Source organism: Macaca fascicularis, chromosome 13 (genome assembly GCF_037993035.2).
Source record: "Macaca fascicularis isolate 582-1 chromosome 13, T2T-MFA8v1.1".
Taxonomy (NCBI): domain Eukaryota; kingdom Metazoa; phylum Chordata; class Mammalia; order Primates; family Cercopithecidae; genus Macaca; species Macaca fascicularis.
The window spans coordinates 117096420-117240598 of record NC_088387.1 but is presented as its reverse complement, the minus strand read 5'-3'; the positions used below and the strand labels follow the sequence as shown (position 1 = coordinate 117240598).

The 144179-nt window shown below is 39.9% G+C and overlaps 3 long non-coding RNA genes and 1 other non-coding gene across 5 annotated transcripts; 1 reads left to right on the top strand and 3 right to left on the bottom strand.

The window, feature by feature from the left end:
• Window positions 1-60522: 60522 nt before the first annotated feature.
• LOC123568459 (U6 spliceosomal RNA) lies at window positions 60523-60629 on the top strand. The gene has a single exon (XR_006691837.1). It is a non-coding gene; the product is annotated as a U6 spliceosomal RNA (small nuclear RNA).
• Window positions 60630-71046: 10417 nt separating this feature from the next.
• LOC135966712 (uncharacterized) lies at window positions 71047-96071 on the bottom strand. Of its 2 annotated transcripts, none has more exons than XR_012421811.1 (2): window positions 95857-96071; window positions 71047-71508 (listed from the first exon to the last, which is right to left on the bottom strand). It is a non-coding gene; the product is annotated as an uncharacterized lncRNA (long non-coding RNA). The 2 variants fall into 2 exon arrangements; XR_010580257.2 differs by lacking the exon at window positions 71047-71508 and adding an exon at window positions 83676-84377.
• A 9711-nt stretch (window positions 96072-105782) lies between these two features.
• LOC102142873 (uncharacterized) lies at window positions 105783-115214 on the bottom strand. The gene is made up of 3 exons (XR_006691813.3): window positions 115113-115214; window positions 112348-112490; window positions 105783-107975 (listed from the first exon to the last, which is right to left on the bottom strand). It is a non-coding gene; the product is annotated as an uncharacterized lncRNA (long non-coding RNA).
• A 20922-nt stretch (window positions 115215-136136) lies between these two features.
• Window positions 136137-142735, bottom strand: LOC141408283 (uncharacterized). The gene is made up of 3 exons (XR_012421810.1): window positions 142206-142735; window positions 137732-137864; window positions 136137-136250 (listed from the first exon to the last, which is right to left on the bottom strand). It is a non-coding gene; the product is annotated as an uncharacterized lncRNA (long non-coding RNA).
• Window positions 142736-144179: the final 1444 nt, after the last annotated feature.

The following is a 144179-nucleotide window of genomic DNA, read 5'->3' as shown; positions in this document are numbered from 1 at the left end:
TTGTATTCTACGCCGTGGTCTGATGGAGTGGGACCACAGACCCGGGAGCCTTGTGCTGTCCTTCTCAGTGCTGAAAATGATGTTCACATGAGGTGGAAAAGGCATCTCCACTACATTAATGTTCACTATGAGGCAAAGTGTGGCACTCTTTAAAGCATGTGGCCTCAAAGAGCTAAAGCACACACACATGCCTATGCATGTGCAAATGGGCAAATATGTACATATATACTCATATAATCACACATGCATCTACACATTCACTCAGACACATGCATATATGTGCAGGCATATGTGTGTGTATATATATGCAAATACATATACGTGTGTATACGTGCAGGCATATGTATATACATATGCACGTATATACATATATGTACACACATGCACATATATGTATACACAGAGTCCAATAGTCCAATATATACACATACACAGATACGCACAGACATATACATATATGGCTTCAACCAAACTTCTCATATAAAACAAGACTGCATTTTTTCCTGGTAAATGAACAGAGTGAAATGATGTTTGACAACAGCAGGAGAGCACAGGCAGCCGGCACGCAACACGCCGTGCTGCTGATAGAAATGCGCGTGAGCAAACACCATCATGGAGGATCATCTGACATTATTTCTGTGCATGGTGAGGTTTTCTGTTATTGCGATTTTATACTAAAGATAAATAAAAATTTACATGAATACTTACCGACAAGCACATTTATTGTATCAGAAATAAAAAATAAAATACATATTTAATAGTACAGATTTGGTGAAGTAAATGGTGGTGCATACTTAAAATGAAAGAGCAAGCAGTCATTTAGGATGATGTTATATTAATAAATATAGTTATGTATGAAGATAGAGTGAAATAAAAGTAGCTTATAAAACAAGTTATACACTATGAGCCATTTATATAAGCAGTGTTTAAAAATCAGAGCAGTAAATATAATAGTTGCAGTTATTTTTGAAGTGGAGAGAGTAGAGGTGATTTTTGTTTACATTCCCTTTGCATGTGTTTTCAAAATATTTCTGACGTATGATTGTACAATAAATATATGTACATGTACTCTGTCCTTCATATTGAACACTGCTGTTTGTCTCTGGGAATTTCTTCTAACTTTTCTATTTTCATTATGCAATGTCCTTCAGACCTGGTCATGATTTTTTGATAGTTTTTAATGTTATTTTCGCTCAATATTTTGATGATATATTTTTAGCAACCAAATGTTATGAGACAAATTAGTAAAACAATAGGAAATCAAACTATGGTCTGTAACGATCTGTAAAGTCCAACAGTGAATTTATTAAGGTGTTTTACCAGAAGAAAAATTAGACTGCCAAGTGCTGTCATGAGAGAGGGAGGTATCATTGCCAGTCCTAGGTCACAAAGCTGTTTTGTTGCTAATGAGCTGAAATTCTCATTGAGCATGTTTGCAAGTATGTGCGTATATGTAAATATGTATTCTTCCTATTGTATATTTAATCATCTATTCGCTTTGCTCAGTAGCCCTCCACTTCTGTTAAGATAATGCTTGAGACAGAGAAATTTCCTGAGGTTTAGGCATTTTGTGTTTAGGAACCATGTGCTCAAACACTATTTCTTGATGAATTTCAAGTCTGAACTTCTAAGATTAAGGAAATGTGACACCTCATCTAAATAAAATGTAGGCAAGAGGGTGCCACATGGGGAAGAATCCAAGAAGACAGGATTTCAGTCCCAGTTCCATATTGGAAAATGGTTTCATTGTGTACCTGTTTCTTAATCTCTCTGAGTCTTAATTAACCGGCTACCAAATGAGCTTCAGAATGTTTTCTCTATTTCGGTCACATCCGTTGTCATAAGAACCAACTTATGCCAAGTTTCATGACAATTTCACCAGTGTAAGCTTTTGTTGAAATCATAAATATTGAATTAACAAATAAAAGTAAGAAATAATGAGTTAATAAAAATAATTTAAGTATAAATATAAGATGATCCTATTATTATTACCTCCATAATTCTCTGTTTCCTTATTCGGAAATGTTGGCTACTTCACAACACAACTCTGCCTCTCTCAGAACTAATCAAAGCCTTGATATAAAATAAGCAGGACTAAGAGGAGCTACTGACATCTACCCGCCCCCCATGAAAATGGAGTAAAGACCAGAGACAAAATTTTCAATCTGACACACAAAGCAAAATTAAAACAATAATAAACAAAAATAATGATTAAAAAATGCACAAAACAAATAGATCTTTATGCTGGTGTTAAGCAGTGTCATAAATATTTTCTGTAGATCAATTTATGGAATCCACACAGCAATCCTATTGTTGATACTATTAGTATATATATGAGGAAACTGAGACTGATTAACTTGGCCAAGATTACACAGGTAGGAACATATCCTGCGGATCTGTCCCCACCAGCAATGCACTTAGCCATTATCCTGTGCAACTTCTATCTTCAAATTATTCTGAAGAAAACCCAGGGGGAAATAGAGCTTTTCTTAATATGCTGCTCTCAATGGATCCTGTGTTCCTGCTATGACTTTTAGAGCACAGCAATGCCTTGATGAAAATGGGAAGGGTTTCTACAAATATCATTTCTCTCAGGAAGGGTCTGAAGTCAGGTGGACCTGAGTGTTTAAATACACATCCTGCCTCTCGTTAGCTTTGTTGCTGAGCTCTTGCCTTTTCCAAGTCCCATTTTCTTCAGATTAAATATAGAGAATAATGAGTATTTCATGGGGCTATTGTGAAGATTAAACAAAATATCTATAAGTAGTCCTACTACAATGCCTTTCAGAGAAGGAAATTCATATATGTGTTATTCATTCTCCTCCATATCAAACAGGATCCCCCAGTCTATTGCGGTGTAGACTTTGCTCAGTGGGCACTAATTGGAATGCCTAACTGGTCTCCACTTTCTGGTCATTCTTTCACTTAAGTCTCTTCAATTTTTCATCAAAACACTGACCACCATTTATCAAGTTCTGCCATGTTCCTTTTGTTTACAATTTGTACCAAAAAGCATAGAGACATGAAATTGAAGGTTTAAGTTAATGGTAGGGCTCAGAGTCAAAGTCAACAGACTCAGGGAGAGCTTCGTTTCTTTCCTTAGGTTTATCTTTTATTCCTTTTTCTACTTATAAAGAAATTGTTGTTCTTCTCATTAGCTTGTTTAAGGCTCGCCCTCGTTGCTTTCTGTTGCTTGCAAACCAAGAACTCCAAGAGGCTCTTCTGAGCCCCTGAAAACTGCCACTTCCACGTTTTTTTTTTTTATCAAAGGGGCAGTGTTACAGCAGTGTTACTGCTCTGTGACTGCTCCTGAAGAGCAGGGATACCCCATAAGCAGAGTAGCAGCTCAGGGCAGTTTTCAGTCATATTTATATCTACTTTTAATTGCATGCAGATTAAGGGACAGTTCATCCAGAAATTTCTAGGAAAGCAGTAGGAATCACTGGGCTATTGCCAAGGAAAGGGATGGTAATGCCCAAGTGTTGCCATGACAATGGTAAATTGACATGGCACACTGGTGGGCATGTTTGACTGAAAGATGCTTTTATCCTTGTCCTGTTTTAGCTAGTCCTCATTCTGGTCCACTGACTAAGTCCTGGCTCTGGATTCCTGGCCCTGGAGTCAAGTCATGTCTCCTACATTATAATTGGTAGGAAAAATTAAAAGGAAAATACTTTTGAATTGATAAAGTACTCAAGAAAATGTCAAGTATATTTAGAAAACCCAATTGTCTCAGCCCAAAATCTCCTTAAGCTAATAAGAAACTTCAGCAAAGTCTCAGGATACAAAATTAATGTGCAAAAATCACAAGCATTCTTTTTTTTTTAATTATTTATTATTATTATACTTTAAGTTGTAGGGTACATGTGCATAACGTGCAGGTTTGTTACATATGTATACTTGTGCCATGTTGGTGTGCTGCACCCATCAACTCGTCATTTACATCAGGTATAACTCCCAATGCAATCCCTCCCCCCTCCCCCCTCCCCACGATAGGCCCCGGTGTGTGATGTTCCCCTTCCTGAGTCCAAGTGATCTCATTGTTCAGTTCCCAACTATGAGTGAGAACATGCGGTGTTTGGTTTTCTGTTCTTGTGATAGTTTGCTAAGAATGATGGTTTCCAGCTGCATCCATGTCCCTACAAAGGACACAAACTCATCCTTTTGTATGGCTGCATAGTATTCCATGGTGTATATGTGCCACATTTTCTTAATCCAATCTGTCACTGATGGACATTTGGGTTGATTCCAAGTCTTTGCTATTGTGAATAGTGCTGCAATAAACATACGTGTGCATGTGTCTTTATAGCAGCATAATTTATAATCCTTTGGGTATATACCCAGTAATGGGATGGCTGGGTCATATGGTACATCTAGTTCTAGATCCTTGAGGAATCACCATACTGTTTTCCATAATGGTTGAACTAGTTTACAATCCCACCAACAGTGTAAAAGTGTTCCTATTTCTCCACATCCTCTCCAGCACCTGTTGTTTCCTGACTTTTTAATGATCGCCATTGTAACTGGTGTGAGATGGTATCTCATTGTGGTTTTGATTTGCATTTCTCTGATGGCCAGTGATGATAAGCATTTTTTCATGTGTCTGTTGGCTGTATGAATGTCTTCTTTTGAGAAATGTCTGTTCATATCCTTTGCCCACTTTTGGATGGGGTTGTTTGTTTTTTTCTTGTAAATTTGTTTGAGTTCTTTGTAGGTTCTGGATATTAGCCCTTTGTCAGATGAGTAGATTGCAAAAATTTTCTCCCATTCTGTAGGTTGCCTGTTCACTCTGATGGTAGTTTCTTTTGCTGTGCAGAAGCTCTTTAGTTTAATGAGATCCCATTTGTCAATTTTGGCTTTTGCTGCCGTTGCTTTTGGTGTTTTAGACATGAAGTCTTTGCCCATGCCTATGTCCTGAATGGTACTACCTAGGTTTTCCTCTAGGATTTTTATGGTATTAGGCCTAACATTTAAGTCTCTAATCCATCTTGAATTAATTTTCATATAAGGAGTAAGGAAAGGATCCAGTTTCAGCTTTCTACTTATGGCTAGCCAATTTTCCCAGCACCATTTATTAAATAGGGAATTCTTTCCCCATTTCTTGTTTCTCTCAGGTTTGTCAAAGATCAGATGGCTGTAGATGTGTGGTATTATTTCTGAGGACTCTGTTCTGTTCCATTGGTCTATATCTCTGTTTTGGTACCAGTACCATGCTGTTTTGGTTACTGTAGCCTTGTAGTATAGTTTGAAGTACAAGCATTCTTATACTAACAAACAGAGAGCCAAATCATGAATGAACTTCCATTCACAATTGCTTCAAAGAGAATAAAATACCTAGGAATCCAACTTACAAGGGATGTAAAGGACCTCTTCAAGGAGAACTACAAACCACTGCTCAGTGAAATCAAAGAGGACACAAACAAATGGAAGAACATACCATGCTCATGGATAGGAAGAATCAATATCATGAAAATGGCCATACTGCCCAAGGTTATTTATAGATTCAGTGCCATCCCCATCAAGCTACCAATGAGTTTCTTCACAGAATTGGAAAAAACTGCTTTAAAGTTCATATGGAACCAAAAAAGAGCCCGCATTGCCAAGACAATCCTAAGTCAAAAGAACAAAGCTGGAGGCATCATGCTACCTGACTTCAAACTATACTACAAGGCTACAGTAACCAAAACAGCATGGTACTGGTACCAAAACAGAGATATAGACCAATGGAACAGAACAGAGTCCTCAGAAATAATACCACACATCTACAGCCATCTGATTTTTGACAAACCTGGGAAAAACAAGAAATGGGGAAAGGATGATGAGATCACTTGGACTCGGGAAGGGGAACATCACACACTGGAGCCTATCATGGGGAGGGGGGAGGGATTGCACTGGGAGTTATACTTGATGTAAATGACGAGTTGATGGGTGCTGACGAGTTCATGGGTGCAGCACACCAACATGGCACAAGTATACATATGTAACAAACCTGCACGTTATGCACATGTACCCTAGAACTTAAAGTATAATAATAATTAAAAAAAAAAAAGAAAATATCAAGTACTCTGAGTATATTCACAGCACTCTAAAATTGACTTGTAATTGGGTACAGTTTATACCGCTCCAGTGATGGGTGCACCAAAATCTCAGAAATCACCACTAAAGAACTTATTCATGTAACCAAACACCACCAGTTCCCCAAAAACCTATGTAAATAAAACATAAAAAATAAAATAAAAGACTTGTAAGATGCAATACATACACATTCTTAGGTCAAAGAATATACATACACTTGTTTTATCTTTTTGATATGGAATTTTCTTAAGTGTTAACTTTTGATTTTTCTGTCAAAGTCATTTTGGATACCTGTCATAATGCAATAATGTCTTTAAAACACGTATTTAAACCGTAAACTTTAAAAAACATTTAAAAGATCTTAGATTTATCGTGCTGTAACTGTAAGGCCTTGAGGATTCCAACCATATACAGAAATTTTTATCTCTTCCAGACTGGATGTGAGTTCTAGGACCAGGGGCTGAGTGAAAGCCGTGGCTTCCAGCCAATGACAACAAAATGCAAGGTTCACTGGCATTGTGTTTCCAAACAGAGCCAAGTTAAACTGCATTATTATACTGGTAGCAACACTACAACTTCCCAGAAAATTGTGTGTTTTGTTAATACAGGAACACGCTTGCAATTAGCAGATGTGCTTGATTTAAAATGGGAATGTGCTTATTCATTGTAAATAATGTATGACATTATTCTGTATCATTTCGCTTGCAGTTTCCTTGCATTGGAACATCTACTGGCAGGACAAGTTAATGATTGACAATATTGACAATATACGCAATTAAACTGTGTAAATAGAAACAAAATTTGTTTCGTTTTGTTTGAATTAGAAGGCGCATCTCCCTAATAAAATATGCCTACTTATAACAGGAATAGCTTTGCCTCAAAAAGAAATTAGTAGACGGATAGGCTAGAAGTGAGCATTTCTCCAGGGAGAATAAAAGGTGCACAGCAGTGAAGAGGCTGGCGCAGAAAGGACCACACCCACGACCTGAAAGGAGTGGAGTTGTTTTTCTTTTCAAGTTGCCTTTTGGATGAATACACGCAGTTCTCTGGCAAATGCCACGTCAGTATGTGGAAGAATCAAGTACGCATGCTTGGGATCATCCAACTCTATTTGTACTAGCCCACAAATGCAAAGGAAAACTAAAAAGCTACCATAAAACTCCCAGCAAATCCCTTTTCCTCGTGGCTCTAATTCCTACAAGCAACATAGTAAAACCAGCACCTACCGAGGGAAGGAGCTGAGGTCGCCAAACTGGCACGTGTGTCCCGCCAGGGCTCAGGGTGTGTGCACTGCGGGTCCCAGGTTCTGCCAGCGATGGAGATGGACGGGGTCTTCTCCTGAGAACAAACGACGGCCCAGCAAGAGGCGGTCATCTCAGGACACCAACGGCGGGCCTGGGGGTTGCTCAGTGAGGCCTGTGGGCGCTGAGGCGGGCGCTGCCTGGGGCCTCCGGGCCAGGGCGGGTGAGGCCCCCGGAACCCCCGAGACTGCACAGCAGGGGGCCAGCCTGGCCGGGCTCCTCGCCGCCCACAGGGGTTGAAGGCAGCTGTCACACAGCCTGCCTAAAATAACAATCAGTCAAGCAGCGCCAGGGGAAGGCAGTTTCCCTGCAGATAGAAAAAACCTGAAGCTGGTGATGAGCAGCTTCCCCATCAGATGTGGGGAGTTGGGCGAATGGGTTCACGCAAGCGCAATAAGAGGCAAAATGGTGGAGTCCGAGATTTGACCTTCCAGGGCGCTCCAGGGAAAAGAGAGGAACGTGCCAGGTTAGCATGTGTACAACTCCAGTAATCACACTGGCCATGCTCCCCTCCCAAGCCCTAGCAGCTCACCACGCAGGTGGGCAGCCCACCCTAAGGGAAGGATCAGGGGAGAAGGGACGCAAGACCCTGGAAGCATGTCAACATGTAAAACCCAAGCCAGAGTCAAACCCTGCACTTGTCCTTCAAGTCTCCCGCTTGGGCCTCTTCCAAGTGTACCTTCCTTCCTTTCATTCCTGCTCTAAAGCTTTTCAGTAAACTTTCCCTCCTGTACTAAAAGTTGCCTCAGTTTCTCCTTCTGCCTTATGCCCCTCTCTTGAATTCTTTCCTCTGAGGAGGAATTGAGTTTGCTGCAGGTACAGCTTCACCGCCAAAAAGACAAGCAGTTGAATTTCAACTTCCAAAGTCCAGTGTGAGAGCTGGCTAACATAAGTCACTTCAAAGTGATATGGAGATATTTTTATTCATACTTATTTTATAGACAGAAATGTGAACATGTTGCATTTATAGACAGAAACGTGAATATGTTACTTTCTTCACAAATTTAAAATAATTAAAGAAAACATCATTTGGGGTTGTTGACCAGTTTTTACTTTTTATTCATCAAGTGAGTAAAAGTATCAGACAGCTCTAATTTAGACTGATATTTTCATAAAGTGAAAAATCTTTTTAAAAAGTTATATACTGCATCTTCTTAAGCAACCATGAAGAAAGAAATCTATTTTCTTTGGAAGACAATTTTTAAATTTTTTCTAATATTTTAGCTAATGGCAGTATATGATCATTTCTAAAAATTTAAAATGCAAATACCCCTTAAAATTACATTGATCATATCACACCCCAAAAAAATGGTGTTAATATTTGTGATATATGCTTTCAAATACTTTTGACCAGGTGTATGGGTAACAAAAAATGTCATACATATGACATAGTTTGATTTTTGTATAGCTATGTCTATCCATATACATACTAAGCATATAGATATTCCAAATGTTACATGCTTCTGGAGTGCATGTGTAGTGAAATATTCTATGTGTTTTTTAATGTTGTATGCTTTTTAATCTTTTGAATATATCCCAATGTTTTGAAGTGTTTTTCAAATGCATGAAAATGGCTGCACAGCATTCTGTCATTTGAGTGTGTAATATATAAAACACTTATTTAAAATGGTCGTGCTTATCTCGTAATGTTTTCACTTTTAAAATCTAGACATGAAATTCCAGGATAAACTGGTAGAGTCATGTTCAGGGTCGTGGGCTACTTTTCACAAGTAGCTCTCAGAAAGCTATGACCAACTTAGCTTCTCCCAAGCAGTGTATCAGTTCCTTTTTCACTGCACCCTTGACAAACCTGGAGGCTTAAAAAAACATGTCAGCGTGACATGTGAAAGATGTCTTTACTTGTTGGGATTTTTACTCATTTGTTTTTTTGGAAACTACATTGACTCTTCACACTATGATGTGAGCTGTTTATCTCCTTGCTGTGTTCTTTATTGTAAACACATTTTTCATAATCAATATTTTTATTCATGTATAACATGCCTCTTAATTCTATTTATGATGCTATTCAATGTAAAAATGTCATGAAATGTTTATGCTTGCAAGTTTTTAAATTCCACTGTTCAATTACTGACGCTTTCTCCTTATATTTACTTTTTTAACAAATAAATCTGATTAGTCTGAAATTTAAAATAATGAAAATTAGTATTATAATTGTCAAGTTGCTAGCAATTTCCCCTTTATCATTTAATATGTCCATCTTTGCCCCCCTGATTTGTACTGTACTAATTTCTTCAATGTGCTATTTTGTTTCTCTGAAATAATTCCATTCTTTGTCCATTGTTAGGTAAATACCACACTGCTTTACTTATTTCAGAGCTAAAATGTACTTTCATGTCTCCTAGCCCCATTATGTCTATTTTATTTTACCTATAGTTTCCTGTATTCCTCTTCAAATAAATAGGAATATTTCTATGATATTCCAAAAAATAGGGGATTTGGCTTCTAATTTCATTAACTCACTAATTCATTTTGAGAAGATTACACATTTTACAGGACTAGTCTTTGCCTCAAGGAAGTATATGTGTCCTTTTATGTGCTTCTATTTTTGCTTGCTTCATCAGTTATATTTTGTAAATTTCTCGCTATGCTTCTAACATATGTATCTTTAAATTTTATATTTATACAAAATATAAAGTATGTTTATATTAAAAAATGGCATTTAAACAGGTTTAAATACTTATATCTTGGTCTCCAAATCCCACTCTTCACTAGAATGAACCGAAGTTCCTGGAAGAAGCAGTTGGCCAGTTTGGAGACCAGGAAAGTACAAGCGAGTGCAGGACATCTCATGCTGGAGAACAAGAAAATATTCAAACATCAATGGGATGTGGGGTGTGGCTGAAGGGGAGGAGGAGAGGGCTTCTGCAGGGCCTGCGATTTTCTACCTCCTGACCTCAGTGCAGGGTACACAGGTGGGCTCACATTGTGAAAATTAATTGAGCCTGTAGAGAGTTTCAGTAAGTCCTGTGTGTGTATGCGTATGTGTGCATGTGTGTGTGTAGAAAGCTTCAACAGAAGGTTTGAAAACTATGAATAAGAATGTCAAAAAGATAATTCTAAGGGGCTCCTCCTGGTTAAGTTTGGAACAATTTCACCATGAAGTTACTAATGATACCAATGAATAATAATAGATTGAAAATAAAATGCATGTAAATCAAGATTTTTTAAAAAATGAATATATGGGGAATGGTTTAAACTCTATTTCACAGAAGAATGTCAGTTAGTAAATATTGAAATATAGAAAGAATAAAATAACTACAAAATAAATGCAATAATTGTTTCAGGGAAGAACAATCAATAAGTGAAAAAAATCATCAGATATTATTGTTACAGATTACTTATTAATTGCAAATGAACATGTATCTTTATAGTGAACAAATCTAGCAGACAATACCTTAAGTTGTTAAATTTAGCATCACCAATATTGGAGCAACCTGACATCAAATTTCCTCTGATGGAAGGTGATAGGAATTACAAAAAAAAAAAAAAAAAAAATTGACTGAGGAGTATGTTACCTAAACTAGTTAACATAAATAAAGGGGAAATAATCAGACTAATCTAGATTGTAGACATTCTCCAAAATGACAAGCACTTATCCTTTAAAGTTATCAATAACATGAAGCTTTAAAAATGCAAGTGAAATATTTGAAAAGAGATAAAGAGAAAAACTAAATTCAAAGGGTAATCCTTGGTTGAATCCTTGGTGGGGCATGTGTGAAAACACACTAAGTTCTATTTCCACAGGCCCTCCTGCTAAAACCTGAGGGCAGTGAGATGTTGCAGCCACATCCTTAGCTAGGAGCATTAAAATGTATTTATTTTCAAATGAAAATTCTGTTTTATTTTACTACAATACATAAATGTATCCTTAATTTAGTAAATATAAAAATACAAAAAATGAAGAAATGTAACCATATTCCTTCTTTGCAAAAGACAAAGCCTGCATTTTGGTCTATTTTTGCCCATACTGGTTTTATGCATAGAGATTACTTTTATTCCTGCTCTAATAATTATGGGTTTATTTTTATTTCTCAAATATTTATTAATCCCCTTCAGTAAACAGAATATAGAAGCAGGTTCTGCTAATGGGATAACACTTAAACTTTTAAGGCATAGGATGTACATGCTATGGTTCTAGTTGACATTTACATCCAAGCTGTTCAACCTCCCTACACCTAAATGTATACTTTAACTTCCTTCCAACTCTATCATCATTCACAGAAAAAACAATCTTTTTTCAAAACACTGGACAGAAATAATGGTGGTTTACACTAGGGTAGTAAAATATGAGAATAAAAAGCATATTATTTAATACAAATGTTGAATTAAAAATAAACCATAAAACATGGGATCAATTCAGAAAAAAATAGAGATAATTTTGAAGGTTGGCATGAATAGTTTATTTGGTTGCTAATGTGAATTCCACACATAGGAGAGCTAAAAGGTGGTCATTGGTTTTCATGATGATATTAGTGAGAACAGATTTGGTTTAACAGTAGAAGCTGAATTCAAATTGAGGGAGTATCTGAGTCTATTCTGACTGCCATAGCAAAATACCTTAGGCGGGGCACTTCATAAATCACAGAGATTTACTGCTCACAGTTCTGAAGGCTGGGAAGTTCAAGATCAAGGCAACAGCAGGTGTGATGTCTTACGAGGGCTCACCCTCTGCTTCAAAGATGGTACCTTCCTGCTGTCTTCTCACATGGCAGAAGAGGCAAACAAGGTCCTTGGGGCTTCTTTTATAAGGGCTCTGATCCCATTCATTAGCAAAGGCCCTCATGACCAAATCATCTCTAAGGGGTCCCACCTCTTAATGCTATTGTATTGGGGATTCGATTTTAACTTACGAATTTTGGAAGAACACAGACATTTAGACCATAGCAAGGGGGTTGAGGAATAAAAAAGATGTAAGAAAATGGAAGATTTTATTTAGAGAAAAACACTTTTGAAGACAATGACCATAAGAGAAAGAAGATCTGAGAGAAAAAAAATCAGAGGGTATTATGGAATCAAAGAAAGGCTTCTAAAATGAAAGACCTTTAATGACACTGGGAGAGAATAAGGAGTGATCCATCCTGGAGTTATTGGAAAGCAGACATGACTAACAGTCATTAACAGTATAAAGGCCCTGAAAATGAAGGCAATGGGATTTGGTGAACATAAAAAGAAGCTGGCTTTAGGAGAAAAAACAATTTGTTTTTTGTAATAGAGGTTAATGAAGGATTTTCAGGTATACAGTCATATTTACTACAAATATTGTTTCTGCCCATGTATTTATAAAATCAGTAAGTTCTCTTTGTCTTATTTAATTTCCTTAGCTAGCACTGCCAGAGCCATGTTAAATGTTCCCTTTATGGGAAACATGTAAGTTTAATCATGTTGGTAATGTGCAAATCTGTTTCTGTATTATTATTACCATTATTTATTCGGTAATTATGTAAAATAACATTTTTGTTGTCAATATATTTAAATAATTTGAATTATTATGTTTATTATATCAATAATTGATACCTGAAAGTGGCTTGCTTTCATATTAAGTAACCTCTCAGAGACATATTGTATGCTTAATACAATGGTATTAAGAGGTGGGACCTCTCAGAGACAATTTGGTCATGAGGGCCTTTCAACCTCTAAGTAAAAGCTATATAGATTTTCTTAACAATTAGAAAATGAGAAATGAGGAAACAAATAATACAGATACAGAACCTTTGTTATACCATGAAAATAAATTTACTTAAAACTGTAATCTGTAATAACCAGGGAGGTATTTCATGTTTCTGTAGTGAAAATAACTGCAGAAGAAGCAAAGGGGAGGACCTAAAATATTAGTATCTGTTATTTGTTCCTTTCTGATTTTGGCAAGTTTTTGCAAGAAAGAGATGAGCTTAAGAAAATAACGGTGATTTTGAAAACAAAGATGTATGGCAACAGAGTCGAGCTGGAATTAGACTCTCAGATTTGGAAAAGGCAGTTGCTTTTCTATCAGCAGGAAATATGAATATAGTTAATGCTTTTTGTCAAGTTCTTTCATTTAGGTTTTTCTTGTCAAATATGTGGTAATAGGTGTCTCAAAAACTTCTAAGTAGCTACTATTAAAATGAAGAAAAGAAGAATGAGCCCAGCATTGGAGTATATAAATAAGAAAATCATTTTTCAAAAGCAAATCCAGGTAAGAATGTGGAGGGTTGCTAACTGGCACAGAGTATAACCAAAATAAATAAAACAAAACCCAATCAATTTTTGCAATATTTAATGAATATTCACTTTAATCTTTGAAGCAACCTCTATACTCCCAGATTCACCATAGCAGGAAGTAATCTACAAAAGTAGCATGTCCTTCACAGAGGGAACACTGTATGAGATCCTTTTCAAATAGGGCCAGGTGGGGTAACAGACAATGACGAGCTCACAGATGACAAAGCCAGTGACCCACACCACCTGGGACAAGGAAGCCCTTCCCAGAGGGTAGAACTAGGGTCTCACCAAGGAATATACACTAATGCCTGGGCTTTGGGGTTTGGAGCTCCTCCCAAACAGGACTTACTGATTCTATGAATTGTGGTATTTTATATCTCACATTCTTTACTTTTTTCCATTGGAGATTTTTATTGTGATACTCTTGTTCCTGATCTGCCATATATCTTGGTTAGTAGTGAACAGATCATTTACGTCTTAATCTAAAGATCACAAGACAATGGGACTCTATGTTCACAGCTTGCAGAGAAAACTCTACATTCTTCAAAATCCTGGACTTTGATCTGGATGCAGTGTAATGAAAGTTCAGGTTTCTTGCCTCGGGGTAAGTGTATTAGGTACAGGAAGAAAAGTTTGCACAGCTATTTTATAGGTCATTAGTTGTTTCTTCCTTCCTGATTACACAGCCACCCAGCTAGAGATAACCTTTTCTAGCTTCCCTGCTAGGTAGGTGGAGCCGTGTGAGCAGGCTTTTGCCAATTGAATGTGACAAGAAACTAGGTATAAAGCAGCCACTGCTCTTGTGATGAAATGTTTCCCCTCTCCGCAGCCTGGAACCATATACCTGGTGGTGGCATCTTCAAGTCTATAAATGGAAGACAAAACCTGGGAGTGAAGCGGCTAGAAGAGGAAATAAATTTGGAGTTCTACGTGGCCTTAAGAGGAATTACTGCCCACCAAACCTGAATCAGTTGTAACATTGACTGAGAAACAAATTCCGTATTAAATGTCTTGCACTTGAGAGCTCTTCAAGCATCTTAACCTTTGCCCTAATTAATACACAGTCCTTTCATTAGTGAGACTCAAGACCACTTGGTTATGTTCTATGATCTTTTGACATGCCACTGGAATCATCATGCTGATATTTTGTTGTCATTGTGTAAATTCTATATTAGTTTTTTTTTTTTTAATCCCCTGGGGATTTGCTGCCTACAAATTGCCTATAGACAGGCAACACAAACAATCTGAAGCTACTGTATCTTCAATCGGCAATTCAGAGACACTGAAGTTTGCCTCTTCAAGTTGATCTTGGGTAATGACTTGAGGATAAGCATCAGCAGGGCATTTATTTTAAGTCTCAGGGACTGTCTAGTACAGAAAAGGTGGAGTTTTGCTAGTCTTCCTAGAAACTAAAACAATATTGCCGTAGTGGATGATTAAAACAAGAAGGAATTTAGATCAGCCTGGCCATCAAACTAAAACCCCATCTCTACCAAAAAATACAAAAATTAGACAGGCATAGTGGTGTGCACTTGCAGTCTCAGCTACTTGGGAGGCTGAGGCAGGAGGATTCCTGGAACCCAGGAGGCAGAAGTTGCAAAGAGCCAAGATTGCACCACTGGGTGACAGAGCAAGACCCTGTCTCAAAAAAGAAAAAAGAAAGTAAAGAAAAGAAAAAATTTAGGAAGTCTGAAAAGTGTAGAAAAATACATTAATATATTGAGCTTTTCAAGTCAGTCTTTATCACCACAGAAAACAAAAGTCAGCCGGGCATGGTGGCTCACACTTGTAATCCTAGCACTTTGGGAGGCCGAGGCGGGAGGATCACGAGGTCAAGAGATGGAGACCATCCTGGCCAACATGGTGAAACCCCATCTCTACTAAAAATACAAAAATTAGCTGGGCGTGGTAGTGTGTGCCTGTAGTCCCAGCTACTCAGGAGGCTGAGGCAGGAGAATCGCTTGAACCTGGGAGGCAGAGGTTGCAGTGAGCTGAGATCACGCCACTGCACTCCCGCCTGGCAACAGAGCAAGAGTTCGTCTGAAAAAAAAAAAAAAAATCAAAACAAAGGCATTTAATAAGCAAATGTCAACTGAATTAAAACATTCATAAAGGTAGACCTCTGAACTCAGGGAAGGAAGGGCACAGTGCGCAAAAGCAGGCAGCTTTAATCATTATGTACAAAAGGTGAGGTGCAGGGCTACGTACTACAAATGAAATGATAGATCTAATTTATAATAACTTTTGTGAAATAGTTATTTTATTTTCACTATGGAGAAATAGTTACTGACAACTATTAATACATAGTTCTTTTCAAGGAGCAGAACAAAGCACTAAAAAAGACATTGAACTAGAGTCTAGCAGTTCAACATTTTGTTCATCTGCCTCCACTGTCTTATCTAGAAAAAAGTGAGAATAAACCACTTGGCCCTCCTATTCAAAAAAATGTGCTGAGAATCACATGTTTTGATACCTACATAATACTCTGGAAAATCATAAAACTAGAATCAATTTCTCTCTTTTAAATTGTGTGAAAATATATATAACATAAAATTGTAGGGCTGGGCACAGTGGCTCATGCCACTAATCCCAGCACTTTGGGAGGCCGAGGCAGGTGGATCACCTGAGGTCAGGAGTTCAAGACTAGCCTGGACAACGTGGTGAAACCCAGTCTCTACAAAAATACAAAAATCAGTTGGGCATGATGGCAGGTGCCTGTAATCTCAGCTACTCGGGAGGCTGAAGCGGGAGAAGAGAATCACTTGAACCCGGGAGGTGGAGGTTGCAGTGAGCCTAGATGGCACCACTGCACTCCAGCATGGGTGACAGAGCGAGACTCTGGAAAAAAAAATAATAAAATTGCCATTCTAACGATTTTAAGTGTATAATTCAGTGACATTGTTTACCTTCACAATGCTCAATTTGCCTTCGTAATCTATGACATTGAAATATGAGGTACGATATATCTAGGAAATCAAAACGTCATGTTTATCTTATTTGAGGCTTAAGGGCAGGAAATAATCAACTACTTACAAGAACCATATAGTTCAACTGAGGTATAAACAGATAAAAAGCCATACAACGCCACGTTTTAGATGGCAGGAAATGTGCGATCAAATTTTGTGATATGAGTTATCTATAAATTAATCACAATTAAGTGGACTTCGTATCACTGTTTATTAACAGTCATATACATCTTGGGCTTGGGTAACCATCATGCATCAAGGGCAGGAGAAAGGAACACAGATCAATAGACTGTTCACACAAACCCGGGACACTTTTTAGAAAAGAGTATTTTAAAGTATGTCTACAGTAGTGAAATGTACAATAATTGGATGCCATTAGTAGAGTTTTTTGTTGTTGTTGTTGTTGTTGTGTTGTTTTTTTTTTTTTTTGAGATGGAGTTTTTCTTTTGTTGCCCAGACTGGAGTGCAATGGTGTGATCTTGGCTCACTGCAACCTCCACCTCTAGGATTCAAGCAATTCTCTTGTCTCAGCCTCCCGAGCAGATGGGATCACAGGCGCACACCACCACGTCGGGCTAATTTCCGTATTTTCAGTAGAGATAGGGTTTCATCATATTGGTCAGGCTGGTCTTGAACTCCTGACCTCGGGTTATCCATCTGCCTCTGCCTCCCAAAGTGTTGGGATTACAGGCGTGAGCTGCCGCACCAGGCCTCGTACAGCTTTTAAAAAATGGTTCTAGCTTCTCTGCAACTGATTTTTTAATCAAAGCTTCACAATTGTTTTACTGTTTTAACTTTATGGAAACATTTGCTAGCCTTGCTTCTCAACACCAGTTCTGGCCTTATGCAAGGACAAGCTGTGAAGTCGCACCAGGCTCCACACTCAGAAGGACCTCATGCTTGGTTTAATGCTCCTCTGTCTTGAAATTCTTAATAATTTTACCTTTGAATTTGTGTGAGTGATGTCCAATGAGACAGGGCAGCAGGCATATGAGCAGAGGCGATGCACACAACGCAGAAGCCAGCTCCGTGTCTTGCTGCCCTGCAAGCAAGCATCCATGATGCCATCATGAGCACAATATTCCACAGGACCCACATGTGATGCATGAGAGATGCCTTAGACCATTTGCACTGCTATAAGGAATACCTGAGGCTGGGTAATTTATAAAGAAAAAAGGTTTATTTTGCTCATGGTTTTGCAGGCTTTACAGGAAGCATGGCGTCAGCATCTGCTTCCAGTGAAGGCCTCAGGAAGCTATCGTTCATGGCAGAAGGGGAAAGGGGGCCTGTATGTCACATGGTGACAAAGGGAGCCATAGAGAGAGGAGAGGACGGTGCCAGGATTTTTTAAACAACCAGTTTTCGCTGTAAACTAACAGAGCAAGAACTCACTCAATAGCTCGGGGGAGGACAACCAGCTATTCATCAGGGATCCATCCAGGACACAAACACTTCCCACTAGGCCCCACCTCCAACACTGGGGATCACATTTGCACATGGGATTTGGAGGCGATGAATGTCCAAACTACATCAGGAGGCCAGTGAGACTCAAAGTAATGCAGCCTAACCATGGTGTGTCCTCTCCTGGGTAAACAGGGCCAACCGACAGCCCCAAGTGGTCACGCTTTATAATGAAACCAGAGCCTTCTTTTCTCAACACTTAGAAGGTAATAAAGTTCTAAGAAAAACAAATGACCGAAGAGCCCTATCATGTTCTTTCTTACTCATTCTATTTCTCTGTGTTACTAATGACTAACAACAGAAGAGCATAGAAGGAAAGGGAAAGGAAGGCAGCCCACAGATCCTTTTCCTCTTCAAGCCTGAGATAGAGATTGCTGGCAGAATACAAGGATACCAAGAAGTGAAATAAAAATACTTGAGGCAGTTTTGTGCTGAGTTTCCAATGATTTGGTAAGAACAACATACGTCTGCCTGTGTGAGCTACGGAATGTGAATCAGGCCATTTTGGTGATTCCATATGTAAGTTAAATGCTCCAGAATTTTTATTTGAAATTAGTTTTGCGAATGATAAAACACATAAAAATGATTAATTTTTTTTTTTTGCTGAGAAACACATTAAATAGCAAATTTTTTAACGTCACAAGTTAGAAAACAGACCAATGAAAATGAAAATGCTTTATATTTTAATTTCTTTAATGGCTTTTTTTTGCTTTTGAATACATTTTTATTTTGCACTAAGTTTTGCAAATTATGTACTGGCTCTGCTCAAAGCAACCTCAATGTTGATATTGTGAAGCATTAAATGTTTAATCAGATGAAAAATCTGATTCTAAGTTAAAGGTCCAAAATTGTATAAGATTCTAAACTATTTCTGCATTTGATTAGTGTTTGAGTGCAGATAAACAAAAAACATATGAATTAAACTTACTTTTAATACATCAAACAATAAGAATTGGGATACAATTTCAATTAGTTCTATTCTGATCTTGTTATTTATTTTCTTCTGCTATCTGTGGTTTGGGTATTTTTTCTTTTTTTGTAGTTCCTTGAGATGTGACATTAGGTTGTTATTTTGTGATCGTTCTATTTTTTTTGATGTAGGTATTTAACAGTATAAACTTCTGTCTTAGCTCTGCTTTTGTGGTATTGCAGAAATGTTGGCATGTTTTGCTTCCATTTTCATTTGTTGAATTTAAAATAATTCCTGTCTTAATTTTGTCATTTACCTAAATATCACTCAGGAGCAGAATGCAATGAAATGAAAAGTTAGTTCCTTGAAAAGATAAAATCTATAGACCACTAGCCGGACTAACCAAGGAAAGAAAAAAGAAGATTCAAATAAGCACAATCAGAAATGAAAGTGGAGACTTTACAGTTGAAACCACAGAAATCCAAAAGATCATCAGAGACTACTATGAACATCTCTGTGATCATAGACTACAAAATCTAACAGAAATTGAGATTGAATCAGTAATAAAAAAATTACCAACCACAAAATGTTCAGCTGCACAAAGAAGAACTGACACCAATCCTACTGAAAGTGTTCCAAAAAAACCAAGGAGAGGATCCTCCGTAATTCATTCTACTAAGCCAGTATCACACTAATACCAATGCCAGCCAAGGACACAACAGAAAAAGAAGACTGTAGACCAACATCCCTGATGAATATAGATGCCAAAGTCCTCAGTAAAATACTAGCAAATCAAATACAACAGCATATCAAAAAGATAATACACTACAATCAAGTGGGTTTTATTGCAGGGATGCAAGGATGGGTCGATACATACGAATCAATAAATGTGATTCATCATATAAACAGAAATAAGAATAAAAATCATATGAGCACCTCAATAGATGCAGAAAAATTATTTGATAAAATTCAACATCTCTTCCTGATAAAGACCTTCAATAAACTAGGGATAGAAGGACCACACTTCAAAATAATAAAAGCATATATGAAATACCCACAACTAACAGCATACTGAAAGGAGAAAAGTTCAAAATATTCTCCCTAAGAACTAGAACAAGACAGGGATGCCCACTCTCGCCACTCATATTTAACATAGTACTAGAAGTCCTAGTTGAAGTAACCAGGCAAGAGAAATAAATAAAAGTCATTTAACTTGGAAAAGAGGATGTCAAATTATTCCTGTTTGCTGATGATATAATCTTATACCTAGATAATCCTAAAGATTCTTTTCAAAGACTTCTACATTTGATAAATGAATTCAGTAAAACTTCAGAATACAAAATTAGCATTAAAAAATCAGTAGATTTCTACACACTAATAATGAGCAAGTTGAGAATAAAATTAAGAAATCAATCCCACTTTTAATAGCTATGAAAATAAAAATAATATACCTAGGAATATGTTTAACCAAGGAGGAGAAAGACCTCTACAAGGAAAATTGTAAAACACTGATGAAAGGTATTGTAGTTGACACAAACAAACGGAAAAACATTCCATGCTCATGGATTAGGAGAGTTAATATTATTACAGTAATCATGCTGCCCAAATCCATCTACAGATTCAATGTAATAATACCAAAATATGATTCAAATATATAAAATGTATCTGGAACCCAAAGAAGATACCATATAGCAAAAATAGGATGATTTTTCAAACAATTAAAAACAGAACTACCATTCAATAGAGAAATCTCACTACTAGGTATTTACCCAAAGGAACAAAAATTATTATATCAAAAACTACCTTCACGTGTGTGTTTACTGAAGCACTATTCACAACAAAGATATGGAATCAACCTATGTGTCCATCAAGGGATGACTGAATAAAGAAAATGTAGTGTGTATGTGTGTTTCTGTGTGTGTGTGTGTGTGTGTGTGTTTAATATACTCAGCCTTAAAACTAAAATCTAAGTAGGGTACTGCACACACACACACACACACACACACATATACATCGATGTGTGTGTGTCTGTGTGTAGTATCCTACTTAGCCATAAAAAAGAATGAAATCATGTCTCTTGCAGCAACATGGATGGAAGTAGTGGTCATTGTCTTAGGTGAAATAACTCAGAAATAGAAGATCAAATACTACATATTGTCATTTATAAGTGTGAGCTAAGTGCATACAAATGGACATAGAAATTGGAATAGTATATGTTGGAGACTAGGAATGGGAGTATGAGAAGGGATGAGGAATGAGAAATTACCCAATGGATACAACGTTTACTATTCAGCTGATGCTTACACTAAAAGCCCAGACTTCTATGCCATATATCCATATAACACAACTGCACCTGTACCCCCTAAATCTAAAAAAATGAACATTTTAAAAAATCATGAGAAAAGGACCATTCAAAATCTGTTTTTATTATAATAAAAACAGTTTGAAATTGCCATTCTCCCAAAATACCTAGGGTCATTAATCTTCCATATAAATGTAAAGCATGGTCCCATTTAGTTATGAAGGAGCCGTTCGTTTTCCAGTGTATATATTTTTGTAATACCGAGGTCACGTCCACTTCAGTCATCCATGCACCACTCCCTTGATTTTCACCTTCTCTTTGCATCACTTTGTCCACTTCGTGATAACTCAGTTCATACTCATTTTCAGGCATCACATTTCTACCTTCAGCCTCAATCTAAGCAAAAATATCTGTGGAAATAGTTTTGATGTAGTAACTAGGTTTTTGAAATGTGTTAACTACTTAGCTTTCAAAAAAAATTTAAAAGAAGGTGCATGGTGTGTGCAATTTAAGAAATCCCTTTTCCCACTTGATTCCTTGTGAATACTTACACAGGATGAGAGGTGATAACATTTAGTTTGGTGACTTTCTAATTGTGAGTTTTTTTAACTAAAAAAATTAATTAGAGTTGCCATTTAGAAACCCACCCCTCATTAGTTTAAACTCCAATGAATATTTCAATACAAAATATTTTATGTTGATAATTTGTTGAAACAAAACCTAAATGTGATTGACTCTGAAGAACAGCCCTGAGATATTATTCCCATCTTACATGACAGAAAGAGAGAAGTAGAGAGAATGGGTCACTTGCGCCCAAGGCCACACAGTGGAATTTTCTGAAGAGCCAGGACCTGAGAGCCTTGGCCCCCCAACTCCCAGCCAAATACAGCATGAGAGAATCTTTAATAAAAAGTGTCTTTTAAAGAAAGTGTTAAGAGTAGTACCCAGGGCACTGCCACCTTCCCGCCTCCCATGAACTGTTCCGCTTGGGCTCTCTCCTGAGTATCACTGAGTGACTCTGTGCCTTCCATCCTCTCTCTGTTCCATTCTCACCTCCTTTACCCTCAAAAGGCATTCTCTACCACGAAGTAGCCTACCGCGTGTTTCAAGGAAATCATCTCTACCTCTTCCTTGAACTAAGAGTTTCTCAAGCGGTTCAATTCATCCATGGGCAGCTCTTTGGAAGACTCAGTTTTGTCTTCAACTGAAATATTTTTCCTTCAAAATTTCCCCCTTGGTTCTTGCTTCAGTTTGGGATGAGAGGGAGGAGGCATAGGGAGTACATGGAATTGATGCCTTTCTTTTGAGCTATTTTCCTATTGAATACAATTATTCTGTGCCCCTGCATCTCCTCCAGGTGAAGTCTCTCCTTCAGGATTCTTCCAGAGGGCACAGTAATCAATGCTTCATCTACTTTCTGGTCTTATCTCTTCTGAGCACATCCTCATCTCATCAAGGGAACAACGCGTCCCTCATAGTTGTTAAAAAAAAATGCTCCACGCATTGTCAAACGGGTTTTAGAAATGGATCAGTCTGAACATGCATGAGGTATGTAGTTTGTAATTTGCTTACAACAGCCTGGCTGTGAGTGACATGGAATCTGAGAGGCAGCCCACCAGCTTCTGCTGCCCCTGCTTTGGGGAGATAGTCAGTCATCTAACGAATTTTGTGAGAATGGCATTAACTAATTTGTGGGGAACTGTGACCACACTGAAAAGCCAATGCAAATGCATTTATTTTTCCTGTAGCCCCAAACACGTACTTTGGTACTGCTAGATAAAGAAGCCTCGTTGGCTTGCCAGTGGGGTATTGGGGTGTGCACTCGCCCAGCACATACTTCATCATCTTTTACTACCTCAAAAAGGTAGGTGTACCTGCGTTTCTTCACCATACTTCACTCACACACCCCCAACACGTACGTTACCATCATCTTTTATCACCTCAGAGAGGTAGGTGGCTTCTTTCCTTTAATGTTACATGGTCTGACTCAAAGCTTTTCGAGCCTCCAGGATGGATAACTGGAAGATAACTCTCTCGCTATCCAATAATTGGCAATTCCACGTTTTGTGGGAATATTCAGTTTGACATGCAGACACTTTTATTTGCCATACAAATTCGCAGTTTTCATAAACTGGAAGCATTTCTGAGGCTGTGTTAATTCACAGAGGGAAGCACATTTTCGGAGCAACAGAGTTCAACCAGAGGCCAATCTTCGAATATATGTGAGCAAGAAAGGGAAACAGGAGAAGAAGAAACCGTGCTCTTCCACTGGAGAGAAATAAAAATAGCTGTGAATGTTATCATTTTCAAATTGGTACTAGGAAGAGGAGACGTGATTCAAATACCAAGTGGCATTGGTGGCTCTGGCAGGGCTCCAGGGGGGCCAGTGCCAGGCCTGTGCACAGGCAGGGGCAGCCACTGTCCCTCGTAGCAGCAGCCAGAGCTCATAGAGCCCCCTGTGTACCGAAGGCCCCACCAGGGCATCCCCACAGGTTTGCCTAGAAGGGACCAGGAACCCAAGCATGCCTGCCAAATTGCAGGGGCTGTGCAGGTGGGCGGGGAAGTGTGAGCCTTTCCCCAGACCCGGGCAAAGTTTGTCCTATCAAATACCGTTTTTCCTATCAAAGAAAAGGAACTGGGCTTGCTGCTTAAGAAGATAACAATGGAACATCTGCCTTTTTGTTTCATTTCAGTCATTTGAGAATCTCAGCACAGCCCCCTTCTTTAATCATGACAGCTGATATTTAGGGCTCACACAGCTTCTCTCGTATCCAACATTCTGAAAGAATGAAAGATCTAAAACTAAAAAAAAAAAAAAAAAAGGGAAAAGAAAAAAAAAAGAAAAGAAAAAGAAACAGAAAAAAAGGAAACTGCCCTCCGTTCTCTAAGGGACCCTGTCTTTGTTTAGCGTCCATTATTCTGAAAGAAACAATATGGCTCCCCTTATAACACGCTACTTGGGGTGAGGTGGTTAGGATGCATAAAATGTCGAGATTTAGAGTGAAAATTAAAATATTTGGAGTTAAGTTTTCTAAAATTATTGGTAGCTTAATAGTAAATAGGAAAAAATTCCTATGGCATGATAAGACAAAAGTGGAACAAAAGTATTTGAGGGCTGAGTCCCAATACAAACACTTGTCTCTTTCTCCTAGAGGCTTTTGTGGACACTCCCTCCATGCAGAAAAAGTGCCGTGGGTGCTGACCAAGTGACCAAGCACACTATCTCCTGCCACAGTCCAGCACTGTGGTAAACATAGCTGGCCTTACAGGACACCTCAGACCATATCATTAGCCTTCTGTGCTTGAAATCTTTGCACCAAATGAGATTTTAATAAAAGAAAAATTAGAAGGCACTATTTTATCAAACTGCATGATTTAAAATATGGATGCATGCGAATTAGAGTGTTTTAGAGGTAGAACAATTCTCTTTATTTTCTGTGTAACAAACCTGAGCCTCAAAGATGTCAGGAGACTCAATTAAGTTACAGAGTTAGTACGTGGCAGGGACTGCAACCAAAACGAATCAGTTCACCACCTTTTTTATTCTGTAGTTTTCATGCTCTCTCAAGGCTTCAGGAGTCCAGTGTTCAAAATCTCAAGTTGTATTTCCTTAGAAAACCCAGAGAAAGATAGCTGGTGTTAGGGGAGGATTGAAGAGCAATGCTTGTTAAAACAGCTCTCAAACGGAGAGGAAATCTACCTGCCAGCCCAGGTTTTCCAAATTCACCAGGACACCAGGTGTTTGCTAGAGAAGGGTGAAGAGCCCAGAAGTCATAGCCTGGATTGAATTTGCTAACCTTGTTCCCAATCCACGTAATATATAACAGATCTATTATCATTTAGTTTGAGGCCCCCAGGTCCCCAACGGGGATTTTCCCTTCATGGAAGGTAAAACGTGGGGGCACCTTGGGGCAATTGAGGACAGGCTACACATAACATCCATCACTCAGTCAGGAGCCCGAAGCATGGGCTCGGGAAGGTCTCCCAGCTTGGAGGTGCTCAGAATTTGCTTGGGACTTCTGGGAGCTGTGACATCTCGAGTCCAGGAGTCCATAATAATACAGGTGCTTGTAGAGAAACAGTGAAAACCACATATAATTGGCCAAAGGAATTGTTCATTTGAGTGGATGAAACCAAAAAATGGAAGTTAAAAAACAAGTTAAGGAGAAGCCATGGGAAAGAGGTCAGAAGTCGCAGGGAGAAATGCTGTTGCGGCTTCACACCAGATGGGAATTCTGCTGTTTTCTGTGCCACTGGTTTCCTCCCATTCAGGCAGGGAGGTAGCTACTGAGGAAATTGCCACCATATTCATTTGTCCATAATTGAACACCACAAACGAAGTTGTGTGCAATGGTGGATTCAACTGGGTTGCTTACTGAAGGCGTTTGCCAAGTTCATTTCTAAAAACTTCTCTTTTTTTATTATTTAACATGAAGTTTTGCATCACATATATTCACAAACTTGCTAAAAAATATGTTATAGAATACAAACATGTCTGAATAACACACACAAAATACAGTCTCTAAGTCTCTTCTGAAAAGAGACGTCTGTAATGTGTTACTGGCTTGGGTATAATATTGGAATTTATGTTTTCTTTTGTGTTAAATTCTAGTCTTCTAGCAACACAGGACATATCTCTGCAATATTCCATATTGACTTTAAAATGTTATATATTAAACTTGTGCTTTAATTACATTGGAAGTGTGAGATCCTATCAGAAGTTTAAATGTATGTGATCCAGCAACCCAAATTTCCATTTAGTTTTTATGATGGCTATAACCATCCGCTTTTTCATTCTCTTAATGTTCATGATTTTCCTCCTCTTTCTGGGGAGTTAACACAACTAATATCAAGTAACAGACCTCAGCTAATTCCTAAGTAATTATTTTCTCATTATGCCAAAAAAGGCAAATAATCTGCCAGAAAATATGATATCATCTACACAGGACAGGGAAATATGAAAAAAAAGAACCACTGGGGAGTGTAGCCCGGAGTCTGACTGTTCAGATGCTTGTGTTCACACTTGACATTGAGCCTGGCCATGATGTGGATCTATGCCCACTTCATCTTCAAGGGGAAATGCATTTGGAACACGCCTTCAGCAGCATTGTATGTATTGGTACATTCTGTTTCCAATTCACCACACTATGTTGGTGTACAAAGGGTCTCTTCGGTTAGATCATTGCTGCTGGGGCACTTATTATAATTATCTTTCTTAAGGTTTTTACACTAATGAGTTTTCAAGCACATTATGTCTAGTACCAAGACTGAGAAGTGGAGCTCCGCACAGGCGGCCGTGCAAGCCCGGCTGGCCAGGCTCCAGAACAGTAAGGCTGAACATAGTCAATGCTGTCTAACAATGGCATGTTGTTCCTGCCGTCTTGACAGCTGCTGAAAGATTTTCTATTCTTATCCTGCTTTTAAACACTCACAGCATAATGAATTACGAACTCTCAATGTGGCAGTGATGTGTGAACTACTGTGGAGGCAGCGATATGCTCAGCAACATCTGGATTACAGGTGTGAATGTGAACGGTCATATCCTTTCTTAATTAATGTCTAGAGAAACGCATTCTGAGTGAAGTGCTTGCCCCAAAAGCTTAAGTATGATAGAAACGGAATCACGTCTTGTGTTTAGAAACCAAAATCACTAACCATTCTGCTTGCGGAAGAAAAGAGAACAGAACACACATCTGAAAACTCAAGTAACATTTTTAAAAGACATTAAATGAAGGTATTTTTGTTGTTGATATCATATTCTCCCAGGTTGACATTACATCCATTGATGGAGGTTGTCAAGTTTTTGTTCAAATGGGCAAATACGATGGTGATGAAAGCTGAGAGCTAAGAATCTTCTCCCTGGAAAATACACAGCACACATGTACATTCTGTGTGGAATTTCAGGTTGTTCAGGAACTCTGATTTTCCTGTTATCCAAATCCTGCTTTTGTAGATATTAAAGAATCCATCAGACTTTAACTTAAAAAATGTTGAACTAAAAATCCTGGACCTATAAAGCAAAAACTACAACCCTGGCAACCTGGATCCCAGTCTGGAGCCATTGATTTCATTATTGTAAGAGTTATGTGGAAAGTGGGGTTTCAAGGAAGAGAGGAGGCACCCACAGGGGTCTACATGGGATGCACTTGCCTCAGAAAGGCTAAAGGACCATCTTGTCATCTCTTAATGGGCTCATTTCCAAGAGAAATGAGGACTCTGCTCTGAAAACACAACTGGGCAATTCTCCTCATGGCAGCCTCATAGGCAGTGATGATTCTTTCAGGGAAAATGATTCAGAAGAATTAGAAAATGTGCAGACAAATCTCAAGTGGTGAGAAAAGTTAGACCTCAGACATAGATGATTAAAATATTTCCTACAACTTAAAATTTACAGTCTGTATAGCCAGGGACATTACACCTCTGGTTGCGTGTTTTAATTTTTCTTCAGTTCAGAAATACTTTTGGAGATTTCTACAAGTACCTCTTCCTCATCTCTCATCCCTCCTTTAGGTTTAAATTCATTCAGCACTGTTTAAAAATATTTGTACTATCTTTCAGAGCAAATGGATATGTGTTGACTCAGAAAGAATCACACCTATCATCTCAGATACTCAGGAGGCTGAGGCAGGAGAATCGCTTGAGCCTGGGAGGCGGAGGTTGTTGTGAGCTGAGATCATGCCATTGCACTCCAGTCTAGGTGACAGTATGAGACCCTTTCTCCAAAAAAAAAAAAAAAATACCCTTTGTCCTTGGGAGACAAGATTAAAAGTTCCCTAGGAAATCCTGGGAAGTGTTCATCATGTAAACAAATTCTGCTGGCCTCCTTTCTGACATGGGTTGCCTTCTTCATTTCCTCTTTTAGCTGAATCCATTATTTGTGAATTTCATTCTTATTCTTCCTAAAGTCTAGTTCCAGTCATGGTGCCCACTACCTATACTCAAAGTCTCTAGTCATTTTAGAGTCTCCAGCCAGTAAAGCCCAGTGCTTCCGTTGATATTCAAGGTCCTTCACAGTATCATCCCACTTTATGCTAGTCACATGTCTCATCAGCACCATACGGATCAACATTTCAATCAAACTACACCATGCCTCCAAGAAACCAAGCCTTACAATACTTCCTCTTTTAGAATTAGTTTTCCTTCCTCCTCCCTCCTATTATTGACTTTCAAAATGCTATTTAGCTTTCATCTGTGTACATGTATGTATAGGTAGATGTCTTGCACCTCCCTGCTCTGGGCGGATAATTTTGTTTTTTTTTTTAGAGACAGAATCTTGCTCTGTGTCCAGGCTGCGTCCAGGCTGGCGCAATCTTGGCTCACTGCGATGTCTGCCTCCAAGGTTCAAGCGATCCTCCTGCCTCAGCCTCCAGAGTAGCTGGTATTATAAGTGTGCACCACCATGCCTGGATCATTTTTGTGTTTTTAGTAAAGGTGGGGTTTTGCTATGTTGGCCAGGCCAGTCTCGAACTCCTGATGTCAGGTGATCCACCCAGCTCAGCCTCCCAAAGTGCTGGGATTACAGGCGTGAGCCACTGCATCCAGCCTGATAATGTGTTTTAATGTGTTTATTTTACTTGCATGTGTATGTGCTATTGAACTTAACATAGAATCTTGAGCAGGTAGCTAGTGTTTATTCATGCATTATTAGACCATTTAATCCCCATTACTATCATTAAGGTTGGCACTGTTAGTAAAACTTCATAGGTGAAGAGGAGGATCCATGAGATTAAGTTATTTTATCAAAGTGTGGTTTTCTGCAAGGACAGTGTTGAAACCTGACCCTAGCCGTGCTCCAGGACCTAGGCGCACTCGCTCTACCTTGTCTTTGTGTTGAAGGGAAGTGGTTTTCAATGAATGTTTAACTGACGAGTACTATGAATAGCTACACCTTCACCAGACTAGATTGTCTCAATGTCCTTGGCTTGCAACTCCCTCCCACAGCCGAAGACTGTCATGTTAGGCCCATGCTGTATTACTGTGTAGTTTCACAACATAAACTTTTAAATATTGTATCACTAACTTCCTCATAAAGAAAAAATTATGGGCAAGTACAGAATCAAATCACAGCAACTTCACCACCAGAAGATCTCCTCCTCTGTGATTTGGTTTTCCAGCATCCTGTATGCAATTCCAGAAATGCCATTTTACCTCTACTTTTACTTGATAGTCCACCTTCATGAACACATATGAACAGTGGGAAATGAAGAACTCATTGAATTTAAGCATCCTTCAAGGAGACAGGAAAAGAATGGCATCCTTTGTTGTTTACAATCTATGACTTAGGCAATTGGAAATCGAGAGTTGGCCTTCTCCTCTTTTCTTTTATCTCACCTTTCTCCTTCCTTTAGTCCTCATTATTCTTCCTACTTCTTCCTTGTGTTTGTATGTTTACTAAATATTCAACAAAAATTCTTGTTTCTTTCTGCACTTTAGAGAACTCTTTCCCCTAAATAATGTAAGAATTACAATATATTGACTACTAACTGGTGCCAAAAAGTTTACATACATTATTTATGATAGTCACAGTGATTCTGACAAGATTTTATTATCCTAATTTTACTTATATAAGGAAACTGAAATATCTGCTTTTTTTTGTTACACTTATTAAATTGGCCAGTTTTCATTATCAATGTATTGTTTGAACTAGACCATGCAGTTGAGGTTAAAGAATCAAGTCTGTCTTATTATATAGTTACGGTTTTGCAAAAGTATGTTGCTGCATTCAAAATTAGTATAATCACTTTAGCAAAACATTAAAACTTCAAGTTGGAAATACCCAAACTTGGAACTATTAAAATGGAATCCTGATAACATAATGCTGTTCTCTTTGAAGATGTTCGTAGATTCAAAAGAAATCAATACAGAAGTTGTCTCCCCTGCCTCAGGTACATAAAAGTCGCCCAAATTAGCAGCATTGAGCTGTTCTCACTTATTTATTGACTGACACAGAGTCTCTCTCTGTCACTCAGGCTGGAGGGCAGTGGCATGATCTTGGCTCACAGCAACCTCCACTGCCCGGGTTCAAGTGATTCTTGTGCCTCAGCCTCCCAAGTAGCTGGAATCACAGACGTGTGCCACAACACTCAGTTAATTTTTTGTATTTTTAATAGAGATGCGTTTTCTATGTTGGACAGACTGGTCTCGAACTCCTGGACTCACGTGATCCACCTACCTCAGCCTTCTGAAGTGCTGCGATTACAGGTATGAGCTGTGTCCAGCCTAGTTGTTTTCAAATATCATGAGGATATGATAAAAAATGGCCAGAGCGTGGAGAAAAGAAATATGAAAGGAAGTACAAGAGTGTCTTTACTCCTTATTCTACAATTAAAATAAGAAAAATAAACATGTGATTACAATTAATCATAAAGCAAACACTGTTGATTTCCATCTCTTCTCACTGTCATTACCTTGTCAGGTGAGGAAACTGAAGTTCCAGGAAATTAAGAAACTAATAGGTAGAAAACACACACAAAGCTCCTTCTGTCATGTGTTTTATATATATACACACAGGTGCACACACACAACACACATGCACATACATACACACACATATGTACATGTATACACACACAGAGACACACACACCTGCACACACAGGGACACACACATACACATATAAACACACACAGACACACTGCACTGACTTTCAAGTTTCTCCTTTTCTAACTCATCCCACCTCTCTACCTCGGCTTCATTCTGCTGAGCTGAGACTAGTCAAGCCGCGTGTTTCCTTTGCCCATGGGATTCCCACAAGGCTTTTCTGGGTGGCTCCCTGGAGGAGGCTGGCAGGCTGGCCCGGGTGGGACTTGCTCCCCGCCATCTGCCCCTGCAGTCGGGTTACCCCACGGCATCCACAGTCAGCTGCCGTCAGCAGGTTTTGCAGGATGCCAGGTCTGTCCTCCTGAAGCCTCTCGGAGTCACCAGCCTCAGCCAGCTCGCTCTTTGAGGGTGTCAGCTGCTGGGCCCTCTTCTGAGATCTGTGGCACTCAGACTAGAAGGTTGCAAACTCTCCTGAGTCCCACCTGCAAGCTCTCAAGTGTGAATCATGCAATGCTTCCTTTTCTCTCCTCATCCCGGGCTAGCAACTTTTTCCTAAAGATAATCAGCCTGTCCCTTCTGCCTTCTTCTCCGTCCTGGTTATATGTTGCTTATATTAAATTCTCCAGATTCAAAACAAGAAAAAAAACAGTCTGTGTCCTAACCAGAAACCGACTAATATATATGGACAGAAAGCATCCTTTCACCTTTGTTCTGGGAGATGAAAGAAGCAAAGGGAAGAAAGAGGTCTGGAATATGTTCTCACATTTGAGTGCTGGGTCAGCTTTTTGCAGGATGTGCTAATTTCGGTAAGTCACATCAGTTGCCTGAGCCTCCGTTTCCTCACTGTGAAAAAAAGATATGGGATGCCCAGCTCAAGGAACCTTATGCATATTCAACTCAACTAAATAACAAAATGTAAGCATTGGACCCAGCGCACTGTTGGCACAAAGCAGGCCCTCAACAAATTAACTGACTCAGAAAAGCACTGCTTCTATATGAGTGAAAATCCCTACCTTTGCTTTGTCAGTGACGACCACTCTAGTTACTCCCACATGGAGATGGGTGGCCAGACACAGGACACTCAGGCTAGAGACTGCACTGGGATGATGTGGACCCCGGAGAAGAGAGAAAAAGCTTTCCAGTGATGACAAGCAAACCGCTTCTGAGTTTAACTGTTTAGAAAAGCAGGTTCCTAGCTCTGACATAATGGTGAAATATGATTCTCTGATGAAACACCTATAAAATCTCATTCCGACGGCCGGCTTTAGGATACATTTTATCATGTTTGCAGTTGGTGATTTACTAGCTATGAAAGTATCTTTGTGTAATGTAAAAATTATACTTGCACTATTACTCCACCCAAACGACAGAAAACAGTGTTCATGACACGATGGGAGCATGTGGACAGCAGCAGAATATGAGAGAGAGAGACGAGGCATCCGGTATACTGTGAAAAACAGTCCTTTTTCTAAGTGTTAACATTCAAGGAGGGTCACAGCTCAGATCATTCCAGGGGTATCTACTGCATGCCTGCCACGTGTCAGGACACGCAGGGGCCCATAGCAATGATGGTGGCCTTAGTCTCTTTGTCACCTGTGCCAGGCTCCCCATTCATCACGTCTAGGTCCTTCTAGAACAGAGTTTCAGACGCTTATGAAGTGTGAGATCTAGACTGGGGCTCTTCTTTGAGATGTCAGTTCGATCTACAGATTTTCACTCCACCAGCCTGTAGAAACATCCCCAATTTTTTCACATGCATTGAGTGCTGTTAACGATTGTAGAGGATCAGATTGTTAAATCAGGAGGTAGATGCGATGTGTAAATAGTTTAAAGACAGCCTGATTGCATAGGTAATTTAAAAATTAATAGGTTTTATTTAGTCCAAATAAATGAGTAAATTTATAAATAACTTTGAAATAAACCTTATTTGTAGAAAGTATCTATTGGTTTTATGTATTTCACCTCCTCCCAAGTTGATTTGGAGGTAGCCAATATAAAAATACCTCTCCACAAACGATCCACCAATATAAAAGTGAATCATTGAATTTTAGGGCAGGCATAGCATTTTATAAGTCACATGAACTCATTTTGCAAATGAAAAGAGGAAGGCCACAAACATCTGACCTTGGCTGGAGTATAACTGTTATGATTACTTGAAAACCACCACTGCCAGGGCTGAAACCTTTTAAATTACTCATCTTTACGTAGCAGGATAAGGTAATTTGTTATTTGATAGTATTCATAAAGAGGGTAATAAATATAATGAACCCAAAGGTTACTATTTCTTTTTGTTTCACGTTTGGTTTCGGTTTGGGTTTGCTTGTTTGTTGTAAATGTTCAGCCGATGCCTGGGACCCCCATCCTAGCAAGGGCTGCTCCTGGTGAGTTCTCCATGCGGGAAGTTGTTGCCTACAAAGGTGCTGCTGGATTTCTCAGCTGGAGGGAAGAAGTGGATCCAGGGTAGTTCTGAGTACAACCACACTCAACCGGAGTGGGCAAGCGAGAGATGCCAGGGACGCAGGTGGAGAGAAGGGCTATGAGGTGACAAAAATGAGAACAAGCACAGCCCTTGAACAGCTGAGCTTGCAGAACACTGCCCTGCTATGTGCTGTGGATCCCAATCCCAAGAACAGTCGGTGTCCAAGTTCATGTCTTCACATTTGCAGAGAGATTATGTGTTCATTACAGGACTCAGTCTGTCTGAGCTGCTATAACCAGCACACCATAGGCTGGGTGGTTTAGATAACAAACATCTATTTTCTCTCAGTTCTGGAGGCTGGAAGTCCAAAGTCAAGGTGCTGGCACATCCGGAGTCTATTGTCAGCCTGGCCCCCTTCTGATTCATAGATGGAGCCTTCTGGATGCAACCTCACATGGCCGAGAGGACAGAGAGGAGAAAAAGGAGCTCATAAGAGCTCTCATCCCATCCATCAGTTTTACCCTCATGACCAATGACCTCCCAAAGTCCCCTACCATCAAATCGGGGGTTAGGGTTTCAACGCACTGACATGGGGGAACATGAACACTCAGTCCCTAATATGACAGGTCACACAGTTGTATTTTCAGCCAAGTGACAATTTATACAATGGTTTCACCACCAAGGCCCAAACACAAACTCAGAATGCTGAAAGTACAAACACAGATGTAACTCTGTAACATTTTTTAGAGAAGAAAACCCAAGGATTGAATGGTTCATTGCCATATCTTCTCCGGAATTTTTTGCTTTCTATCAGAGAGCAATTCTCAATGGAGAAAGCAGCATTGCATTTGGGCCAATTCCCCATTCAAAGGTAAAATGGAATTCCACTAGTGTCAGCTACCAAAGGGAGAACCTATGGCTTGGGAATCATATGCCCTCCTTCCTTTACCCTCATACTTTTCCTAAATGCAGAATTGACTAAATAGATGGATCAAGGGGTTCTAGTAAAAAGGAGGATATCTGGTTAGCTTTTAGGAAATTCTAGTAACAATTGAAACCACAGGTCCTATACCTTCTGAGACTCAGAATCCTCCATGGCTTTTTCCACTTACACTATGGGTAACCCAGGAGGAAGAATAAAATAAAGGCTATAAAAGGAAACCTTTCCAGTGGGCTTCGTTCTTTGATACTTTATTTATTGATCTACACTATCAAGATTCTTCACATAGAGCTTTCTTTCTGAGCACCCCTAAACAAAGGCTGCTCATCCTAACTAAAATGTTTCTCATCTTTGCCTGACACTGCTTTCTTTCTTCTTTATTTCTGAAAATTCAAATGTGAGTGCCACTGAGCTTTTGCAGTTAATAATTAAATTATTTGAAATATGAATGAGAAACAATGCAGAGAAAACAACAAAAACACAATTTTTTTTTTTTTTTTTGAGACAGAATCTTGCTTTGTCACCCAGGCTGGAGTGCAGTGGCACGATCTTGCCTCACTGCAAGCTCTGCCTCCCGGGTTCATGCTATTCTCCTGCCTCAGCCTCCTGAGTAGCTGGGACTACAGGCACCTGCCACCATGCCTGGCTAATTTTTTTGTATTTTTAGTAGAGACGAGATTTCACTGTGTTAGCCAGGATGGTCTCGATCGCCTGACCTTGTAAGCTGCCTACCTTGGCCTCCCAAAGTGCTGGAATTACAGGCATGAGCCACTGCACCTGGCCAAAAACATAGATTTTATACACATCTTACTCTTATGAATTCATGGCTTTTTCCTTTGAAAAAAAAAATACAATAAATTAAGTGTAAGGATTTCTAGCTGGCTCACAGTGGCTGGCAGAACATTATCTGGTTACCATCCATAAATGAAGTCACCTTTCCTGCACAGGTAGGATTTCATAGCACCCCTTGTATGGTGGGGCTATAGGGCTCATCTTGAAATTCATGGCCCCAAGTCAGGCTGGCCTCTGCCTAACCAGGGCTGCCCTTGTACACATCATCTGTATTAGTCTGTTCTTACTCTTCTAATAACGACATACCTAAAACTGGGTAATTTATAAAGGAAAGAGGTTTAATTGACTCACAGTTCCACATGGCTGAGGAGGCCTCACAATCATGGTGGAAGGCGAATAAGGAGCAAAGTCACATCTTACATGGTGGCAGCAAAAGAGCTTGTGTAGGGAAATTCCCCTTTTAAAAACATCAGATCTCATGAGAATTATTCACTATCATGAGAAAAGCACTGGAAAGACCAGCCAGCATGATTTAATTACCTCCCACTGGGTCATTCCTACAACAGGTGGCAATTATGGGAGCTACAATTCAAAATGAGATTTGGGTGGGGACACAGCTATCTCCCAAAATTTGCCATCAAGATTCAGGTCTATGAAAAGTTACTGTCTTTGAAATATGGTTCTTCAAACCTATGCTCTGGAACTATATCTGCAAATTCTGGCAAGTTTTTCTCACCTTGAATTCACTATCTATATTTTGCATGAAAGAGGTCTGTCTTCTGTCCTACTATTTTCCAAATGAAAAGTGGTTGTAATCGCGTTTCCTAAGGCCCCTGGTTTAATGACTCACAGGATATGTCATTCAGGCAAGGGTGCAATCCCAGTAGTAGAACATTGAGTTCTAGTCTCCTGGGATTTGGGGACCAACGGATGATACCTATAACCTTTGTTTTTCCATTTGTATAATTTGTTTCAAAAAATAAGTAACGAGCGTGATCTCTTACAGGCATTGCTAAGTGTTAGTAATACAGAGGAAAAAAAGAGTTTATAGGTTAATTTAGAAACACAAGAAAGTTTTGCCTATCTTTAATGTAATTAATACTATGTGGGATGCTATTTTGCAGATGTTATCTTCATCCTTTTTCCAGCTTTGCAAACCAATTCATAGAGGTTAGGTAATCTATCCAAGGTCCTAAACTACCTATTAATAATTGATAGAGCCTGAGTCTGCACCCAGTTTTGCCTGGACACAAAAAATTGCCATTTCTATGAAGCCATGCTCTAAAATGAGATCTCTTCCAGTACACATATTAACAACCCTGGCTCTAAGCAAGACCTTTTCTATCTCTTCAGATACTAGCAAAGTTGGATGTTGGATATAAAATTTCCAATTTTGTCTAGTACCAGTATTGTACTTCTCAGGTTCGTGAAAAAACTAATAGCTACAGATATTAAATCATGATGTTTATGAAGATGCTTTGCAATCTATAATAGTTACTATAGATTGATCCTGTTAAAATCCCTGTTTATTTCTCTTGCACCAGGAAAGGATAAACAGAATTGCTTTCTGCTAGAGACAGAAGATTATATTCTCATCTAAGGGTGAATACAGTCGCAGCTGGGCCTTTATAATTGTGACTCATTTAAAATGCCTCGTTATTAAAACTGGATTGTTTTGGATTGCGACTTTATTCAATTGAGACAATTATGTGTTCTGTGTGATTCAAATCAATGATTTCAGGCAGCAGTTGATTATTTCAGCTTAATTTGTTGTGCCTTTTGCGTTTTTAGACAGCCATTGGATATCAAATTCTGAAATTAGATTTTAATTTCCTTTTGTGGGAATTTCGCATGTATATTGCATTAGCTTTCATAAATGTCATGATGTTTTTCTCCCTATGCAAGTTCATGCATAAGCTCAGAAAATATCGATCCACGGAGGCATAGATTCCCAGACTGTATGCAGGAGCACACGAGCCTCCCCTAAAGTGAAGCTGCCACTGTGACTTTGGGACAATTGAGTATACGCATTGTGTCTACTGGCCCAGCTCCAGGACACTTTGATGAAGAAATTTCATCCTTCTGTAGGTTTTCTCTTTTTTATGCTTTCTAGGAGGAATTATTTAGAAATCAGTGGAAGCTCCAGGAAATGCTACCGTAACGATGCAGCAACTGTATGACTCAGCAGGTGGAAATGTCCCAAGCCCTTCTCTCCAAGGGTTGACGGCAATCCATGGTGCACACTGATGATGAAACGTATTCCCGTAAACAAGTCTTTGCTCTAACTTATTAAGACGCCCGCAGCCTTAAGTGAGTCTTGCGGAGGCAGACAGGTCCCCACGGTATCGTTTGTTTTAGAGGCAGTTTTTACTCTCAGCTCACAATCTGTTCCCAGCGACGCCCTGGGGGTGGCAATGAAATTGTCATATTCTTGTGCAAAATTATGATTTTTAGTTTTGGAAAATTTGTAAAATTACAAGAATGTAAAACTCACCACTAGTGCTGGGGCTAGCTATACTTGATGAACTGTGGTGGTTTTATCTGATACTGACAGAAAATAGTGTGGTGGGAGGAAGAAGCATGGAGAAGGAGCATAGATCGGGTGTGGTGCATAGATTACTAAATATTCACAGGTAACAATTATCAGCTTTGTTTCAAGGGAATGCAGCTGAAGTCATGGAGGTATCCTACAGATAATAACCTAATTGGAAGTTGAATCAATATATGTGTGACTCCCAAATCCATACACAGGCTGACTCCTAAATTTCAAAAGAGTAAGTACCTATCTTACATGATATGCAAGAGATACCAAATTCTTAGGAGAATTTGGATATTGTGACCTCTAAATGCTCTTTTCAGCTTAAAGGATATGTGATCTCATGGTTCATTGAGCCTACCCTGGGAGATTAAAACTGATGTAAGAGTGATATTAAGAAAGTACTGAGACTTAAAACAAAACACACTATTCTGTTTTGTAAACTTTCATATTAAGACCAAGAAGGTCCCATAGAGATGACTCACTGCCCTAGGGAATCATGCAACCCAGATCAGAAATTAATATGACTGTGCCTTCCAGACTAGAAATCTGAGTTCTCTTTAATAGAGGAGAGGCTCATCCACCAAAAATAAATCATTATGTCAAAACAAGAAATGTTTTACTGTTTACATATGGTGAAAGAAGAATCACCTAATATATGCAGAAAATCATCTCAGTAATTCTCATGGGCATCCTACCAATTTCAATAATGTGAGCTTCATAGCCACATCGAGATCAGGAAATAGATGGTCTAAATAAATACACAACCTAAAAAACAGAAATCCTACCCTGTGTGGGTTTTCCATTACAGACCTCCATGAATTACAAAGGAATCTTCTTCATGGGAAGAGAATGATGACACTTTATCTTGGGGTGGGAGTGGCTTCAGTTTGGAATTATAGTTCAATTCTGTTTCAATTTTAAAACAATGGTGTTACAGCTTGAAATTTGAGATCTCCTGGGAATCTGTCAATGCTCTGTGAAAGATCAACTATTTTACAGCTCACAAAAATCTTTATTTGTTGATGACATTCTCAATCTAGAGAATCAATAAAATGCTGAATGAGGAGGGAGCCTGCCCACTTAATTCTCACTGGGGTTTAATTAATTTTATTTTGCCTGCTCTTGCCCAGAAAATTTTGCAGGAAAACTAATAACTTTTTGGATGATGTAACAGATCAGAGAACATCTCTTACAAACTCACAACCATCCTGCCTGTGTTCCGCCCCCTCTTCCACCATTTGTATTCAGTTCCGTATTCCCTCTTTAGACATTCATGGCTACCAGAGTTTTAGTTTCACAGTACTGTGCTTCATACCAATTTCCCGGAGCAGGGTAGGGAAAGACCACAGGACTTTCTTCAAAAATTATAGGATTATTTTAAACCTTATACACTGGTATTTAAAGCTCCACAAAAAATAATATCATGCTCGCCTCTCTAGGTTTCATTTCTCACGACCCCTTCATGTGTATCTTCTGCAGAACACAAACAGGGGCATCGTCTCCCCTTCCTCTGTGGTTTCAGATAACATCTATGTTATCGCAACTTGCAAGTCATGAATCTAGATTATTCTTTTGCTCTGTGTACATATATACCATTGTACAGACTGATTTAGACATTTGCAAAACAATATAGTTTAAAATTCTTATAATTTTGTACCCAAACATGCTCCTCTTCCTATGTTGTCCGTTTTCACTAAAAATGCAAACATCAATCAATTAGTCCAGGCCAAAAAATCAACTGTCGAAGTCCACTCCTTTCTTCCATTCGTGAGCGTACACTCCCTCTGTCCTGATGTTCCACAGATTTTCTCTATCTCCATTGTCTTTATTGGGCTGTGTCCCCACTATGCTATCTTTCTCCTGCCAACATTCCCATCCTGCAACCCCGGCACATAGAAGGCTTCTTAATTGGCCTTCCATCCCATCCACCATAGTTCCAGCTATTTCACCCTCCCTCAGAGCAAAGTTTTCCAAAATGCAAATCTGATCTTGGCATTAAAATATGGCCTACATATCTTAATGAGATTTGATCTGGAAGCTCAAAGTCATTTTTTCCTTACCACCTGTTACAAACTCCTAAGCTCCAGTTATTGTGAACTTCTTCAAATTCAGGAACATATCCTTAATTTTTTGAGACTAGGCCTTTATACAATTTTCCCCTTTGCCTGGAAAATCCTCACTCTCCAACCCCAGTAATTCCCACCTGCCCTCAAATCTTCTCTTTAGATATAATTTCTGCCAAGATTTATGGTGACACTATGGCTAGACCAAATTCCCCTCTTATGTTTCTTTTTTATTTTTTCAGAGCATCTGCTCCTATCATAACACTTATGCAATATTCAAATGCTTGTCGCTTTCCCCACTGGAAAATAAAATCCCCAGGGACAGAGATTTAAGGTTTGTTCACTCTTGTAGCCTTACCATACAGTGTAGTACCTGAAATACAGAAAAGACTCAATATATCATTTTTTTGAATTGAGTAAAATATTTATTTCTTCTGAAACCTCATACCCGAAAATCATTTTTTTCTATGTCTGCGTAATGTTATCTTCATTTAATGCTTTTACCCAATCCCAGATCCCAAGAAATATCAATAATGTAGGTTACTTTTGTCCTGCTCTCAGAAGTCCTTCCTGAAAATACTAGTTCACAGTAATCATTCTCTTCTTTAAAAATACTTATAACTTATTATTTTTTCAAAAACATTTTCACATCTCAATACATGACCTTTCTCCTTCTCCCTACCACAAAATGTTTATGATCTTCTATAAGGGAATGTTATGCTTTTCGTCCCACATGGAAAATACTATGGTTTGAATTTGTCTCCTAAATTTTATGTATTGGAAACTTAATCCCTAAATTCATGCTGATGACATTTGGAGGTGGGGCCTTTAGGAGGTGATTAGACCCTGGGGGCTCTTCCCCATGAATGGATCAAGGCCATTATCACTGAATTGAGTTAGTTATAAAAGGAGCCAGTTTGGCCCCCGTTTCCTCTCTGTCTCTTGTGCTCACATCCATCTTACCTCCTTCTGCCATAGGATGATGCTTACTGGATGGCAGCCCCATGCTCTTGGACTTCTTAGCCTCTGGAACTGTGCACCAAATAAAATTCTGTTCTCCCTAAGTTACCCAGCTGGTGATATTCTGTTATAGCAACAGAAAATGAACTCAGACAAAAATTAAAGAATATTTGCTCATTGATCAAATGGTTCTAAATGACATAGTGTTTTTTCAGAATTGGAAATACCAATATAATACCTTTTCTGTTTATTCAGAACATTGACATACCACAGCAACCAAAAGTCACTAGTATTTTATTCCTTTGTGTCCTTTGTTTCGGAACTTGAAATATATTGATAAATTGCTTATTTGCCTGTTGATTTCCCATTTGTAAGCAATTCAAAGTCTATTGCATGATGACAACTGTGTCCCAAAGCAAGTAGACCTATTTGATCAATTAATTAGAATATATTTTGAAAAATCAGCTTAACATTGATTCTTGAAGATGATTCCAAGCAGCAACTTGGACTAGGCAAACTGAATACAAAGCCCAGGAGCCCCCGTGGCAGCACAGATGCAAAGTTCGCAACTCAATTTTACTTTTCCTTGAACTACAATGCTATGTTATGTGGTGCCAAACAACTGGAATCCTTTAACAGTTTAGGAAATCTGAGCAAGCAATCTGATATCGGAAGACATCATGCACAGATTGCAATAAAAAGTTAGTTCTACTTCATTCTAAACAAGAGAATTCTTAATTTAATTCCTGATCCTACTTTCTATGTTAACATGTTTCATGAAAATCCAACTTTTTAATCATGGTATGAATGAGTTTAATTCAGTAAAGAAACATGCATTAAGTTGCTACTTAGGCTGAGTGAATGTAATACAGAGAAAGCAATTATATTTCTCATTGCCAACTCATTATCTCTACTCACATGTTTCTCAGGCACCTAAACTCAGTGTGTCTAAATCAGACCTTATCATCACCCTAGCATGTACCCTGCCCACACACAAAGTCAGCCTTCGTCTTCCTCTAATGATTGCCATTCCAATAGTCAGCACCCACGGATAATAATTAGGAGCTGGACTTAGGTTTGGATAACAAAGCTGATGGATTTTTGTTTAGAAATTATTTTTTCAAAGCCAGTTATATAGTCTATTAAATTATTTCATGCTTTACCTACAATGCACAATAAAAGCCTTCCTGAGTCTATTTTAATTTGCATTTTTTAGAACCACCTTTTCCAACAAAATAACATCATTCTGAGGACATCTTATCGTAAGATTCATTGTATGTATTTGTTTTATATTCATAATATGTATCAATAATAATTTCTGCCATTGCACATTTCATGACTTGAGTCATTATTTCTATTAAGTGTACTTCTGGGATTTTTTTCAGTCAAATTGTGCAGCTTCAGAATATCATCATAAGCAGTTTCAGCAGCTGCGAAGAATATTTTGTGTCAATTTTTTCAACTAATTAATATACATAATGACTGTTTTAAATGATTGTTTCCATCACTTTATTAATGAAACCATAAGAAAATTGATATCAAGACCCCTCAGTTAGCCCAAAAGTGTTTCATTGTCCTGGACTGGTTTACCCTATGCCAATCAGATTCTTTCATAATGCCCATGCATTTGGCATTGCAGTGGCACCCCCTGATGCCATTGATAGCACAAGGAATCAAGTCCTGAAGCAGAGAACACTTCGGGTGAAAATAAAGGCTAATCCACAGTATCTTGCTCTGTGTAGGAATACACAGAGGGGCATGTGAAAAAATTGCAAGGTCTGTATTCCACATCTACTGCAACCATTCAGGTCAAGAAACTGCAGAGCTTTACTCTGAAAATTTCTAAAATGTCACAGAGTCAAAAATATGTACTTACTAATTATTTATGCTAAACATTTCAAAGGCAAAGTTTCATTATTTAAAAATTGATTTAGCTGGGTTCAGTGGCTTGTGCCTGTAGTTCCAGCAACTTGAGGCTGAGATGAGAGGATAGCTTGAGGCCAGTAGTTCGAGGCTGCAAACAGCTGTGATGGCTTCACTGCACTTCAGCCTGGGTGGCAGAGTGAGGCGCTATCTCTAAATAAATAAATATTAATTTATAAATATTTAGGTGCAATATGAGCCTGGTATGTTGAAGAACGATTCATGAAATAAAATATCAACACTGCTTTGTCTCCTAATGTTCCTTTAAAATGCTTTATCTGCTACTAGTTGAAAATACTAAGAGATCCTATGCCATTTATCTTCATCTTTAATTAATAGATAGCGCTTTTAATACTATATTAAAAATATATTATCTCAGAACTAAGAAAGAGATAATCAGAAAATCATTATCCTTGTTATCTAAAAAAATATGTGCAAGACCTGTACATTTTAAGTTATAAAACAATGATAAAAGAAATAAAAAAAATCTAAAAAATAAAGCAGCTAAGTATTTTTATAGATTGAATGACTCAGTCCAGGTCAGATGTCAATTCTCCCAAAATTGAAGTACAAGCCCAATACGGTCCCAATAAAAATTCTAGAAGAATTTTCATCTGTAGAAACAGACAAGCCATTCATAAAATGTATTTGAAGAAGCAAAGGAACTCAAATACATGAGACAAGTTTGAACAGAAAAAAGAAAATAAAGATCAAAGTGCCAAAACTCATGCTTATTATAAATCCATAATGATCACAGCATCGTGGTGCTGGCTGAAGTGCAAACACATGGGTCAATGGAATAGGATAGAATTGAGAAATAGACCCAGACCTATATGGTTCGTTAAATTTTTACCAAGATGCAAATGAAATTCAATGGAGAAAAGAATATTTTCCACCAATGATGTTGAAACAATTGGACATTAATAAAACAACAACAAAAAACAAAAATCTGGGTATATATTTTTATAATCTAAATAAAAGTTTCAAACTAGTCCATAAAATTAAATTTGAACCCTAAAACTGGAAATTTTCAGAAGATAAAATAAAAGAAAATCTTCATAATATTGCATTAGAAAACTTTTTGGCTGTAACATGAAATACACAATCACTAAAAATAAAAATGACAAACGCAACATCCTCACAATTAAAAAACACTGCCCTTTGAAAGGTTCTGTTAAGAAAATAAAAAGACAAATGACAGACTTTGACACATTTGAAAGAAATATATGCTAAAGGACGTGTATCCAGAATATATAAAGAATTCTCGCATTTCAATAATAAGAAAACAAAAAATGCAATTAAATTTTGGCTAATAATTTAAACAGATGCTTTACAAATGAAAATATACAGATGGCGTATACGCATTTAAAAGGATACTCAAATTCATTATTCATCAGGAAATTAAAAACTGAAACCACAATGAGATATCACTATACACCTGTTCAAAAAGCTAAAATTAAAATAAATAAATAAAAAGAAAGAAATACACAGGATGATACTAACTCCTGACTGAAACTCTCATTTATTGCTGGTGGGAATAGGTAACGTTAAAGCCACTCTGGAAAGCATTTTGGCAGTTCCTCAGAAAATTAAACATACACTTACCATTTTGACCCAAGGAGACCACTTTCAAGTGGTATGCAAGAGAAATTGAATTACAACAAATTGTAATTTGTTATTTGTTACAATTTAATAAATTAAATTAAATTAATAAATTAAATTGTAACAAAAGCTACACATGAATGTTTCTGGCAACCTTATCCATAATTCAAAACTCCTGGAAACATCCAAAACGTTCTTTGGCTGGTGAATAGATAAACAAACAGTGGCGCATTTGTAGAATGTAACATCTCTTATTAATAAAAAGGAACAAACTACCTGATCCTCTTAACAAAATATATGAATATCTAATGCAGGATTCGAAGTGAAAAAGCTAGACTCAAAAAGGCTACAGATTGTATGATTCCATGTTTACAGCTTTGTGGAGAAAACAAAACTGCTGGGACTGGAAACATCAGAATTTGCCAGGGGCTGGAGGTGGGGATGATTTTCCTACAAAAGAGAGGGGGCAGTTTTGAAGGGTGTTGGAATTGCTCTATGTCTTCATCTAGGCAGTGGTTACACATCTTTCTGTATTTGTCAAAACTCATAGAACCGTACACTAAACATAGTGAATTTTATTATAAGGGAACTTTACCACAAGAAAACTGATACACACACACACACACACACACACACACATAGATGTAGTATTTTAATTATGTGAGGGAGGCTGTATTAGTCCATTTTCACACTGCTGATAAAGACATACCTGAGACAAGGTAATTTATAAAGAAAAAGACTTTTAATGGACTCCCAGTTCCACGTGGCTGGGGAGGCCTTACAATCATGGCAGAAAGTGAAAGGCATGTCTTACATGGCGGCAGGCAAGAATGAGTGAGAACCAAGTGAAAGGGGAAACCACCTATAAAACCATCAGATCTCTTGAGACTTATTCACTATCAGGAGAACAGTGTGGGGAAAACCAACCTCATGATTCAATTATCTCCGATTATGTTCCTCCCACAACACGTGTAAATTAGGGGACCTATAATTCAAGATGAGATTTGGGTGGGGACACAGCCAAACCATATTGGAAGCAATGCTCTGATATTGCAGAAAGATACAGCAGGGGTAATTGGCTCCATAAATGTGCACATATTTACATGTGCTAGGAAAAGAATCTTGAAGGAAAGAAAGTATTTCCACAAATCTCAGAGAAAATGTTTCTGTGAGCTCAGAGGATTTGGATAAAATCTTGAAAGAATATAGTTGTATTTTCCTATCTAATTTGCCAAGGCAAAAATAGAAAAGCTAATAGAAAAAAAAAAAAAGAATAGAAAAGGCAAATATAAAAGCAATTTAAAAAAGGAAAAAAATCCACATGTGGCCAGAAAGAAATCATTATTCTATAAAGAGCCTAATTCAATTGAATTCAGAGTATACAGTTGACTGTTGAACAATATGAGCTTGGATTGCATGGGTTCACTTACACATGGAATTTCTTCTGCCCCTGCCACCCCTGAGACAACAAGACCAATTTCTCCTTTCCTCTTTCTCCTCTGCCTACTCAACATGAAGTTTTGATGACCCACTTCTACCTAATAAACAGCAAATATATTTTCTCTTCCTTATGATTATCTTAATAACATTTATTTTTCTCTAGCTTACTTTATCATAAGAACACGGTATATGACACATGTAACATAAAAAGCATGTATTAATAGACTGTTTATGTTATTGCCAAATCGACCAGTCAACAGTAGGCTATTGGTAAGTTAATTTGGGGGAAGTAAAATATTACATTCAGATTTTTTTTTAAAATTATTATACTTTAAGTTCTAGGGTACATGTGCATAACGTGCAGGTTTGTTACATATGTATACTTGTGCCATGTTGGTGTGCTGCACCCATCAACTCGTCAGCACCCATCAACTCGTCATTTACATCAGGTATAACTCCCAATGCAATCCCTCCCCCTTCCCCCCACATGATAGGCCCCGGTGTGTGATGTTCCCCTTCCTGGGTCCAAGTGATCTCATTGTTCAGTTCCCACCTATGAGTGAGAACATGCGGTGTTTGGTTTTCTGTTCTTGCGATAGTTTGCTGAGAATGATGGTTTCCAGCTGCATCCATGTCCCTACAAAGGACACAAACTCATCCTTTTCTATGGCTGCATAGTATTCCATGGTATATATGTGTTAAGTATCCCGTATTTTAAAATAATAAAATTTTTATTTAAGAAAAACTTACAAGAATACATATAGCAGATGATTCCTGGTTAGTCCTTTAAAAAATCATTTGTGAAAATAAACATAGCAGATGAAACTAAGAGTATCCAAGGAAACCCCAGATCGGTGGCTAAAATTTTTGAAGTATAGACCCTTTCAATAATAATTGTTTACTGACATATGCTATTTAACCTCTAAAACTTGTCAATTAAATACAAAAATAAAGCAATATTTTAACAGAAAGAGCATTTTGAATGACATCTGTGCATTTAGAAATTCAAACAATAGGGCAAGCATGGTGGCTCAAGCCTGTAATCCCAGCACTTTGGGAAGCCGAGGCGGGCGGATCACCTGAGGTCAGGAGTTCAAGACCTCCCTGGCCAACATGGCGAAACCTTGTCTGCACTTTAAAAATACAAAAATTAGCTGGATGTGGTGGCAAGCACCTGTAGTCCCGGTTACTTGAGAGTCTAAGACAGGAAAATCTCTTGAATCCGGGTGGTGGAGGTTGTAGTGAGCTGAGATCATGCCACTGCCCTCCAGCCTAGGCAACAGAGTGAGACTCCACCTCAAAAAAAAAAAAAAGAAAAAGTTAAACAATAAAGCAGTAAGTAGTATGCCACTTTTCAACTTTTTTGATCAATGGCTACCAGATCCTAGAATTTTAAATTTGCTGCCTTCAAAATGAGGTACAATTGGCAAATAAACATCTTGATTTAGATTTGTAATATAAATCAATGACAGAAAAATTCAAGTTTTAGTCTCTAAGTACAATTAAACATCTATTGCCTAATTCCAGTGTAGTAAGCACAGACAGGCAAAATGAACTACAACTCCCCGGGTGAGGCGTGATCCCATCAGGCCTCGACAGAAGGAGCCATCTGGAGATGGGAGACCGGCAGGCAGTCTGCAAAGCATTACCCTGGCGTGCTAGACGTCACCTTTTCAGCTACAATGGCTATAATTTGAAGAGCTAGTTTCTCTAATCTTGAAGCTTTATACCTTTCAGATGACACTAAAGGAGCAATTTTCCTAGACAAACTGGGTATAATTTGGGTAATCTCCGCGTGGCAGGCACCTGTACCTTCATTTGCATTTACACAATTCCTTTTAAATCTGGTAATTATGTAAATAGCAGACAAGATTTTTGACATCTCACTTTCTTATTCTGCTTTGGAAACTGACTAGACATTACATTGCAGGCAATTTGCTATTTTAACACACACAAAAGATGGATTCATTTAAGCAAAAATAGAGTGAATAACTGCATTTCTGTTCTCCAAAATTCACCATGTATTTTTGTTCAATTGTATAAGTCCACAGGATTTATAGAACTGGAGAAGTCCATTCAAAACTCCGGCTCGAGTCCTGGACATGAGTCATTGGTGTCTTTTTCATACCTCTCCCCCAGCCCTGACTTGCTGGACTTGCCTCAAGGCTCTATATGAACAACTGAAAAAAACAGACACTGTCCTAGAAGCTAAGGCCACAATACAGGGGTTATGTAAAACATGCCCTAGTAACATCACTTTTATTATAATTATACAACCAGCAGTGCAACACTTACCACTAAAAAGGCAAAAGAAATAAAGCATATGAATGTGTATTTCTAAACAAATTCCTTACAAACTAAATTATTTCTGGCACTGTAGTTTAGTAACTGTAAATTTCTCTAAGTTAATTATTCACTCTGACTCTCTATTTGGAAAATAGAGATAACACCACTAAATTTAGGGGACAGTAGAGGTAAAATAGGATGACAGTGGTGAGATAACATACGAGGCACCTGTCATATATTAACACTAGCGTTTGATAAGTGCTAGCTGCCTCCTCACCCTGATTCTGATTGTGTTCTGGACTCTCAACCTTAAGCCTGCCCGACAGTAGCCAGTGGGCTGGTGTCTCCTGGGTGAGAGGCATGAAGTCCTACTACAGACCCAGTACCCTAGCCACGGGCAGTGTGTCCATACAGTACATGCCACACAGTGAGAGTCACTCTGACCAGACACCCCTGAGTTCTTTGACACTAGGAGATGTAGTGAATGTTGAATTACTGGTCATGCAGGATTTATATACAGTCGGCATCTCTTTATCCCCAAAGCCTGAATTTACAAACAGGCTAAAAATGAATGCCTTTCATCAGCTTTAATTTTCTAATGCAGTGACCCATCCTAGCACTGTGTAATAACAGGTCCCAGAGTGACAATTAAAATAAATCACCCTACAGAATATGCCATTAAAAGCATTCATGCCTCATCAGTAACCGAATTGTCTTATATAATATATCCTGACGAAATATTTATAACTTTAGCTTCAGTTCCTCAAAGCACACATTGATTAATATTCTGCCCTTGTTGTGGATTTCTCAGAAATTGAAACATGGTTCCAATATTATTTTCTGGGTGACAGTCTAATTTTGTTTTAATGGGGAACACCAGTGGCTAATCATGAACCAATAGTTATTGATCTATAATAGATTACCTCCCCACAGAGCCCATGGAAAACATAAGCCTCTGCACATTCCTTGCATTTTAAGAAAAACTCTTGAATGACAGATTATTTTTCCTCTCTAAATTAAGGGGATATTGATCCGTGGAAGGAACAACGTTGAAACATTAAATATATTCATCCGTTACTCTTCTAAAAAAGTATATTCTAAGTAATGAAGAAATTGTAAACCAAAAATAAAATTTTAAGCGTCCAAACCGACTGAATGGGGAATGCTCTGAGCCAAAGGGACCTGAGAGAAGCTTGAAAAACTGAATTCCTGGCAAGACAGGGAAGGGGGTCCAACACACTCTCTGGAGTTTCGATACAACTGACCAGCTTTAACATTGAAACAGAGATCACAAAACAGACTTTTTGTGGCAATAAAATATCACATTTCAAACTGACACTGGTCCAACATCATATGACAAATAGCAGACCCTGAGAGAAACTAAAATATTTTACCCTAAAATAAATATCTTGGGCATATTTTGAAATAGCCCTGCAAAGCCACCTGGTGTGATGTGACAGTGTCCCCACCCAAATCTCAACTTGAATTGTATCTCCCAGAATTCCCATGCGGGAGGGACCCATGGGGAACTCATTGAATCATGGGCGCCGGTCTTTTCCGTGCTATTCTCATAATAGTGAATAAGTCTCACGAGATCTGGTAGGTTTATTGGGGGTTTCCGCTTTTTTTTTTCCTTTTGTCAGAGTCTCGCTCTGTGGCCCAGGCTGGAGCCAGTGGCGCGATCTCTCACTGCAAGCTCCGCCCCCCGGGTTCCCGCCATTCTCCTGCCTCAGCCTCCGGAGCAGCTGGGACTCCAGGCGCCGCCACCACGCCCGGCTCATTTTTGGTATTTTTAGTAGAGATGGGGTTTCACGGTGTTAGCCAGGATGGTCTCGATCGCCTGACCTTGTGATCCGCCCGTCTCAGCCTCCCAAAATGCTGGGATTACAGGCGTGAGCCACCGCGCCCATCATCTCCCCCGGCTTTTGCTTCTTCCTCATTTTCTCTTGCTGCCGCCATGTAAGAAGCGTCTTTCGCCTCCTGCCATGATTCTGAGTGCTCGCCAGCCATCTGGAACCGTAAGTTCAATTAAACCGCTTTTTCTTCCCAGTGTTGGGTATGTCTTTATCAGCAGCATGAAAACAGACTAATACACCATCTTTTATGGAAGAAACTTGCATCTGTAGAGCATTCCATTAATACAGTCAGGCCTTTCCTCATCTAGGAGAGATTAACTATGAGTCTGATACCTTTAAGGTTCATCTGAAAGGAAAACAGGCATTTACCATCTACCCTCTCTGAAAGCTGCCACCACTGAGGCTTCATCTATATCACAAGAACCTTGGGGTCGACGACCTCCCTTTATCTTAACTCAAGCATTTCTTTCTACTGACTTCGAGTCTTTAGACAAAGCTTAACTCTTTCAACCAATTACAATTAGAAAATCTTTTAACCCACCTATGACCTATAATGTCACTCCCTTTTTAAGATATCCTGCCTCTTTAGGCTGAATTAATGTACACCTTTTATGTATTGATTTATGATTTCATCTACAATTCCTATTTCCCTAAAATGTAGAAAGCCCACCTGTAACCTGACTGCCTCAGGCACCCTTTCTCAAGATCTCTTGAGACTGTTCCCTGGGCCAGGGTCACTGACACTGGCTCAGAATAAACCTTTTTAAATATTTTCCAGAGGTTTTTTTCGTTTTTGTTTTTGTGTCCAAGGAATATATGGGGAGAACTCAAGTGTAGGTTAACAAAATCCACATCGTTCCTCCTATCAAAAACTTCCCACTCTTTAACATTCAAAGAAAACTGGAGGGTTCCATAGACATCCAGCTCATGGTGGACAATTGTATTCAATTTCCACCACCACAGGGTAAGACCAGGTCACATTACCATCTACTGGTGAGTTGCTCAGCTCCTACGGGTTAAGACAAACAAGAATAAGACCTAGAGAAAGAGAAACTCTATAGTAGCATATTTAGGTAAATTTTTCATTTTGGTAAACTCAAGTCCTCAGACACTTCCTTGGCATCTATTATTTGGAAAGAGTCCTCAAGTCCCCACACGCCCTCCTTGTCATCTGTTATTTAGAAAGATTCTAGTCTTTTGAAACTCATAGGCAGTACCTCTTCTTACTACTAAGGAAAGATATAAATATTCTGTGTTTGAAATCTCTACATTATTTACAATCCTGAGCTTTAATTTTCCGTCCTGCTATTTTATAGGTAAAATACCTGCTAACAACCTGAAACCGCAGTGGTAGGAATTGCTGGGATTGCATGTAGAGTAGAGCCAGCCATCAGGAAGAGGAGCATTAATATGGATAGATCCACTTCTTCTGAACAAGTGTTTAATGTTAACACTTTTCTAGCAAATCTCTTTCCTGACTTATCCCTGAAAGCCTTTGAATGCGAAATGCTTGACCTTTTGAAGAGCCCTTCATTTTCCTATTTGTTGTCTATAGATTTTTCCTCTCTCTCCTACCCCTACTCCCCACTCACTGCTGAATAATCACTTAGAGAAATTGTATTGTAAGAGAACGACATATTTGGAAAATTTTGGTTTTGAAAGAAAAAGGGAGAAGCAAGAGGAAGACATAGTTCCGTTACTCCAATATGGAAACCTAAAGACCTCTGATTGGATCTGTTAAATAAAATTTACCCTAAAGTTGTCTCATTACATATTTTAAGTTCAGCCTAAAGGTCTCTGCATACATGGTGAACTGTCACCTCGCTGGATGTGTAAACAGACTGTACTTACTCTTGTACCAATCATTGAGTTTTGTCCGTTTAAGGCAGCCAACTGTTCAAACCATGTATAAATAAGGCAAGTGCCGAGCTGTAACCAATCTGGCTGTTTCTGTACCTCACTTCTGTGTTCCGTACCTCACTTTTTGTTTTCTGTCCATAAATCTTCTTCTTTTACTACATGACTGGACCAGAGTCTCTCTGAACCTATTCTAGTTCAGGGGCTACCTGATATGCAAACCATTCTTTGCTCAATTAAACTCTGTTAAATTTAATTTGTCTAAAATATTTCTTTTATTAGATCATAGGTAAACTCCTGGGACCCTGAGGTCTGAGGCCACGCAAAAGACACCTTGGCAAATCATGGTCAACATCTGGATCTCTGTGTTCTCTGCAAAATGAAGAGGCTGATGAAATGCTGTTGAAGACCCCTTTGAGGCTCCAGCAGTTTATCATTGAGGGTATTTTGAGCAATGGACTAGATCCATGATGGGGCAGAAGGTGGAGGGTGGGAAAGAATTGTGAGAGTTGGCTTCAATGTTCTGTGAGGAAAAAGACCCCCAGCTGCTCTGCCCCCATGCTTGTAAGCTGCTGGACAAGGATCTTCGACAGCCCAGAGGGCCCACAACATCAGGGGCCCCCTGGTGGCTGTGGTCAACACTGTGAGCAGCTAACATTTATTGGGTAATTGCTATGTGACTGCCATGGGTTTTTCTGAAAATATTCTTACGAGGTCAGATATATTTCCTATTTAACAGATGAGGAAATTAAGGAAGAGAGGGTAATTAAATTTCTTGAATTTCTGCTGCTTTTAAGTGGCAAAGCCTGGAGCACAGCTTTCTCTGACTATACAATGGTGTCCAACAAAGACACTGATTACTGCTCCTCATGTTAACATCACGTCTCTCCATGAACTTCTCAGCACTTTTCCTGGGATCTCAGATCCCTTTTGGCGTGGACAGTCGGAAAGTGCGTTTAAGGTATTGTCAGAATGTTAAAATCTTCATTCAGTTCAAGTCCATATACTTCCCCATCTCTCATGCTCACTATTCTCTCTCATCCTGCAAGCAGCTCCTTCTTGACTGGGATGTTAGGAGGGAAAAAGATATATCCAAATAGAAATCTTACCTGGGGGGAGAGGGTAAAGCACAACCTCCCCTTCTAGAGGTTTTGCATTTCAAAGCATTCCATCTTTTTTGACTACTCAGGAAAGAGAGAAGGTTTTCACTACTTGGTAATGATTTGTCATTGACCTGAGGCAATTATTGGCAAAACAAGGCCTTGAGCTATTTCCAGGTCTCTCAAAGTGGGTGAAAAACAGCAAAGGAGCCCTGTGAGGATGTTAAGATGGTTTATTATGTGGTTTGCTTAAGGTCACAGAGTCACTAAACTGCACAGCTAGCTGTGGAATGCTGAGGCCCCAGGGGCTCCCTGTGCAACAGGCCTGGATCAAACTCCTAACTCTTTCCTGCCTAGGCATTCTCCTCTCCCTCATAGACACTGTCAAACAGCAGCAGCCCAAGGCCTGAGTTTCCTTTGCAAAATCCAGCTAACTCCAAACTCTCACTTGATGCTCTGCTCATGGGTGGAGAGAAAACAGGTGGAACCACTTCTCTATCAACTGAGTGAAAACCAAATGAGGAATAGCAGATAGATAATGGGGAAAACATCTAATTATTTCATTAAAATAGATCTTCCTCTCTTTATTGCACTGAGTTTATAAAATTTAGAAAACTCATACAGGCAAAAAGAAGTGCATTCAATGGACTCAATGGATTCATGGAATGCAAAGGAGCCTGAAGCTAGGTTTCACCCAGCCACTGCCACTTAACTCAGTCTCCTAATAATCCTCAGAAGGGAATTTTCAATCTGCCTGGAATTTTCACTCCAGGCTCCATGTTCTTGGAATCACATACAGCTCTATGGACCCAGAAACCACTCCTGCATCCATGAGCTTGATGAAGCTGTGCTATTGCTGAAGCTCAGGCGTTAACACTGTGGGTCTCTGTGTCCTCTGCCAATAAGGAAACTCTCTATCTGGAATTGTCAGCTGGTGCCTGGTTATCTTAGCTCCACGCACCTGCTGTGAGGACCTGGAGGCGGCCGTGGGGCAAGGGGGCGGGGCGGGGAGGTTCCTCTTGCTGTACAACCAGAGACTTCAGCTTTCGCCAAAGCTGCATGCCCCTCACCAGGGGGACTGCCCACTTGGCTCCCACTGGGCATGTGAGGCTTCTTGGAATTCAGCTTCAGTTCTTATCTACCTTTTAGGACATTTATATCTGCTATTGTAATTGTACCATTTTTTTGAAAAGTTAGTTGTTTTCATATGAAAGCTCAGTTGGAGCTTTGTAAAAGTTCAATGATTCCATTAAGGTGACTTTGGAAACAAAAGGGAGGAAAAAAGAGTAAAAGAAAGAAAATAAAAAGATGGAGGGAAGGACAATATAAAGAAGACCACTGTTGTTCAAAAATGCATAAGCAAGGTAACTGTAAAGACTAAAGAAAAATTCAAAGTGTAACATGAATCATCATTTGAGTTACTTTAAAATCATGGAGAGCTCCCTCTGCTTTAAAGGAACCAAAAAAATTAAAAAATAGAAAGTATTACGGACAAACTAATATGTTGTGACCTGTGCAATAATAATACAAGAAAGATGGAGTTCCACACTCATTCTCAAATGAAAGGCTTTGGAGATTTTATACCTTAAACATCCTTAATTCCTCATATTTCTACACATCCCCAGTGCTTTTTGTAGGATGCGTGTACATTTGAAATTGCTGGGTCAAAGGATACACAGGCTTTGAGACTTCATACTTCCGTGAGGCAGAGGGCACTCATCCCCACATCTCAGTTTGTAGGACAGATGGTATAGGAAAGGCTGAAATGTAACTGAAGCCACAGGAGGCCCTGAGGCACTGAAAGGACATGGCAGGAGTATCCATCCTTCTGCTTACAGACCCTGAGTTGCAATGAGAATAACGTCACGAGGAATGAACAGAAACTCTGGCTAATCAGCAATAGAAGTATTATGGAAAGCTTAAACACCAAGCACCACAGGTCACGACCTACCTTCACACACACACCAAAAGCAGGCACATTAACACGCACATGTACACACAGACCTGCACCAAGACATACGCCCTAAAACAATGATCCCTAAGCTTCTTGGCATCACAGACCAGTTTCATGGAAGACAACTCTTCCATGGACTGGGGATGGAAGGGTCAAGATGAAACTGTTCCACCTCGGACCATCAGGCATTAGATTCTCATAAGGAGCATGTAACCTAGACCCCTTGCATGGGCACTCACAGTAGGGTTTATGCTCCGCTGATTTGACAGGAGGTAGAGCTCAGGTGGTAATGCTTATTTACCCGTGGCTCACCTCCTGCTGTGCAGCCTGGTTCCTAACAGGCCACAAACAAATACCAGTTCGTGGCCCAGGGGTTGGAGACTCTTGCCCTAAAACACAACATTGTACTCAAGCTTCCACTTTAGCTGAATGGGATGGCTCTTTAAAGCATCACCTAACCTTCACGTTGTCAGAATTGATGGTGTTTTTTTCTGGAAAAACAGAATTGTTGCTGAATGCAATACATGCTTTTATTCCTAGATTAAACAGACCCCTGCATAAAAATATCATTTGGGAGGCATTTGTTTCCTGTGTTGAATAAGCCCAAGAGAAGTCTCAAGTAGAAAATCAAATGTAATAAGACTCTTCCAGAATATCAAGTTAAATGCTCTCAGTCATAAGACTGGTACATTTTGCCATGGGACAACAACAGAGCTCATTAAATAGCTTTTCTGATTCAGTATTACCAAAAATGCTACCAAAGAAAATACAGACTTAGAACATGTATCAAAGCAATGTGGCATTCCTGTGTGTTCTGCTCATACAGCAAAACTAGGATGAGTCTGCGGCATCCTCCACAAACATTGGCCCTTGACAGGAAATCACGACACAAGTACCTTCTCGTGACTTTGCCCCTGACTAGTGGTAACACTGTTCTCTATTTCTAACCACACCCGTCCTGCAAACCACTGGCAAGTCCTTGAAGTCCAATACCCCAAATCTGAAGTCAGGAAGAGGTTCCTTCCACAAACTCTCTGTGCAGCAGGGTGAAACATCTAAACATGGGTGAAACATGGGTGAAACATGGGTGAAACATGGGTAAAACATGGGTGAAACATGGGTGAAACATCTAAACATGGGTGAAACATGGGTGAAACATGGGTGAAACATCTAAACATGGGTGAAACATGGGTAAAACATGGGTAAAACATGGGTGAAACAGCTAAACATGGGTGAAACATGGGTAAAACATGGGTAAAACATGGGTGAAACATGGGTGAAACATCTAAACATGGGTGAAACATGGGTAAAACATGGGTGAAACATGGGTGAAACATGGGTGAAACATGGGTGACCAGGTGCTTGGGGTGAAGATACCTCATCACTGCTTGGAACCCTGTAATTCTCGTAGGAGTAGAGGTTGATGGGGAGAAGGGAGAGGAAGGCAGGATGAAGGTGAAAGAAACTAGAAGTTTCAGCAAATCTAAGGGGACAAAGCCTGGAGAGTGTCTCAGTAAAAACAGGTCACTCCTGACCTATCTCCACACGTCGTAATTTATTCAGAGTAAACTATGGTAACAGAACTCAGGAACATGCCAAGGGGGTGTGTCTGGGTACCTATTAGCACACAGAATCAGGTCTCAAACATTTCCCTAAGGAAAAACATCCTGTTTCATCAGTGCTGAACAAGTTGAGGGATGATTGGAATGAGAGAATTTACAAACAGCGAACCTAAACAGGGAACTAACATATTCAGAACACCCAAGCAGTAGAAGAGAAATAAACATCCACTTTAATCAGTTTTAATTGAAGAGCTAAAGCTTAGCTGCTGTGGGCACCTTCAGGTAACTGGTCTCAGCCAGCTGGGGTCAAGTGGTCATCCTTTGCCCAGTTTCAGTGAGTGACCACTTTTCCCTAAACACCTGAGGAACGGGAAACAGGAGGCGAGAGTAGGTTTTAGGACATAGGAACTTACTGTTGCAGAACTTTTTCTTGGTTCATCTAAAGACAGGGTTCTTGTCCCATGGCCACGAAAGTTTAGGCTCGCCAGATGGTTTGAAGGCAAGGCCAGAGTCCCTGCTAGAGTGCTTCCCACCTCGCAGCTTGAATCCCGAATTCCACACAGGAAGAGGAGGGACCAGTCTCCTCCCAGCTGCAAAAGGCGCAAACTTCTGTGGCTCCACCCCAGTCCACCTTCCCAGTGCGCAGCAGCCCGGTTGGAGGTTTTCCGGGGGCCCCCTCCCTCATGGCTGTCTCACTATGGCAGTAGCTCTTCCTTCTGATAGCTCTTAAAAGTCACTTGGGAATTTCTCCAGAACATCCTGCCTGACTTCCACACCCAGAGATCTCACGTGGACTTGGTCTGGGAGAGGGGCCCAGATATTAGCATTTATTTTTAAAGGTCCCGCAGTGATTCTAACGTGTGATTCTAAAAGGATGACTAAGGTTCTTAGTTTGAATCAGCTGGAAGGACCGTGGTGCCTGACTTTTGAATTGCCCTCCTAGCTTAAACACCGAAGCATGGGTTTATTCTGTTCTCTCAGCGAATACCTGGAGAAAATAATGCTGCAGATGCTATTCTCGATGTTTGGTGTATGTTACAAAGAAAGAAAGAAAGAAAACCCCTGCGTCACTAAGCTAACCTTATAGTAGGAGGATTCAGGCAACAAGCAGAAAGCATGGTGCACAGAAGTATCAAGCAACAAACCCTATTAAAAAGAAAAAGAACAGAGTGACAGGAGTTGAGATTGCGGGAAAAGTGAGAAGCAGAATTTGTTATTAAAATAAGGGGTCATATTAGCCCTCACTAAAAACACATATTTGAGAAAGATCTTGAGGGCAATAACGAGAAGAAAAGGGTGTTCCAAGGGAACAGCTAGTAGAAATGCCCCAAGACTGGATTTGACAGATGTGCTCACAAAATGAAGAGATGGCGAAGGCTGGGTGCGGTGGCTCACACCCATAATCCCAGCACTTTGGGAGGCTGAGGTGGGTGAATCACAAGAGGTCATGAATTTGAGACCAGCCTGGTCAACATGGCGAAACCTCATCTCTACTAAAAATACAAAAATTAGCCAGGCATGGTGACGCATGCCTGTAATCTCAGCTACTTGGGAGGCTGAGGCATGAGAATTGCTTTAACCTGGGAGACGGAGGTGCCAGAGAGCCGAGATTGCACTACTGCCCTCCAGCCTGGGTGACGGAGCAAGACTCAAAGAAAAAAAAAAAAAAAAAAAAAGGAACAAACCAGAAATGGCCACTGAGGCTTGTGCAGGATGAGTGAAGTAGAAGGCTGCAGGTCGAGGTTGCAAAGGTTAAGGAGGCAGCTTCCTTAAGTGCCCTGCCATTGTGAGGAGCTTGGCTTTCACTTTGAGTGAAACAGGGAGCCAAGAAAGGGTTTTGAGTCACGGAAAGGAAGCACAGACTACTTTATATCTTAAACAAACAAACAAACCAAAAACACTTTGACTATTATGTTGACTCAAGTAGAGAGGACAAATGTGGAAGCAGGAAGATCAGCTAATAGGTGATTGTTGTTCTCTGGGGGCAAAGCGGGATGGTGGCCTGAACGATTTTCTTAGTAGCACTTAAAAAGCAGAGACATCAATCTATGTTGAGAGATTAACATGGAAAGACAGGGAGGAGGTAAAAATGATCCTAACTCGTTTTTTGTTGTTGTTGTTTTGTTTTTAGTCTAACCCAACTAGAAGGATTTCATTACCTTCAACAGAGAGAGAAAGTTACAAGTGAAATGAGTTTGTTTTTTTGGGAAAGAGCATGAGTTCAGTTTATGTCATGTTGAGTTTAAGATGTTTATGAAACAAGTGAGATGCCAGGTACAGAGTTGTATAGATTGAGGCAAGTTCAGAGAAGAAGTCTGGCATGCAGATATAAGTGTTCAAGTTAGAAGCATAGAGATAGTATTTAAAGGTATATGAGAGTAGATAACATCAAACGTGTGTACACAGAGAAGAGGGCCAAGGGCCCCAAAGTACCCCAGCAATAAGAGAACAGGAAGAAGAGACAGAATCAGCAAAGGTTATGGAGAAAATGTGGTTCATAAGTGAGAAGAAAAATTATGTGTACTGCTTCTTCAGTAAGTCGAAGAAAGTGAAGATGATGATGAGGAGGAGGTTTGATTAAAGCTGTCAAATACAGCTAGCAGGTTCAGTAAAATGATAATGGATCATTGGATTTAGCTATGTGGCGATCTTTGGTTACTCAAAAGTTATTCTGTAATTATAGAAAACTGATCTAAAGATAGTTAAGGCAGAATAAGAGAAGGATTGGACATTACAACTACAGGTAATGCTGGTGATTGCTGCTGCTAATGAGAACAAATAGAATGCAGGGAAAGTGAGGTTAAGAAAAAAAAAGTTTTGACAGAAGGAAGTATTACATGATGTTTTTAAGCCATTGAGAATAACCCATTATTTAAAAAGAAACACTGATAATGCAGGAGAAGGCAGAAAAATTGTTACAGTGATGATTTTGAATAAGCAGGAGTGGATGGGATTTGGTGTACAATTGCAGAGTCTGGTTTTAGATAAGAGCGTAGACGTTCATCTGTGGCAGCACACAGGAAGCCGGAATATGTCGATAAGAGATGTTTGTAAGTTGATGTGATACGAGCTTGAAGAATTTCCCTTCTGACTGCTTCAGTTTTCTCAGTAAGGAAGACATCAGGCTGAGCATAAGAAGTGGAGAGGAAATGCTAAAGGTTTGTGGAGAAAGGAGACAATGAGAAATCATAGTCTAGGACAGTGGAAAATTAACTGACCCAGCAATGTGTAGTGGTGTGTGTATGCATCACTGCCCTGCAGCACGAAGGCCCATGGGCATGAACCTCACCTCAGAACAGGTCACTGCAGTTGCTTGTCTTTCCCCAACATATCAGCTACAAAAATATAGAAATCTGGTCAGCAAAAGTTTGGATTCAACTAGAGTTGTAGTTTTGCCATTAAAGTATGTTGAAGAGAGGAGCAAAGGAGTCAAGAGTGTTTGCAGGAGTTTCGTACAGATTAACCACAAAATGTAAGCAGGGTAGTGAGGAAAGTACAAATATCAAGAGGGTGAAGGGTAGTGACACATTGTAAGATCAACATACAGAAAATCCCAGTGAGGGTAAAGCTTTGTTAGGCTAGAGATATAAAATGGAGAGAGCTGAGAAAATAGGAGGCATTTATCGAATCTATGTACGTGAGAACAAATAACCAAGGTAGCGCCAAGAACAAGCTCTTTCAAAAAGAGGAGTTCTGGAAATCTGAAGGCCAAGATGTTAAAAGGATCATCTAAAAACATTTTAAAAATTGTGAGGGGGCCAGGCACAGTGGCTCACACCTATAAAATCCCAGCACTTTGGGAGGCTGAGGTGGGCAGAACATGAGATCAAGAGATCGAGACCATCCTGGCCAACATGGTGAAACCCCATCTCTACTAAAAATACAAAAATTAGTTGAGCATGGTGGTGCTTGCCTATAGTCCCAGCTACTCAGGAGTCTGAGGCAGGGGTATCGCTTGAACCTGGGAGGCAGCGGTTGTAATGAGCTGAGATCGCGTCACTGTACTCCAGCCTGGCGACAGAGCGAGACTCCATCTCAAAAAAAAAAGGAAAAATGAAAAAAGAAATTGTGAGGAATTAGGTCCGTGTAAAACTTGAGAGAATGGGCCATGAGCTAACATTGTCTTAAAATATAACTCAATCATTGGAAGAAAACAGCAACAGGAAAACATAAGATTATGAACTGGGGATTTTCAGGGAGGAGAAAGAAAGAATGGCCAGAAAATGAAATGAGGGAATAGTTAATAGGCGTTCTACCTCCCTCTAAGCTCAGTGGTAATGATAATTGTAGAGAGAACATGACCACCGCTTGAGACATCTGCAGGGGAGGCAGTTTGTTCAGGTGGGAGGAACAAGAGTGTGCATCACAGTCTAGATGGATGTTGGGACCTAGATTACTTTCCTGCAGCTGCCCACCCAGAGTCCGCAAACTGAGTTGCTTTAAACAATGCAAATGGTGCTCGTTTCCACAGCACGAATGCTAAAATTGGAATGACATAAAGAAGATTAGCACGGCCCCTCCACAAGGATGACATGCAAATCCATGAGGTATTCCAGAAGAATGCAAATGTATCCCCACAGTTCTGGAGGCAAGAAGTCTGAGATCAGGGTGTTGGTAGGGCCATGTGCTCTCTGAAGGCTGTAGAGGTAGATCATTGCTTTCTTCTCTCTTTGCTTCTGGTAGTTTCCAGCTTCTTGCTGCCCTTGGCTTGAAGATGCATCTCTCCAGTCTTTGCCTCTGTCATCACATGACATTCTTCCTGTGTCTCTTCTCCTTTTCTAATAAGGACACCAGTCACATTGAACTTATGGCCCACCTTACTTCATTACGAAGTCATCTTGATTATATCTGCAAAGATGCTATTTCAAAATAAGGTCAATTCACAGGTACTGGGGCTAGGACTTGAACGTATCTTCTTTTGAGGAGTACAGTTCACTCCACAACAGGATTAGGAGTGAATTGCAAGCCCAGTAGGAACAGTCTCACAGTGAACAGAGAAAATCTTCCCAACTCTTCGTTTCTTGTGTTACTGGTTCCAAGGTATCCGTTTCTCCTGGTACTCTCTCATTCAACATATGAGCATTTCAGTGCCAAGAGCTGAAAGTGGCTCAGAGAAAAGAAGCACATGGTGCTGCCCCCACAGACTCTGCCCAGGAGGTCTCATTCTTCTTCATGGACTCTGAGTGAGACCTGCTGCCTCTAGGACCCCCTGTCCCTGGAACCTCTCTTGTTCCTCCCTCATTGTGTATTTTCTACATTACCCACGTTGTGTAACTCAATATGTGTATTAGTCCATTTTCATACTGCTATAAGAAACTGCCCAAGACTGGGCAATTTATAAAGGAAAGAGGTTTAATTGACTCACAGTTGTGCATGGCTAAGGAGGCCTCAGGAAACTTACAATCATGGGGGAAGGCAAAGGGAAAGCGAGCACCTTCTTCACAAGGCAGCAGGAAGAGAAGTGCTGATTGAAGACGGAAGAGCCCTTTATAAAACCATCAGATCTTGTGAGAATTCACTCACTATCACAAGAATAGCACGGGGAAACCACCCTGATGGTTCAATTTCCTCCACCTGGTCTCCCTCTTGACACATGGGGATTATGGGTATTACAATTCAAGATGCGAATTGAGTGCGGGCATAAATCCTAACCATATTACCATGTAACTGACAAAATGACCTTGTAAATGGTATCTGCTTATTGGACACTTTTCTGCATACTAAGGATAAAAGACATTCAAAGCCCTGCCCTGGAGGAGCTTATGATCCAGTAGCACACACATGGCTTTTCTAACATTTTTCCTTCTCCTAATTAGATTCTCAGTTCTGGAGGGCAGACCCTTTTATTATACATGAATTCCACCCACCCACCCATGCAGTGCCATAGTGAATAAATATTCCGTGATTATTTTAGAGTTATGGGCTGTGATTTGAAATCCATGAGTGGTCTGCTATCTTGTCAATCACACTAGTCTCCACTTCAGCCCAAATACATGGGGACAGAAACTTTATTTCTATATTGAATACAGATTCCTGGTTGGCTGGCAAACAATAATTTTTAATCACAGCAGATAAGAAAGTGGAAGAAGTAGGTATTTTTTTTTTCTGAAAACTTGATAGATCTATACTTCAAAATCCTAAGGAAAAGATTATAGTTCCTGCATTGGTTTTCTGTGACTATTGTAAGAATTAATACAAACATGGTGGTTGAAAACAACAGAAATGTATTCTCTCACAATTCTCTAGAAAGCAGGTGACACATGGATAATGCAAAACATCATGCAGCCATTAAGCTTAGGTAGAAAATTAATCACATGGGATGCTGCACATGATACTTTTAAAAGGAAGGAGGTAGATTTATGTATATGTTATAATCACTTTGGAATGAAAATAGCATAAATTATATGAATAAAAGTAGGAAAAAAACATGGAAGGAGTATGCATTAGCAGTTAATAAAAATCATTGTGTTTAAAGATTATAAGATGTATTTTCAATGCTTAGTTTTATAATTATTTGAAAAATAATCTAAAGGCTTTAAAAAGAGCATTTGTTATTTGTATTTTTAGAAATAAAAACTTTAAATACCATTCTAAGAAAAAAATGATATAACCAGCAACATATAATGGAATAAGAAAAGCAATGAGGAAGATGATTTGTAATTGATCTACTTTGGATGAATTTTAGGATTTGACCACTAAATAAATTAGTTCACAAAATTTACTTGTGTGAACAAATTCAGAACAAAGAATGAGTGAACAGAATACCACAAATATGTGGTAATTTAAAAGTAAGAAACACTCATGTTCTAATTTTTAGTACTGAATACTTTGAAAGGAACAAAATAAAATGTGTTATGTAAATTAGTAGGAAAGTTGAAACATGCATATATTCAAATAGGCCCTGGATAACAGATATGTATCTTACACATTTGTTAAGTCTAGTTCAGATGTAGGTACTTTGCAAAAATGCAAAAAATATTAATTGAATAAATGAGTGAAAAGTATAGGGGTTTTAGTTGATGAAAATGCATTTTCAATAATTGTTCTTAGAAAGAGGAGTATCTCATATAACAACTAATCGATCTAGGAAAACTGTCAGCAAAATCCTGTCTGGGCCCTCACTTTTCAATAAAACACTATAAAAGTAACCATCATCTGGGTGCCCCCACACTTCTTATTCTCAGCTCAGTATGCTGTCTCCTCCTGGGCTCCTGGGGGATTTTTAGCCACACTAGGGAGTGATCTGGTTTTGAGAAAGTCTGGAATCTGACTTTCACTCCAATGTTACTAACAGTTGTTTCTGGATTGTAGTGGTAAGGAGGCTTTATAAAGCAGCTTATGTTCTTTATGCTAAGTCTCAGAGAAACACATATGCCATGGAGAGTTTTAATCACAGGAGAGATCCAATTACTCATGGAGTACAAAGGGGCAACCGCATTTGAATTCTCCCTTTGATCATCCAGAAATGTGATCGTGAAGAAAATAGAGTCAATACTCAATGAAATTTTGAATTAGTTGTATAGTCATTTTAAAATCAAAGCCGTTCTCTTCCCTTTTCTTAAAAGATTGAATTATTACTAGTACAGGTGTTTAAATCACAACATGTTCTTGGTGCTTGTGATGGTTAATACCAAGTGTCAACTTGATTGGATTGAAGGATCCAAAGTATTAATCCTGGGTGTGTCTTCGAGGGTGTTGCCACAGGAGATTAACATTTGAGTCAGTAGTCTGGGAAAGTCAGACCCACCCTTAACCTGGGTGGACACTGTCTAATCAGCTGCCAGCACAGATAGAATGTAAAGCAGGCAGAAAAATGTCAAAAGACCAGACTGGCTTAGCTTTACAGCATACATGTTTCCCCCCTGCTGGAATTTTCCTGCCCTCGAACACTGGACTCCAAGTTTGTCAGTTTTGGGACTCTGACTGGCTTTCCTTGCTCCTCAGTTTGCAGATGGACTATTTGGGGCCTTCTGATCATGTGAGTTAATACTTAACAAACTTATATATATATATATATACACACACACACATATATACACACACACACGCATATATATGTATATATATCTCCTATTAATTCTGTCCCTCTAGAGAACCCTGACTAATATAGTGCTCAAAATGCTAGCCATATACAAATCTACTTCAGTAACCTACCTCCGTCCATCACTTAAATCTTGGTGTGCCCTTACTTTGTAACCATAGCTTCTTTGTTCTCCAATCTTTAGGTAAAACTTAAGTGATCCTATCAACTCTTGGAACTTTAACTGCCAGCTTTTGTGCAAAATAACACACTCAATCTCTCCATTTCAAATTTCTCCTAACTTCCAGATTTGCTGTATCCCACATACACTGTGTCCAAAGTGAACTCATTTCCATTTCTCAATTCTTTTATTTCCCTTACTGAGTAAGATGAACACCCATCTTAGAGAATGACACTATTATCTACCCAATTCCCCGAAAAGAAACATGTAATCAGCCTAGACCTTTCTCCTTCATATTCCTCTCTTCCCATGTTTATATTAATGAGCATTCACAAATGTGAAATAAGAGCTCTCTTCAAACCTTTTCCTGCTTTATCTCCACTGCTACCTTATTTCAGGGTCCAACCATACATCAAGTTAGGGTACTGTTCTTGTCTCCGTTTCATTTCTTCTGGCCTCCCTGTGCATTCCAATGGAGTCCCGTAAATTATTATCATATCTCCATTCTTGAGTCAGTAAATGGGTTGCCCAGCCTATCTACCTACTTTCAAGTCTGGTTTCTTATCAAGATCTGAATTTCTTTGTGAGTCAGTGTCCTCCATTGTAAGAATGCATTTACGATATTAATTTCAAATTGTGATCTCATCTCTCTGTATGAAGGATACCTGTGACCTTTTATAGACATTGATTTAATTGGTCTTGGATGGACCACAGGTACTGTAGGTTTTTCAACTCACAAGATGATTTCAATACACAACCAGTGTTTTTAGCTCATGAAGTAAAATACAGCAGTTGCTATGGGTTGGGTCCCATGTTCGTCAGCGTTCTCTAGAGGGCCAGAACTAATAGGATAGTTCTATACATAAAGGGGAATTTATTAAGGCGTATTGACTCACACGAACCCAAGGTGAGGTCCCACAGTAGGCCATCTGCAAGCTGAGGAACAAGGGAGCCAGTCCAAGTCCCAAAACTGCAGAACTTGGAGTCTGATGTTCGAGCACAGAAAGCATCTATCATGGGAGAAAGATGTAGGCCGGAAGACGAAACCAGTCTAATCTTTCCATGTTCTGCCTGATTTTAGTTTGGCTGCACTGACAGCTGATTAGATGGTGCCCACTCAGATTGAAGGTGGGTCTGCCTTCCTGGCCCACTGACTCAAAGGTTATTCTCCTTTGGCAACACCTTCACAGACACACCCAGGAAAAATACTTTGCATCCTTCAATCCAATCAAGGTGACCCTCACTATTAACCGTCACAGGTCCTTAACTCAAATATCTATCCATATCCTTTCCTTAAACTATTTCATCTTTTTCACCCTCAGTATGTCTTCACTTTGGGGTGGGAGAAGTTTCATAAACTGAGCCTAGAATCCATCAGGATAAGCTGCCACCTTGTTTCGTTTCCTGAGAAGCCTCTAAGCACCTCTGTGTCTGCAATCAGTCAACCAATCAAGCTGGTAAGCAAGGAAGCCATTAGAATTGAGGTTCTGTGACCCTACACATGCCACAACAAACACATCTCTGGGAGATGAAGAGTTCTCTTCATTTGAAGGAGGACAAGGCTCTTTTGCTTTGATGCTTTCTCAGATGCCATTCTGAATAAATCTGAACAGATTTTTGATGACCTGTGAGAACAGCTGTCTAATGACTAAAAGGGACTCCAACCCCAAAAGCCAGAAATGAAGATGGGATCTGACAGCACTGAGTGGTATTTTCTACAAGAATGGCCAAGTTTCTTAACATATATTAAGAGATTTATAAAAACAATAATAATAACATAGAAAATGATAGTTTTCTGGCAGTCTAAGATCAAAACCTATTTATAGAGTTTAATAACAACTCCTTAAGGGACGCTTTGATGTCTTCAGAGTGCTCTCAACATCAAACTACTCAACAATATGGTCTAAAGTTATGTTTATTTTTCATGGCCCTTGTCATTATTTGCACTCATATGTTATTTATTTGATGTGTATTTGTATAATGTCTTTCTCATCTGGCAGATTTGCCTGCCTGGGGTCTGTTTTGTTCCTCCCTGTGTGCCCAATACTAGGAGGAGATTCTGGTTGAATCCAGGAGGAGGCCCTCTTGGTGTGTTTAAGAAGACAAGACAGCACCACAGAACCATATTTCCCTCCACTCTTAGACAAAAGCTAGCCTTTTATAGGAAAAAAGAGAAAAAGGAAACAAATAAAGCCTGTGTTAGGCCATTCTTGCATTGCCCTAAAGAAATCCTGAAACTGGGTAATTTTTAAAGAAAAGAGGTTTTATTGGCTCACAGTTCTGCAGGTTGTACAAGAAGCATAAAAGCATCTGCTTAGCTTCTGGGGAGCCTTCAAGAAACTGACAATCATGGCAAAAGGCAAAGCAGGAACAGGACAACACATGGCAAAAGCAGGAGCAAGAGAATCGGGGGAGGCACAACATAGATTTAAACATCCCAATCTGAAAAGAATTCACTCACTATGGTGAGGACAGTATCAAGGGGGATGTTACTAAACCATTCATGAGAAACTGCCCCCATGACCCAAATACCGCTCACCAGGCCTCACCTCCAACATTGGGGATTACATTTCAATATGAGATTTGAGTGGGGACACTCAAATTATGTCATTCTGCCCTAGGCCCCTTCCAAATCTCATGTTCTTCTCACATTTCAAACTACAACCATGCCTTTGCAATAATTCCCAAAGTCTTAACTCATTCTAGCATTAACTTAAAAGCCCAAAGTCCAGAGTCTCATATAAGACAAGGCTAGTCCCTTCTGCCTATGATCCCATGAGATAAAAAATATGTTAGTTACTTCCAAGATACAGTGGGAATATAGGCATTGGGTAAGTACTCCCATTTCAACCGCAAGAAAGCCAAAAACCAGGGGCTACAGGGTCCATGCAAGTTCAAAACCCAGCAGGGCAGACATTATATCCTGAAGCTCCAAAATAATCTCCTATGACTCTATGTCCCAAATCCAGGGTACACTGGAGCAAGGGGCAGGCTCCCAAGGGCTTGTGTAATTCCTCCCCTATGGTTTTGCAGGGTTCAGCCCACAAAGCTGCTCTCACAGGCTGACACTGAGTGCCTGTGACTTTTCTATGTGCAGGGTGCAAGCTGTTGGTGGATCTACCACTCTGGGGTCTGGTGGATAGTGGCCCTCTTCTGACAGTTTCACTAGGAAGTGCCACAGTGGAGACTCTCTGTGGGAGCCCCGATCCCACATTTTCCTTATGCACTGCTATAGTAAAGGTTCTCTATGAGGGCTTCACCTCTGCAGGGGGCTTTTGCCAGGACATCCAGGATTTCCCATAAATGCTCTGAAATCAAGACAGAGTCTCACAAGCCTTAACTCTTGCATTCTGTGCCCCTGCAGGTTTAACATTATGTGGAAGCCAAGGCTTAAGGCTTGTGCTCTCCAAAGTAGTAGTGATATGGTTTGACTGTGTTCACACCCAAATCTCATCTTGAATTTTAGCTGCCTTAATTCCCATGTGTTGTAGAAGGAAGTCAGTGGGAGATAAGTGAATCTTGGGGACCGTTTCCCTCATCTTGTTCTCGGGGTAGTGAATAAGTCTCATGAAATCTGATGATTACATAAGGGATTTCCCCTTTCACTTGGTTCTCATTCTCTCTCTTTCAGCCACCATGTAAGATGTGCCTTTCAATTTCTGTCATGATTGTGAGGCCTCCCCAGCCACATAAAACCGTGAGTCCATTAAACTTCTTTTTCTTTATAAATTACCCAGTCTCAGGTATGTCTTTATCAGCAGCATGAAAACTGATGAGGTCTGGATTATTCAGATTATTAATACAAGCAGCCTGTGCTGTACCTGGGCCCCTTTGAGTCACATCTGGAGCTGAAACAATTGGAATACAGGGAGAAGTGTTCTGAGACTGCACAGAGCACTGGGCCCTGGGCCTGACCCATGAAACTATTCGTCCTCATAAGCCTCAAGGCCTGTAATGGAAGAGGCTGACATAAAGGATTCTGAATACCTCCCAGGCCTTGTCTTCGTTACCGTGGCTATTAGCATTTGCCTCCTTTTTACTTATGCAAATTTCTGCAGCCTCTTGAATTCCTCCCCTTTAAATGGGCTTTCCAGGCTATAAAATTTTCATACTTGTACTCTCTGCTTCCCTTTTAAATATAAGTTCCAGCTTAAAGTCATTTCTTTGCTCTCATATCTGAATATAACTTCCTAAGAGCAGCCAGGTCACTTCTTGTACATTTTTCTGCTTTTAAATTTCTTCCACTAGATACCCTAAATCATCACTTTTGAGTTCAAGGTTTCACATATTCCTAGAGCAGCGGCACAATGTAGCCATGTTCTTTGCTAAGGCATAATAAAATGATCTTTGCTCCAGTTCCCAAGAAGTTTCTCATTTCCATCTGAGACCTCATCAGCTTAACCCTTACTGTCTATATCATTATCAGCATTTTGATCACAACCATTTAACCAATCTCTAGGAAGTTCCAAACTTTCCCTCAACTTCCTGTCTTCTTCTGAGACTCCCAGACTCTTCAACCTCTGCCTGTTACCAATTCCAATGCTGTTTTCACATTTTCAGGTATCTTTATAACAATGCTCCACTCCTTGGTGCCAATTTTCTGTATTAAGCAGTTCTTGCATTGCTATAAAGGAATACTTGAGACTGGGTAATTTATAAAGAAAAGAGGTTTCATAGGTTAATGGTTCTGCAGGCTGTATAGGAAACATAGCAACATCTACAACACCTTCTGGGGAGGCCTCAGAAAATTTACAATCATAACAGAAGACAAAGAGAAAGCAGACTCATCACATGGTGAAAGCAGGAGCAAGTAAGCAAGGGAGGAGATGCTACACACTTTCAAAGGACCAGATATTAACAAGAACTTGCTATTGCAAAGACAGTACAAAGATGACGGTGCTGAACCGTGTAGGACAAATTAGTCCTATAATCTAATCACCTCCCAGCAGACACTCCCCCTTCCACCAAAACTGGGGATTACAGTAGAACATGAGATTTGGGCAGGGGCACATATCCAAACTATATCAAAGTCCCTGGGTCTTCTGCCTCAAAGCATGGTGTTTAAATTTTACTTTCTGCATATTTCCATATAATAGAAGATAAATGTGCTCTTTTAGGAAACCATTCAGTTTGAATTCATGCTTTCAAAATTTATGTTTTGCTGACAAGAGCCACAACTTTAAAGGGAAGTATATTCCTAAAATCCATTCAAATGGGAGCATATTCCAAAAGTCCATTCTCTGGTTCTTCTGAATTGTGAGCTTTATCTATTATACAGTGGTTATTATCACTTGTAACAAAATTGATGGTGCCCCAGGCCACAAAATTGTATGTATATTTGCAAAGCCACACACTCCATCATCCCTGAGATTTACTCTGGAGAACGCAGCTGCTTGCATTGCTGACTTGCACTTATTCAATATTCAAGGACTGTTCCTTCCAAGAGAAAGTAATTCTTATCTAAAACTGAAAGAAGCAAATATTTATTTAAAAATTATTTATAGAACAAAATAATTCAGATCCTGATAAGTAGGTCCAGAATGAAATTGTACAGATGAAATCTTTTTACAACAAGTTCCCCATTTTATATCTTCAGGCTCCATCTCAAATTGACAGTAGCTTATCCTGAGTGAACTCATCTAAAACCCTGAATGATGGACTGGACAAGATGTGAACATTTGATTCTCTAATTTCATTTCATTGACTTATTCAGGAATTCCTACATGATGAACATTAGCACCTGAAAACTCTCAGATGAAGAGTGTAAAGTTGGTGTCACCTGTTGTCACCAACAGAACTAAACTCCCAAGTATTTCTATGTGATGACAATGGTTAAGACCAACTAGATTGTTAAAATAAAAATTATTCAGTGAAAACATAACATAAATGTTCCATCTTGGCCAGGCGTGGTGGCTCATGCCAGTAATTCCAGCACTTTGGGAGGCCGATATGGGCGGATCACAAGGTCAGGAGTTCGAGACCAGCCTGGCCAACATGGTAAAACCCCATCTCTACTAAAAATTCAAAAATTTGCCAGACGTGCTGATGGGCACCTGTAATCCCAGCTACTAGGGAGGCTGAGGCAGGAGAATTGCTTGAACCCAGGAGGTGGAGGTTGCAGTGAGCTTAGATCAAGCCACTGCACTCCAACCTAGATGACAGAACAAGACTCCATCTTGAAAAAAATAAATAAATTAATTCAAAACTAAAATTACAAAAATGATTATCTCAATATAAAAATGATGAGACTGAATATCAAATATTTTAAAACTTTGCATTTCAGTCAATGAACATTTTCACCTGCTATATATTAAGTTCTCAATTATGATGTCACATCTCAAAATATTAAACTGTGGCCTTTTGAAAGGCTTTTAATTTGCAAATGATTTTCACACATGTGGATCCTGGTTTAAACAAAGTCAAATTGCATGATAGAAATCTATTCAAGCACATTAAAGTTATCTTCAGAGAGATCCTTGTGCATACATTAAGAAATGGTTCTGCATTTATGAAATCTTTAAAATGAGCTTTAAAACTTCTTACTCAGAGAAAGATATTTACCTTTCTACATTTCTTCATGTAGAAACAAAAACTTGATAGATAAGTCAAATCTGGTTGCATCACATTTTGACAAGCGAAAGCCTCTCTTGTAAAGGAAAATCTATCCTCTGTTTCCACTACAGATTAGTGTCACAACATCAATTCTGCCCCTCAATGTGATAATTCAATCATAGACACCCTTTGGTCAGAATACAAGACAAAAATGTCAGGAAAGCTCTTTCAAAATAAAGTTTTGTTTATTTTAACATTTAACAAATATCATTAGTAGAAATGGAAAAAAAAACAGGAAAAATATCTTACAAAATCCTTACACCCTCTCTCCAAATAAAAAGCAATTATTAAGGCTTCAAAATACTATTTGAGGCATCACAAGAGCTGATAGTTATGTTGAAATTTGTCTTTTCAAACAATTTTTACAATCATTGTCCCATCACATCCAACCAAGAATAAAGGCTTTTCCTTCTGTCAGTTTCACTTCCTTGCTTTGGGAAATCGGGAACAGTGAGAACAGCCATGGAGATTGTGGTCAGAGCAACTGGAGTAACAGGGAGAACCTGTTTGTGCAGGAAGGACCCATGAATGGGCATTTACAATGCACACAGTCACCAAGTCCTTGGTCTCTGCAGGAGCAAGGGGTATTCTAATCCTGGAGAGAATGGCTCCAATCCCAGGGCTGTCTCTGAAAAGGAAATACAGAGATTAAAAATATGTGGCATATTCATATCATGGATATCAGCCTAAAAACAGACAGGAAGGCCGGGTGTGGTGGCTCAAGCCTGTAATCCCAGCACTTTGGGAGGCCAAGACGGGATGATCACGAGGTCAGGAGATCGAGACCATCCTGGCTAACACGGTGAAACCCCATCTCTACTAAAACATACAAAAAACTAGCCGGGAGAGGTGGCGGGCACCTGTAGTCCCAGCTACTCGCTACTCGGGAGGCTGAGGCAGGAGAATGGTGTTAACTTGGGAGGTGGAGCTTGCAGTGAGCTGAGATCCGGCCACTGCACTCCAGGCACTCCAGTCTGGGTGACAGGCGAGACTCCATCTCAAAAAAACAAACAAACAAAACAAAAAAGACAGGAAATTATATGCCACAACATGGATGAACCTTGAGGACACTGTCCTAAGTAAAATGAGTCTGTCACAAAAAGGAAAAGTCGTATAATATTCTACTTACATGAGGTATCTAGAGTCGTCAGGTGTACAGAAGCAGAAAGGAGAATGTTGGCTCTCAGGGCCCTGGGGGTGCTGAGGGGAATGGGGACGTGTGTTTAATGCACACAACGTTTCAGTCTGGGAAGATGAAAAATTTCTGGAGTGGGATGGTGAATGTACCTTATTTCACTAAACTCTTCACCTAAAAATACTTAAAATGGCAAATTTTATGTTAAGCATATTGTATGTGTCAGGGTTCTCTAGAGGGACAGAACTAGTAGGATATATGTATCTATGAAGGAGAATATAATAATGAGATTTGACTCTAGCACAAGGTAAAGTTGCAAGATAGGCTGTCTACAAGCTGAGGAGCAAGGAAGCCAGTAGTGGCTGAGTCTGAGTCCCAAAAGCTCAGAAGTTGGGAAGTCAACAGTGCAGCCTCCAGTCTGTGGCTGAGGGCAGGAGAGTCCCTGGCAAACCACTGGTGTTAAGTCCAATAGTCCAAAGGCCAAGAACTTGGTTCCTGATATTCCAGGGCAGGAAGCATCCAGCATGGGAGAAACATGAAAGCCAGAAGACCGAGCAAGTCAGCTTCTTCCCCCTTCTTCTGCCTGCTTTTTCTAGCTGCGCTGGCAGTCTATTGGATGGTGCCCACCTACATTGTGGGTGGGTCTCTCCCAGTCCACTGACTCAAATGTTACTCTCTTCAGGCAACACCCAGAAGCAGCCAGAAATGCTCAGAAACAATACTTTGCATCCTTCCAGCCAATCAAGTTGACACGTAATATTAATCATCACACATGTTTTACCAGAATAAAAATAAAAACACTACAGGGTAAAGCAGCGGTTCCTCATGGTATGCTGCTTCATGCCACAGTGGCATCACCTGGGAATTCCTGAAACAAATGCAATATTTTAAACCTCAAACCAGACCCACCTAGTCAGAAACTGTGGGGGAAACCCTGGCAACCTCCGACCAGCTCTCCAGGTGACTCAGGTGCACACTTCAATTTGAGAACTCTTGTGTAGGGTCCAAGAGCATGAAATCAGTTCTACCTTGCTTCTCACGCTAGCTGTGTACCGTGCCATTATGTGCCTTAGGGCAAGTGTTTAACTGCCCTGTAATTTAGTTTCCCCATCTGTAAAGTGGAGATACTGATATTGCTTTGAGATAATTAATTGAAAACTGTATCTATCATCATAGTAAGCTGTCACTAAACACTTGGTCTTATTAGCAGCTGAGAAAAATTTACCTCAATTATTTGGCATCTTCCCTTACCAGCCTCATACTACAAATTTTACCAGTAAAATGACTGTAGACTTCAGGAGCCTTGCACACCTATTTTCAAATGTCAGTAGAACTGGGAGCAGGTGTAATGAATTTAATTTAAAACTCATAATATGAAAGTTTAATTTATATGCAAGGCACTGAAATGTAGATTTATACAGGCTCAGAAGTCACTAATAATTTCTCTTATGGCCATAGAGGGCTCTGAACTCAGGGGTGGGATCTCAAAATTCTAATCGGTGACAAAAATTCTCTCAGGCAGTTCATAGCATTCTAAACAATTTGAAGGTGAAGGTAAGCCTTCATTTTTATGTGCACACAATTGCGTTAGCATCTTAGAACCTCAGGAACAGTAACAATAAAATATTTCGTGCAGATCTTATCATACTTAAAATGAAGGGAGAATGTGAACAGTACCCCTGGAGACAACGATAGTTCCCAGTTCAACTATCCCAGAACCAATCAAGGCTGGAAGCTAGCTGTATCACTCTCTTTATTTAAAATGCAAACAAACCTGATTTCTCCTCTGTGTCAATTTACACTAACATGTCGAGACTGCCCTTCCCACACCCAGGAAGATTAGGACAAGGGCACAAATGAAATTCATTCCTATCTTCTGGATTTATCAAGGATTTCTGATGTCACATGAGTATGTGTATTCTAAATGGATCTCAATTTCTTATGTAGGTGCATTTGGGTCTGTTTTTGCCTAATATATCTTAACTTTTAAGGAAGGAATATCAATATTTAAAACATGAAATTCCAGGAAACGTGGTAGAGGAAGTATCACAGATGGCTCCAGACTGAAGCCATGTGCAAGTGGAAAGGAGAGGCATCCTGTGGGTTCAGACATTGATCTCCTTACCAAAATAGTACACCTGTCAGGGCCCAGTGGGGTCCAAACTGTAAAACACTATGCATTCTCCCTTCCATACTGCCTGGGAGCTGGTACTATGATTGTTAACACTTTAGGTAAAAAGACACAGAGGTGCAGAAAGGCTAAGTAACTTGCTTAAGGTCAGAATTATTAAGTAATAGAATAACAATTTGAATTCAGAATCCCAACAATTATTTTACACCCTTTCTATTCCCAGCATCAGTATCTCCTGGGAACTTGCTAGAAATTGCAGAGTGCAGCCCATACCCTAGTGCTATGCAACTGAAACGGCATTTTAACAAGTTCTCGAAGCTTTTCTCCTCACGTTAACGTTTGGGGGGCATTGCTTTACCTTTAAGCTATTCAGCCACAGTACCATAGTGCCTAAAATTTCACATCATATCCTGTTTTGAATTATGGTAAATAATACCTGCTAAATAAAGGGAAACAGTGTATCTGATAAAAACCCAGTCCCAGCCTGATAGCTAGAGAGTGGAGAGGGTAACTTCCAGCATTTGGATCCTGCAGCTGATATTTTCCAGAAGTGATTCCAAACCTGCTTCCTTTACACACTGATGTAGGAATCAGGACACTTTCTCACTCCAAAACCCACATTTTACAGGAGAATAAACAGATGGGTAATGTTTTCCCAGGTTACACAGCCAAACACTGGACAAGCCAGCAGATAACTCAAGGCTGTGACCACCATTCCAGTCCTGTTTCCTTGGTCACTAGGATCCCTTCAATGCTTTGAGAATCAAGTAACATTCATTTCAAAAGAATAGGAGGCAAGAATCAGAATGACGAAAGTTCTCATCAAATTCTACTTTCTCTCTAGAAATCAAAATAAAGTTAAAAGTAGAATCTCAAGAGGGCCTTTCGCAATCACACAATTCCACTATCCCCAAAACAAATCATTTGAAACCAGCAAAAGGTGCTAGGATCCCATATAACAATATGAGTGTGCTATGCTACGATCAGGCAACTAAAAACCAGTGGAAAGAGACAAATAAACTTACTGGATTCTTCAGAGAGTAACATAATTTACGAATGGACTACAGAATATGCACTGTGTTAGCCAAAGACTCAGAATCATGTAAAAGTGGACAAATGACGGGAGTTTGGGAAATTTGCATGAGGGTATTTGAGAGGGACCAGGAGGATGCAGCAGAAAGGAAGTTGGGTGCAGAATCTGAGGACTGTGTATTAGTCTGTTCTCACACTGCTGTGAAGAAATACCCAAGACTGGGTAATTTATAAAGGAAAGAGGTTTAATTGGCTTACAGTTCTGCATGGCTTGGAAGGCCTCAGGAAGCTTACAGTCATGGCAGAAGGCAAACTGTAAGCAAGGACCTTCTTCACATGGGGGCAGGAAAGAGAGAGAAGAGATCAGGAGAAACCACCACTTATAAAACCATCGGACCTCGTGAGAACTCGCTCACTATTATGAGAACAGCATGGGGGACACCACCCCCCATGATACAATCATCTCCTACCAGGTCCCTCCCTTGACAGGTGGAGTTTGCAGTTAGAGATGAGATTTGGGTGGGGACACAGAGCCAAACCATATCAGACAGGTTCTGACAGTCAGTCCCCATGTGGCCTTATTACCTTATTCAAACACTTTATATCCTCTAGGCCATATTTCTCTCATCTTAAAACACAGAAACAACATATGCCCTAGTTCTGCACATAAATGTTATGAAAATTGAAATCAGATTACCAAAAATACCTTATAAGCTCTAATTTTTCTGTACTTTGATTCATTGTTTTTTGAATGAGGAAAAATGAATGGAATGAAGCAATACTAAGGTATCTTGATCCTTGTCATTCAGAGATGAAAGTGTTTAGAGAGAGAAGTTATTGCACGCTCAAGAAATTCTTATCATTTCCTTATTCTGCTTTTGTTCACTGCATATTAATCAGGTTTGCTTATTGACAGTTAAGATTAGAAACTGTTAGGGAAAGTTTCTTAGAGTGCCTTAGTCCTCATTGCCCAAAGAGTACCTTGGGATATGTTAATGGTCAGATGTTTTGGTAAAGAAGATAGAACCTGGACAGATCGTGCTATTTGAAAGACAGGAACTGAACAGTGGAGTCACTGACATTCTCCTCAATTATCATTCTCTGTCCCTTTAGCCAGAAGTCCATACGAAGAAAAACCCATTCAACTGGTTTCTCAGGAATGCCTATAGCACAGATATTAGGCGTGTGGCTCCTCCAAGCCTTTCCCAGTTACCCTCGGGAGGACAAGTTTTAGTTTTCGGAAGCTGTTGAGAAACCACAAAGCCCCCATGGGTGGCACGGCTGCTGTGGGGACCTGCTGCTTCTCTAGCACCACAATATCCAACATTTCCAAAAAGAAATTGCCAATAAGAAATGCCAAGAGAGAAGAGGATGAGAAAAGGAAGGGTCTTTGAGTAGAAGTCCATAATTGGACTTGGATCACTAAACACAAATAAGATCTGATCACGGAATTTGGGGGTCCCAGGAGCAACTGTGTGTTTCTGGCAGGGTTACCCACAGTTGTGCCTCTAATCCGCCTCTGCAGCCAGTGGGAGCCAGCAGGTGCGGCTGCTGCTCCCACAGCGAGATTCCTGTTGCCCAAAGGAGGGACCAGCGGCGAGCCTGAGCCATTCCCTATGTTGCAGGCTTGGAAGAGTCTCTTGCAAAACACTCTTCCCAAGTTTTGTTTTCCTACTTTTCAATGTCAGATATGTGAAGAAAGATTAAGTATAGAATGACTTCTAATGTTTCTAGGATCCTAAAGCAAATCTTTCTTTTAAGGTTTTCAGTGACTAAATTGAATTAACAACAAATACGTTACATCTTCCTTGGGTTTCAATAATGGTTAGAAAAATAAATTTGGCTTGGTGACCACTATAATTTGTTTTTTGAATTGCAAACAACTTAGGAATGTTTTAGATATTTTAAACTTACCAAACTAATTGAACTGGCTACTCATTTTATAGAATGAGTGTACTTCAGGAGGGTTTCTTAGAGGCTCATCTTTTTAAGTGCTGTGCACCTCACCTTCCTTAATTTGGTTCTTTATATACTTCTTCTCTGAGGAGTATGCAAAGCTTATAAAGGAGATTGTACTGGTAACAAACTCACAGGAAGAAATAGGGCCTTGAGGTAAAAAGCATTCCTATCAACCATGATCAGAGTGTCCTTTGCTTAAATGTTATTTGCAATTCAAAGTCATAACCCATCACTATCAAAACAAGTCTCTACTGTGTGACACACAATGATACTGATAGATTGATTTATTCTGATTGGGGGCTATCTAATAAGATCAAAGTCAGTCCTGATTTGACCAAAGGCATGTCGTATCTAACATATAATAAAACCAAACCAAAACAAAATGAAACAAAGCACTCAACTCCAAATCCTGGTTGTTTCCCCCACTAAAATTGCCTGCAGCCTCTCTGGCTGACTGGGCAAGTCACTGAATCCCTCTCAGACTTAATTCTCTCTTAACAAATGAAAAAACAACAATATACATTGCTATAATCCCTCATTTTAAAAAGAAAATAAACTGTTAGTTGTCTTTAAGTTTTTAAACTCTAAAATATTATAATTCTCTAAGTTCATTGAGGGAAGGCTAAAAGTTGCCAAATATTTTTTGTGTTTCAGCTAAGAGTGTATTTCCTTGGAAATGACCTTGAAATCTGATAAAACACCTAAAGCTCAGGTCCAAGTAAATAACTTTAACCTACTCTATGTTTTCATAGTTTCCTTGGTTGAGAAAACTAAAAACTGCCCCAAGTCTAGACATGTCTAACAGAAGAATGTTCAGAGTGTTCAGATAAGAGGTAAGATGAATTTGCGTGTTTGATGTGGGGAGATGATCACGTGTCAGAACATAAGCACCAATCCAGATGACAGTTTAATGAGGTTATGTGGATAATTATATTATAGATTGGTGCCCTGACATGAAATGACCTCTTATTGGCAAAATTCACGTTTGCCATAGGATTCAAGCAGCTATTTATATCAGAAGACCTTAGTAGAATGCTATCTCTTGTCTAAGTCTAAAAACTATGGAAAAAAATTACAAAGTCAAAATTGTTGAAAAAATTAATTTACACAAATGTGAAATTTATATAAAATTAACCAAGTTATTGAAATCACAGCAGATAAAGGTTAATGTACTTATTATATAAAGAGCTTGTGTAATTCTAATTGAAAACCACTAAAGCCTCAATAAATGAGCAAAGGCTATGAATAGATAATTTTAAGAAGCATGACTGGCTAAATCACATGTTCACACACTAGAAATCAGAGAACTGCACTTTTGATTACCAAATCAGAAAACACTGATCCACATAATTACACACACACACACACACACACATACACATGCACATACACACACACATACACATACACACACACACACACACATACAGACACATACAAACACACACACACATATACATGATGAAAGTTCAATCCAATAGATGAATCCACCCATTCACTGTGTCGGTAGAAGTGCAAAACTGGTTAGTGTTTTCATAGCAATGTGATGAAAAGTTTCAACTACACAATAAATATGATTATGAATTGAATTAATAACCTTCTCATGGAAAAAATCACACTATTAATAGTGGTATCTGCGTTTTGTAGCACTAATACATCATTCAAGAAAGTAATCTTTTTATATTTTTTAATTTTTCTAGACTTTAAATGATAAGAGAAATAATTATGTTTCAGAAAATGCTAACTTCTTCACACACAGCCTACGCATGATGCTTCTGTGTCAGTCCTATCCAGCTGATACCGTCGATGTAAAGTTCATTCCCAAAGTACATTTTTTTTAAGTAAAAGGGTGTCATAGAATTAAAAGGCTACTTTGATATTGAAATAGATTACTGCATTGGAAAGAGATTTCATATTAATACATAACAATGAGTCCTGGAGAAAGAAAAGAGTTTCCTCTAAAACATCTTCCAAACACCCTGTAAAATAATGCAGTAAGACTAAGGTTTGCATCACTGCAATGAAGCCTTACAATATCCACTCGAGGTTTGCCTGAATTTTAAATGATTTGCTCCGTCTCGCTGTTTGGAAGCAAGCAGGCATGTGCACTCTCAGATATCATGTAACAGAGACCTGGTTCAGAGGAAAAGCTTTACAAAGGCCTCACTGTGCTGGTCCTGTGCTCTCCAGCCTCTGAGCAGATGTGCCATCAAAGCTCCTCCACAAGTATGTGGCAAAAACAGTCAAAGAGTCTCTGAATTTTCCCATAGAAGTAAGCCTAGTGGGAACCACAACCCCGTTCCAGATTATCTGTGTATTAAAGAATTTCTTTCCATCTTAAATACATCCTCCGAATCTTTTCAAGCTCCGTTCTAATGATGAAGAGGCCTCAGCCCACACCGCATGCACGTTGGAAAACCGCATCCTTTGGTCTTCAGTGATTCGGGGCAACTTCCGGCTTCACAGATTTTTTTTTTTTTCCTCTGTTGTCTCGATTTTTTTATTTCTTATCCTTTGATTTTATTCTGAACTCAAAGCTTTTAAAATACATTTTAAAACACAAATAACTGTCTACTTTGGAGCAAATTAAAGACAAGCTACACCCAAGGTCCTCCAAGATGCAAGCATCACCGCTTCACAGAACTCCCGGTTTATGGTTGATTTCCTTTCTTCATTTGCCAAGGATTGACAGGCAATGGAATTTTAAATGCAGAGCCATATGACAGCTGCAGTACAATGCTCAGTGCGAAGATAAAAGCCAGTGTTTCGAAATCAGGAGGCCGATTCCCAGGCTGCACCCGGAGCTGGCTCGCCACGCCTGCACATTAATGGGAGGTCGCAGGAGCCTGCCTGGTGGGGCAGACTCACATTCTGCGGTGCTTTTCAACGTGGCAGCAGAACACCTGTGCAGGAGATGCACAAAGATAAACTCGTCCATCTTTTATGCCTCCATAAAAACATGACAGATTGTAGGCCACGGAGACACATGTCGTGGGGTCTTTTTAATTCAACACTAATCCTGTTCCTGTTATAATTTCACCCATTTAAAAAGAAGCTAGGCCACAGAAAACCTTGTCTTCTCAAACAGATTTTCCTTGGAAACATTCTACTTATGAGAAGCTGACATCTACTTATAACCAGCATGGTTTAATTGCTTTAAATAACCTTAGCCTCTCTTTCAAGATAAAAGAAAACAAAGTTGGCTAGACTTTACTACTTCCAATCAGAACCCATGTATACATGGGCCCTGAGGCATCCACTCCGCACCAAATGTGTAAGGTCTGGGTGAAAATAAGATGGATTCCAATATTTCCCTGTAGGTAATTATAGCTGACTTCATCACCATCTTTTCCCCCTCCTTTTGAGAATTAAGAAAGTATATGTGTTAATTTCATACATTCTGCATAAGTTGCTTTGATAGCAATTTTGTGGCCATGTGGATCTTTACAAATTAGTATTTGTTTCAAACAGTCCAAGCAGCCCATCCTTTCTTACTTAATTAAATCAGTTTTCCCAAGAAATGTCCTCCAAGTTTGAAAAACCAACAGTTGAATATGGGCAGTAATTCATTTATGAACATTCTGTCCAATTAGCAAAAACTGTATGAAACCAAGACTTTCTTTCCCTCAGATTTTCAGAGTAAGCCATCCATTAATTGTGTTGTGTTTGCAGCCTCTACAAACTGCAGTATGCAAATGTCACTCCTGCACATCCAGCTCTGTCTTTACTTGTGCTTCTGGGCTTCATTTTGTGAAGAAGAGAACAAAGCTGGCTTGTATCTTTAACCATGTCCAACAGAGAAAGAGAGAGACACAGAGAGAGAGAGACAGAGAAAGGAGTCTATATCTAAAGCCAGGAGGAAATCACCATTTCAGTCACAGGCATACAGTAGAAATGTAAATTTTCCTGGAATCATTATTATTGCAAATATTGTCCATTACGATTACGTTATTTGTTCTTATGTGGGAAAAATTGGTCATCTCCATAGCTATTCCTACTTAAAACAAAATAGTGACATCCAGTAGCAAGCAGGCTAGCAAGCACAGACTGGGAAGAAGGCATAGATGGCTCAGCTAGCGTGGACTGGCTTGGCTTCTCGTCCCAGTGATTATCCATTAGGTGGCCTACTAGATTATACCACCCAGCACTGCCTTTAAAGACAAAACCAAAAACAAACCAGCATGATTTGATTCTTTCTCATAAGAGCCCTCCTGCTGTTTCTTTTTCTATTTGACCAAAATTATTCACAGCTATGTGAACCTATACATATTTTAGTCATTTTGGCATTTGGTAAACATTCTGGAAACACACACATTTATAACTATGGCATCCACCACCTGTATTTGCTGAAGTGCCATGAATATATATATATATATATATATATATATTCATTTGCCTATATATGTATATATATTCATGTGCCTATATATATATATTCATGTGCCTATATATGTTCATGTGCCTATATATATTCATGTGCCTATGTGTATATATCCATGTGCCTATATATATATTCATGTGCCTATATATTCATGTGCCTATATATATATTCATGTGCCTATATATATATTCACATGCCTATGTATATATACCCATGTGCCTATATATATATTCATGTGCCTATGTGTATATATATTCATGTGCCTATATATATATTCATGTGCCTATATTCATGTACCTATATATATTCATGTGCCTATATACATTCATGTGCCTATATATATATTCATGTACCTATTTACATGTGCCTATGTGTATATATATTCATGTGCCTATTATATATATTCATGTGCCTATATATATTAACGTGTCTATATATATATATTCATGTGCCTATATATTACTGTGTCTATATATATATTCATGTACCTATATTCATGTGCCTATGTATATATATTCATGTGCCTATATATATATTCATGTGCCTATATTCATGTACCTATATATATTCATGTGCCTATATATATTCATGTGCCTATGTGTATATATCCATGTGCCTATATATATATTCATGTGCCTATATATTCATGTGCCTATATATATATTCATGTGCCTATATATATATTCACGTGCCTATGTATATATACCCATGTGCCTATATATATATATTCGTGTGCCTATGTATATATATTCATGTGCCTATATATATATTCATGTGCCTATATACATTCATGTGCCTATATATATATTCATGTACCTATATATATTCATGTGCCTATATATATATTCACGTGCCTATGTATACATACCCATGTGCCTATATATATATTCATGTGCCTATATATATATTCATGTGCCTATATTCATGTACCTATATATATTCATGTGCCTATATACATTCATGTGCCTATATATATATTCATGTACCTATTTACATGTGCCTATGTGTATATATATTCATGTGCCTATTATATATATTCATGTGCCTATATATATTGTGTCTATATATATATTCATGTGCCTATATATTACTGTGTCTATATATATATTCATGTACCTATATTCATGTGCCTATGTATATATATTCATGTGCCTATATATATATTCATGTGCCTATATTCATGTACCTATATATATTCATGTGCCTATATATATTCATGTGCCTATATATATATATATATATTCCTACTGAAGTCCCTATTATATTTAGAAGACTACTGGACTACCCTGGTATGCTCTAATGGCAATACAGTAAAAAGATCATTCTACATGGGAAAATCATAGGTCTATGTATGCATTTATAAACTCCTGATGCCAGCAAAAAATAAATTACTAGCTATACATTATTAGTTAAAGTAAGTCAGTGTGCCTAAAAACCGTTAGGCACACTGACATACATTAACCATATCAAACTCAGGATACATTATTTTAGGGCGCTGGGCTAACAATTATACAATGGTAGCTTTATTTTACTGAAGATAATTTTTTCATATTTACTGTTTGTTTGTATATAATTTTTGGTTAACACTATCTTTAGAAAGCAGAACTATGAAGTGGATTCTAGTTATATCTTCTCCTCTCAGATTAGTTTTGATTGATTCATGACACTTAACAAAAATATCTCTGTTTATTCATCCATATGATAAAAAAATAATGCTTTTCGGGTGCAGCAGATTTTAAAAGAAGACTAAATAATTTTACATATTGGCACTTTATAGCTCTGGGACTGGCAGAACGTCATTGGCCCCGGCCCCAGCTGCAAACTTATGAAACCCACAGGCTGTTCCCAGCTAGTGACTGAGTGTAGCAGATGTAAGGTTGGCTTGTCCCTGGGGGTTGCAGGGCTCTTTTGGTTCCCAGAGTCTCTGAAGGCCTGGCCAAACTTTCCTCAGAATGCACTGACATCCGAGGGCTTCCACAGAACCTTCCCTCTGGCCCTCTGGCCTTCACACAAGCTCAGATCTGCATTGCAGTTAAATGGCTGTTCCAGCTTCTCCCACCCCCTTCCCACATTTCCCCACAGGCATTTGCCCTGATGAACATCATGCTGACTTCTGACTTGCTCTCCCTTCTCAGTAATCACACTAGTACAAATATCAACATTCTCTTTCATGCATTTTTATTAAGACCTGTTTGTAATAGATCTCTTTCTAGGAAATTCCATTAGGAAACTCATAAACGATCCATAAGGCAGGATCCCTGGAAAGGCAGGTCCAAGGAGTCTTCCGGAAGGGCCAGTGTTCCCTGGAGCTTGCTATTGCGTCCCGTTGAGCTTCACAGTGTTCTGTTGTTCCACCTTTCCTACCTGGATCCGCCCACAGCTCTGAGTGTCCCATACCATGGCAGCTCAGGACCTGGTCTAAAAGGAATTACATCTAAGGGAACGGTGCCTCTCATCTCATCTCCATTAGCAACAGGGCATCTCACAGTGAGTCCTCTGACTCCAGGAGAGACTCAACTCCCGTGCACTCTGCAGAATATTGGCCTTTTAGCTTCACGACTGTTAACCATTTCTGCGTTGCGAGGATCTGTAGGAGGCATTACGCTCTGGCTTGGGGTCCAGCTGCATTTTCCTCCCACAGAGACCAGCATCAGTTCTGCCATAGACTAAGCAGGAGTCTCACGCATTTCCTAACACAGCTCTTCCTCAAAGTTGGCTCTTCTTATTGCAGCACCTACAGAGGCTTCGCATTTCTGGGTTTAGCTTCCTGGACATTCGTCTGGCACTAAGAGCCCCATTTTCCAGAAGGCAGAGGGTGCATGTTGCTTCTCCTCATCAGAGCAGACTGACTTCAGGTTCCTGCTGGCCCAGAGACAAAGTGCATTTGAAAGACCCCTTTAAACTCAGTATCTACTTGGATGGCCTTCCTACATGAGGAAGGAGGACTCCAGGTCTATTTATGTCTAGTTTTCCCCTCACGATCTTATCCTACTCCCTACCTTCTTGTATGAACGCAAGCATGTTAGCCATAGAATTCCATGCCAGCAGGAAACATGCCGATAACAGTTACCAGCATATCCCTGTGCTTAGCACAGTGCCTGGCACAAAGACAACGATGAAAGTATTGACGGAAAGTAGTGAGTATTTGTGGAATATTCCATATAAGCAATTGATTAAGTAAATCAATGGGTTAAATGGAGGCATTGGACACATTGATTTAGGTGCCAATTTTAGACAGTTAATAATTCATCATGTAAATAGATATGGCCAATATGGAAAATGTCCAAAGTGGAAAAAATAAAGTCTATGATCTTATTCAGTTACTTAATACGACACTTGCACATTACAGATATTTATTATGTTTGTTGAGTGGACAAAGGAATGAGTGGCGTTTTAGACAATGCCTCCTGACTAGGCTGTGGAATTAAATACATATAGGCTCAAACTCAAGCTCAACACTTATTAGCTTTGCAACTCAAGGAACGTTACATACTCTCAATGTTAGATTCCCCATTCATAAAAAGACTATAATAATAATTACCACACATGGTTGTCATGAGGATTACATTAGATAATAGATGTTGTCTGCCTTAGGAGTAGTTGATTTGAAAATAGATTCTGGCTGGGTATGGTGACTCACACTGGTAGTCCCAGTGCTTTTGAGTTTGAGACCGGCTTGTGTAGCATAGCAAGGTCCCGGTCTCTATATAACAAAACATTTAGCCAGGCATGGTGGTGTGTGCTTATAGTCCTAGTTATTCAGGAGGCTGGAGTGGGAATGGTGGTGTGTGCCTGTAGTCCTAGTTATTCAGGAGGCTGGAGTGGGAATGGTAGTGTGTGCCTGTAGTCCTAGTTATTCAGGAGGCTGGACTGGGAATGGTAGTGTGTGCCTGTAATCCTAGTTACTCAGGAGGCTGGAGTGGGAGGATCACTTGCGCCCAAAAGTTTGAGATTCCAGCCTGGGTGACAGAGATAGATTGTCTCTTAAAAAAGGTTTTTTTTTTTTTTTTTTTCCATTTTCTTGCCTAAACTTTGCCTTTATGCTTGAATCTTACCCTATTTACCAGACTGGATCTTGGCACCATTATCCATCCATCCATCCATGCATCCATTCATACCCATCTAGCTAGCCATCCCTTTTTTCATCTCTTTCAATTTCCCTTTTACTTGCAAACTCTCTCTTATTTCTTTATTGACTACCTTTGTACCAAAGATTCTCTCCTCAAAAAGCCCTCTTTCAATTTAGGAAGATAAAAAGATATCCTGGAATTCTGGACATAAATGGTGGTGATGATTGCATAATACTGTGAATATACTTAATGCTATTGAATTATACACTTAAAATAGCTAAAATGGTTAATTACGTATATCTTACCTCAGTGAAAACCTCCCAACATGCTTCCACATCACGTGTCTTCATTGCTTCCTCCTCTTCTCTGTAGCCATGTGTGCTGAGTTATCTATACTTGTTTTATCTTTTTCTGAAATTTCCTTCAACTGTTTTTTCTCCCTAGGAATTCCACAGTGCTACACTCATTAAGGCTATCTTACCTTTCTAATAATAAAATCAGGGGACTATTTATCACTAATTACCTTGCCAGTCTCTGCACTTGGCTCTCTTCAGCATGGCCTATCAACTGTAAATCTTTACTTTCTATAATCCTGTATCAAGTGGACCCTCTACTTTTTTCCTAGATTCTGTCTCTCGTTCACTCATGGACAGCTTCCAGTCCTCCAGTGTTGGCCTTTGCCTGCCATATTGCAAGTTTTTCTCTCTAGAATGACTCATTCCCATTAGCATATAAACATAAGTTTTGTTCTTTAGTATATTTAAAATGCTGTTTTGCCATTTTGTCTTAGTGACGCCTCCTAATCCAAGAAGTCGCTCCCTCAAGGTCGGTGATCCCTGTGGTGTGACTGAGTCCAGTGGCTAATCCTCGACTCTACACTGCAGGGTCCATCAGCAGCACAGGACACAGTCAACTGCCCTTTCCTTCCGGAGATTTTTTTCTCCTCCTGCTTCCCTGTTTTCTCTCTTCATTTTTCTCCTACTATGTGCACTATCCAAACACAGGTTTCTTTTGAGATTTAGTACAAACCATTTTCTCACGACCCACATCAATTCTTCTAGGAATCCTATTGACCCTGACATCAATGTATTTCCATAATTGGCTGCTTATTACCATTTCACTCCTACCATCCTGTTCAAGCCAACATCACCCCTTACCTGGAGAACAACAGGCTTCCAACCAGGCTCTTTCTTACTCTTGTTCTAACAAAACCTCCTCTCAACCTACCATTCAGAGGGCTAATGTTAAATCCGTCCGATCGCCTCATGCCTGTGCTCAGAAGCTGCCTCTGGTTTCCTGTTTCTGTCAGTGTAGAAGCCAGTTTGTAGTATAACCTGCGAAGCCCTGTGTGATCTGGCCTCTTCAGTGTCCTCCCATCGGTCTTTTCCATTGTTTGCTGAGGCTTCTCACTTTGGCTCTGCCTTCAGCATGTGGAACATGCCCTTGTCTACTTCCATTAGATGTATATATTATATTTATAACATATTATCATATCATATATATAATAAATAGGTAAAAATGGATGTTTGTCCCTCTGGACGTTTATCCCGCCATATTGATAGAAGATGAAGGCCTTGACTCTCTAAACCAAAATGGGACGTATTCAATTCCTAAACTGCTGAAGACCTTGGCATGATTTTTCATTCAGATTTACTCTATTTCTGCACTTTCCACCCAATATGCTTCACCCCAGTAATTTCACTTTTCCCCAAGCCACACCTCCTCTCCCTCGTGTCTGCTGATACTACCCTTACAGTTGTCTGGAGCACTGTCCAAGCTGTGTGCCCCACACTGACCTGTCTCCCACCACACTTAAATTCGTCTTATATCACTCATCACCACTCTGATCCAAGACATGTTCAGTGGTCACATTTCTAAAGTAGTGGTTCAAACTTGTTTATTTCAGGGGAAGTGAAGATTGTCCTTGTGAGATTCTATATTCAGACACATGTTATTCTGTTATTCATGCAAGAAATCTTGCTAAGAGAAGAAACTTTAAAAATAAAGTAAAATATCTTAAAATAATATCTCATGTGTATCCACTAATAGTCACTTGCAACGTTTTCATTTGTTTTATAATCTGGGAATGCTCCCCAAACCAGCAAATAGCAACAGATGACAACATTTTAAGAGGAATTTTTAAAAACAATTATTTTCCATTGTTTTTAAATTGTATAAAAACAATTATAAAAAAAAAAGTAAAGTACCTTTTCTCAATTTTAGAGAAAAGACAGTTTATTCTGGCTTAGGGAATGCCTTCTTTCTCCTGGGTCACGAGATGCCATGCACGGACCATAGCACGGAGGGCACATAGGCCCTGGAAGATTTGCCCCAGGAAACTCAGTTTTCATTCCTTCCTCCTTCTCCTCCCTCTCTTAGTTCCTCCCTCACGCCATCTCTCTCTTCCTTTTTTTCCTGTTTTTATGTCAATATTACCTTTTAAGCAATTGTGCAGTTGGAAACTGTGTTAGGAACAGTGTTGGTGTGCAAACCCTCACATAAGTCCTAGAACTTTTATTTAGCTTGGAAACAAGATGTGAATCACACAATCACAAACAACATGGTAACCCCCAACCCCATGCTCTCCTGTTGTAGGACCACTTGTCGCTTCCAGAATGTTCCATGAAATGTCTGTTTTCTCCTCCATTGCTCAGTTTTTCCTTACTTGGATTTTTCCGACTCTCCCCTCACCTCTAGCTCGAGTTTTAGAACCCCAGGAAATCGCCCTCTCTAGGAAGTGGCTGTGGCCATCTGTATCATGGTGTAGATGTCTCCCGCTTTTATCAGTGAACCTTGTCTGCCCCTGAATTTTATACCTAACAGACAACCGCAGTTCATGTCTATTGAGTTAATAGGCAATGTTTATTAGGCAGCCAATGTTTATTTTGTTTTTGACTATTCACTGAACTCAACACTTTAGGTACTTCCTGATGTCCTTTTTGTGCTCTGGTGTCAGATCCAGGATCCTCTGTGTCATTTAGCATCACGTCTCCTTATGCTCCTCTCAACTGTGACAGTTTCCCAGATTCTCCTAGTTTTTGATGACTGAGACAGTTTTGGTAAGTACTGATCAGGTGGTTTTCAGAATGCCAGAATGCCTGTCAACGTAGGTTTCCCTGATGTTTGTTTCATGGTTAGATTAGGGCTGTTGGTTGCTGGGAGGAAGCCCAGAGGAGTGGACTTGCCATCCTATCATGGTGGCAGAATATGCTGTCTCCGTGCCTCGTCACCAGCGATACTCACCTGTCACCTGGCTGACGTGGAGGTGCCAGACCTTCATTACAAACGCACTGCTTTTCCTCCTTTCCCTGTTTACCCTTTGGAAGGAAGTAACTATGCTCAGCCCACTTCAAAGGGTAGGGAATTACTCTCAACTTCAATGAGGAGGGAGCACCTAACTACATTAATTGGGATTCTTATTTATAGGAAATTTGCACTCTCTGCTCCATTTATTCAGTTAATCAGAAATATGAACTCATGGGCAATATTTTTAAATTAAAGTTGACACAAACAGTTGTTAAGAATCCAGGGAATATGATATTTGAAGCACAGTACATTGTAACTAAGTTTAGCTGATTTTCAATTCTTGCATCATTTGGTCCTTCCAATAGTGTGCATGGGGGGTGTTGTATATGTGCATGTGTGTGTGCAGTATGCATGGTGTGTATATGGTGTATGAGTACGTGTTTTTGATACATGGCGTGCATGTACCTGTGGTGTGTTGGCGGGCATGTGTGGGTATGTGTGTTCTGTGTGTGGTATTTGATGTATGTGTAGTATGTGTGTATAGACATATGATATGAGGGATGTGTGTTTATGTTGTGTATGCCATGTGGTGTGGTATGTGTGGTGTGTGTGTGTAGTGTATTGTGTGTATGTGGTATGCGGCATGTGTTTAGTGTGTATTTATGTGTGTGCATGTATGTATTCTGTGGGGTGTGTGATGTGTGTGTGGTGGGCATTTATATGAGTGTGTGTATTGTGTGTGGTGTGTATGGTGTATGATGGATGTGTGTATGTGTGGTGTGTATATGTGTGTACACATATGGTGTGTGTGTCTATGTGTGTGGTGTGGTGTATTTTGTCTGTGTATGCAGTGTGTGTATGGGTGTGTGGTGTCTCTGTATGTTTGTGTCCATGTATGAGTTCTCTGGTGTGTATGTGTGGCATGTGTATATGTGTGGTGTGTTGTGTGAATGTCGTGTTTGTATAAGTGTGGTATGTAGTGTATGTTTATGTATGTGGTATGTGGTGTGGTATGTATGTAGTGTGTGGGGTGTGGTGGGTGTAGTGTGTGGGATGTGGTGGGTGGGGTGTGGTGTGTGGTGTGTGTGTGGGGGGTGTGGTGTGTGGGGAGTGTGTGTGGTGTGTGGTGTGTGTGGTGTGTGGTGTGTGGAGTGTGTGGTGTATGGTGTGTGGAGTGTGTGTGGTGTGTGGTGTATGTGGTGTGTCTGTGGCGTGTAGTGTGTGGGGTGTAGAGCATGGCGTGTGGTGTATGTGGTATGTGTAGCGTGGGGGGTATACAGTATGGTGTGTGGTGTGTGTGGTGTGTCTGTGGTGTGTGGAATGTGTGTGGTGTATGGTGTGTGTGGTGTGTCTGTGATGTGTGGTGTGTGGGGGTGTGGCATGTGGTGTCTGTGGTATTTGTAGCATGTGGGGTGTAGTGTGTGTGGTGTGTCTGTGGTGTGTGGAGTGTGTGTGGTGTGTGGTGTGTCCGTGGTGGGTGGTATGTTGGGGTGTGGCATGTGGTGTGTGTGGTGTGTCTGTGGTGTGTGGAGTGTGTGTGGTGTGTGTGGTGTGTGGTGTGTCTGTGGTGGGTGGTGTGTGGAGTGTGTGGTGTGTGTGGTGTGTCTGTGGTGTGTGGTGTGTGAGGGTGTTGCATGTGGTGTCTGTGGTATTTGTAGTGTGTGGTGTGTGGAGTGTGTGTGGTGTGTGGAGTGTGTGTCGTGTGTTGGGGTGCGGCATGTGGTATGTGTGGTGTATCTGTGGTGTGTGGTGTGTGTGTGGTGTGTGCTGTGTGGGGGTGTGGCATGTGGTGTCTGTGGTATTTGTAGTGTGTGGGGTGTGGGGTGTGGTGTGTGGTGTGTGTGTGGTGTGTGGTGTGTGGTGTGTGGGGGTGTGGCATGTGGTGTCTGTGGTATTTGTAGTGTGTGGGGTGTGGTGTGTGGTGTGTGTGTGGTGTGTGGTGTGTGTGTGGTGTGTGGTGTGTGGGGGTGTGGCATGTGGTGTCTGTGGTATTTGTAGTGTGTGGGGTGTGGGGTGTGGTGTGTGGTGTGTCTGTGGTGTGTGGTGTGTGGTGTGTGGGGGTGTGGCATGTGGTGTCTGTGGTATTTGTAGTGTGTGGGGTGTGGGGTGTGGTGTGTGGTGTGTGGTGTGTGTGGTGTGTGGTGTGTGGGGGTGTGGCATGTGGTGTCTGTGGTATTTGTAGTGTGTGGTGTGTGGTGTGTGTGGTGTGTGGTGTGTGTGTGGTGTGTGGTGTGTGGTGTGTGTGGTGTGTGGTGTGTGGGGGTGTGGCATGTGGTGTCTGTGGTATTTGTAGTGTGTGGGGTGTGGTGTGTGGTGTGTGGTGTGTGTGTGGTGTGTGGTGTGTGTGGTGTGTGGTGTGTGGGGGTGTGGCATGTAGTGTCTGTGGTATTTGTAGTGTGTGGGGTGTGGGGTGTGGTGTGTGGTGTGTGGTGTGTGGGGGTGTGGCATGTGGTGTCTGTGGTATTTGTAGTGTGTGGTGTGTGGTTGTGTGTGGTGTGTGTGTGGTGTGTGGAGTGTGTGTGGTGTGTGGGGGTGTGGCATGTGGTGTCTGTGGTATTTGTAGTGTGTTGGGTGTATCTGTGGTGTGTGGTGTGTGTGTGGTGTGTGGTGTGTGGGGGTGTGGCATGTGGTGTCTGTGGTATTTGTAGTGTGTGGGGTGTGGGGTGTGGTGTGTGGTGTGTGGTGTGTGGGGGTGTGGCATGTGGTGTCTGTGGTATTTGTAGTGTGTGGGGTGTGGTGTGTGTGGTGTCTGTGGTGTGTGGTGTGGGTGGTATGGGTGGTGTGGGAGGTGTTGGAGGTGTGGGTGTGATGTCTTGGTCATGTGACAGTGACCACTCCCTGTCTGGGTCTTCAGGGAAGACTTCCGGAAGGGAAGCACATTTATGCCAGAGCTTGAAGGGCCCGGCACCCCCCCACACACAATGCTATGCCTCCTGCCTTTTCTTGTCTCTCCCTTGATCTTCCATGCTGCACGCTGGGGTGTTGGGCCAGGTATCCGGAAAGTCCCCTTAGATCATCCTGCTAAATGACATTGGCATTGCCACTCCAGAAAGAGCCTTAGTTTTATAATGAGACAGGTCTGAGTTTGCATCCTGACTCTGCCCCTCACTTGCTCTCTGATCCTCAGATTTCTCCTGTGCCAAATGAAGCACATCCTTTCATATGAGAATCAAGACGTGGCTGTCCACGGAACACACCAGGTACTCAGTAGAGCTATCAGTGATCACATATTAAGGTGTCATTGGCCATCAGTGGCTAATTATTATTGTTTCTGAATGTATCTGGGTGTTTCTGGGTGTTGTCAGAAGAGACTAACACTAGAATGGGGTTGGACGCGGTGGCTTATGCCTGTAATCCCAGCACTTTGGGAAGCTGGGGCAGGTGGATCTCGAGGTCAGGAAATCGAGACCAGCCTGGCATGGTGGCAGGCGCCTGTAATCCCAGCTACTCGGGAGGCTGAGGCAGGAGAATCGCTTGAACCAGGGAGTCCGAGGTTGCAGTGAGCCGAGATCGTGCCACTGCACTCTAGCCTGGCAACAGAGTGAGACTCCATCAAAAAAAAAGTAGAATGGGAGAGGAAGACCCCTCTCAGGAAGACCCACCACAGTGCGGGTGGGCACCATCCGATCAGCTGCCAGCACAGCTAGAAAGAGCAGAAGGAAGAAGGTGGAAGAAGCTGAGGTACTGAGGCTTCCTACCTTCATCTTCCTCCCGTGCTGGCTGATTTCCTGCCCTCAAACATCAGACTCCGAGTTCTTTGGCTTTTGGACTCTTGGACTACACCAGTGGTTTGCCAGGGGCTCTCCGGCCTTTGGCCCCAGACTGAAGGCGGCACTATCGGCTTCCCCTATTTTTGAAGTTTCGGGACTAGGACTGGCTTCCTTGCTCCCCAGCTTGCAGACGGCCTGTTGAGGGACTTCGCCTTGTGGTGGGGAGTCAATTCTCCTCAATAAACTCCTTTTCATCTATCTATCTATCTATCTATCTAGCTAGCTATCTATTCTGTTAGTGCCGTCCCTCTAGAGAACCCTGAATAACAAAGGCCTCCATGATGGGAGTAGTGTCCTCATAAGAAGAGACAGGGGAGGTCTGCCCTGGCCCTACCCAGGTATAAGGACACAGCCAGTAATTTCCATCCAGGAACCCGGACCTGGCCCTCACTAGACCCTGAATCAGCTGGTGCCTTGATCTTGCACTTCCAGCCTCCAGAACTGTGAACAACAAATTTCTCTTGTGTGTAAGATCCCCCCGGCTTGAGGTGTTTTTTTATAGTAGCTCAAATGGACCGAGCCATTGCAAATTTCAGGCCCAAAAAAGGCTTCTTTGGCTTTGCAAGTGGGAAGGAATGCCCCTTCCCCCAGGCAGGTCTCCATCCGGCTCCTCCTCTGACTCCGAGGAGGGATGGAAGTGGAGAGCTGGCCATCCCCATGGTAGCCTGGGGAGGGAGCCCAGAACAGGTATTTCTAGGAGGCCAGGGAATCCCTGGGCAGCCCGTCCTTTGTGGCAGCTTAATAGGGGATGACGTTAGGGGAGGGAAATCTTCACCTATACAAATTCCCATATGAAACTCTTTTTGTTCTTGCCGATGAAGAGATGGAAAGGAGATCCGACTCTATGCGTAGACTACCTAACCTAGCATTCACCCAAGGAAACAGTGTTCATGATACCTCCGCACTCCAAGCATCCTATCTGCTCTGTCAGGGGCCCCAAATGCCAGTGATGCCAAAAGTTACCAAATTTCTGACTTTTAATGGCCCTCTCTTTCCTCCCTGGAAATCAGTATGTTTGGGTTTCCAGTCTCCTACTTGGTCCGAGTCTCACGTGAGTGGTTCCCACAGGGCAAGCTACCTCCAGCCCCAGCATCGGCTGATAAGGAAATCCCACAATACACTATGTGTCTGTAACCAGAATCTCTTGCAGTCTCCTTTTAAAAATAAATAAATTAAACAACAACAACAAAAAAGCCATCAAAAAAGGACAGGTGTTCACAGCCCACATATTTTAGCAAATAAATAGCAGTTTTAAAATCAGGCATTATGTGCAAGCCAACACCATGTGGCTGCCCTTATGTCGAGAAGGCACATGGGTGGGTTTCTTTTCTTTTCTTTCTTTTTTTTTTTGTAACTCAATACTTATATGTTGAAGACAATTTAGTTTTCTAAAGAGAAATTAAGGATTTCTACCTTCTTTGGTTCAACTAAAGCTTCTCCACCTTGTCAGCCTTTAAATTTGTTATCCATGAGGCTTAAACTAAATTACAATGAAATAAAATACTCAGTCTCTATATATTGCCCTAAAGAATTTGCAGATCTCCTTATATACATGTGATTATAAATTAATACAAATAAGTTTTCTAAAGATACATAATATTTCCACAAGTATTTTTTTGTTAACATTCACCTTTTTCTTAGGAGTGAGGGAGGCTGGCTGAACCAGGCAAAAGCTATACTGAGGAACAATCACTGGAGCCGGATGTGAAGTACGAAGACCTTGTCTAAGCTAACAGAATGCACTGAGGTAGGAACAGGGGTGGGAGTGTAAGAGAGCAGTGGACAAGGAGGCTGACATCTAAATCCAGAAAGAAAACTCAAAAAAACCAACAAGCCAGCCGGGTGCCGTGGCTCACGCCTGCAATCCCAGCACTTTGGGAGGCCGAGGCGGGCGGATCATCTGAGGTCGAGAGTTTGCGACCAGCCTGACCAGCGTGGAGAAACCCCGTCTCTACAAAAAACTACAAAATTAGCCAGGCGTGGTGGCGCATGCCTGTCATCCCAGCTACTCAAGAGGCTGATGCAGGAGAATCGCTTGAACCCAGGGGGCGAGGTTGCAGTGAGCCGAGATCAGGCCATTGCACTTCAGCCTGGGCAACAAGAGTGAAACTCCGTCTCAAAAATAAAAAAAAGAAAGAAAAAAGAAAACCAACAAGCCTAAGAGAGGTCAGACAGGGGTGGAGTCAGATATGGAGGCAGACATTCAGAATCAGGGAGAAGAGTTTTCAAAACAACAGATTGAGATCAATAGCTGGAGACTTGTTTTCTAGTCTCACAAGAGTCAGCCTCTGAAGCTGGCACTGATGACTCATTAAGAGGAGGCAAACATGGAGTAGAGATGGAGCCGATGTGCTCATTCGTGGTATTACTGCCAGCAACAGGGCTGCATGCCTTCCATATGTGGCCTCTAATCCTGCCGCCATCCCCAAAGCACCTGTGTACACTCCCTGTTTTAGGGACGAACCCCTCTGACCCAGTAGGTCTAAGTAATTTTTCTATATTTACTAAGAAACAAAGCTAGAATTCTAACACAGTTTTCTCTTCCCAGACCCATACTCTTTAGGAACAGCTGGAAATAAAGGTCTTTTGAGTCATGATGACTGGAGGAATGTATATAATTTCCCAAGATGATCATTTTGAAGGAGAGGGACTGCATTTGGATACACATATACACACACTCCATGAATTTGTTGAGCGAAAGATCTTGTTAATTTATGGTAACCCTTTCCAAATATCTTTCTCAAAAACAATCCAACACAACTGGCATTGATAAAATATTTTCAAGGGATAAATAAAGGTTGAGTGAATAGCAATATGGCGCACTAAACAGTGCTTCAAAGGTGTGGCACAGCTAGAAGCCTCTGGGAACGCACTCAATATTGCCAGGAACAGTGAGTTAATGGACAGAATTAGATCCTTGCCAAGGGATGGGAGAGCACATGGCCATTTTAAAGGATAAAGGTGAAGTGTTATTAAAGTTCTTCACACTTTGTCATGGTTTTAAGGTAATATTTAGTTGCACGCGATAGAGAAGTTCATTTGCTAAATAACCATGTGAATAGGTACCCAATTCTACTTGCCCTCACAGACGTTTATAAACCCAGGTCACTTCACAGACACACAAAGAAGACCCTTTTCATGTCATTCTTATCAATTTATACATGCCCAGAACCGAGGCATGTCGGGATCTGAGAGGAAAGGTGAATCACTCAAAAAGAAGGTGTAGACAAAAACCCTCGGGAGGGAGCATACCTTTACAGTTCACTGCGCCTGAGGCGGAGGGTGCTGGGATTTCAGAGGAAGAAGTGCCTGAAGTGGAAAGGTCGGAAATGCCTTCCTGCTTCTCTGAGTCCAGGCCTGGCAGAGGCCACTGCACGGCGTTGCTGCTGAGAGCGAACTGCAGCCTCATGAGAGGTCCTGGGCAGAACCATCTGGATTAACCTCTCGTGAATCTCCACATTGCAGAACTGCAGGAAATCATACATATTTGTTTTCTAAAGTTGTTAATTTGGGAAGCAATTTTTAAACACAGTAATAGGGTCCAATACAATCTCTGTGGTTTAATTAGACTGTGGGTGGTCGGAGGGCTACAATGGTAGCAGCACAAAGATTTTCAGAACGCTCTTATATTTATTTCAGGGAGATATAAGAGATGAGACCAGGGCAGCATCTCTGAAAATAGAGTGAAAGGGTCAAATTTTGGTACAATAAATCCTAAACACTAACTGAATGGGGTTGGCTGTCTAGATGTGAGGTGTGAGAAAAAGAGGAGACTCACAGGTGTGTCCAAGGTTTGTGACCTGAGCCACTTTGGGAGGGAGGGAAAGCTTTGGGTGTTAAGGTGTCCAAGGACTCATTTTTGGAAATAGTTTCAGTACTCATGAGACAGTTTCGTGGAGGTGCCTGGCAGAAAGATGAACCCAGGAGCATGGAGATCAGAGGAAACGCCAGGGTTTCCTCTCATTTCCACACTTCCACTTCCATGGAAGTGGACATTGGGAGTTCTAATTGCATAGGTAGTATTTAGACCCATGGCGCTGAATGAGCTCACCTGTGTGAATGAGGATGGAGAGAGAAAATAACAGAGCTGAGGGTTGATACTTGCGATGCACCAATACTCAAAGATTAGGAAGAAAGGAGTAACAGCTGCCTATGAGGAAGGAGGAGCATGGAGAGAGTGGTTTCATTGAAACTAGAAGAAAAGAAATATTTCAAGGACCTGATAGTGATCAATTGCTGAAAGCTACTTACTCATCAACTATGATAAGGACTGAAATTTATAATTGGACTGAGATTTTGAACCATAGAGATCCCTCTTAACTTTGATAAGAGCTGTTTTTTGTGAAGTGGGATGTCTGATGAAAGGAAGAAGAGACAAGCAGAGAAAGGATAGTCAACAAAACCAGGAGACAGTTTCCAGGAGTTGCAGCAAAGGGGAGCTAAGCCAGTGCCATAGATGAGGTCTGTGGGGCTGAGGGAAAGCTCATTTAGCGTTGAAAGAAAGCACACTGTGATGCATGTAGTACACAAAGGCATACTGAAAGAGCAAGTCACTAAATACCTGACAGGTGGTTGGATCAATTGTGCAAATGAAGAGTTTGGCATTAAATAGCAGCTAGAACAACCCATCTATTTACCAGGAAAAGAGGCAGAGAGGAGGTGTGGGAGCACATAGAAGCCCTCTTCTGATTGTCTAGAAATAAAAGCGGTTATCAACTGATAAGAAGGAGCTGGAGAGGATTCTGGGCCTGAAGACATTAGTGGAAGTTAGGAGGGTGGGAGAGTGACAGGGTGGCTGATATGCTTGGGCTCTGTGTCCCCACCCAAATCGCATCTCGAATTGTAATCCCCACATGTTCAAGAAGGGGCCTGCAATCCCCACGTGTGGAGGGAGGTAGGTGATTGGATTCTGGGGATGGTTTTCCCCATGCTGTTCTCCTGATAGTGAATGAGTCCTCACGAGACCTGATGGTTTGATAAGTGTTTGGCAGGTCCTCTCTTTTGCTCTCTCTCACCTGCCACCATGTAAGATAAGCCTGCTTCCCCCTCTGCCATGATTGTAAGTTTCCTGAGGCTTCCCCAGCCATGCAGAACTGTGAGTCAATTAAGCCTCTTTTTTTATAAATTACCCAGTCTTGGGCATTTCTTTATAGCAGTGTAAAAATGACTAATATTGTGGCCCAGCCTCAGTGGGCAACACAGGAGTAATCACTCATGTGGAATGTTGCTGAAGGTTAGTAAGCTACAGAGCTCCAAACACTGTCCAACTGTGTGACTGCAGGCCAGGGTGGGGAAGAGAGGGAACATAGATGTGATGAAGATTAGGGACAGTGGAAAAATAGTAGGATCAGTGCATTTTGAGCTCCGGGGCTGGTGGATGGGGAATGGAGGTGAAGATGATTTGTGTCAAGACACAATAGCAAATAAAATGGAAATAAAGGAGGCAGGGTTAATTGCCTGTGTGAATTTTTTGTTCCATAAGTAGCTCCTGTCCTTTTTATTTCTTTCATTCCTAAATTGGGGCTACCGTGTGTATTGGTCTCCATGGTGTGTTACATGCTATTCCTTTTACAGCTTTTTCTCTTTTATTTTCTGGCAAATATATGCTAGTTAGTTGTCTTTTACTTTGCTTATAATTTTAAAGAAATAACTTGTAAATATTACATAATTAGATACTGATGGTCCTTTTTGTGAATTTTACTATCCTATTTGAGCTTTGCTTTTCCATGAAAAGAATGTAGAAATATTCATTCCATTTATTCTGTATTTACTTTATGACTTCTCCTACATGAAAACCGTACTCTATCTAAAATGTGTGTGTGTACAAACTAGTACTAACTTGTTTATTTTCTGATTTAATTTTGGTCCAACAATATTTATGAAATGAGAAATTCTGACTTTTTCAAGTTTGTTTAGATAGACCTGCCATTAACCCTTGCAGTAATGTGAAGCCTTGAACTCCCTAAAAATCAGAATATTTAGATGAGAACAGCTTTTCAATACTAATAAGAATACATGGAAATATTGCTCAATAATCTCATATGTTGAGTAACATGTAATAAATGGAAACTCTAAGAATTCATAGCAAAATGGGAGTGACACTTAAAATCATCAGTTATTAAGGATAAACTTGCTTTGTAATACAAAAATAATTAAATCAAAATAGAAGGCATTCAGAGAACCACTTATTCCTTCCTACTTCTGTCAAGCATGCTGTATAGACAGTGTAATTTACATCAACATTTCATAGATCAAATAGACAGCAAGAATCATAGACTAAGAATCATAGCTACATTCCAGTTATATCCAATAGATTATATGTGTCTCCCAAGTTCAAAGCACCTAATAAAATATTCAACTCAACATTTGTTTGATTTTCACTTCTCATTCTAATTTTTAAAATAAAAATATTTCATTATAATAAAAGTTAGGAAAATGTGAACAAACTTAGTTTACAAAATAATCACAGCAAGTAACAAAATTGATTTTCCTAAAGTCAAAGAATGTTAGAAAAAGAAGGTGATGGTAATGACCATGATGAAAGCTAACATTTTGTAAGATCATAATTGTTTGTTAGACACCGCAAATAGTCAGAAAGCATCACCTTGTTTTGTTTCCACAGCAACCCTGAGAGGTATATGCTTTTATTATGTTACTTTAGGGTAATTAAAACTCATTTCAGGTTGGAAAAATTGAAGAAAAAGAAGTTAAGCTTTTTTCATGGCCTTAAAATAGAAACAGAATAACCAGGGCTTGAATGCCAGCATCCATGAGCTTAGAGCTCACAAGGTAGCATCTTATCCTCAGGTTTGCAGATGAGACAAATGCAGATTAAGGCATTATAAGAACTCTGCCCAATATTACACATGCCACTTGAAAGATATGGAATTTGGTGGAAGTTCACACACAGAATAGGCTTAGGTAACCTATATATAATTAAAACTATACCAAATATCTGGAAGTTCAATATATTTAAATAGTGATATTCCTATTAATTTAGATTCTTATAATTGAGTAATCAATACTTTCAGATTGAAATCTACAACATATATATTAAGAAGTTCACATTGTATTTTCAAAAATATTGGAGATATAGTATTTTTCTATCTCAAAATCCAAATTGAGTTTGTTTCTTAAGCTTTGTCTTCAGATTCCTTAATTAATTAGAGCAGACAACTGGTTTGCATGAATAAAAACTAAAAGCTCTAAGGAGCCCTTCAGGAGAGTCAAATAGAACTTGGAGAAGCACCCACAAGCAGTCCTCGAGGCAGAAAGCTGCTTAATTGTCATAGATGCTAAATTTTATAAACTGAAATGTTTTCAGAGTCAATTAAATGATATTATGTTCAGCATGGTCAATAAGACACAAAATAATCATCACTGGATTCTAATTCCTGGTCAACTCAAGAGCTCAAAATGACAGAGACTCTGGATAGTTTCCTTATGTGAACCTAAATATTTATCTCCTGAATCACTGATGTGAAAGAAACACATTTTCAACAACCAGTTAACTGGAGAGGAGAAAACTAGATTTGACCAGGCTGAGGAACAGGGATTCACTAAGAAGGACACTCTTACGTTGATATTAAAGTCAACAAATTAACATCCTTTAATTAAAAAAATACATGAAAGATTGTATATATTTGCTACAAGTATAATTAAAGATCTAGTGCTAGAATGATGTGTCATCAAAGAAATTGAGTAAACAATCCCTCGATACCAGTCTCTACTGTTAATTCCTTTCAAACTTTCACCTACCCTTCCTTGACCACAGGGCTAACCTTCTCCCTGGAGTCTGAAGCTATGTCAGCTCATTCTCTGTGAGTCACACGGGCCACAAGACATCTACTTTCCAGAGGCTTTCTAGGTTATTGTCCACAAAATTAGTGCTATGAAATGATTTTGGTATCTTACCCACTGATTGCAGGTTTAACTTTGTCAGTCTGAACTTCGGCCACATTCTTACTAGTACTAATAAACTAAGAAAGCTATTAGTATTAATTATGTATTGGACAGTAACTCTTTTTATGGAATATCTGGAAAATGGGAAAAGGCAGAGGCTCTGGACAAGTGTCCCACCCTGGTAAAGCCAGAGAAATGCCTGTGAATGTGATTGTCCTAATACTCAGGATCACTCCTTGTACCCCTGGATTTTTGAGCCAAACGTTTATGGTTGTCTTTCTTCATGTAAAATGAATAATTTCTCAGGAGGTCCTAGCTTATTCATGTAAACATGTAGCTGTGTAGTGGATTATTCACAAAATATGCGATGCACACTGGCTTTCCACATATGCCCTAATTGAGCTACTAATGCGATTCATCTAGGAAGTCCTCAGCCCTAAAACATACTTTCAGCCAGGAAAATGCCCTGGCTTTACCAGGGTAGGATGTTTGTCCAAAGTTAGTTGTAAGAGGCAATAATTATTTAATTATTTACTTATTTTCTAGTTTATTTTAATTTATTTTTTATTTTGGTAAGACAATTTAATACGAATTCTCTCTCTTCACATATTTTTGAATGTGCAATACCAGCATGTTGTCTATAGGCTCAATACGCTACATCAAATCTCTAGAACTTATAATTAAAATAACCGCATAATTAAAATTTTACACATGTTGATGAGAAACCCCCTTATTCCTTGGAAACCCCACTTGGGTCCTTCGCACCCACAGTTCTCTTCTCTGCTTAAGAGGCAAAGCTTTGATTCACATCAGTCAGTCTGATCTTCCTACTGGACCCTTAAACATTGTTGCAAGCGGTATGCTGCTCACAGTCTTCAACTTTTCCACAAAATGTATAAGAAAAACGAAACTGCATTTGAGAGAAGGTGAGCTTTAGGGCTGAGGACTGCCTGGATAAAACACGTTAGTGGTTCATTTAGTGCATATGTGGAGAGCCAGTGTGCATCCACTTATTTGGTGAATAATCCACTACACAGCCACATATGTACACGAATCACCTAGGACTTCCTGAGAAATTCTTCATTTTACAGGAGAAGAGAAAACCACAAACATTTGACTCAAAAATCCAGAAGTACAGGAAGGAATCATGAGTATTAGGACAATGCTACTCACACCACCATTCCCTTTGGTCTGGACTCCATGATCAATAGCTGTGTTCTCATGCAAGAGGCCTTCGACAAAGAGCAAATCCAAGAGAGAGCTGCTGAGCTCCTTAGTGCACACTCTCTGGGACACGGGACACCTGGCTGGCTTTGTTGCCTGCGAAGCGAGAGGAGCAGTGGCAGAGGACTGGGGAGTGGGAAGGAGAGGGGGAGGCCAGAAGGGACAGTGCAGTGCAAACGCGAGGTCTGCCGCTCACATTGGCCCTGCAGGGGAAGAGGAAGGGATAGGGTAGGGCCACTGACAAAATTCTTCCCTGGGCGGGGGACCCCCGGTTCTTGCAGGAGGTCAGTACCTTCACTGAGAGGCCGGACGGAACACATCTCCTTGGTGACCTTGGCAAGTAGCCCCACAGCAGCGGGTCAAGGAAGAGGATGCAAGACAGGTTGACACCACAATGCGGCCCAAAGTTCCTATGAATGCTGCCTCCCGACAGCCTCAGGAACACTTAGAGCTTGTGCTGGAGGAAGTTGAAGAGACCTGGAGTCCCTGAAGAACACAGATAAAGCCAAAACACACACACGCGCACGCGCACACACGCGCACGCACACGAGCGCGCGCGCACATATACGCACGCACATGAGCGCGCTCGCACACGCACACAGGAGCGCGCGCATACACACGCCCACATACACAGAGTAATTCTGTTTCTCTACTTTATGTATGTTCTGGAAAATAATGTTGGAATTTCTTTCAGAGGTGGTGAAGAAAATATATGTGGAATTAGATACTAGGGAGGTGTTACCTTGTAATTGGGTACAACTACTTTTTTCACGAACTTGTAAAATTTTACTTCTTTGGTCGTAATAAATTTTGATGAAAAAAGGAATTTCATAATCATTAAGATTAAAAAGAAGCAATGTGTCTATATTGTCATATATTGTTAATGGATTACAATGCTTATCTTCAAAATACGAAATTCTTTGAGAGAGAAAACATGAGACTTTGGTGTCACCACATTGAACCTATAAATCCCTCCACATGTTCAACTCTCTCGTCATCCAACAAAATTCTACCTTCAATTAAAGTGAATTTTGTGGATGATCTGTGTCCTTTTCATCACTGAACTTTAAAATCTTATTTTATATTTCACACTGCCCATTGAAGTCTATATAGCACCAGAAAAGTTCTGCTGGCAGGGCCTCTTAGATTTTCTAATAACCCTTTGAACCTGAGCTAGTTTTCTTTCATAATATACTAAATCCTCAAACTTTCAGAAATGACTTTTCTTTCTCTAAGCTTTCTCTTTTCTTTGACTATCTTGTTCCAATTATATGCTACAAAGAAACTAGAGATTGGATTTTCTTCTCCTATAATTTAGAAAAAGCCAAACCAGTTACAGAAACATGGACATAAAACTTTTATACGATCTGTAGAAGTATGCACAAATCCCTTAGAATAAGATGGGGAAGGAGGTGGCCTACTGCTCTTTATTAACATGCTTTCTTTCTTAAAGGTCTGAAACAATATGCAAAGCAGCTGTTAACGGAACATATTTTGGAAGAACTCAAACTGACCTACAGTATTTATTAAATATTTCTAAATGTGAGTTCTTTTGAGATTTTTGCATCATTGTTGATTTGCATTTCCTTTTAAATATTTATTTACAGTAAAATGTGACTAGCAAGTGAATATGTACACACAGCAAAACCCTGGTTGCGTTAAAGTCATTCTGTCCAGTGCCTAACTGACACAAATATATATTCTTATAAGAAACAAGGGGAATAATTACCTCTAATTACCAAATAAACTTTAACCAATAGTTTTTATCAAACCCACTTTTCTGATTAACCAGCACAGAGCACATTACAAGAAACAAAATTGAGGAGAACTAGCAGAACTAGAACAGAAAGTCGTATGCAGTAGAAGACAACATGGAGATTTCAACATCAAAGGAAGCCCCAGAAAAACTAGAAAGCAGAAACTGTCTATGGGTGTCAGAGCCTGTGGGCAAAACCATAAATGCCAGTATGGTAAGGTACTCAAGGGAAGAAAATGTATGAGAAAGACAATGGAAATTTGAGCAAGAAAGACATACCTTTAAATCCTAATTCTACTTCTTAGTTTTATAACTGAATCTTGTTACCAAAATTCTCCAAGTCCCACTTTGTTTGACAGTTATATCTAAATGGGAGGACCCAGTTCACCAAATCTCAAGGATTTCCTGACGTAAGTATGTGCAAAGTGAGGGCTATAATAGATATTCACTCTATGGTAATATTTTCTGTTTTTTTTCTTCATTGTTATTATTATGCTCAGTAGTATCTTCCCAAGAACTCCAGGGAGTGGCCTACAGAAAATTTCCTTGCAGATATTAAAAATTAAATGCTTGTGCTTGAAATAGTAAGGTTCAATGATCTGAAAAATTCATTTATCTGATATATAGCATTCTCCTGAGCTTTTGAACAAATGATGTGTGAATGCACATAATTGTGTTCTTATAGAACTTGTTCATGTATATACAATATAAATTGTATAATATGCATATATATATCAGGAAAAGCATAATATACCATTCAAATGTATTTATGTTAATGTAATAATCATGATGAATTTAAAATATTCTCAAATATATATGACTTTTCTCCAATGCATAAACAATTGTAAATTACAAAAAACTAAAAGCAGGTAAAATTGGAATATGTATATATGTCTGGACATAAATAAAAATGTGTATAGAGAGACCGGGCATAGGTGGCTCATGCCTGTAATCCCAGCACTTTGGGAGGCCAAGGCAGGTGGATCACGAGGTCAGGAGATCGAAACCATCCTGGCTAACATGGTGAAAACCCGTCTCTACTAAAAATACAAAATGAATTAGCCGGGTGTGGTGGCAGGTGCCTGTAGTCCCAGTTACTCGGGAGGTTGAGGCAGGAGAATGGCGTGAATCCGGGAGGCGGAGCTTGCAGTGAGCCGAGATTGTGCCACTGCACTCCAGCCTGGGCAACAGAGCGAGACTGTGACTCAAAAAAAAAAAAAAAAAATTGTGTATACACAAATATATAGTGCATGTTTAATACATACTTATTCTATAGCTTACAATGCAAATTTCTAACTAACATTTTCCTCCAAAGTATTTCCAAAATTATGGAAAACCATATGTGCTAATAAATAAGAATTGTGGGATAGAAATTTTCACATTGCATAATTAATTGTGTTAACTTGCTCGAGCAGATCTTTGTATCCACAGGAAATGTAGAGCATTCATTTTCCTCGCAGGAAGATGCACTTGCACAGACACTCACAGTCACCAGTTCCACATGCACACCAGGCTAAGATCATATAAGCAAATCATAGGGAACCAAAGGGAATCATGAGGGAGTTTCGCAGCTGGAGTTGCAGGTCTTTCTTTTTATTTATTTATTTATTTTTTAATTTTGGACAGAGTCTGTCTCCATTCACTGCAACGTCTGTCTCCCTTCTAACTCTCCAGGATCCCAACCACCCCTCGTCGTGGTTCTCCTGCCTCAGCCTCCCAAGTAGCTGGGATTACAGGCACCTGACACCATGCCTGGCTAATTTTTGTATTTTAAGTAGAGACAGGGTTTCACCATGTTGGCCAGGCTGATCTGGAACTCCTGACCTCAAGTGACCTGCCCGCCTCAGCCTCCCAAAGTGCTGGAATTCCAGGCGTGAGCCTCCACTGCGCCCGACCAGGAGTCGCAGGTGTAAGACAGCCTGTACGGGGGCCAGCTCTTCCTGTCTTGTCACTGTCAAATTACCTTTCCGGTGCAGGTGGCCCTTTTGGTTGACTTGTTAATTATTAACCTTAGCAAAGAAAGGATGAGTAGGGTACAACTTTAGAAGACTGTTATCAGGCTCTGAGTGTGAGAGTGAAAATCTGGAGCCTTAAATCAATACCATCTTTTAATCTGTAAATGGATTTGAGGCCTACCTGTTTTGTCCTAAACCCCCAAATCTGAGTTTTTGTTTGTTTGTTTAATAAACAGGTAACTTGGGTAGGTAGAGCAAGGTTATAGCCTGTTGCACAATAAAAGATGTAAGTGATAAAGATTGAGGGTTGTTAAATCTGTGCTGCAAGTAACTACTCCACCTTTTTTTTTTTTTTTTTTTTTAAGACGGAGTTCAATTCTTCTGCCTCAGCCTCCCAAGTAGCTGGGACTACAGGCTCCCACCACCACGCCCAGCTAATTTTTGTGTTTTTAGTAGAGACAGGGTTTCACCATATTGGTCAGGCTGATCTCAAACTCCTAACCTCGTGATTCGCCTGCCTCAGCCTCCCAAAGTGCTGGAATTACAGGCATGAGCCACCGCGCCAGGCCTAACTACTCCAGTTTTGTAAAGAGGCGTATGTTAGACCCATATGCGATGTAAGGAAAGGTCAAAAAACAATGTTGTCTACCTACTCCCTTTTTAACTTCTGTTATTTGACCTTAAAAATGTGGAAATGTTCCTGGGGCATCCTAAGTTTCTTTCTCCAATTTCCTCCAAAGAATGTGAGTATCTGGGTAGTAAAAATCCTCCTTTCTTCTTAGACCTTCACCTGAGAACCAAGTGTCTTAGCACAGAACTTACTTCGTATTTCAAGGGGCACTGAAACAAGGCAAGCTTGAGCTTCAGGACAGGGACGCAGAGGCCTGGGGAGAAGAAGCAGTGAAAGACCCATTTGTGTTCAGTGTTGTGATTTCTCCAAGTAAAATTCAAATTGACTCCAAGGAAAAAACAAAAAAACAAAAAAACAATTCTCATTTTCAGTTGCAGCCTGCTCCGAATCAAAGTCACGCTAATTAATCCTGAAAGCTCACTCCATGCCAGCCCTGGATCTAAAGGCTTTCCATTTCTAACCTCGATAAAGTCTGCAGCAGGAATGTCAGATAAGTAAAAGTGCTCTCCCACAGGGAGTTCCCCACAGAGAAACTGAGGCACAGTGAAGCTCCGTGACTTGCTTGCCCAGGTGTCTGAGCAGAGAGGAAGCCATGGGGTCCAGCTCCAGAGCACACCTTCCTTTCCTGACAGCGGTGACAGGGCTCAGGTTGGTTTAGCTTATCCAGCTTTATGTACACAAAGCCGCTTCTAACTCTCCAGGATCCCAGCCATCCCTCTTCATGAGCCTTTGAGGGAAGCAAGACAAGTGCTACTGTCTCCTTTCTACAGGTAAGAAAACCGAAGCTCAGGGGAATGACAGGACTTCTCCTGTGAATCATGGGCACCAAATAGCAGAGTCAGCCCAGAATCTAGTTCTCTGGGCTTCACATCCCAAACTATGACATTTTCCAAATGATTATTGGAAAATAGGTATTTGTCTTTTGGCTTGCGCTGTTTTGCTGTCCACTTTCTGGAGTTTTCTCATCACAGGCAGTGAGCAGGGCCTGAGTCCTTTGATGACTCAGGAGACACGAGGCTATTCTCGCAGGTCTGGCAATGTGAATATGAACAGCCCGCGGGAGCGAGAGACGCTCCAGGCTGAGAAGCAATGGCATTATCAGTGTACCGAGCAGATGTCACACCCGTGAAAACAAAACGATCACTTGTTAAGTAGGCGCATAGCTACCCAAACAGCAGGTAGCAGAGTGTAGAGGGATGGCCAGAGGACTCTGCGGGGCCTGCCTCAGCCAGTCACATAGAACAAGCCCGTGAAGGAGGAAGGAGAGACGACACAGCTTCAGCATGGCCCAGGCCCTGGTATATTAGCCTCTTTTGGAAAAAGAGTACGTGGCTCTTGCAATGAAGTGAATTTCAGAACGTGAGCGAATGCAGTCTTCTGAAGTGAGGTTAGGCTGATACAGTCTCAGCTGCAGAGCTGGGGATCCAGGCCGGCTGGCCGGCTGCAACGCTTTCCATCAGGGAAGCCTCATCTTTGACCCTCAGTTCTCGCACCGGAAATGGGGAGATTAACAACACTGAAGGACTTCAGAAGGCACAACGTTGCCCCAAGAATCAGCCCCCGCCAAAAAAGTTTTAAAGATTTTTCCACTGAAAAGCTTTTGGTCAAATGATAAATGGCCATGAGTTACTATTTTATCATATGCTAACGTGTATTTATAAGTGTTCTGGACACATAAATGTGCGCAGTTGTTCTCAGTCTTCAGGCACATTGAGAAGACTCTTCCTGTTTCGAACACTCTCTAGATGCATCATGCCGCGTGGGCTTTCTGGAGCTAGTCTTGCATAAAGTAAATGCCAGCAGGGTCTCCTTGAGATTTTAGAGCATCGCTAGGTGGTCCAGGAGACAGGGGTTACCCTCTGCAGTGCAGTCTCCAGCCAGACCCAGCCTCTCCTCAAGGAACCTAAAAGGAAACGTGCAAATTATCTTCTATTTCTTTCCTTAAATTAACGTTTCTCAATGGACTGATTGGGACTAAAGGTTTACTAAATTTTTTCTCTCCTAATTTGTATAATTGCATACGTCTAAGGACAAACAATCTGCACAATTATTTCTTTATATCTTTCACTTTAAAATAAGCATGGCTTCATTTGACAATATTTGACCAATTATGCATTCTTTTGAATTTAAAATTATCTCAAAGAAACAGGTCTGTGTGCCTGTGTTTATGTACTGTAAGTATTATGGGTGTGTAAATAATACATATACATATAAATGCATGTATATGTCTTTTATGTGTAGAGATTGTACATATATGTGTATATGTAATTTAAACTTGAGCAACTCTGTCAAATGTGACTTGAGAAATTCTCCTTTGTAAAATTATTTAGTTTTTATCAATAAATATGTAATGGACAATAATTGTATGCAATACCATACTTGATATAATTACATGAAAAAGATGGAAAGTATACCTGTCAATTGTGAATTCAGGGCACAACATTATAATAAAGATGCTAATGTTACTAATAATACATCCTTACAAACTCATGTATTGCTAACAATTAATGAGTTATGTGTTCATATTTACCTGTGACATTTGGAATGGGCTCAGATAATTAAAAAACAAATAAAAAAGCATTCTGTCAGCCTCCTCCCTTGCTGCCACTTTCTCCTGGGTGCTGATATGCACCCAATCCATATCTAATCCAGGCTTTCTCACATGTGGCTCTGTATCCATATAAAACCTACGGACATCCACATTTCTACCACCATCAGACCCCAAAGTGAGTTGACAAAAATCCACTGAGACTCAAGTTTTTATTGCATTGGCTGCCTAGTCCCCATAATATATATATTTGCATATATAAAATATATAATATATAATACACAATATATAATATATATCACACACTATATATAATATATAACATATATAATGTACTATATATAATATACTATATATAATATATATATATTTGAGATGGAGTTTCCTTTTTGTTTCCCAGGCTGGAGTGCAGTGGCGCAGTCTTGGCTCACTGCAACCTTTGCCTCCCAGGTTCAAGTTATTCTCCTGCCTCAGCCTTCCAAGTAGCTGGGATGCCTGGATACTTTTTTTTTTTTTTTTTGTATTTTTAGTAGAGATTTCACCATGCTGGCCAGGATGGTCTCGAACTCCTGACCTCAGGTGATCCGCCCGCTTCAGCCTTCCAAATTGCTGGGATTACAGGTGTGAGCCACCGCACCGAGCCCTCAGTCCCAATAACTAAATATGTATTTTGGCAACCTTTATTCTTTTTGCTCCAAACAATCCCTCTCCCAAATTCTGTAAACATCAGCCCCACAGCTCAGAATGTTCAAACTAAACCCATTATCCTTTCTCCCCACCTTTCTCTTTCAGTCGAGTCTATATCAGCCCAGTCTGTATCAGCGCAGTCTGTATCAGTCCAGTCTCTGACACAGCAATCTAGGTTTCTCACAGGACTCCTCTCTTCTCTCCCTCAGCTACTCATTCATCAACTATTCGTGCAAAACCCTATTCATAAGTTTCTCCCCTTGAACCTGTCACTGGCCAAACTTGGAATTTCACAATCTCTAGTTTGCACTTTTAAGCTGTATCCTGTTTGGTTTGTGTATCTCTTCTTTCACATTTTTCATCTCCTGTATATACTAACACTAAAAAAGCTTTATAAAGCACACATTGAGTCATGGTACCTCCTGCTTCAAACCTTTCAGTCCTGTCCCCTGGTTTAGAAGGTGAAGTGCACAGACGTTTTAGTGGGAACAGATCATGCATGACACACTCCATCCCATCTCTCCAGCAACATCTTTAAGTACCCCCACTCCTGCCACCATCATAAGCAACATCTCTGTCATCATGATTTATGCATCTCAGTGCGGGGCAATTATGTGTTTCCCTCTATAAATTAATGTACTGTGATCTTACTAAGGGCAAACTTCATGTATTTGATCTTTGAACCTCCAGCATGCATCATGATGCCTGGTCTAATAAAGAGTGTTGTTTAGAGGAGAAAATAAATGATTACAGAAAAGAATAAAATGTGTTTCCTTAAGAAGCCTATTCATTGTGATCACTAGTAAGAATTTAAAGATTATTTAGAGATGAGATTTATTCTTAAGATAATGAAGCTTAGTGCCAGAGTGCAGGATTTCTCAGCCTCATCATTATTGCCAATATAGACCTGAGAATTATTTGTTGTCCTGTGCATTGCAGGACACTTATCAGCACCCCTGGCCTCTACCCACTAGATGCCAGTAGCACCCTATTCTCCCAGTTGTGACAGTCAAAAATGTCTCCAGGCATTGCCAGATGTCCTCTGAGGTATAAAATCAACCCCATTTGAAAACCACTGCAACAGAAGCACCAATCACCCGCGGGTCTCCGTGTCACTAACTCAATAGTAGTAACGAGAATAACTCATATTGAACTTGCAAAGAGAGACATGCACTGTGTTGAGACGTTTTCATTACTGTTTTAATTATTTTTCTCAGGGTAATATTTACGGCAGCTCCAGAAGTTAGTTTTTTATTATCAGTTTTACAAATGGAAAGCAAATGTTCAGTGAAGTGCAGTAAAGATTACATATCTGTTAAGAGGTGGAAAACGCCTTGGTCTCAGACAATATTCCTGTAGTCTTAGGCTGTGCCCTTATCCATAAAGCTTAGCTTAACCTTGATGTCTCTTAAATAAGGAAGATTCTATAAATATACCTGCAGTCAACAATTTAAAACAAAGAATAAGAAATATCAGTAAACTTGATCATTACTCAGTCCATCAACATCTGAATGTATAGTCCTGTGTTTATATATAAGCTCCTTCTGAAAATTTATAGTGTAAGTGTGAATATTTTGCTTTATTTTTTCTTAAGCCTCAGAGAATGTTAAAATTCTCAATATCTCAAATAATATCTTTATTTGTAAAGTTATAAAATTGCACTGCTGAATTTCAATCTCTATACTTTTGTTCATTTCAAATATAACCTCAGCCTTAAGACTATAAAGCCATTTTAAAATAAGAAATTTGTGGCTGAAGTTATAGATGCTAAGGGGTTAAAAGATGAGTACATTGCTCAGTGAAAGAGTAGACAACAATATTAGGGCTTAATATATGACATTAGTAATAGATATTAGTTTTATTTTTCTTTTTACTAAGACTTTACCAACATTCCTGTGTGGGTGTTTATAGCAGAAATTAGAAATATGAGCAGTGAAATTCTGGAGTAATTAGATAGTCATCTTAAAGTATTTCTGCATTTTATTGTTTTCTGTAATCATTTATTTCCTCATTTAAAAAACTATTAACCAGATATTTTACTATATCTTTTTAAATCAACATATCAATAATGTTCGTGACTGACTATAATTTTATTAGCCAAAGAAAATGTGATACTCTAAATATGTTTTGCTTAAAGAGTTTATATTTGCCAGAATCTGTGCTTATAACAATTGCACAAGCCGAAATATAATTTAGAGCAAAATTAATAGTGATAATTACCCACGTTCCTCTTCAAAAGCTCAATACTTTATAAACACATATCTGAACATTAATTACCCAAATATCTTAATCTGAGAGTAATAGACCTTTTGATTCATGTTGGAATATTAACAAATAGAATAATATCAAAATTCTCAATGCATCAGTCTACTGAATTATGATGAGGTATCCTTGATGCCTCTTAAATAAGGAAGATTCTATTAAATACACTTGCATTCAATACAATGTAATACAAAGAATAAAACATATGAGTAAGAACTGATCACTACTCAGTCCATCAATATCTGATTGTATAGTCCTGTGCTTATATATAAGCTCCTTCTCAAAATGTATAGTGTTGTGTGAATATTTTGCTTTATTTTTTTCTTAAGCCTCAGATTTGAATCTGTATTTAGAAGAGTACAGGTTTCTAAAAATCAAATTTGATACAATTAAACAAAGCTGTGTCAATCCCTCCCAAACTTCGTTGCCTGGCATATGAAACCCTAAATGATACATCTCTTTCTAGTTCTTGTTACTGTCACCAGAAAAAGTCACAAAATCTGTAAATTTAGAAAAGAGAGCTTTAATTCTAAAGTTGGGTAGAGCAACCTGCAGGCAAGAAGCATAGCTTGTGGCTGAAAATGAGAAGCAGGTGTTTTGAGGGAGGAAAGGATAAGACAGGAATTTGTGCTGTATGAGTTGGCTAAGTATACATATTCAACAGGTTATAGGAGGAACTATGAATAGCCACAAATGTGCTGCACACATGCACAGTAAGCTAACATGCATGTTACATACATCTATTTCACTCTGGGGTGGAGATGTAACATTTCCTTACATTTCAGTTAGGCTCTTGTACATCAAAAGGTGAAGCAGAGGGCATGAAGACACTTAATGCACAGCCTCCGTAAACTGAACAGATACACTTCATGGTCTTGTTCTCTTATCGGGAAGGAATGTTGCTTAGCTGCAATGTTGAAGCTGCAAAAAGGAAAGGGCAACATCAGGTGGTGGGTTGAAACCAGCTAGGGAGCAAGTCTGTCGTCCCAGCTACTCGGGAGGCTGAAGCAGGAGAATAGCTTGAACCCGGGAGGCAGAGGTTGCAATGAGCCGAGGTTGCACCACTGCACTGCAGCCTGGGCGACAGAGCGAGAAACTCCGTCTCAAAACGACAACAACAGCAACAACAACACACACAAAAAAAAATTTAGTCAGCTCCTGGCACACAGTTTATCCTCAAGTCTTAGAAACATGCATTTAGTAGAGAGATGGAAACAACCCATTTTGTAGTTTTATCTCCCTGTCTTATCACTAAATCCTTTACGTTTTCAGGCAAGATGACTGTTGTAAAATGTACCTTCTTAAAAGGGAGCTTGGTATTTAGCAAAGCCACCATTTACAATTATTTGTAAATGTACATTAAACTAATGCCACTTGACATGAAAAATGGTTTTCAAGTTATTAGTGTTTTATTGACACAATTATGTTTAAATAAATTTTTAATAAAAACTTCTTGCTGAAAAACCCAGGGAAATGATAAAGCACTTAGAAAAGAATAAGACATTCCCATCACAGTTCTCACATGTAAAGAGACTGGAAGTCAGTACTCTCCTCCTTACAATAATAAAGAAAAATGCTGAACAAACGGAAAATCAACTTTTTTGGTATTCTTCAGAGAACTGAGGTTGCAAATCACCATTCTGAACTCTACAAAGAAAAGCAAATACAGAGAATCACAGCTGAGATTAATTTACCTGGAGCAGAAGCTGCTGGAGCCATAAACTAGTAAAAAATCTTACCGATTATTTTAATGAATTGCTGGAGGCTAAGTGTGTCAAAGCAGGAGGCTGATATATGAGAGGAGGGGGAGTTGCAGTTTTAGGAGATCCATCACTTTGCATAGGTTTTACCTACAGGCACTGCACAGGTTTCTTGAGAAAGGTTCTAGGAAGAGCCTGCCCCTCTCTAGGGGGAAGAGCACCATTTGCGAAGTACAGAGTATTCTCCATAACAAAGGCCAATTACCCAAGCAAAAACTATTCCAGAGCCTTAGTCCACTCAGGAAAGGGCGTTCCTTCACTCCAGATCTCTTTGGGCTCACTGTGTTGCCTATCCATGGGGGGACATGAAACCGAAGAAACACTTGTGAAGGTCACAGTCCAGGGACTCAGGTGCACTCAAAGCTTGAGATTTACTTGTAAGATTAGAGATTCTATGATTATAGAACATTTCCCCTTCCTGGAACCTTACCATGGCACCAACAGGGCTCCAGTGTGATAACAGTGGATTATAGTTCAAAGAACTAAAAGTCACAGACTGTTTAAGGAGGAGTTCTTAGGGGAAGCTCAGGTTCAACAAAAGAGATGAAAACAAGGGCACTAAAGGAATTTGGAACCTCTGGCACCTACAGATACAACAAACATTAAATATAGCCTTACTCCTAGCCAGGTTAACATAAAACCTCACACTAAAAACCTATTTAGCCTAACATTTTGGTTCCTGCCTGTAATTCCAACTACTAGAGAGGCTGAGGCAAGAGAATTGTTTGAGACCAGGAGTTCAACACCAGCCTGGGCAACATAGAGAGATCTTCATCTCTTAAAAAAAATTAAAATAAGTACATAAATAAAAGGGTGTCTACCTCAGTTTCTATTACTACCTGACATATCACATCTGCCTTTGAACAACAATCACAACAAAACACAAGGCCTGGTAAAATGCAAGAAAAAACAGTTAAAAAAGACAAAACAAGCTACAAAAGTTGACCGAGATTTTCAAATTATCACAGAGGGAATTTAAAATAACTCATGTACTAAGGACTCTAATTTAAAAAGTGAACAACTTGCAAGAAGAGATGGGTAATATAAGCAGATAAATGGCAATTCTAAGAAACAATAAAACAACACTAGAAATAAAAACATTGTAACTAAAAGGAAGAACAGCACCGATAGGGTCCTCAGTAAACTGGACTCATCTCAGGGGAAAAAAATCTAGTACCGAAGAGCTTGAAGATAAGTCAATAGAAACTTCCCAAACTAAAATGTAAAGAAAAGATAAATTTAAAAATGTAATATTTCTTCTTATTTGCTCTTTCTAGATTTATTGAACATTATAGATGATTCTTTTTCATGTACTCCCTTAGCAACAGAAGCAGAGGAAATACTTCTTAACTCCCTCTATAAAGTGAGCATTACCTTAATACCAAAACCAAACAAAAACATTACAAGAAAGGTCAGCTACAGGCCAATATATTCCATAAGCTTATATGCAAAATGGCCTCAAAATATATTGGCAAATCAAACCTAAAAACATGTAAGAAATAATGTATACCTTGCTCACGTGGCATGTATACTAGGTATCCAAAGCTAGTTTAACATTCAAAAATCAATTCATGTAATCTAGCATATTAACAGACTAAACAAAAAATATGCAATTGTATAAATTAATGCAAAAATTCAGGAAAAGCATTTGATATAATGCTACACCCATCTACATTAAATTTTTTTTCAGAAAAATAGGTATAAAGCAAGCTTAAATTCTTAAAGAATATCTACAAAAAGCCTATAACTAACATACTTAATGGTGACAAGTTGGGTACTTTACCCCCAAGATCAGGTAAAAGTCAAAAATGTCCAGGCTGCCTCCTCTCATCATTCCCGCTCAACATTGAACTGGAAGTCCTAGAGAGTGCAATAAGGCAAGAAAAGGAAATAAAAGATATATAGATTGGTAATACATAAATAAAATTGTGTATATTCACAGCTAACATGACTGTCATGCAGAAATCTCAAATAATTGAAATATAAACCTCTGGAATTAATACGTGATTATAGCAAGGGTGTAGGACACTAGGTTAATATAGAGTTTATCAGTTTTCAACATGTAAAAAATTAGCAATGGGAATGTGAAATTAAGTACAGATTATATATGTAAAAAACTAAAAAAAAATCAAACATATAAATAAAGGAGATATATTCTGTGTTTATGGATTGAAAAACTCAATATTGTTTAAAGGTCCATTTTTGCCATCCTGATTTTTAGATTCAATATAATTGCAATTAAAATTCCAGCACACTATTTTGTAGATATTTACGAATTGAGTCTAAAGCTTATGTGATAAAACAAAAGACCCAAAATACCTAACAACATTCAAGAAGAACAAAGTTGAAGGAACGATACAACCTGATGTCAAGACATAACACCACAGTCATCAAGACAGCATGGTGTTGGAAAACAAACAAAAACATAGATTGATAGAAAATAATGGAATGCAGAAATAGAATGACATGAATACAGTTACTAATCTTTGGCAAATAACAATGGCAATTTAATAAAGAAAGGGTTGTTTTTTAAATAAATAGTACAGAAACAACTAAATGTCTATATAAAATTGTCATTATCATAATTATCCACCTAAATGTACAAAACAAAACTGCAAAATATCTAGAGAAAAACATAGGAGAAAAACCTATGTTACATTGAATTGGTGATTTTTTTTTTTTTTTAAATTTATTTATTATTATTATACTTTAAGTTGTAGGGTACATGTGCATAACGTGCAGGTTTGTTACATATGTATACTTGTGCCATGTTGCTCTGCTGCACCCATCAACTCGTCATTTACATCAGGTATAACTCCCAATGCAATCCCTCCCCCCTCCCCCCTCCCCATGATAGGCCCCGGTGTGTGATGTTCCCCTTCCTGAGTCCGAGTGATCTCATTGTTCAGTTCCCACCTATGAGTGAGAACATGCGGTGTTTGGTTTTCTGTTCTTGTGATAGTTTGCTAAGAATGATGGATTCCAGCTGCATCCAAGTCCCTACAAAGGACTCAAACTCATCCTTTTTTATGGCTGCATAGTATTCCATGGTGTATATGTGCCACATTTTCTTAATCCAATCTGTCACTGATGGACATTTGGGTTGATTCCAAGTCTTTGCTATTGTGAATAGTGCTGCAATAAACATACGTGTGCATGTGTCTTTATAGCAGCATAATTTGTAATCCTTTGGGTATATACCCAGTAATGGGATGGCTGGGTCATATGGTACATCTAGTTCTAGATCCTTGAGGAATCGCCATACTGTTTTCCATAATGGTTGAACTAGTTTACAATCCCACCAACAGTGTAAAAGTGTTCCTATTTCTCCACATCCTCTCCAGCACCTGTTGTTTCCTGACTTTTTAATGATTGCCATTCTAACTGGTGTGAGATGGTATCTCATGGTGGTTTTGATTTGCATTTCTCTGATGGCCAGTGATGATGAGCATTTTTTCATGTGTCTGTTGGCTGTATGAATGTCTTCTTTTGAGAAATGTCTGTTCATGTCCTTTGCCCACTTTTTGATGGGGTTGTTTGTTTTTTTCTTGTAAATTTGTTTGAGTTCTTTGTAGGTTCTGGATATTAGCCCTTTGTCAGATGAGTAGATTGCAAAAATTTTCTCCCATTCTGTAGGTTGCCTGTTCACTCTGATGGTAGTGTCTTTTGCTGTGCAGAAGCTCTTTAGTTTAATGAGATCCCATTTGTCAATTTTGGCTTTTGCTGCTGTTGCTTTTGGTGTTTTAGACATGAAATCTTTGCCCATGCCTATGTCCTGAATGGTACTACCTAGGTTTTCCTCTAGGATTTTTATGGTATTAGGTCTAACATTTAAGTCTCTAATCCATCTTGAATTAATTTTCGTATAAGGAGTAAGGAAAGGATCCAGTTTCAGCTTTCTACTTATGGCTAGCCAATTTTCCCAGCACCATTTATTAAATAGGGAATCCTTTCCCCATTTCTTGTTTCTCTCAGGTTTGTCAAAGATCAAATGGCTGTAGATGTGTGGTATTATTTCTGAGGACTCTGTTCTGTTCCATTGGTCTATATCTCTGTTTTGGTACCAGTACCATGCTGTTTTGGTTACTGTAGCCTTGTAGTATAGTTTGAAGTCAGGTAGCGTGATGCCTCCAGCTTTGTTCTTTTGGCTTAGGATTGTCTTGGAGATGCGGGCTCTTTTTTGGTTCCATATGAACTTTAAAGCAGTTTTTTCCAATTCTGTGAAGAAACTCATTGGTAGCTTGATGGGGATGGCATTGAATCTATAAATTACCTTGGGCAGTATGGCCATTTTCACAATATTGATTCTTCCTATCCATGAGCATGGTATGTTCTTCCATTTGTTTGTGTCCTCTTTGATTTCACTGAGCAGTGGTTTGTAGTTCTCCTTGAAGAGATCCTTTACATCCCTTGTAAGTTGGATTCCTAGGTATTTGATTCTCTTTGAAGCAATTGTGAATGGAAGTTCATTCATGATTTGGCTCTCTGTTTGTCTGTTACTGGTGTATAAGAATGCTTGTGATTTTTGCACATTAATTTTGTATCCTGAGACTTTGCTGAAGTTGCTTATCAGCTTAAGGAGATTTTGGGCTGAGACAATGGGGTTTTCTAAATATACAATCATGTCATCTGCAAATAGGGACAATTTGACTTCTTCTTTTCCTAACTGAATACCCTTGATTTCTTTCTCTTGCCTGATTGCCCTAGCCAGAACTTCCAACACTATGTTGAATAGGAGTGGTGAGAGAGGGCATCCCTGTCTTGTGCCAGTTTTCAAAGGGAATTTTTCCAGTTTTTGCCCGTTCAGTATGATATTGGCTGTGGGTTTGTCATAAATAGCTCTTATTATTTTGAGGTACGTTCCATCAATACCGAATTTATTGAGCGTTTTTAGCATGAAGGGCTGTTGAATTTTGTCAAAAGCCTTTTCTGCATCAATTGAGATAATCATGTGGTTCTTGTCTTTGGTTCTGTTTATATGCTGGATTATGTTTATTGATTTGCGAATGTTGAACCAGCCTTGCATCCCAGGGATGAAGCCCACTTGATCATGGTGGATAAGCTTTTTGATGTGTTGCTGAATCCGGTTTGCCAGTATTTTATTGAGGATTTTTGCATCGATGTTCATCAGGGATATTGGTCTAAAATTCTCTTTTTTTGTTGTGTCTCTGCCAGGCTTTGGTATCAGGATGATGTTGGCCTCATAAAATGAGTTAGGGAGGATTCCCTCTTTTTCTATTGATTGGAATAGTTTCAGAAGGAATGGTACCAACTCCTCTTTGTACCTCTGGTAGAATTCAGCTGTGAATCCATCTGGTCCTGGACTTTTTTTGGTTGGTAGGCTATTAATTGTTGCCTCAATTTCAGAGCCTGCTATTGGTCTATTCAGGGATTCAACTTCTTCCTGGTTTAGTCTTGGAAGAGTGTAAGTGTCCAGGAAATTATCCATTTCTTCTAGATTTTCCAGTTTATTTGCGTAGAGGTGTTTATAGTATTCTCTGATGGTAGTTTGTATTTCTGTGGGGTCGGTGGTGATATCCCCTTGATCATTTTTAATTGCGTCGATTTGATTCTTCTCTCTTTTCTTCTTTATTAGTCTGGCTAGTGGTCTGTCAATTTTGTTGATCTTTTCAAAAAACCAACTCCTGGATTCATTGATTTTTTGGAGGGTTTTTTGTGTTTCTATCTCCTTCAGTTCTGCTCTGATCTTAGTTATTTCTTGCCTTCTGCTAGCTTTCGAATGTGTTTGCTTTTGCTTCTCTAGTTCTTTTAATTGCGATGTTAGAGTGTCAATTTTACATCTTTCCTGCTTTCTCTTGTGGGCATTTAGTGCTATAAATTTCCCTCTACACACTGCTTTAAATGTGTCCCAGAGATTCTGGTATGTTGTATCTTTGTTCTCATTGGTTTCAAAGAACATCTTTATTTCTGCCTTCATTTCGTTATGTACCCAGTAGTCATTCAGGAGCAGGTTGTTCAGTTTCCATGTAGTTGAGCGGTTTTGATTGAGTTTCTTAGTCCTGAGTTCTAGTTTGATTGCACTGTGGTCTGAGAGACAGTTTGTTATAATTTCTGTTCTTGTACATTTGCTGAGGAGTGCTTTACTTCCAATTACGTGGTCAATTTTGGAGTAAGTATGATGTGGTGCTGAGAAGAATGTATATTCTGTTGATTTGGGGTGGAGAGTTCTATAGATGTCTATTAGGTCTGCTTGCTGCAGAGATGAGTTCAATTCCTGGATATCCTTGTTAACTTTCTGTCTCGTTGATCTGTCTAATGTTGACAGTGGAGTGTTGAAGTCTCCCATTATTATTGTATGGGAGTCTAAGTCTCTTTGTAAGTCTCTAAGGACTTGCTTTATGAATCTGGGTGCTCCTGTATTGGGTGCATATATATTTAGGATAGTTAGCTCTTCCTGTTGAATTGATCCCTTTACCATTATGTAATGGCCTTCTTTGTCTCTTTTGATCTTTGATGGTTTAAAGTCTGTTTTATCAGAGACTAGTATTGCAACCCCTGCTTTTTTTTGTTCTCCATTTGCTTGGTAAATCTTCCTCCATCCCTTTATTTTGAGCCTATGTATGTCTCTGCGTGTGAGATGGGTCTCCTGAATACAGCAGACTGATGGGTCTTGACTCTTTATCCAGTTTGCCAGTCTGTGTCTTTTAATTGGAGCATTTAGTCCATTTACATTTAAGGTTAAGATTGTTATGTGTGAACTTGATCCTGCCATTATGATATTAACTGGTTATTTTGCTCATTAGTTGATGCAGTTTCTTCCTAGCCTCAATGGTCTTTACATTTTGGCATGTTTTTGCAATGGCTGGTACCGGTTGTTCCTTTCCATGTTTAGTGCTTCCTTCAGGATCTCTTGTAAGGCAGGCCTAGTGGTGACAAAATCTCTAAGCATTTGCTTATCTGTAAAGGATTTTATTTCTCCTTCACTTATGAAACTTAGTTTGGCTGGATATGAAATTCTGGGTTTAAAATTCTTTTCTTTAAGAATGTTGAATATTGGCCCCCACTCTCTTCTGGCTTGGAGAGTTTCTGCCGAGAGATCTGCTGTTAGTCTGATGGGCTTCCCTTTGTGGGTAACCCGACCTTTCTCTCTGGCTGCCCTTAAGATTTTTTCCTTCATTTCAACTTTGGTGAATCTGGCAATTATGTGTCTTGGAGTTGCTCTTCTCGAGGAGTATCTTTGTGGCATTCTCTGTATTTCCTGGATTTGAATGTTGGCCTGCCCTACTAGGTTGGGGAAGTTCTCCTGGATGATATCCTGAAGAGTGTTTTCCAACTTGGTTCCATTTTCCCCCTCACTTTCAGGCACCCCAATCAGACGTAGATTTGGTCTTTTTACATAATCCCATACTTCTTGCAGGCTTTGTTCGTTTCTTTTTCTTCTTTTTTCTTTTGGTTTCTCTTCTCGCTTCATTTCATTCATTTGATCCTCAATCGCTGATACCCTTTCTTCCAGTTGATCGAGTCGGTTACTGAAGCTTGTGCATTTGTCACGTATTTCTCGTGTCATGGTTTTCATCTCTTTCATTTCGTTTAGGACCTTCTCTGCATTAATTACTCTAGCCATCAATTCTTCCACTTTTTTTTCAAGATTTTTAGTTTCTTTGCGCTGGGTACGTAACTCCTCCTTTAGCTCTGAGAAATTTGATGGACTGAAGCCTTCTTCTCTCATCTCGTCAAAGTCATTCTCCGTCCAGCTTTGATCCGTTGCTGGCGATGAGCTGCGCTCCTTTGCCGGGGGAGATGCGCTCTTATTTTTTGAATTTCCAGCTTTTCTGCCCTGCTTTTTCCCCATCTTTGTGGTTTTATCTGCCTCTGGTCTTTGATGATGGTGATGTACTGATGGGGTTTTGGTGTAGGTGTCCTTCCTGTTTGATAGTTTTCCTTCTAACAGTCAGGACCCTCAGCTGTAGGTCTGTTGGAGATTGCTTGAGGTCCACTCCAGACCCTGTTTGCCTGGGTATCAGCAGCAGAGGCTGCAGAAGATAGAATATTTCTGAACAGCGAGTGTACCTGTCTGATTCTTGCTTTGGAAGCTTCCTCTCAGGGGTGTACTCCTCCCTGTGAGGTGTGGGGTGTCAGACTGCCCCTAGTGGGGGATGTCTCCCAGTTAGGCTACTCAGGGGTCAGGGACCCGCTTGAGCAGGGAGTCTGTCCCTTCTCAGATCTCAACCTCCGTGTTGGGAGATCCACTGCTCTCTTCAAAGCTGTCAGACAGAGTCGTTTGCGTCTGTGCAGAGGTGTCTGTGTGTCTTAGTTTACTGTGCCCTGTCCCCAGAGGTGGAGTCTACAGAGACAGGCAGGTTTCCTTGAGCTGCTGTGAGCTCCACCCAGTTCGAGCTTCCCAGCAGCTTTGTTTACCTACTTAAGCCTCAGCAATGGCGGGCGCCCCTCCCCCAGCCTCGCTGCTGCCTTGCCGGTAGATCACAGACTGCTGCGCTAGCAACGAGGGAGGCTCCGTGGGTGTGGGACCCTCCCGGCCAGGTGTGGGATATGATCTCCTGGTGTGCCTGTTTCCTAAAGCGCAGTATTGGGGTGGGAGTTACCCGATTTTCCAGGTGTTGTGTGTCTCAGTTCCCCTGGCTAGGAAAAGGGACTCCCTTCCCCCTTGCGCTTCCCAGGTGAGGCAATGCCTCGCCCTGCTTCAGCTCTCGCTGGTCGGGCTGCAGCAGCTGACCAGCTCTGATCGTCTGGCACTCCCCAGTGAGATGAACCCAGTACCTCTGTTGAAAATGCAGAAATCACCGGTCTTCTGTGTCGCTGGCGCTGGGAGTTGGAGACTGGAGCTGCTCCTATTCGGCCATCTTGCTCCGTCCCCTGGTGATTTTTTTTAAGGTACAAATCCAAAAGAGTAATTCATAAAAGGGAAAATATTAAGTGGGTGTATTTTAAAATTAAACATAATTTTAATTTCTTCTCTATGAAAGACACTGTGAAGAGAATCAAAAGATAAGATACAGGCTGAGACAAAATGTTTCCAAAACACATATCTGATAAAGGATTATGTCTAAAAAACATGAACACTTAAAACAAGAATAATAAAATTAAAAAATCTTTTAAATATGTGCAAAATATATGAACCAACATAACACTAAGGGAGATATACAGATAGCAAATAAACATTTAAAAAGATGTTCAACATCATTTGACATTATGAAATTAAAAATTAAAATAATAATGTCATCCAGTAGGTTTTTAGTCATATCACTACACACCTGTTTGAATATCTAAAATTCAAAATACTGATGATGCCAGTCGTTGGAGAATATGCAAACAAACAGGAACTCTCACTCATTGCTGATTGAAATGGTAAAAGCTACGGCTGCTTTAGTAGATAGTTTGGAAATTTTTAACAAACTAAACATAGTCTTAACATATGATGCAGCAATCACATTTCTAGGTATTTATCCAAATTGATTTGAAACTTTGTGCCAACAAAAAGCCTGTACCTGAATATTTATAGCAGCTTTATTTATAATCACAAAATACTGAAAGCAACCAAAGTTTCCTTCAATAGGTGAATGGGTAAACAAACTATGGCAAATCTATATGCTGAATATTATCTAGCAATGAAAAAGTTGAGCCATCAAGCAAAAGGAAAAACATGAGTGAGCCTTAAATGTGTGTTGTTAAGGGAAAAAAGCTAATCTGAAGGGGCTTTATGCTGTATAATTCCAATTATGTGACATTCTGGAAAAGGCAGAACTAGAGCATGGTAAAGAAAAAAGATCAGTGCCTTCCAGGGGTTTTTCAAAGAGTAGAAATGGTTAAATAGGTGAAACACAGGAGACTTTTTAGATCGTAAAACTATTTTGCATGATATTGAATGATAGATTCATGATATTATGCTCTTGTTAAAATGCATGGAACTTTATAGCACGAACAGTGAACCTTAATGTATGCAAATCTGATAAATCATTTATGAGGTCAGGGGCTCCCACAATGGAATGCAGAATGTAACAAAATGAATGAACTGTATTACAAATGCATGAAACAAGTTCACTGAGGAGGTTGAGGGGTAAAGGTCCTGGCTCCAGTAACTTGTGAAATGAGCACTGTGGGTACGTAAGACTAAGACAAAGGAAACTGTGCATAAGCACTATACCCTGGATGATAAAGTTGTTTCCCATGGAGTTACATGTCAGCAATTCTGATACTGCTACAACTGTACATCAGAATTTAATGATAAAGTAAATAGATGGTGGGACGAAAATTTACAGATAACCAAGAGAGAGGAGGCCAGAATAATTGATACAGTAATGAGTTAAAGTTGTACACACCAGTATGAACTCATTTTAGCTTAAGAAAGATACAGACTTTGAATGTGTCCCCAAAACTTCTTGTGTTAAAAACTTAATTCCCAAATGTATATGTTGATTGGAGGTGAGACATTTAGAAGTTAATCAGAAATAGATAATGTCATCAGGGTGGGGACCCTATGATAGGACCGGTGTGTTTATAAAAAAGTGGAAGAGAGACATGAGGTGACATGCACACTCTTGCCCTCTTGCCATGGGATTCCCTGTGCCGTGTTATGACACAGCAAGAAGCCCCTCGCCAGATGCTGGTGCCATGCTTTTGGACCTCCCAGTCTCCAGAACTATAAAAAATAAATCTGTTTTTTAATACATTACCTAGTCTGGCATGACCGTAAAGAACAGACTAAAGCACATGCAGTAACATATAGAAGTATTTTTATTCATATATATGGAAAGCCTGGAATGGAATCAATGACATCTTAGTTGCAACAAACACACCTAGTAGCCATATCTTGGTTTTTAATATTTTCTCCAATGCAAACAACAACAACAACAACAACAAAAAATAAACAAACAAACCCAGAATTCTTTGGATCAATGGATGTTTCCAGGACTAGAGCAGAAAATATGTAAGATGAGCCTGGACCATCTTATGATGTCAGAAAGTAAGTATGATAATTTAAGCATGCCCCCTCCAAAATTTAGGTGTTGCCAGTGTGACACTATTAAAAGGTGGGACCTCTAAGAGGTGATTAGGCCATGAGGGCCACACCATTCTTAATGAGATTAAGGCACTGGTAAAATATGCTTCACTCCCCATTCAGCTAGCTTGCTCTTCAGCTGTTCTGCCATGTGAGGACAAAACATTCCACTCTCCTGGAAAAATCCTTCACGAGATAGTCAAACCTGTCAGCACCTTGATCTTGAACTTAGCAGCCATCAGAACTATAAGGAAATAATGTCTACTATTTATAAGTTACCCAGTCTGTGATATTCTGTCATAGCAGCACAAATGAACTAGGACAAAACAACACAAAAATCAGAAACACACACACACAGTTATGTAGATGTGACAAGTTAGCACAGCCAAGCAACAAGCTCCCAATGGCCAAAGCTGGGACAATTTGAGGAATAAAATAACAAAGACAGATTTGATTATAAGTTAAAGTATAGAGCAAATATCCATGAGTCCATACTGATGTAAATATATTATTGAATAAATAAATAGGAATGAGAAACAATTCTCCTATGCAAAAAAAAAGAGAAAAAAATCCAAGCAACGTATATGCTCTACCTCCAAGGAGGTGCAGTGCAACGCCCCATCCCCGAGGTGTGAGCTGAGCATACCTAGGCTTCCTTTCAAGGAGTACAGCCGGAAAAAGGGGAAACTTGACAAACGCTGCCTCAGCCAGGTGATGAAGAGTGACATCAACCATCAGAAGTCATTTTGATGGTATATGCACTTGATATAAGGTGATAAAAATGACACTTTATCCCTGTGGTCTTCCTTTTTCAAACTCACAGCCCAATCTAACCATGAGATAAACATCAGACAAATCGCAAGTAAAGGACATGCTACAAAATACCTGGCCAATACTCTTCAAACCTATAAAGTAATCAAAAACAAGGGAAACCCAAGAAGCTGTCACAGCCCAGAAGTGCCTAAGGAAACATGGTGACTAAGTGGAATGTGGTTTGTGGCTACAAACCTGGACCAAAAAAAAAAAAAAAGACATTAAGTAAAAACTAGAGCTATCTAAATAAAACATTGATTTTAGTTAATAAGAATGTATTAATACTGTTTTTCAATTGTAAAAGGCTATGCTATAGTAAATAAGATCTTTACTAGGAGAACTCAAGAGTGAGATTTAGCAGCACTCTCTGAGTTCTCTACAGAGTCTGTGATTTCTTCTGTAGATCAAAATCTGCTGAAAGTCAAAACATTTATTTTTTAAAAAGACAAAATAGTGAGATTACCCCAATTTCTGGACAGTTACATTAATATAGATTGTGATGAAATCATTCAATGTAAAGTATTTGAATTTAGAAGATGGATTTTTGAGCTGGACATCATCTCAGAATGCCTGTAGCCCCCAGTGTCTTGATTTAAAATGTGGAGACTCAGTCTCCAATAAGTCAAATGATTTGTCTAAATCCCTCCAGGAATCGAAACATCTTAGAAATAATCTCTTTTGTTCTCAGGCCAGATTCCCACTCCGTGAACAATATTGCCTTTTTAAATATCTTCATTTACGAGTCATGCTTCAGGAAATGTGACTAAATCAATAGCATTTAAGTTGTATCAGGTTGGTGCAAAAGAAATCACAGTTTTGGTTATTACTTTTAATGGCAAAAAAAATGCAATTACTTTTCACCAAACTAATACAACGTTTGATTGTCCAAGTTCTTTGCTGAAGATTGTTTTGTGTTTTCTGTAAAACATATTGAACTCCTCAGATTCAGGCTTGTGTGTGTGTGTGATAAGTATATAAGTATAGCATACGCATATTGCTCCTTTAGATGTTCCAAGTACACGGAGGTGCCTGAGTGTCAGTTTGTAATCTGGAGCGTTTCCTGCAGAGATTGGCAGAGAGGAGTCCACGCAGTTGGTGCTATGCATTGCTCCCAAGCATTTTGGAATAAAAAAGTACTAAACAATAACAATATAACTAGAGTGTAGAAAAAGAGGAGAGGGAAGAGAACTATGCGTTTCTGAAGTACGTCCAGGTTAGCAGACAATATGTCACATCTTTTTAACAGTGAGGTAAGTAATAGGAAAGCATGAGGTTTGCAAGAAAGAAGGAAAAAGTATAGTCTGCAAATGAAAGGCTGTGAGCTCCAGAAGCATCAGCCTGAAGCACTCCAAGTCAGGACCAGAGAGACCCGCAGGGCATTCCAGAGCCTCACAGGCAGGCCACGAGTGTTCTGCTCACATCTCTGGGGGAATAACCTGCCTTTTAAAGGAGTTACCTGCAGCCCAATTACAAATAATGAAACCAATTTAGCTCATTAAGAGAAACTCCACATGTACCATTCAAAGGAGAATCCAGTAAAAAGTCTTCCAGAGTTTCTTGCAGGCTGATTTTACCCTTTCCTCCTATCTTCAGCAGCTGAGGTATTTACAAACGTGTAGGAACATAAGGCGATGGATAAGTCATTAAACACGGTGGAATATGCAGTAGGGACATTATATATCGAGTGCTGAATACCTAACCTCAACTTCCGCTGGGAGTGAGGTAGGAGAGAACGGCTGCATATGGTAGGAAGGTCTCAGGACAGCAGTTAGGAAAAACTTCTGGATACCAAAACTTAAATAGGATGGGGGATTGGGAGAACTAGTGACAAAACCAGAAATAATCATTGATATGTTACACTCTTTGCCCTAGAATGAGGAGTTTACTTTATTTTATTATCTTAGTTTTGGAACAGGTTCTTGCTCTGTTGCCCAGGCTGCAGTGCAGTGGTGCAATCATGGCTCACTGCAGCCTCAGCCTCTTGGGCTCAAGTGATCCTATTGCCCCAGTCTCTTGAGCAGCTTGAACGACAGGCACATGCCACCATGCCCAGCTAATATTTTTGTAAAGACGGGGTCTCACTATGTTGCCCAGACTGGTCTCAAACTCCTGGGCCCAAGTGATTCTCCTGCCTAGGCCTCCCACAGTGCCAGGATTACAGCTGTGAGCCATTATGTCCAGCCTAGAATGAATATTTTAGAGAGAACAGATGTAGGAAAAGATTAAGTCTAGGAAGGAAAATGCATCGAAGTGGAGTCAGTTGGAAAAGGATCTGGGCTCACTGTGGGCCTGGGTGTGTGAGTATCAGACCCTCCAGCTGCCCATCTGCCATGCCGGTGGGAGCAGAGGGAAGCAAATTTCAGAAAGGCCTCGATGTTTGAACGGACCCAGGTTCTATGAACGGACCCAGGTTCTAGTAGATTTTCTTCTTTGTTTCCCTTCTACTTAATTAACTCCTTGCTTCCTCTCCTGACTTTTCTCATCCCGGAGCCATACTCCTGCATCCCTCACCTCAAACATCTACAGTGTCAACACTCGTAATAGCAAGGCCCGTCGTCTGAACTAGGGCAATGTGTCTCTTCAAGGACATCTTCCTCCTGGCTACTAGGGCACTGTTTCTGAAGCCCAGGCCACAGCAGAGCCTTAGTTCTGGATTCAGTTCTTGATTTCTGAGACTGCCTCGTCAGAATTCAAACCTGTTTTCATTTATTTATCCCATACCCTAAATATTCGCCCCCTCCACATTTTTTACCCAGCCCAGTGACTGAAATTTGAGACCAGTCTTAGGTCTTTTCCTCATCATGGAGGAGATTCTGCCCTTTTCACCTTGGATTTGTCACCTGCCTAACTCTCCTTCTAGCTGTGGACTTCATTCTCACACCTGAGATAGTGATTGTTTAGTGTTATGTACTTACCAGTGTCTTATTACTAAGGATGCAAATATGTTCCCAATGCATCATTTCAGAACTTTGTCATGAAGATAAATTTGAAAGGACTCCAAATTTGTCTCCTGTAATGATGAATAAATGTCTTATAATAGTCATCTACAATATTTTAAAGGAAAGACATTATTGTGCCAACCTTTTCCACATTGCTAAAGAGAATAATGCGGCGAATTCCTCTGAAGCCATGAAATGGAGGTGCCCAAATAAGAAGGAGCTTGAAAAAAAAAAAAGCAGCTTGAAAAATTAATGCACGAAACGTTTAGTGCCAGCCCTGGTGATAATGGATGGTGCATAGAGGAGATTCCACTACTAGCTTTCTCAGGCTGTTGCTTTCTCCTATATTTGGCTGGCACATCTTCTAATCCAGAGGCTCATGGCCCTCGTGCAGGAATGTAATTGTAATTGCTGTGAAAATGCCTGCTTCTCCCTTTGCAGTGGGTTCCAGTGCATAAAAAAGTGAATTAACATAGGATGCTAATCTATATTTTTCCCATCATCCAAAAATATTACAACTTTATTTCCTGAAATCTTAGATGACTGCTTTTATATGAAGTGGGAATGGAAACAACATGGGCTTCCACTTTGCTAAATTTATTGAAACTTAAAATTCCTTCGTAATATGACTGCCTCAAACTTATCAGATTAGATAATTCAGTTTTCCCTAGAGAGCTCTTCATTTCTTGATTTAGTGAAAACCATATGCTTTTACCTACAGGTGTACTTTATATTGCCTTTAGTAAACATGGGTGAATGTCTTTGTACCACACGAGAGGTAAGGCTAACACCAGGTGGAGTTAAATAAGTATATCATATTCTACTTAACTAAAGATTACCTTATGAATTCTACATAACTAAAGATTACCTTATCAATCATCCAATGCAGCGGTTCTGCCTCTGGGTTTAAGAAAGAAACTCTAACAATGTAGACATCACTTTCAGTATTTTAAAGAGCCTAATAAAAAATTAGACATTCATCACTGAAGTCACAGAAAATGACTCAACAATCAATTTATTTCTTTTCTTTCTTTCTATCCTTTCATTTCTTCCATTTTCCTCCCTTCCTTTTTCCCTTTCTCCCTTCCTTCTTTCCTTCTTCCTTTCTTACTCTTTTCTTTTCTCTTCTCATTTCTCTATTTCTTTCTTTCTTCCTTCCTTCCCTTTCCTTTCTTTTCCTTTCCTTTCTTTTCCTTCTTTCCTCCCTCCGTTTCCCCCTCCCTCCCTTCCTTCCTTCCCTCTCATCCTTCTCTGCCTCCTTTCCTGTCTTCCTCCCTCCCTTCCTTCCTTCTTTCCTTCCTTTCTTCCTCCCTTCTTTCCTTCCTCTCTTTAATTTCTTCCTTCCTCCCTTCATTCCTTCCTTCTCTTTCATTTCTTCCCTCTCTTTCATTTCTTCCCTCCCTCCCTTGCTCCTTGTACCCCTTCCTCCCTTTCTTTCCCCTCCTTCCACTCACTTTGTCTGTCTCATTCAATGTGGCGATGTGTTCTCTCTGTGCTTTGTCATTGAGTTACCTCTCCCATCTCCGGCACCCACTGATAAGGAAAGTCCAGTTTATCAACACTGCAGTGCTCATCTCAGTTTCCTCAGATACTTCCTGCTTGATTCCCATCTGCTCTTTCATTTATTAGATTTTAGAATCTTAGATGTTCTCTTCCAGGCCATCGCATTTGGTCTCCCGAATGAATTCCTTAGTAATGACTCAAGAGTCAACCTTGCCCTTTTGTCTTTTCTTGGTTGAGCTACACCTGTGATTTCTGAACATCTAACCTCTCTGTCAGCACAGCCCCATGGCTGGTAGCTTTGTATTTTATATGCCAACTAGAAGCTCTGACTAGCAGCTCTCTGTTGATATATACTTGAATGAAAACCTGTACTTAAGTTTATAGAATACAATACAATTGAATTATAGTTTGCTTTTGTTTTTGTTTTTTCCAAGCGTGGGCTCCATGTGAAGCAAAAAAGGAATATTTTTCCTTGAATAAACATGCAACACAGATCCATTACAATTATTTCTCTTTCAACATCCAAAGTGCAGAAGTTTTAATGATCGGATGGAGCCTCCCTTCTTGTGAGCAGCAAAGTTATAGTTCTGAGACACAGAAACTAAAATGCCAGCTTTCAAGTCAAGCCTTGCATACCAAACGTCATTCCAAAAGTCCAGAAGAATAGAAATGAAAGTTTAAAAAAATGGTCAATGAAGAATCACTTTATAAGCCAGTTCACTAAATCAATCACTGTGGAGAATAGAAATTCTGGGTCACCTGTCTGACTCACTGACAAGTAGTAGGTATAAGGTCTGGTGACTTTTCTGAAATAAAACATTTGACAAAAGAAAACTGAAAAAAAGTGTGACATATTTAACCCTTCCATATTTTCTCTCCCTGCCCAGAGAAGGGGCTTGTGATCCTTTCCTAGGCCATGGTTCTTGAAGGTTGCATTGGTACAGGAAGTAGATGAAGCAGACATCTGGTTCTAAGGACTCAGTAGAGCACTGCAGTCAGGGTTGTTATGAGCTGTGAATGTGCAGCCAAGACAGAAGAACGGCCACTCCTCAAAAAGTTAGGGGCAAATAGGTAAGTCAGAAATCAAGCAGCAAAGTGGACAAGACTGGCTTCCGAATGAAACACGTAGCTAGAATAGAAGGGGGTGATACAACAGAAGAGAAGATTGGAGAGAAGAAAAAACTCACCAACCTATGCTGATGCTGAACAAGTGCCAATCATGAGCCAATGTTATTGAATCCTCATAACTGTCGTATCTCATTTAACAAATGAAGAAATTGAGGCTTTTAGAGGATAGGGAATTATGGGGATCACATAGCTAATACGAGGAAGAGAGTGCACATCTCAGGAGAGTCATGAAGATTAATGGAAACCAAAGAGGCAAATATGGAACAAGAAAGGTATCTTGGACCTGAAGTATCTTCTCTCTTTGTAAGAAAAGTTCTAAATTTTCTAGGGTCTAATTAAAAGTTTAGTGTATTAGTCTGTTTTCATGCTGCTGATAAAAACACACCTGAGAGTGAGTAATTTATAAAGGAAAAGAGATTTAATGGACTCACAATTCCACGTGGCTGGGGAGGCTTCACAATCATGTCGGAAGGTGACAGGCACGTCTTACATGGCGGCAGGTGAGGAAAGAATAGGAGCCAAGTGAAAGGGGAAACTCCTTATAAAACCATCAGATCTTGTGAGACTTACTCACTACCACGAGAACAATGTAGGGGAAACCACCACCATGATCCAATTATCTCCCACCAGGTCCCTCCCACAACACATGGGAATTATGGGAGCTACAATTCAAGATGAGATTTGGGCGGGGACACAGCCACACCATATCAATTTGGAACAAACTCTAGCAAAAGAGAGCAAGTGAGACAGGAATGTCTGTTGATTCTAGCCCTTGTACTTAACTGAAGGAGACAACACCAGGTAACCAACGCTTATTACCATAGTAGAAATACCTTCCAGGTGGGTGAGGCTGTGCACTGAGCCTGAACACTTCAAACTTATTTTTCACTTTAAAGTCTACATTTTAAAGTCCTTTATAGTACTAACGTAACTCATACATCTCCAAGTTAAACAGAAAATTGGTCTAGAATTGAATGTAGGTGGTTACTGCAGGATATTAGCACTTATAAATTACTGACTAGTACTGCTCTCTGTACTTTTCTTATTTCTCATGTTACAGAGGAGAAAACTGAAGCAATAGAGAATGAGTAACTGAACCAGCATTAAGCCATCTTGAAATCAGAAGGAACTGGGATTTAAACTGGAGTCTGTCTAACTCTACATCCTATGTTCTTTTCATTGTATCTTATAAATGTCAATCAAAAAATTCCTGTGAATTATTCTCTTATGCCATTTCCACATACAAAATTCTCCAAACTCAAGTCAAACAGCTGAAACAGACCAACATAGTTAATGTCAAGAGTTGTTATTTTTTTGTATAACAGTTTTCTCAGAATTGTCATTATTTCTCAAAAGTCATTCTGAATTCATGCTTTATTGTCTGTTTCTTTGAACTTTAAAAACAACCAAAAATCTATGGCAATCTCATAGTTGTATGCTTATTTTTTGCATCAAATTCAATGCTTCTAAACTCCCCTGGCTATTATTTTAGACATGGACATTTCATCAGGAATATTAGAAGAGCAATTGAGGGAACAATGAAATCTCATCTTGCCATATGTTTTGCCCCAATCTATTTTTCACGGCTTTGTGATTGTTATATTTTCCATAAAATTGATCCTCATGTAGACTGTTATGGTGAATTTCACAGCAGTGAATACAATTATCCCCAAATGGAGAAAGTGTAGTACTTGTCTACCTCACTGCAGAGGGTGTGATCTTAGCATGTAAACAGTTATTGTGGGGGGATCATACCAGATTTCAGCTTGATCAGGGAGTGTGGAGTTGACACATGTTGGAGGCGAGAATTATATTGAGTATTCTTAATTAACAGTTGTGTTTGATCAGGGATTTAGAAGTTAGCACCTGTGAGAAAGTGAGAATTGAATTCAGAATGGCCGACCTAAGCAGAACAGCTGTCTTGTTGTTGGTGGAGCTTAAGGCATTTGCTAGGAGATGTGCAGGAAAGTCAAGGTGAGTGATGTACATTGGAGGCACACAGTGATCTGTTTCTGTTTTTAGGGGAAAAAGAATCACTCGTTGAATAATGTATTATTTCTACTTTGAATGCCTCCAGAATCTGACCACTTACGACTTGGATATCCAATTTTGTCTTAAATTTAACAATTATGTATCTACAGGTAAGGCAGCATAGCTCACTAGAAGGGAATTGTGTTTGGAGTTGGATAGTGCAGGTTGTATCTGGCTTCAGTGATTTTTTTTCTTTTTTTTTTTTTTTTGAGACAGAGTTTCGCTCTTGTCATCCAGGCTGGAGTACAGTGGTGCCATCTTGGCTCACTGCAACCTCCGTCTCCTGGGTTCAAGTGATTCTTCTGCCTCAGCCTCCCAAGTAGCTGGGATTGCAGGCACCCACTACCATGCCCAGCTAATTTTTTTGTACTTTTAGTAGAGACAGGGTTTCACCATGTTGGCCAGGCTGGTCACAAATTCCTGACCTCAGATGATCTTCCCACCTCAGCCTCCCAAAGTGCTGGGATTACAGGCGTCAGCCACCATGCCCAGCCCACTGATTTTTGTTGTGTAAACTTGGGCATGGATTTTCCTCTCTAAAGCTCAATTTCTCCATCAGTAAAATGAAAGTTATGATTCCTATATAGCAAAAGTGATGAAAAGAGTTAATCTAATCCAAGTATAACACAGTTAGCAATAGTATCTAATACACAAGACAAACATTAAATGAGTGTCCTTTTCTGAGACATAACACCTTCTCCTCCAGGTAAACTAAGCTTCTCCTTAGTCCCTAAATATGTATCTTGTTCACGTGACTTCTGTGCTTCATCTGGGATACTGTTTTCACTTGGATTATTTTACTTTCCTTTTCCTTTTGTTCACATATTTCCCTCTTTGGGACGTATTTATAGCAACAACAAAAATCCCTGTTTTAATCTCAATTTCAGATTTAACTGGGTACCCTGTATCTTTCTTTGCTAAATCTGGCACACCTACTCTAGGAGGTGTTGTCTTTTTAAACTTTAGGATTTGGGCCCAGTGGTCTAAGTGGCAGTCACTAGACAAGTACCTAACACTCAATAAGTACTTATTGATTAGAAAGGAGAAAACTTATAACACGTATCCTGCTTAGTTGTGTTCAGACTTGCCTTATTAAATACTTTTTCGTTTATTTGTTAGAACTAGATTCTAAGTCTATGGACTCAGAGTCCTTAGTTTATTACAGTCATTATGGCATGTCAGTAAGAGTTAAAGTTCTTGGATTTCATAATTATGTGTGAAATTTCCCAGAAGAGGATAAGCTTAACACAATAGCTTTCCTCAATGGTAGACTTTCAATATGGCTAAATCTTAACCTAAAAGAGTAATTGTCCTTTACACTGCAGCCCAAACGACCCTAATTAATGACTTTGCTAACAACTGTTTTTGCTTATAAGCACTTTCTGTTACTTTGTTAAGTTAGGCATAAATATCCATACAATACAAAATATATTGTTAGAAATAATCTTTTTAATTCCTCAAGCTTACTTTCTTTGTATTTATTTAGCTATCCATTTACCTGTTCAGTTACTTATAGTTAGATAGGAAGCAAGTCAAAATACATTTATTGAGCATCTATTCTGTGCCAGGTGCTTTGATGAGAGCGGGATACAAGGAGACGACTGAGCCTACAGAACTTGGGCCCTGAGGCCACTGAAGCTGTTTTAAGAAGAGAAAAATTAAGAAACAAACCAAATGAAGGGATATATAGAGTGCTCTGTGTGTGTGTGTGTGTGTGTGTGTGTCTGTGTGTCTGTCATGCTTTTAGATAAGTACTTTAAAGGGAAGAAATTCAAGGAAAAATGTTGGCTCAGCCCTCGGAACCCTATAGACTTAAAAAGATTAACCTAAGGAGGCACACATTTTCTCAGAAAAGTGAAAGTTAAATCTGTATAAAACTATGACTGAATCATACATTTACTCTATTCTGCCTTATATTATCATTACTTGGGTCTCCACATTGAGTGGCCAAGAACCAAGTTGGGTCATGCATATAAAAGTATTTCTACTCTCTTTTATTGTCTAAGCTTGTAAAGTTTTACAAAGGTTAGAGAGCAGCTTTAATAATGATACCCAATCTGAATCTGTCAGCTGCTTCTTACTCTCATTCTCATAAGAATAAGCAGTGGTGGAAATTATTCCACAAATGCAAACACACACAGATGACCACAGCTCACTCCAGATTACTTTCTTGCTTAGGATCCAAGGACAATGACTATGTAAATCTGAAAACAAAAAGGACACATCAGTCCATTAAATATTAACATGACATTGCTTTTGAATTTGAAAATGTGTAATTTTTTTTGAAATAAAAGAATGAGATAGTCTTGAGATGTTTAATTTCTGGGATGTGGTAAATTTATAACTGTTTACCAAATAATATCCACAAACCCATCAAACAATATGTTTCCTAATATTAAGGTGAAGATTAATCAAATGCAATGTAACTCTGGCACTAAATAACTTCAAATTACCATTAATTTTGGAAATACTTGTAAGTTACTTAATAGTTAACATTAGTAAATATAGCAATATTTTAAAATATCAAGAAAAATACATAACTTAACAGACCCAATAAATTAAAACTTCATAAATTGCATGTCTTTTCTCGATTTCTTTTCAAGAAATTAATGGAATTATAAACTGCCCACAGACAGTTTTGAGACCAAGATTAAGGTGACCGGCATCCAGATGGTAATAGTGATATGTGGATATTCTTTGACTTCAACTGTATGATTTAAGTACAATAATGGGGTCTATATGGATTACATAGAAAACCAAATCTTAAGGAAGCAAACAGCATGAAAAAAGAAAGCACAGTGGTACCTGTCCAAATACTGAAGCCAAGGGAAGAGAGAGAAATCCAAGGAAAGAAGATGTGTAAAGTCATGGGATACCGAGATGAATTCTGTGCTGAAATGAGGATGTGGAGTCTCTTTATGCTATCATGGGCTAGCTTAAAGGCAGATAACACTGTAGGCAAATGCTCAATCTCTGCTCTCAGGTCAAAGATCCTCTGGGGAGATAGATAATCAAAAACGATCATTTCATGGGACCTGTGTGAAGGTAGTGGTGAGTGCAGGGCCCCACATACAGTGGAACCCTAGAAGGAAGGATGGGTGAGGGACAAAGGTCAGTGAAGGAGACAGAAATGAGTTTCAGGATTAGGGAATTCAGGTGATACATGTATTTTTTATTTGTTTGTTTTTTGTTTTGTCACATGAAGACATTTTTGGTAGAACCAAGCTTGATGTTTCAAGTCTGAAAATACTGAACACTCAGTGGTCCAGTTATCTTCTTCCACAGAGAAAACAGAATTAATTTTCCTTTCCATACCAAAGTCTACCAGATTTGTACTTTCTGAGGGGAGACAGTTGTTCTTGTTCACATCACATGCGCAGCACCTATAATAGAGACCTATCATTGTAAGTACTTACTCAGTGCCTGTTGTTGAACAGATGAGGCCCTCAAAGAGGAGCCATTCTAGGTGTGGCTGACTCAAGGTTCTCTTCCCTGCCTCATTCAGCCCCAACTGCCAGAGGCCAGTGCACTGTGAAGACAGCACAGATGTTGAGGAAGGCCCCTGCCTGTTGTCAATCCAGTTATTTAGCTTAATCTTCACTCCAATAGTCTATAAAAGTTCCTATATCTCCTTATTGAGAAATAGAAGCTTAGTGAAAAGTCCTTCCCATTAGCTGGTTTTCACAATGCGCACACACTTAACACCCACACATACATGCATGTGTGCATATATGCATGCATACGTACATCCAACCCACAAATCCCTGTGTGTCAGACACCAGCTGATTTGTCTGGGGCTGGGTACAGAGTGTGTGGAGGGGGACAGGCTGGGAGGGATTCCCATGTATTGGGCAAGGTACCAGCATCTCCTTAGCTCTTCCTGCCCCCACCTCACGTTCTTAGACTGTTTTTCCCTCTCCTTATTCTAACAGTAACATTTCTGATTTTCAGTTAGTCTCCTCAGTTCTTTCCTCACTCAGTTCCCTCAGTTTTTTTTTTATTTTTATTTCTATTGCAAAGCAAATCCTTATAGGCTATAGTGTATTTTCCTTTGTGTCAAGTATTTCAAACATGTCTAATTGTTCCCAGGTCATCTTTTGCAGTTTTTTAGTGTTACTAATAAGACATAATTACTCAGGCAGTTCTTTTGTCTATAATAAATTCTACTAGGTTCCATTTTAGCTATTATTCACTTTATTTTGTGTTAAACATCTCTGACAATGATACAGACTGTATGTTTTCTAGAAGACTGATAATAGTCATTTATTTTTGGCGCAGAATGCAGAGGTCATCAGGATGGCAACCATGTAGAATGTGAGCACTTGTTGGTGTCAAAGGCAGGATCCTAACGCCCTGTGCCTTCTGGCCCCACCGCACTCACCCACACCGGGCATTTTCACTCCGAGGTGTGGGTCCCATCAGCCCGAAAGTCCCAAAGTTAGGTTTTCTCTTTCTTATAAAATGACATCTTCAGGACTTAAATCATGAAAATACGTTCATTCCTCCAGAAAATAATGTTTCCATGCAGTTACCATGAACTAATACTATAATAAAGAATGGTCTTTGATATTGGCTCTTTAAAAAAAGAGACCAATGACAAAATAACTGCAGTTGCTGAATAATGATTTAAAAAATCAAAAAAATCTGTAGTGATACTAATAAAATTTCTATCTAACATACTTAATATAAATCCTTTTGCCAAGAGAATGCTTAATGTCATCCTTTGAGAGGGGGAAAATTCACAACCTTTTCCACAAAGTAAACACTTTCTACATTTCAGCCACATTAACTATCAGGAAGTATTTTGTTACGAAGTAGAAAATGAGGCTGTTTAAATAACATGAACTGATGTCATTTAGGAGTAACTCCAGAAAAAACTGTGAGGCATTATTTCGAGTGGATGATACATCTTTTTTGATTCCATCACTCTGCTGACATCTTGTCTGTCTGTTACTGTCAAGAAGTTTGACTTATTTTCTAACCACACCATATCAAATATCCTATTCTTACCTTTCTGAGCATTTACTCAACCTGAAGTCTTTCCAGATTCTGCTTGAGTGTATCCCAGCAAGACTAGTGTCTCTTCTGCCTTGAGGAAAATGGGTGAATGCCACTGGTTTGCTGGTAAATGTTTGAGCACCAGCTATCCGAAAGAAAGAAAAGAAGAGTCGTAATTTGTGGTCTTGGTCAATTCCTGAGGTGTAACTATTTCCACCCTTGATGAATTAAAGCCACCAGTTTGACTGAGCTTAGAGTTGGGAAGAAGTGAATGCATCACGAGCTGGAAGAGCTGGCTCCAGCCACACACTGAGGGTTGTGGACTTTCCTATTATTTGGGGAATTTATGAGATGAGAAGCTCCAACAGAGGAGTAGAGAGCTTCCCCTAGATGTCTGGATGAGAATGGAAGAGAGGAGAGGTGTTTTGATAGAATCGTTTGTGAGTTCAGGACTCTGATGAGAGTTCCAGGACAAGTTTGCAGCTTGGATTGGTCGTATGTGTGGGAACAAGCAGTCAGGGCAATGAGCAGGTGAAGTCAATTCTGAAGCTACACGTATGTTTCTCGGTTATTTTCAAACTTTCATCCTAAGAATCACATACAGCCTTTTCCAAAAATGCAGATCTCTTAGTTTTTACCCAAGCTGAATCAGTCCTTCAAGAGAGAGCCCTGAGAAATTATATTACAGTAATTGTCATCACTGTAATTCTACTGATTAGGCAAGATTAGGAAACAGAGAAATTGAAGCCTTGCCTTGGGGTGTAATTATCCAAGGGAAAGAAGTAGAATGGTGGTTTCTAATCCTAACTGTGCAACAGAATTACCCAGGGAAGTTTAAAACTTCTGCTGCTTCCCAGCCACTCCAGAGATTAGGATTTAATTTATCTGGGGTTGTTGGGAAGGCTGGACATCTGTAGATTTAAAGAGCGCCCAGGTGCTTCTGATATGCAGCCAGGCTGGGAAGCGCTGATGTGGTCCTCCTGAGAAGGGGACTGACAACAGCACTCGAGGGAAATCAACAGTTTAAGCTGAAGCGTGTCATGTCACAACTGCAGCTTCTATGTTTATAAGTTTATCTTTCTCAGCAAACTGTGTCCTCCCGGAGACAAGGGCTCACGTCTGCTTTCCTTCTGTGCCCTCAGCACTTAACCAGCAGTGGGCATATGGTAATCCTACAGTAAATGTTGAGTGAGTGAATGTCCTAATTGGCTTACCTCATTAATAACTTGGTGATAATGTGTTGATTAATGCATTATCTTGTTCTGAGTAACATATTTGTGTTTCTACGGGACCATCTGCAGACAATGACTTAACCCAGAGAAATACCTCCCCTGCTGCGGCAGGCAGGTGGGGGAGACACTTTTTATTAATCCTTTCTCTTTCGTACAAAGTGTATTATGTGGGCAGCTTGTTTTTATTAAAGACAGTCTAGTGTCCTCGTGTATTTGATTTAAGTGTGCCTTAAATATCAACTTCCCAGCTGGAAGGTACAGGGCAGGGCTTTGGAATAATTATTTTAAAAGAGATATAAAGTGGATAGTATTTCTATATTTACAAGCAGTTAAAGACATGCAGTGCTGGATAAGGTAAAAACTTCTCAAATGTGAAAAAAATGACATTTTCCTCATAAGCACAAAATATTCCAGAATGACAAACATTAATTTATTCCAAAAGCATGTATTTCATTCTCAGTCCACAGCTTGTTTGGAGAATGAGTACAGCAAATATTCGTGTGTGCTCCCCGCACCTGTGGTCTACTTGGTAAATAATGTGTATCTCAGTCTTCGCACTCATGACTAATGATGAAGGAATCCATGCCTGTGTTCCCTCTGTACGCTTCTCCCATGCGTCTTACCTTTTCCTAGTTTGTTCTCTTGATTTTCTCAATGACAATTAAAATAGAATTCAATGAGAGAAAAGGGCTTCTTGCTTACTGCCATTGGTTCTGCTTTGATGACTTTAAAGTGAACAATCACCTGCTCTCCTCTGCGCTGGGAAGCCTGCATGTCCCGAGACCCGGGGAGGGAAGGGAACTTCTGTGTCTCTCCCCACAACCTCCTCCACTGGGGTGTGATGGAGGAAGGCCAGCTGGAGACGAGCAGTGTGGTTTGTATCAGTTATAGAGACCTTTCTGCAAGTCTACCAGATCTGGGCCATCCACCAGTGGCAACCTTGCACCCCAGGGGACATTTGGCAACATCTGAGACATTTTGGGTTGCCATACTTGGGGGAGGGGGTTGGTGAGAAGGTGGTACTGGCATCCAGTAGTAAAAGTTAGAGATATTGAGAAGTATCCAACAATACACAGGGCAAACCCTAAAACAAATGGTCATTCATCCCCAGATGCCCACAGTGCCCAGATTAGGAAACTCTGACCAAGGACTACATTCATATCCGTATCTGTCTCCAGGTGACTTCTTATGAGAAAGGACATTGCCCTCAACAATACATGTGGTTACTTGTCTACATTTCCATTTACTGAACTCTAGTCAATTCCTAGAGGACAGGAGCAGCACTATGCCATCTCTGTACCTCCCAATAACCTAGCACAAACCCTTAGGCTTAGATGCCCAAGGAATGAAATGAAGTCAGCCAGCAGACACTCTCTGTCCTGAGCCCTCCCTCGCTGGCTCTTCCACGATATGTAAAATAGTTTGTTGTGTGTTGCACCTTGAAGGCCTCTGTAAAAGCGGGAATCACACCTTGGAGGCAAAACACTGGAATCACCCTCCATCTCAGCGCCTGTGCCACAAGGCCACTGTGAGGCCCTCATGAGTTCATGTGGCCACCTTTTCAGAAAGCCTGCTGCTCTTAATTAGCGTTAGCTACTGTTACTACTACTGCTGCTACTGTTATTATTACTACTACTACCACTACTATCACTATTATCACTATTACTACTATCACTGCTACCACCACTACTGCTACTGCCGCTACTACTACCACCACTACTACACCTACAACCACTACTATTCCTACTATTACTACTACCAACACCACTACTACTATTACTACTACTACAACCACCACTACTACTACTATTACTAATACCACCACTACTACCACTATTACTACTACTACAACCACTACTACTCTCATTACTACTATCAGCACTATTACTAACACCACCACGACTACCACCATTACTACCACATTACTACTACTATTACTACCACCACCACCACTACTATTAGTAGTACTGCTACTGCCACCATCAGTATCGCTACTACTACTGCCACTACTACCACTATTATTACTACCACTACCACCACTACTACTACTATTACTACTACTATCGCTACTATCACCACTACTACTATTACTACTAACACTAATATCACCACTACTACCACTATTAATACTACCATCACCGCTACTATTACTATTACTGCTGCCATTATTACTAATGTTACTACTACCACTACTACTATTATTACTACTGCCACTGCTACCATTACTGCTATGACTACCACTCCTACTACTACTATTGCTACCACTACTACTACTATTACTACTACTGCCTCCCCCGTTTCCTACTACTACTATTACTATTTAATCATAATTCATATAATGGGGAAAAGGATGTCTAACTCATTGGTTTATGCCAAAAAGGAAATCTCATTTTTTTCTTTATTTTTTCCCAATATTTTCCCAACCATTCTCTACCCCTGTCCTTGGTAACCACCTTTCTACTTTCTACTATAAGTCCCACTTTTAAATATATTCCACATACAAGTGAGATCACGCAGTATTTGTCCATCTGTACTAGGCTTATCACACCTCCATAATGTCTTCCAGGTTCATCCGTGTTGCTGCAAATGGCAGTTTTTCCCATCTTCTGAAGGCTGAGTAGTGTTTCATTGTGACATATGCCATATTTATTGATAAATCCATTCATTTGTTGATAGACACTTGGGTTGATTCCATATCTTGATATTGTGACTAGTGCTGCATTGAACATGGGAGTGCAGGTCTCTCTTTGACATACTGATTGCCTTTGGATATATATCCCCAGTAGTGGGATTGCTGGATCATGAAATCTGATTTCTAATGCAATAGTTCTAAAACGGGGTGTGATTTTGCCTGTCTCCTTAGGAAAATGTAGTAATGTCTGGAGATTTTTGGTTTTCTTTTTGATTACCAACAATGGTGGTTGCTACTGGCACCTATTGGGTAGAGGCCAGAGGTGCTGACTGGCACCCAACACCACGCAGGATAGCCCCCAACAGAGAATTATGCAACTCCGAATGTCCCTGGTGTTGAGGCTGAGAATCATGGAAGTAGGCCAATGCGTGGTCCATTGCTGGGGAGCGACGGGCAGCTCTGCCCTCGTCTGCTAACACTGGCCTGTCACAACCATCTCACACCTGGAGCACAACTCTGCCTCCTGCCTCGAGCTCACTTTCAGGAAACAAGGCAATGAAAATCAATTTGACGCCATCAGGCTGCTTTCATGGGCAGGCTCTTGCCACCTGGGACTTCTTACCTTGTCTCTGTTTTCCTCCTCCGGAGACCAGCTGGGCCCCGGGAGCTGGCCACGTTGGCGCCAGGAGCCTGCTGGGCCCAAGTCCCTGGAGCCAGCTGGGGCACATGGCTGCCTGCACGTCAGCTGTCTGGGAAATCCTGCGATTCGGTCACACGGGGGCTAGGAGCGGAGCACCCAGGCCCTACCCTCGCCCCTCACTCCTCACAGGGTGCTGAGGGCTGCCTCGAAGGAAAAATGAAATAAAATAAATGAGTAACAATAAATAAATCCCGAATGTGTCATCATGGGGCATCAGATGTGCCTCCCTTGAGACACCTCCCAGGGTAGGACCCATTGCTATGGTGAACAGTGCCGGGGAGCAGGGGAGCATGCTGAGGAGTTTCAGGGGAGGGTGGCATCACCCGTCAGCCTCTAGAAACCTCTCTCCTGAGCTTCAAAGGAGATCTCGCCCTCAGAGGAAATGCAGGAGGAGGATGTCCTTCCCCTTTATAGATGAGGATATTAGCAACAAGAGCTAACGCTCACTACATGCTGGGTCCAGCTCTAGAAAGTGTTGTATGTGGGAACTGATTTCACTCTCATTACTGACCCTAAAGGATTGTAAGGTGTGGTCAACACTCCACAAATGCATGGGATGAATTGGATTCTTGAGTTGGTTTCTCTTGACAGTTACCTGGGTTTAAGGCCAATGGAGACATTTGGGGGAAATGTGCGAGGATGAGGTTCATTGAGACTCCTTTTAGAACCCAGCTGATAAATAATATTCTCAGTGTAAATCTGGGCTCCAGACTTTTACGCATGTCACTTTATACACAGCCTGGTCTAAGCACTGGCTTATTGTGACCATTTGGGTGATACCAGGTGAAATTAGTGAAAAGTCAAAAATACGGAATTTTTAGACGAATAGGCACTTTCTTTCAAAGGTTGTTAAAGAAGCTGATTTTGTACTGCTTTTGCTGACTTTGATGAGGTGAGAGCACTGTAATCAGCCCAGCAAAATAAACACTCATGTTATTTCATGTATATATACTTTTTAAATCTTTGAAGATAATTTTATAGAGAAGACAAATAACTTCTCCTATTTATTTATTTTGAGATGTCACTTTCCTAATTTGTGAAATCTAAATTTGTGAGAGTTAGAAAGAAAGCCAACTACCTAAGTTAGGCCTCCAAACCACTGTGCGTCCCTTTCAGGGCCCTGCCCATCTCTTTCTCGTTCCTTGGTTGAGAACACGAACTTCAGGACTTGCCTCACGTTAGGGCCTGTTCTTTGTTTCCCAGAAAGAAAAGGCTCTCAACACAGAGTCCCATGTACACCAGGCTGCCAACAAACACGAATTGAATGAAGGAGTGGTTGGCTGGGTGGAAATGATTTAAGAAATCCTAACTAGGGAATTTCACTGGAAACTTACGAAATTCAATTTATGTGAAGTCTATGAATTGTCCATTTTTGCGTCTGCATATTCAATGCCGTAGCTAATTTCCTGCTAAACAGTAGAAATTCAGTAAGTGTTCATGTTGAAAGAATGAAATTTGGAGCTGGGCATGGTGGCTCACGCCTGTAATCCTAGCACTTTGGGATGCTGAGGCCGGCGGATCACGAGGTCAAGAGATTGAGACCATCATGGCTAACACGGTGAAACCCCATCTCTGCTAAAACTTCAAAAAATTAGCCAGGTGTGGTGGTGGGCATCCGTAGTCCCAGCTACTCGGGAGGCTGAGGCAGGAGAATGGCGTGAACACGGGAGGTGGAGCTTGCAGTGAGCCGAGATCGCACCACTGTACTCAGCCTGGGCGACTGAGCAAGACTCTGTCTCAAAAAAAGAAGAAAAAAAAAAAGGCCAGGCGTGGTGGCTCACATCTGTAATGCCAGCACTTTGGGAGGCCAAGGCGGGTGGATCACGAGGTCAGGATTTCAAGACCAGCCGGACCAATATGGTTAAACCCCGTGTCTATTAAAAATACAAAAATTAG